The sequence below is a fragment of the Artemia franciscana genome, chromosome 20 (assembly GCF_032884065.1).
Source record: "Artemia franciscana chromosome 20, ASM3288406v1, whole genome shotgun sequence".
Classification (NCBI taxonomy): Eukaryota; Metazoa; Arthropoda; class Branchiopoda; order Anostraca; family Artemiidae; genus Artemia; species Artemia franciscana.
In genome coordinates this window covers 17,290,483-17,434,661 of record NC_088882.1, presented here as the reverse complement: position 1 = coordinate 17,434,661, position 144,179 = coordinate 17,290,483, and the positions used below count along the sequence as shown (strand labels likewise).

Below are 144,179 nucleotides of genomic sequence, written 5' to 3'. Positions count from 1 at the left end.
TATTAGTGAACAATTCTTCGACTTTACTTTTGTAGTACGATCGTGCCAATTTACGAATTTCTCTTTTAATTGGTTTTCTTAGTTTTTGTCTTCATCCCGTCTTCCATTTTTTGAAAGTTTCAATTTGGTTCTAATTAGTGTTTTTTATAGTTTGTTTAATAAAGGGTCTATCACTGGAGCATCTTTTAAATCTTTTTTCTGGGAAACAAATTTGATATTTATGAATTAGCTTTTTGTGTAAAGTAGCCATTTTCTCATAAATAATTCTTAAACTATAAATATCAGACCAATCTTCAGTATTCAGCAACATCCCAAAAGAAAGAAGACCCGAATTTTGAAGAGAACGACAAGTGCCATGAGTTATTGAGAAAGAATGCTTAAAATTTGAGGAGAGGGTGAAAAAATCGAAAGATGATAACTTCCACCTAATGGGAGCAAAGCTGAGGGAGGGCTGTAAAAATTATTCATATTAGTTAAAATAACGTCAAGAGAAGTGTTTCCTCTAGTCTTTGGTATTTTAACAACTTGGTTTACTTTAAGTGAGGAGCAACTAAAAAACGGCATTGGGTACTTAGAAATAGCAAAATCAGCACTTGTTTTCAATCGCTGGATGAATTTACGTTTTGAATCGATATTATGATTTGGGTGCAGTTTCCATTTCGACCCGTCACCATTTTTCGAGGTTTCCTCCCCTCTCTCAAATTACAAAAAAAAAATCACAAATCCGACTGAAGAAATTTTCTTTTCAAACTGATGATGTTTTTTGCAATGTTAAGGTCCTTTAATAGTGTTGCCTCCTTACCCCTGCTGTTGGGTATGGTGGTTAACACACACACACACACATATATATATATATATATATGTATATATGTATATATATATGTATATATATATATTTATGTATATATATATATATATATATATATATATACATATGATTATATATATATATATATATATATATATATATATATATATATATATATATATATATATATATATATATATATATATATATATATATATATAATGATTATATATATAATCATTATGTATGATTATCATTATATATGATTATATATATACAATCATTCACATAATTATTCCAAAGCTCGGTCATCCAGAAATAAAAATTAACAATTTTCTTGCAGTTCCAAGTTGTATACCATATTTGTTAGCAGTTTTAGCTTATGTCACTGATATGTTTTACAAGACAATTAGTGTATCCTTTTTAGTTTGTCTTGGCGGTACATCATTATCCATACATCATCGTAGTGACTTATAACTATTACTGCTTAAGATATACATATATGCTTTTGCATTTTTTTTTTATTTTTTTTTTACGGCTTAATAATTTTTCTTCTGTACCCCAGACGAACGGGTACATCTGAAACCTTTTGCACAAAAGGCTATTACTCAAACATAGAAGGAAAACACATTTTGTTTCGGGTATGACAATGCCATAGAGAATAATCCTTTATAATTTTTCAAGGGTAAATCTTTGAGCATCATTTGTGGCAGCTTATCATGGCTTCTAAACTATGAGAAGAATCGTGTTCCTAGTTAAAAGGAACAAGCAACATGTTTGACATATGAAATAGAAAGGCTAAGTGATGGTGATGATTGACTTTCAAATGCATCCGCTCAGCTGCTTGAAAAGCTATCTGCTATCAGATGTGAACTATCAATCTGGGAGGAATATAGAAGTCGAACAGGGAATTTGAAGAAAGAACAAGCTAAATTAATGGTGGGTTATACTGGTACTTTGTCAATATTTCTAAAACCAATAATCTTGCTCCAAAAACAACCGTACATGACCCCCCCCCTAAATAAAGCCCACCCCCTAACTCCTAAGAAAGGAGTTATTTTTCTTTCATTGCTTTTGGGGCTCCTATCTCTAAAACTTTTTTTTGCTGAGATCGCTTTAAATCTGAAAATTTCCCCCAAGAAAAGAAAGATGTGAAAATGAACTTCTTTGCATTTTGGTCTCTCCATAAAAAAATTCCCTGATCCTAGGGTTTGACTTCGTATCTATGGATAGGAAAGGAGTAATTTTTCTTTCTTTGCTTCTGGGGCTCCTATCTCTAAAACTTTTGTTTTTGCTGAGATCATTTTAAGTCTGAAAATTTCCCCCAAGAAAAGAAAGATGTGAAAATGAACTTCTTTGCATTTTGGACTCTGCATAAAAAAATTCCCTGATCCTAGGGTTTGACTTACGTATCTATGGATAGTAAAGGAATTTTTTTTCTTTGCTTCTGGGGTACCTATCTCTAAAGCTTTTGTTTTTGCTGAGATCACTTTAAATCTGAAAATTTCAGGAGAATTTTTCCATTTACTTGCATCTGATGTTCAACTTGCTAGAAAAGTTGCTGAAAAAATTTCTTGTATAAAATGCGATTCTTTTGATGTAGCTATTGATATCGAAATCCATTTTTTAGAGTTTTGGTTACTATTGAGCCGGGTCGCTCCTTACTACAGTTCGTTACCACGAACTGTTTGATAGGCATGTAAATATAATATATTTTAATCTATATGGATAAAGACTGTTTATACGAGAGAGACACTTATACGCCCCCCCCCCCCGTTTAGCATCAATAATAAGGATGTAGACACAACAAATCCGCAGGAATAAAAGGCATTAACTAACAATTCCTCAAAACTACTCTATATGTATCTAGAGGCCTAAAATATTTTGCTGTTAGGATGTATTCTTTGAGAAATCTGACCCCCCCCCTCCCACACACACACACCTACACAATGATAAACCACCCCTCCTTCACAATAGCTGATGTTCCTATCAAACTCACTGTATTGTGAAGTATATAAGTTTAGTTAAATAAAGCATTAAAATAAACATTTTCAAAAAAGCATTAGAATCAGCAGATGCCATCAGCCACGACGCAGCGTTATTCAGGGTTAGCGTTAGTGAAAGACGATAAAAATTAATTCATACACCCCGCACATACCCTTTTTTATTTATGTGAAAGCTCATGGAGTGTTGGACGGTTTGGGTATTCGAATGCGCTCTTCTATCCATGTGATACCCTCCTTCCAATACAATGATCTAGTGTCACCACTTCATTATAGATGATGCACAGTTACATATGACTGAAACCTAATCATAGGCAGCGCAATAGCACCAGGTAAGTAAAGAGCGGCATAGGCACAACACATTATTCATTTATTTTTTTTTCGACCTGGGCACTTCGTAGGCCTGTGATACCTCCTTGCCGATACAATAATCTAGTGTCACCACTTCATAATAGCTGATGCACAGTCGTATGTCACTGAACCTAACTATAGGCAGCGCAATAGCGCCGGCTAATTAAAGAGCAACATAGGCACATTGTGTTATTCATTTTTTTTTAGACCAGGACACTTTGTATGCTTGTGATACCCCCTACCAATACAATTATATAGTGTCACTCCTTCATCATAGCTGAAATACAGTTGTATGTCACTGAATATAATCATAGGCAGCGTAATAGCGCTGGCTAAGTAAAGAGTGATGTGGGCACAATGTATTACTTATTTATTTGTTTCTGTTTTGTTTTAGACCAGGGCACTTCGTATAAAAGGAGCTGTCGTAGAAACGTTGAAAGGGGCTCGTTCCATTGCACATTGAAAGGGGAGCTAAATCAAAAAACGCTACGCGTATATACATTGTCAAAAGAGCGGAATTTAAGAATAGGTCTGGGTATTAAGTTTGAACTTTCAGGGAATATTTAAGGGGGCAAATAATCTGACCAAAAGGCAGTATGTGCACGTTTCTACTAATAATACTATTAGTGGCTTCATTTACTACTACTACTACTACTTAAACTACTACTTTTATTGCAACTATTTGTGAGGTTAATAGCATTCAGATGATAACTTCAAGAAGTATATAAACATACAGGTTATCAAAAGGACATATCAGCATTGTCATAAGCAATGGCTAATTGTATTAAGTTGGAACTTGCCGGATTTGATGAGAAAGACGTTCTACTGACCATAAGGCAGTACGCTAATGTTACTGCTGCTACTAGTACTGCCGTTATTACTATTAATGCTACTACTAGCAATCCCAGTACTACTTAGCTTAAAAGTTGGCATGGCATTCTGGACTAGCTTAAGCCGGAATAAAAAAGAATTAACATTCCGTATGACTAGACGACCATTTGGATGTTTGGTCCCTCTTTCACGATGAGCCACCACAATTTTTTTAAAATTTGCCTGAAAAAAAATACCTTCTTTGCCTGATTTTTGAGAGAATAATCATAATAAGTGGGCCGTCACTTTGTTCGGCAGTTGGATTGAATATTTGACCCCTAATCAGTGTTTGACGGACCCTTTTTTTCGAGCCTCACTCCTTGCATATAACTATTTATCCCCACTTAATTTTATTTAATTTACTGGTTTAAAAGAATGTCAATAAAAATTAAAAGCCTGCCGTAAGTTTCCAAGAACCATATGTCATATTACTTTTCATGTTGAATTTTGACTTTGGTAATTTAGAGGTGTCTGGGGAACTCCGTTCCCAATATCCCACCGATTGCTTTCCATGATTCAGTTCTTAAAAGACACAGGTGGGGAACTAGGATCCGCTGCATTTGGATAATACGGAACCGACTTTACACTTCATTTCAAATTGAAAATGAAGAAACCCTTTTGAAGGTAGGACCACTTTTATTGACAGACTTATCTATTAGTAAAGTATATAAGGCTTCTTATCTCTAAAGAGGTCAGAATATCAAGTTTAACTCAATTTATTTATTGTAGTTCCATTACCCTAACAATTAAATTATACGTACTGTGAAGCTAGATATATGTAGGTGTTTCTATTTTTCCTCTTTTTTTATTTTAATATTTCTTAATCCCTTCATTTCTGGCCCAGGAGCCTTTGGAGGGGGGGGTATTTGCCATTGTTGTTGTTATACAATGATATATACAGATTAAATTTGTTGTTGAATAAATCTATCTAAATCTATCTATTTGAATGTCCTATTACTTTGTTACGGCTGTGTAAGAAGATTCTAGTTGCAGCTTTAAAAGGTATTTTTAATGGCTTGGATTTGAAGAAGCTCAGTTCCATCAAAAAAATAAATACAGCTCCAACACATATATTTTTTTTACTGAAGCCAATCCGTTCATGTCCGTTTTTACATTTTTAGGTTTTAGCGTCAGATTATTTCATTTGTTCTAAACTTATATACGGTACAGTACTTGTAACAGCTCTAATCAGTTACCATTCTGGGTACAACCTAAACATCTCGTTTTTCAACTGTAAAAAATTGTCTGCTCCTTCTGACATATTCAGGTGTTTTACTTTATTAAAACACTTTAAGATTATCAGATATACTTGTTTTTTGTTAGCACTAACTAAGAAAAGTTTCGAAAACGATGTTTTTCAAAGAAAAGTAAAGAGCCATATTGGAATTATAAAACAATCAGAGATAAAGTCATATAATAATTCAAAATTAAAATGGGCATAAAATACTAATAATGAATATATAAAACTTCAGATGAATAGAAATTAAAATGAATAATAACCGTTAAAAGTAACCGGCACGGATATAGATGAATAAATGTATACTAAGACGAACAGAAATTAAAATTTATAAGCACTCAAACTTAATCAAAACAGAAACTACGACAAATAACATTATGACCACCACTCCCTAGCATTTCAAACAGTTGGCGGTAATGAACTTTAGTAAAGGAGCGACCCGGCTCAATAGTAACCGAAACTCCAAAAAAAAAGGAATTTTGATACCAATATTTACATCAAAAGAATTACATTTTAATGCTAATTTCAAATATATAAGTTTCATCAAGTTTAGTCTTACCAATCAAAAGTTACAAGCCTGAGGAAATTCGCCCTATTTTATGAAATGCCCCCTAAATGTAAGACAATCTTAACGAAAATCACGCCATCAGATTCAGCGCATCAGAGAACTCTGTTGTAGAAGTTTCAAGCTCCTATCCACGAAAATGTGGAATTTCGCATTTTTTCCTAGAAGACATATCTCGGATGCGTATTTTTTTTTGTTTTTTGTTTTTTTCCCAGGGTGATCGTATCGATTCAGTGGTCCTAGAATGTCACGAGAGGGCTCATTCTAACGGAAATTAAAAGTTCTAGTGCCCTTTTTAAGTGACCAAAAAATTGGAGGGCACCTAGGCTCCCACGCTCACTTTTCCCCAAGGTCTCTGGATTGAAATTTTGAGATTGCCATGTCTGAGATAGCTATGTCTTTGGGGATGACTTACTCCCCCACAGTCCCCAAGGGAGGGGCTGCAAGTTACAAACTTTGATCGTTGTTTAAATATACTAATGGCTATTGGGAAATGTACATAATTCTTCGGGGGAGATTTGGTTGGGGGGGAGGGGGGTTACGTGGGAGGTTCTTTCCATGGAGGAATTTGCCATGGGGGAAGAGAATTTCAATGAAGGGGACGCAGGACTTTCAAGCATTATTTAAATAAAGCAATGAAAAAATAAATATGAAAAGTTTTTTCAAATGAAAGTAAGGAGCGGCATTAAAACTCAAAAGGAACAGAAATTATGACGCATATGCGGGGTTCACCTCCTAGTAATACCTCAGTCTTTGCGCTAAAGTATTTTTAGTAATTTCAACTATTTATTCTACGCCCTTTGTGATTCAGGGGTCATTCTTTAGGAATTGGGACAAAAATTCAAGTTTTTAGTGTGAAAAGCGACGTATTGACGAGGGGGTGAACCTCCTCATATACGTAATAAAAACATACGATAATAGAAGTTCGTTACGTAAGTTAATTCGTAAATTACGTATATTTTTTACAGATGAAAACGTTCGTAAAAAATTAAAAGTTCTATTTGCCTTTTTAAGTAACCAAAAAATTGGAGGGCAACTAGGTCCCTCGCTCCTTTTTCTCAAAATCTTCCGATTAAAACTATACGGAAGCCATTTAGCAAAAAAAAATTAATATGCAAATTTCGTTTTCATTATTTATGTGCGGAGAGCCAAAATCAAAACTTGCATTAATTAAGAAACATTCAGAAATTAAACAAAAAAGACAAGGTTTTTTTAACTGAAAAGTAAGGAGCAACATTAAAACTCAAAACGAATAGAAATTACTCCGTATATGAAAGAGGCTTTTCCTCCGTAATCCTCCGCTCTTTACGCTAAGATTTTGTACTGCTTTAAAAAGTAGAGTTAAGAGAAAGAGTCAAACTTTAGTGGAAAGAGCGGAGGGTTAAGGAGGAAAAGCCTCTTTCTTATACGGAGTAATTTCTGTTCGTTTTAAGTTTTAATGTCGCTCCTTACTTTCAGTTAAAAAACTTGTTTTTTTTTATTTGATCTGTTAAATGCCTGAGCGGTGTTTGTACTTTAACGGAAACACTTTGTATTTCGAGAAGCTTTGATTTATTTTAATAAGACTAAACAACAATAAAATTATATATCAAGGCTAATTAAGTTTCACATATACCGTAACCCCAGCGTAACTAAGATTGGGGCTACACTTCTCTCCATCTCAAAAACCTCTTAATGACCTGAGGGTCTTCTGCGTTTTTCTGAAAATGCTACTTATTTTGAACAGTTTGGTTCTTATTTGTTAAAACATCGAGGAGAAAAAAAAAAGTGAAAATCATGGGTGTAATAAATGTTTCGAAAAAATTGTAATGCAATTACGCAAATTGATTGTCAAAAATATAATCTTATCAACTCTCTCATCAAGTTTGGGTTATTCATGGTTAGAGTTCTGAAAAACTTTAAAGAATATATCTTGCTTTCAGTAAACTACAAATGAAGCTCTGGTCTCAGGGTAATTTGTGAAACACTACCCCTACTTTAGAGTTCTGAAAAACTTTAAAGAATATATCTTGCTTTCAGTAAACTACAAATGAAGCTCTGGTCTCAGGGTAATTTGTGAAACACTACCCCTACTCTTCTCTGTGCGAATTTGTGGCTGTTTTAAGTTTGAACTGATTACTCATTTTTATTTCTGCTTGTTTTAAAATTCGACTATTCATCGGTACCAGTATCTGTACTTTTAATACTTACTGTGATTATTCACTTTAACTTCTATTCGTTGTGGGTTGCATTCATTCATTTATAGTAATTTCTGTTTTATGTGACTTTATCTCTACTCATATTATTCTTTAATATGGCTCTTAAGTATATCAGAATTTACTTCTTTCACAAGAAAATTAACCTTTTTTTAATTCAAATATTGGTTAGTTGAAGGTCTGTAAGGGAAGATAATTTGGAAGAATAATTAGGAAGAAGATAACTAGGAAGATCTGTAAGGTTGTGTTTCCAGTTTTTTTCTTATAAAATAAAATTTTGGACTATAATATAAATTTTAAGGCAAAATTTGAATGATGAATCAATAAATTCGACCAGTATTAATTCTAGGCAATAATCCTTTTTGTAATATTAATTTTTTTTTTTTTACACCAGACGTGTTTTTCAAAGAAAAGTAAAGAGTGTCATTAAGCCAAGACTGAGAGAAAATAGAATCAAATAATCTTCCAAGTATAAAATTACCACAAAATACAATCAATAAATAAATGAAACTCAAAACAAACAGAAATCACAATAATAGCCGAGTCAAATTCAAAACGATTACAAATTAAGCCTTATCAAGACCAGAACACAATTTGCACTTTACAGAACATAACAAACAAGCAAATGACCGTGGATTGTCAATTAAATTGACATATACCGACATGTCTCCGTTAATGTTTTGACAATTCTTCATTTATGAAAGTAAGAAAGGTGAAAACATTTCAAACGCATTTTGTTTCCAGTAAGGCGCGAATTGTGTTCTGATCTTGAGCAAGCATAGGGTTTATCAGCCCTACTCATATTAATTTTGGCTCGCTTTGAGTTTGACTCGTCTATTTATTGTAATTTCTGTTCGTTTTAAGCTTCAATTATTTATCGATAGTGATTTCCGGTATTTTTACGCTTCGAAAATTATTTGACTCTATTTTTGCTCATTCTTGGCTTAATGGAACTCTTTGGTTTTCTTTGAAAAACTTGTCTTGTGGAAAAAGGACTTTAAATTAATTTCTGCTCATTTCTTATTGACAGAGTCTTTTTCATGAAAAAATATTGTATATCTTTTCTTGCTATTTGTATGTTGGAGGAATTTAAAATTTTTTTTTTTAATCCTGACGCCAATAGTGATTTTATTACTTAATTTTATAGCTTCTGAAGTTAACCTGAAAAATAAAACTTAATATCATTCCAAAAAGATGAATGAGGAAAATTGGAAAATGAATGAGCTTCAGAGAAGGGCTGCTTGCCCTCCAGTCCTTTGTTGCTCTTAAAAAGGGCACAAGACACTCGCACTGTAATTGGTTGCAAGGGGGAGACTTCCCTCTTCATATACCTAGTAAAACATTTAAATAAGTAAAAGCAAAGTGAAAATATTTTAAATGTGTTTTGTTTTTAGTAAAGTGCGTATTATATTCTGGTCTTGAGAAAACAAAATACGTTTAAATGTTTTAACTATTTTGTTTTAAAAAGATTATAACTATTAAAAATTTAAGGAATCTATATCAATATATATGTACTAAACTGACAATCCACAGCCATTTTTTTTTCAATAGAATGTTAATTATTCTCTGGTCTTGAGAGGATATGGGTGTTTTCAAAGACATTTCCAGACCTTCCAACTACACTGAACAATTAAAATTTTGATTAGACGTGTTTTGGAAATTGATGGGCATGAAGGGAGTAGGGCTTGTTTGCTTCCAATCACTTTTGAATAACGAAAAGGATACTACTCCTTTCAATTTGCTATCGAATGGGCCTTTTTTGAAGTTCGTACGATAACAAACGGCCACCTCAAAATTGAAAATAGATACATTTTAGGAAAATACGAAGTGTGGCGGGGGAGGGGGTATCCACCTTCTGGTCACTCTTAGTCTTAAAAAGAACGACAGGACTTCTGATTACCAATCCAACAAGCCCCTCCCAAGTTTCACTAAAACTTCAGGTTATCAGTCCAATGAGCCCCCTCGTAAATTTACACGATCACCCTTTCTATATAAACCTTTTTTGCCTCCGGGCATAAGTTTCAGCCCTTGCACTGAGGGCTCTAGGGGGGTTTTCAGCCTTAAATACTTAGTATCCAGACCTTTCAACTACGTTGAATAAAATGGCTATCCAAAAATTTTGATTGACTGTTTTTGGGGATATGGTAAGCGTATAAGGGAGGTTAGTTGTCCTCCAATCACTTTCGGCTATTAAAAAAGTCACTAGCTCTTTCAATTTCCAATTGAATGAGCCCTTTTTGAAGTTTTACGACAACTGCTTTGATACGAAGTGCCCTGATCTAAAGCAAAAAAACCGAAAAATAAATAAATAAATAATATTGTGTGCCCACATCGCTCTTTGCTTAGGCAGTGCTATTACGCTGCCTATGATATTTACTATAGAAGTTGATTTGATCGCAGGGGAACTTTCATTCATATACATTGAAGATCATCATGCTAATTCGGGTTAGATAGGGCTGCAGCACCACTATCTCTTATCGCGTAAGAACCCTTGCAAAAATGCTCGCATCTTACCCTGTCATTTTACATAAAAATGTTCTATGTTTAATTTATCGCAGCTATTTTTTGGTTAAAATACATATTAGGGTCATTTAAATTATGTTTATGTTTGTTTTAAAGTAGAAAATTAAGTAGAAAAGTAAAAATCAGGCCATGGAGGGAGGTTAGGTTAAAAAAGAGTTAAAAAAAAATATTGTTTTCAACCCTCTTAAGATTTCTCTTAAGATTTCCCTCTTCTAATAAGATTTTTTTCTCAGTGTTTATGTTCAGCAGGTTCAAGGCATTTCTTAGGCGTCACAAATCAATACAATTTTTTTTTTGTAACTTAGTAAAAAAAAATAAATTAATATGCAAGTTTTGTTTTAAATATTCATGTGCAGTGACCCAAAATCAAAACATGCATTAATTCAAAAACGTTTAGAAATTAAATAAGAAACAAGTTTTTTCAACATCCAATCAAAATTTTGAGATCTTGTTCAACCTTGTTGAAAGGTCCGAGAATTGTGCTCATGAGGATGACAACTCCCCCACAGCCATCTGAGCAAGTGTTGCAAGCTGTGTCCTGGAGGCATATAAGGTTTTTATGGAAGGATGGTTGTATAAATTTTAGTGCTTCGTTGGGCTGAAAATTAGAAGTTATATAACTCCCTTTTAAGAGTCAGAACTGATGGAGGGTAACTACCTCCCCCCAACTACCCCTCTTTCCACTAAATGTATCTTATTGAAATCGTGTTTATGTTTGTTTTGTTCCTGATATTTCCTTGCCCTTATTTATATTTCTTGGATTTTATTTAGGGAATCAGTGAGGGATAGAAAGGATTTTTGCGTTACGAATCGATACAATCAGATTTTCTTCAAAAATCTGCCCCTTGGTCCAGTCTATTACTTTTTGAATTTTACCTTGTTTTTTCCTACTCTCCGACTTTTTTCTTTTTTTTGACACTTTTTACTTTTAAAATTTACTTTTTAAATTTTTGAGATATTTTTGGAAAACTTTCGAATGCTCATTGAAATCCAAATTTTATCAGTAGGCTATATGCATTTCCAATGACAGTGCAATAATAAAACATTTCTTGAAACTGAAGACTAAAAAACGTCGTAAATCATAGATTCACTTCCTTTAAACACGTTTTGAAAATAGAATAAAAAGTAGAAAATTAAATAGAAAAGTAAAAATCAGGCCATGGGGGGAGGTTAGGTTAAAAAAGAGTTAAAAAAAAAAAATATTGTTTTCAATCCTCTTAAGATTTCTCTTAAGATTTCCCTCTTCTAATAAGATTTTTTTTCTCAGTGTTTATGTTCAGCAGGTTCAAGGCATTTCTTAGGTGTCACAAATCAATACAATTTTTTTTTTTGTATTTCTTATCTTATTGAGGTCCTCTTGTCCCGATTTGACTAGTAAGTATAAGCCAATCGGAGACAAGAAAATTTGTTGACCATTGTCATGTGTCACACCTCAAAATAAAAGAACAACTTTTTTTCGCTTGGTTTTACCTGACACGTACCTATACACTGTAAGTTACCCTGTAATTCTACGTACCCTGTAAGTCTCAAATACTTTGTAAGTCTCAAGCCCGGCAGAAATAAAACCACTTTTTGGTTTGTTTTCGAGGGGTCACAATTAAATATAGCCAAACCAGTTTCAAATTCTTGTCTTTCTAAATTATTTTTTGCTTTCGGTAAATAAAATTCTGTGTCAAGTCCTTACTTTATTACTTATTTTTGAGTAGTTGAGAGTTTGCCCCGAAAGTCACAAATAAGCTCAGGTTTGTATTTTTAACAAATTCAGGTTACCACAGCTTGAAATTGTATTTTTTTTGCCTAGACTGATTTTTTTTCATCAAAACAAAGCTAATATAAAGCAAATTCTGAAAAGAAGCAATATTCGGTGTTGGTGCAACCTATCCAAGCATTTCAAGTCACTCTTTCCTGATTTCCCTGAAATGTGGAGATCCGTTAATTTAAAAAGTGGCGCTTGACAAGCCCTCAATAATATTTTATTCAAACGTATTGTTTTCTCTGTAAAATCTTCTTGAACGAAAATCAGGTTTTTCATGGGTATGTTTTGAATATTTAAAGATAAAGTAAGGGAAATACCCCTGGGCAATTGTCAATTATTTAGTACACACTTTAGAAGTGAAGTTTGGTCAGTCCATATGAATTATACTAAAATAGAATTAAAATATAATAGTTCAGTAACAAAATTATGGGAACCACAGCAGGAATTATAGAAATCAGGCCACCCAGAATACATTAAATTAAATACCTAACCTAATCACAATATAAACTCTGGATATTAAATATTTAATTAAAACATACTACAACGTAAGTTTTCCAATGAGCCGGAGCTAATTACAGGGTCGCCACCACACCCGAACAGAAATTACTCCGTATATGAGAGAGGCTTTCCTCCGTAATCCTCCGCTCTTTACGCTAAGATTTTGTACTGCTTTAAAAAGTAGAGTTAAGAGAAAGAGTCAAACTTTAGTGGAAAGAGCGGAGGGTTAAGGAGGAAAAGCCCCTTTCTTATACGGAGTAATTTCTGTTCGTTTTAAGTTTTAATGTCGCTCCTTACTTTCAGTTAAAAAAACTTGTTTTTTTTTTTTATTTGATCTGTTAAAGGCCTGAGAGGTGTTTGTACTTTAACGGAAACACTTTGTATTTCGAGAAGCTTTGATTTATTTTTAATAAGACTAAATAACAATAAAATTATATATCAAGGCTAATTAAGTTTCACATATACCGTAACCCCAGCTTAACTAAGATTGGGGCTACACTTCTCTCCATCTCAAAAACCTCTTAATGACCTGAGGGTCTTTTGCGTTTTTCTGAAAATGCTACTTATTTTGAACAGTTTGGTTCTTATTTGTTAAAACATCGAGGAGAAAGAAAAAGTGAAAATCATGGGTGTAATAAATATTTCGAAAAAATTGTAATGAAATTACGCAAATTGATTGTCAAAAATATAATCTTATCAACTCTCTCATCAAGTTTGGGCTATTCATGGTTAGAGTTCTGAAAAACTTTAAAGAATATATCTTGCTTTCAGTAAACTACAAATGAAGCTCTGGTCTCAGGGCAATTTGTGAAACACTACCCCTACTCTTCTCTGCGCTAATTTATGGTTGTTTTAAGTTTGAACTGATTACTCATTTTTATTTCTGCTTGTTTTAAATTCGACTATTCATCGGTACACGTATCTGTACTTTTAATACTTACTGTGATTATTCACTTTAACTTCTATTCGTTGTGGGTTGCATTCATTCATTTATAGTAATTTCTGTTTTATGTGACTTTATCTCTACTCATATTATTCTTTAATATGGCTCTTAAGTATATCAGAATATACTTCTTTCACAAGAAAATTAACCTTTTTTAATTCAAATATTGGTTAGTTCTAGGAAGATCTGTAAGGTTGTGTTTCCAGTTTTTTTCTTAAAAAATAAAATTTTGTACTATAATATAAGTTTTAAGGCAAAATTTGAATGTTGAATCAATAAATTCGACCAGTGTTAATTTTAGGCAATAATCCTTTTTATAGTATTAATTAATTTTTTTTTACACAAGACGTGTTTTTCAAAGAAAAGTAAAGGGTGTCATTTAGCCAAGAATGAGAGAAAATAGAGTCAAATAATCTTCCAAGTGTAAAATTACCACAAAATACAATAAATAAATAAATGAAACTCAAAACGAACAGAAATTACAATAATAGCCGAGTCAAATTCAAATCGAGTAAAAATTAAGCCTTATCAAGACCAGAACACAATTTGCACTTTACAGAACATAACAAACAAGCAAATGACCGTGGATTGTCAATTAAATTGACATATACCGACATCTCTCCGTTAATGTTTTGACAATTCTTCATTTATGAAAGTAAGAAAGGTGAAAACATTTCCAATGTACTTTGTTTCCAGTAAAGCGCGAATTGTGTTCTGATCTTGAGCAAGCATAGGGTTTATCAGCCCTACTCATATTAATTTTGGCTCGCTTTGAGTTTGACTCGGCTATTTATTGTAATTTCTGTTCGTTTTAAGCTTCAATTATTTATCGATAGCGATTTCCGGTATTTTTACGCTTCGAAGATTATTTTACTCTATTTTTGCTCATTCTTGGCTTAATGGAACTCTTTGGTTTTCTTTGAAAAACTTGTCTTGTGGAAAAAGGACTTTAAATTAATTTCTGCTCATTTCTTATTGACAGAGTCTTTTTCATGAAAAAATATTGTATATCTTTTCTTGCTATTTGTATGTTGGAGGAATTTAAAATTTTTTTTTTTAATCCTGACGCCAATAGTGATTTTATTACTTAATTTTATAGCTTCTGAAGTTAACCTGAAAAATAAAACTTAATATCATTCCAAAAAGATTTTGTCTATGCTTTTTGAGAACCAGAAAATACTTGCACTATTTTTGTTTATTTAAATTGTAAGAGCAACAGTAGCAATAGTACTATCCACAAAAGTTTCCACTTAATACACCCAGTAGTTCTGAATATATTGTTGAGGTGTCTTATTGGCAACCATTTAACACAATGCCTTTCAATTTATTTAAAAGGAACATTTAATTTTAAAGCATAATGGGCCAATTGTACAATTGTGGAGGGTTGAAATGCCTAATATCTCTAAAGATATGGTCGCTGGACCGTTCGACTATACTGAACAAAATAGCCGTCTCAAAAAATTAACTGAATATGTTTGGAAAATGAATGAGCTTCAGAGAAAAGCTGCTTGCCCTCCAGTCCTTTGTTGCTCTTAAAAAGGGCACAAGACACTCGCACTGTAATTGGTTGCAAGGGGGAGACTTCCCTCTTCATATACCTAGTAAAACATTTAAATAAGTAAAAGCAAAGTAAAAATATTTTAAATGTGTTTTGTTTTTAGTAAAGTGCGTATTATATTCTGGTCTTGAGAAAACAAAATACGTTTAAATGTTTTAGCTATTTTGTTTTAAAAAGATTATAACTATTAAAAATTTAAGGAATCTATATCAATATATATGTACTAAACTGACAATCCACAGCCATTTTTTTTTTCAGTAGAATGTAAATTATTCTCTGGTCTTGAGAGGATATGGGTGTTTTCAAAGACATTTCCAGACCTTCCAACTACACTGAACAATTAAAATTTTGATTAGACGTGTTTTGGGAATTGATGGGCATGAAGGGAGTAGGGCTTGTTTGCTTCCAATCACTTTTGAATAACGAAAAGGATACTACTCCTTTCAATTTGCTATCGAATGGGCCTTTTTCGAAGTTCGTACGATAACAAACGGCCACCTCAAAATTGAAAATAGATACATTTTAGGAAAATACGAAGTGTGGCAGGGGAGGGGGTATCCACCTTCTGGTCACTCTTAGTCTTAAAAAGAACGACAGGACTTCTGATTACCAATCCAACAAGCCCCTCCCAAGTTTCACTAAAACTTCAGGTTATCAGTCCAATGAGCCCCCTCGTAAATTTACACGATCACCCTTTCTATATAAACCTTTTTTGCCTCCGGGCATAAGTTTCAGCCCTTGCACTGAGGGCTCTAGGGGGGCTTTCAGCCTTAAATACTTAGTATCCAGACCTTTCAACTACGTTGAATAAAATGGCTATCCAAAAATTTTGATTGACTGTTTTTGGGGATATGGTAAGCGTATAAGGGAGGTTAGTTGTCCTCCAATCACTTTCGGCTATTAAAAAAGTCACTAGCTCTTTCAATTTCCAATTGAATGAGCCCTTTTTGAAGTTTTACGACAACTGCTTTGAACGAAGTGCCCTGATCTAAAGCAAAAAAAACCGAAAAATAAATAAATAAATAATATTGTGTGCCCACATCGCTCTTTGCTTAGGCAGTGCTATTACGCTGCCTATGATATTTACTATAGAAGTTGATTTGATCGGAGGGGAACTTTCATTCATATACATTGAAGATCATCATGCTATTTCGGGTTACATAGGGCAGCAGCACCACTATCTCTTATCGCGTAAGAACCCTTGCAAAAATGCTCGCATCTTACCCTGTCATTTTACATAAAAATGTTCTATGTTTAATTTATCGCAGCTATTTTTTGGTTAAAAATACATATTAGGGTCATTTAAATTATGTTTATGTTTGTTTTAAAGTAGAAAATTAGGTAGAAAAGTAAAAATCAGGCCATGGAGGGAGGTTAGGTTAAAAAAGAGTTAAAAAAAAATATTGTTTTCAACCCTCTTAAGATTTCTCTTAAGATTTCCCTCTTCTAATAAGATTTTTTTCTCAGTGTTTATGTTCAGCAGGTTCAAGGCATTTCTTAGGCGTCACAAATCAATACAATTTTTTTTTGTAATTTAGTAAAAAAAAAAAATTAATATGCAAGTTTTGTTTTAAATATTCATGTGCAGTGAGCCAAAATCAAAACATGCATTAATTCAAAAACGTTTAGAAATTAAATAAAAAACAAGTTTTTTCAACATCCAATCAAAATTTTGAGATCTTGTTCAACCTTGTTGAAAGGTCCGAGAATTGTGCTCATGAGGATGACAACTCTCCCACAGCCATCTGAGCAAGTGTTGCAAGCTTTGCCCTGGAGGCATATAAGGTTTTTATGGAAGGATGGTTGTATAAATTTTAGTGCTTCGTTGGGCTGAAAATTAGAAGTTATATAACTCCCTTTTAAGAGTCAGAACTGATGGAGGGTAACTACCCCCCCCCCAACTACCCTTCTTTCCACTAAATGTATCTTATTGAAATCGTGTTTATGTTTGTTTTGTTCCTGATATTTCCTTGCCCTTATTTATATTTCTTGGATTTTATTTAGGGAATCAGTGAGGGATAGAAAGGATTTTTGCGTTACGAATCGATACAATCAGATTTTCTTCAAAAATCTGTCCCCTTGGTCCAGTCTATTACTTTTTGAATTTTACCTTGTTTTTCCCTACTCTCCGACTTTTTTCTTTTTTTTTGACACTTTTTACTTTTAAAATTTACTTTTTAAATTTCTGAGATATTTTTGGAAAACTTTCGAATGCTCATTGAAATCCAAATTTTATCAGTAGGCTATATGCATTTCCAATGACAGTGCAATAATAAAACATTTCTTGAAACTGAAGACTAAAAAACGTCGTAAATCATAGATTCACTTCCTTTAAACACGTTTTGAAAATAGAATAAAAAGTAATGATGATAGAAGGTAATAAGCTTACCTAAGCTATGGATGTCAGGTGACTGATTTTTCTTCTAACGATAATTTCGACAGGACCTGTGCCTGTCATCATCAGGTTAATTCAAATTTCTTGCCGGAAAGTAAAATCACTAAATAAATAAAACTAAAAACACTGAACAACACTAATTATGAGCCGAACCTGGAGTTATTGTTGTGCCATGGCCCGAATTTTGGTAGAGGCGTTGATGGCTGCTGTCCTGGTGGATCTTAAAGAGGTTGTGCCTTTAGGAAAGGGGTGGAGTCTTTTGTGAGTTTTCAATTTATGGGTGATTGGTTCCCAAATTTCGCTAATATGAAACTCACCATTGTCTTTATTAATGGCTGGTTTATTTTTAGCAATTTCCAAAGCTTCTCTGATTTTCTGCTTTAAGAAAGAGTTAAAAAAAAAATATTGTTTTCAATCCTCTTAAGATTTCTCTTAAGATTTCCCTCTTCTAATAAGATTTTTTTCTCAGTGTTTATGCTCAGCAGGTTCAAAGCATTTCTTAGGTGTCACAAATCAATACAATTTTTTTTTTGTATTTTTTATCTTATTGAGGTCCTCTTGTCCCGATTTGACTAGTAAGTATAAGCCAATCGGAGACAAGAAAATTTGTGGACCATTGTCATGTGTCACACCTCAAAATAAAAGAACAACTTTTTTTCGCTTGGTTTTACCTGACACGTACCTATACACTGTAAGTTACCCTGTAATTCTACGTACCCTGTAAGTCTCAAATACTTTGTAAGTCTCAAGCCCGGCAGAAATAAAACCACTTTTTGGTTTGTTTTCGAGGGGTCACAATTAAATATAGCCAAACCAGTTTCAAATTCTTGTCTTTCTAAATTATTTTTTGCTTTCGGTAAATAAAATTCTGTGTCAAGTCCTTACTTTATTACTTATTTTTGAGTAGTTGAGAGTTTGCCTCGAAAGTCACAAATAAGCTCAGGTTTGTATTTTTAACAAATTCAGGTTACCACAGCTTGAAATTGTATTTTTTTTGCCTAGACTGATTTTTTTTCATCAAAACAAAGCTAATATAAAGCAAATTCTGAAAAGAAGCAATATTCGGTGTTGGTGCAACCTATCCAAGCATTTCAAGCCACTCTTTCCTGATTTCCCTGAAATGTGGAGATCCGTTAATTTAAAAAGTGGCGCTTGACAAGCCCTCAATAATATTTTATTCAAACGTATTGTTTTCTCTGTAAAATCTTCTTGAACGAAAATCAAGTTTTTCACGGTTATGTTTTGAATATTTAAAGATAAAGTAAGGGAAATACCCCTGGGCAATTGTCAATTATTCAGTACACACTTTAGAAGTGAAGTTTGGTCAGTCCATATGAATTATACTAAAATAGAATTAAAATATAATAGTTCAGTAACAAAATTATGGGAACCACACTAGGAATTATAGAAATCAGGCCACCCAGAATATATTAAATTAAATACCTAACCTAATCACAATATAAACTCTGGATATTAAATTTTTAATTAAAACATACTACAACGTAAGTTTTCCAATGAGCCGGAGCTAATTACAGGGTCGCCACCACAGCCGAACAGAAATTACTCCGTATATGAGAGAGGCTTTCCTCCGTAATCCTCCGCTCTTTACGCTAAGATTTTGTACTGCTTTAAAAAGTAGAGTTAAGAGAAAGAGCCAAACTTTAGTGGAAAGAGCGGAGGGTTAAGGAGGAAAAGCCCCTTTCTTATACGGAGTAATTTCTGTCCGTTTTAAGTTTTAATGTCGCTCCTTACTTTCAGTTAAAAAAAACTTGTTTTTTTTTTATTTGATCTGTTAAAGGCCTGAGAGGTGTTTGTACTTTAACGGAAACACTTTGTATTTCGAGAAGCTTTGATTTATTTTTAATAAGACTAAACAACAATAAAATTATATATCAAGGCTAATTAAGTTTCACATATACCGTAACCCCAGCTTAACTAAGATTGGGGCTACACTTCTCTCCATCTCAAAAACCTCTTAATGACCTGAGGGTCTTTTGCGTTTTTCTGAAAATGCTACTTATTTTGAACAGTTTGGTTCTTATTTGTTAAAACATCGAGGAGAAAGAAAAAGTGAAAATCATGGGTGTAATAAATATTTCGAAAAAATTGTAATGAAATTACGCAAATTGATTGTCAAAAATATAATCTTATCAACTCTCTCATCAAGTTCGGGCTATTCATGGTTAGAGTTCTGAAAAACTTTAAAGAATATATCTTGCTTTCAGTAAACTACAAATGAAGCTCTGGTCCCAGGGCAATTTGTGAAACACTACCCCTACTCTTCTCTGCGCTAATTTATGGTTGTTTTAAGTTTGAACTGATTACTCATTCTTATTTCTGCTTGTTTTAAAATTCGACTATTCATCGGTACCAGTATCTGTACTTTTAATACTTACTGTGATTATTCACTTTAACTTCTATTCGTTGTGGGTTGCATTCATTCATTTATAGTAATTTCTGTTTTATGTGACTTTATCTCTACTCATATTATTCTTTAATATGGCTCTTAAGTATATCAGAATATACTTCTTTCACAAGAAAATTAACCTTTTTTAATTCAAATATTGGTTAGTTCTAGGAAGATCTGTAAGGTTGTGTTTCCAGTTTTTTTCTTAAAAAATAAAATTTTGGACTATAATATAAGTTTTAAGGCAAAATTTGAATGTTGAATCAATAAATTCGACCAGTGTTAATTTTAGGCAATAATCCTTTTTATAGTATTAATTAATTTTTTTTTTTACACAAGACGTGTTTTTCAAAGAAAAGTAAAGAGTGTCATTAAGCCAAGAATGAGAGAAAATAGAGTCAAATAATCTTCCAAGTGTAAAATTACCACAAAATACAATAAATAAATAAATGAAACTCAAAACGAACAGAAATTACAATAATAGCCGAGTCAAATTCAAATCGAGTAAAAATTAAGCCTTATCAAGACCAGAACACAATTTGCACTTTACAGAACATAACAAACAAGCAAATGACCGTAGATTGTCAATTAAATTGACATATACCGACATCTCTCCGTTAATGTTTTGACAATTCTTCATTTATGAAAGTAAGAAAGGTGAAAACATTTCCAATATATTTTGTTTCCAGTAAAGCGCGAATTGTGTTCTGATCTTGAGCAAGCATAGGGTTTATCAGCCCTACTCATATTAATTTTGGCTCGCTTTGAGTTTGACTCGGCTATTTATTGTAATTTCTGTTCGTTTTAAGCTTCAATTATTTATCGATAGTGATTTCCGGTATTTTTACGCTTCGAAGATTATTTTACTCTATTTTTGCTCATTCTTGGCTTAATGGAGCTCTTTGGTTTTCTTTGAAAAACTTGTCTTGTGGAAAAAGGACTTTAAATTAATTTCTGCTCATTTCTTATTGACAGAGTCTTTTTCATGAAAAAATATTGTATATCTTTTCTTGCTATTTGTATGTTGGAGGAATTTAAATTTTTTTTTTTAATCCTGACGCCAATAGTGATTTTATTACTTAATTTTATAGCTTCTGAAGTTAACCTGAAAAATAAAACTTAATATCATTCCAAAAAGATTTTGTCTATGCTTTTTGAGAACCAGAAAATACTTGCACTATTTTTGTTTATTTAAATTGTAAGAGCAACAGTAGCAATAGTACTATCCCCAAAAGTTTCCACTTAATACACCCAGTAGTTCTGAATATATTGTTGAGGTGTCTTATTGGCAACCATTTAACACAATGCCTTTCAATTTATTTAAAAGGAACATTTAATTTTAAAGCATAATGGGCCAATTGCACAATTGTGGAGGGTTGAAATGCCTAATATCTCTAAAGATATGGTCGCTGGACCGTTCGACTATACTGAACAAAATAGCCGTCTCAAAAAATTAACTGAATATGTTTGGAAAATGAATGAGCTTCAGAGAAGGGCTGCTTGCCCTCCAGTCCTTTGTTGCTCTTAAAAAGGGCACAAGACACTCGCACTGTAATTGGTTGCAAGGGGGAGACTTCCCTCTTCATATACCTAGTAAAACATTTAAATAAGTAAAAGCAAAGTGAAAATATTTTAAATGTGTTTTGTTTTTAGTAAAGTGCGTATTATATTCTGGTCTTGAGAAAACAAAATACGTTTAAATGTTTTAGCTATTTTGTTTTAAAAAAATTATAACTATTAAAAATTTAAGGAATCTATATCAATATATATGTACTAAACTGACAATCCACAGCCATTTTTTTTTCAGTAGAATGTAAATTATTCTCTGGTCTTGAGAGGATATGGGTGTTTTCAAAGACATTTCCAGACCTTCCAACTACACTGAACAATTAAAATTTTGATTAGACGTGTTTTGGGAATTGATGGGCATGAAGGGAGTAGGGCTTGTTTGCTTCCAATCACTTTTGAATAACGAAAAGGATACTACTCCTTTCAATTTGCTATCGAATGGGCCTTTTTCGAAGTTCGTACGATAACAAACGGCCACCTCAAAATTGAAAATAGATACATTTTAGGAAAATACGAAGTGTGGCAGGGGAGGGGGTATCCACCTTCTGGTCACTCTTAGTCTTAAAAAGAACGACAGGACTTCTGATTACCAATCCAACAAGCCCCTCCCAAGTTTCACTAAAACTTCAGGTTATCAGTCCAATGAGCCCCCTCGTAAATTTACACGATCACCCTTTCTATATAAACCTTTTTTGCCTCCGGGCATAAGTTTCAGCCCTTGCACTGAGGGCTCTAGGGGGGCTTTCAGCCTTAAATACTTAGTATCCAGACCTTTCAACTACGTTGAATAAAATGGCTATCCAAAAATTTTGATTGACTGTTTTTGGGGATATGGTAAGCGTATAAGGGAGGTTAGTTGTCCTCCAATCACTTTCGGCTATTAAAAAAGTCACTAGCTCTTTCAATTTCCAATTGAATGAGCCCTTTTTGAAGTTTTACGACAACTGCTTTGAACGAAGTGCCCTGATCTAAAGCAAAAAAACCGAAAAATAAATAAATAAATAATATTGTGTGCCCACATCGCTCTTTGCTTAGGCAGTACTATTACGCTGCCTATGATATTTACTATAGAAGTTGATTTGATCGGAGGGGAACTTTCATTCATATACATTGAAGATCATCATGCTATTTCGGGTTACATAGGGCAGCAGCACCACTATCTCTTATCGCGTAAGAACCCTTGCAAAAATGCTCGCATCTTACCCTGTCATTTTACATAAAAATGTTCTATGTTTAATTTATCGCAGCTATTTTTTGGTTAAAAATACATATTAGGGTCATTTAAATTATGTTTATGTTTGTTTTAAAGTAGAAAATTAGGTAGAAAAGTAAAAATCAGGCCATGGAGGGAGGTTAGGTAAAATCGTCGCCACCACAGCCGAATAAAACCCTCCAACATTTTATCAGTTGAATCACCCAAAATCACCAGGATTTTACCAAGAAATAACCAAAAAATGACCAAAAAATCTGTGGTCAATAATGATAGGCTATCAAACAGTTCGTGGTAACGAACTAAAGTAATGAGCGACCTGGCTCAGTAGTAACCAAAACTCTTAATACCAATAGTTACATCAAAATAATTGCATTTTTATGCTGATTTAAATATATAAGTTTTATCAAGTTTAGTCTCACCCATCAAAAGTTACGAGGCTGAAAAAATTTGCCTTATTTTAGAAAATAGGAGGAACACCCCCTAAAAGTAATAGAACCTCAATGAATCACACCATCAGATTCAGCGTATCATAGAATCCTACGGTAGAAGTTTCAAGCTCCTATTTACAAAAATGTGGAATTTTGTATTTTTTTCAGAAGACAGATCACGGATATGTGTTTATGGACCTTTCCATGGAGGGATTTATCGTGAGGGAATAGAATTTCCTTGAATGGTGCGCAGGTTTTTGTAGCATTATTTAAAAAATCAATGAGAAAATGAAAAAAAAAGTTTTTTCAACTGGAAGTAAGGAGCAGCATTAAAACTTAAAACGAACAGAAATTATTACGTGTATAAGGGGGATCGTCTCCTCCTCAATACCTTGCTATTTACGCTAAAGTATTTCTTAGTCATTTTAACTGTTTATTCTACGGCCTTTGTGATTCAGGGGTCAATCTTAAAGAATTGGGAAAACTCAAGCTTTAGTGTAAATAGCGAGGTAAGTGAAAGTGGGCGAACCCTGTTCATGTACGTAATAAAAATATACACATATTGAAGTTCGCTACGTAAGTTAATTAGTAAGTTCTAGCTGCCTTTTTAAGTGACCAAAAGCTGGAGGGCAACTAGTCCTCTTCCTCCATCCCCTTTTCATCAAAATCGTCCGATCAAAAGTATGAGAAAGCAATTTAGTAAAAAAAAAAATTAATATGCAAGTTTTGTTTTAAATATTCATGTGCAGTGAGCCAAAATCAAAACATGCATTAATTCAAAAACGTTTAGAAATTAAATAAAAAACAAGTTTTTTCAACATCCAATCAAAATTTTGAGATTTTGTTCAACCTTGTTGAAAGGTCCGAGAATTATGCTCATGAGGATGACAACTCCCCCACAGCCATCTGAGCAAGTGTTGCAAGCTGTGCCCTGGAGGCATATAAGGTTTTTATGGAAGGATGGTTGTATAAATTTTAGTGCTTCGTTGGGCTGAAAATTCGAAGTTATATAACTCCCTTTTAAGAGTCAGAACTGATGGAGGGTAACTACCCCCCCCCAACTACCCTTCTTTCCACCAAATGTATCTTATTGAAATCGTACGATAGCCATTTTGTTCAAAATAGTCGAAAAGAATATATAACAATGCGTCTAGGGTATGCACAACCCCAAGAGGCCAGGGGTAAGGGTTTTAGGTTATGCCATGGGGGTTTATAAGATTTTTAATGAACGGCAGTTTTTATAGACTTAAGCTGATGCTCATTTGATTTAAAATCGGAAGTTATAAAGCCCTTTTTAAGAGTCAAAAGTGATTTGAGAGTAAACAGCCCTCCCCCTCCAGGCCCGTCATTTCCCACAACATATCCAATAAAAATTTTGAGATACCAGTTTTGTTCAGCATAGTTGAAGGCTCTAAACATTATGTCTTTGAGGATGACAACCACCCCACAGCCCTTAGGGCAAGGGCTGTAAGTTATACCCTGGGCCATGTAAGGATTTTAAAGAAAGGGTGGTTGTATATACTTCAGAGGGGTCTCATTGGGAAGATAATCTGAAGTTTTAGTGACCTTTTTTAAGATTTGAACTGATCAGAGGGCAGCTAATCCTCCACACGTCGTCTTTTCCCGAAATGCAGTCAATAGAAATTTTGAGATAAATATTTTATTCAAAGTAGTCCAAATATCATATAACAAGGCTTTTGGGGTTGTTACAAACCACCAGAACCTGGGGAGAAGGGTTGGAAGTTAAAGTGGTGGATTCAGGGGGAGGGCAGGGGCCCCCTCCTGATGTAGTGATGGATTTGTAGTGTGGGCCGCTTGCTCTAGTTTGGGTTGAGACGAAAGTTGTTTTTTTTTTAATTGGTTTTCAATAGTTGAGTTCTCAATAAGTTTTAATTATGAACACTGTTTTTTTTTTGCAAACAAGTTTGAAACAAGGTTTTAGTTACTTTGTGTGGTCTCAGTTAGATTTTACTAATGACGCATTCGGCCAAAAAGTATTTAATTAAATTTAGGTTTATCAAGGGACTCAGTCCGTACTACCACAAAAGCATACTGGGAGGTGAAAATTTTCATTTCGCAATAAAAAGGAGGGGAAAATCAAAATCCCAACTTCTTTAGGCTGTCGAAAATCCTGAAATGACATTTCAGGATTGTGCTGTCATAAAGTGGCTGAAAAGCAAAATATTTACTTCTTTTTAGTGTCAAAAATTCGTTTTCGAGTCTTGCTATGGACTCGAGAAATTGATATCTGAGACGAAGAAATTGATATCATTACTTTTTTTGGATGTGTTTTGGTTTTTTGGGTTTTTTTTTGCGAAGTGGGATGGTTTTAAAAGCATTTTTGTTTTTTAGGGGATTTGTATAATAGAAAATAAATGTATGAGAAGTAAAAAAAAATTATTAATTTAAATTTTGGATTTTTGTGACCAAATGGCGACGAATTTACTACCTATTTTCATATAATTAAAGCTCTGCATTACATAACATATCACTTGCTATTTTTATCCTAAAACATTAAAATTAAGGCAAAACTGTTTAGAAATTCATTAAAGATTCCTATATGTATATATTTAAAACTAAGTAGAGGAGTCAAAATACTTCTTCAATGGTTGGAGTAATCATTTAAGAAGAATAGATTTTCGAAAAATTGTTTATAAAAGAAGGCAAATAAGGCAAATAATTAAGTGTTTGTTTTTCATATTGCTGGTATAAATAGGTCTCTGAATTTTCAGTTTGAATCATCGGAATGGCATCGTTTTTTTTTCTTCAAATATTTACTAATAAAATGTTGATAAAGAGTCGAAATTCACAACTTGAGTTAACCACGGGACGGAATGCAACTACAACATTACTTCAGAGTTTCTCACCTTCTCAATACCAACCAATCACAAAATATACTTGTGTTTTGCATAGGGATTGCATATATTTGTCCATAAAATCGTCTAAATTGCTATATATACCGCTAAGGATTTCTATACTTATTTTTATACATGCCATCAAATCATATTTCTACGATTAGCTGTTTATAAATGAAATTTTTAGAGGAAAATTCTCTTACTTCATGCTAAATCTGAGTCAAATTTCAAATTTTATTTTTGTGCTTCACAGACATATTGAGATTTAAACGTTTGAATTGGATATCTGAAAATCTCAAAATTGAAAAAAAATAAATAATTAGAAATCTCCACAGCTTGAAACCCTGAGAACTTAAATCAAACAGTTCGTGGTAACGAACTGTAGTAAGGAGCGACCCGGCTCAATAGTAACCGAAACTTTAAAAAATGGAATTTTGATACCAATAATTACATCAAAAGAATCACATTTTAATGCTGATTTTAAATATATAAGTTTCATCAAGATCAGTTATACGTATCAAAAGTTGAGAGCTTGAGAAAATTTGCCTCATTTTAGAAAATAGGGGGAAACACCTCATACAATCTTAACGAAAACCACACCATCAGATTCAGCGTATCAGAGAACCTTATTGTAGAAGTTTCAAGCTCCTATCTACAAAAATGTGGAATTTCGAATTTTTTGCCAGAAGACAGATCACGGATGCGTGTTTATTTGTTTTTTGGTTTGTTTTTTTTTCCCAGGGGTAATCGTATCGACCGAGTGATCCTAGAATGACGCGAAAGAGCTCATTCTAACGGAAATTGAAAGTTCTAGTGCCCTTTTTAAGTGACAAAAAATTGGAGGGGACCTAGGCCTCCTCCCACGCTCATTTTTCCCAAAAGTCACCGGATCAAAATTCTGAGATAGCTGTTTTATTCACCATAGTCGAAAAACCTAATAACTATGTCTTTAGGGACGACTGACTCTCTGCTGTCCCCGTGGAGGGGTTGTAAGTTACAAACTTTGACCTGTGTTTACATATAGTAATGATTACTGGGAAGTGTACAGACGTTTTCAAGGGGATTTTTTTGGTTTAGGGGGAAAGTTGAGGGGGGTTATTTGGGAGGATACTTCCATGGAGGAACTTCTCATGGGGGAAGAGAATTTCGATGAAAAGGGCGCAGGATTTTGTAGTATTATCTAAAAAAACAAGGAAAAAATAAATATGAAAAGTTTTTTCTACTGAAAATAAGGAGCAGTATTAAAACTTAAAACGAACAAAAGTTATTACGTATATGAGGAGTTTATCTCCTCGTTATACCTCACTCTTTACGCTAAAGTATTTTTAGAAATTTCAACCATTTATTCTATGGCCTTTGTGATTCAGAGGTCATTCTTAAGGAATTGGGACAAGATTTCAGCTTTAGTGTAAAGAGCGAGGCATCAAAGACAGTTGAACCCCCTCATAAACGCAATAAAAACATTCGAATATAGAAGTTTTTGACGTAAGTTAATTATTAAGTTACGTATATTTTTTACCAATGAAAACGCTTGTAAAAAATTAAAGGTTCTAGTTGCTTTTTTAAGTAATCCAAAAATTTGAGGGCAACTAGGCCTCCTCCCTCGAAGATTTTTTCAAAATCTTCCGATTAATTGCAATTAATTAATATGCAAATTTCATTTTAATTCTTTATGTGCGGAGAGCCAAGATCCAAACATACATTAATTCAAAAACCTTCAGAAATTAAATAAAATAAAACAAGTTTTTTTTTTAAATGAAAGTAAGGATCAACATTAAAACTTAAAACGAACAGAAATTACTCCGTATATGAAAGGTGTTTTTCCTCCTCAACGCCCCGCTCTTTACACTAAAGTTTCTTACCTTTTTAAAAATAGAGTTAAGAGAAAGAGTCAAACTTTAACGTAAAGAGCGAGGCGTTGATGAGGAAAAGCCGCTTTCATATACGGAGTAATTTCTGTTCGTTTTAAGTTTTAATGTAGATCCTTACTTTCATTTAAAAAAAAAAACTTGTTTTTTTATTTATTTATTACCAATCTATACCTATCAAATACAAGGATAACATACAGATGATTATTTGTTTTCTAAAGAGTATTCTGACTCATATACTTAGTTTGAAGCACATACCATCATGCATCTTTATCAGAGCTCATATTTCTCTTGCGATTTTGGTTTTTATTCGAATATTTTAGGATGAATAAAAGAGGAAATACTAGCGAAGAGCTACAAACTGACAGAACTTTAGACTGACAGGACTAGCCATTATAAGCGTTCTCCGAAATGTTGTGGTAGACATCGACCGTGTAACAAATAGATATGGCAGGAGTGGAAATAGAGAAATAGACTTTTTCTTATAGAATTGTGAATTCTGTAATTTAAGAAAAATATATCGAACTTTAAAAAGTGACAAGATACGCTAAGTTGTCATGAAAAGTGAAATTTTGATATTGAAACTATTTTTAAAAAGAAACAATGATTAGTTAATGCTCTGTTGCCTATACTTAAAACCCTCGTTTTAAATGTCTTCTTTGCATTTATATCTCTTCGTTCTGTTTTTCTTGTTATACCCCTAAAAGAACTACTATTCAATGTTTAATATATCTTTTACGAATATACTAGTTGTATCTTTATCCTCACTTCATACTCTTCATTACTTTCATAGTTACTAAGCGATGCCACAAAGTTAGGCGACATGCTAAATTGTATGACCTATACAAATTGTCACAAAGAGTGCATGACCCCAAAAGATGGATCAAGATCTATTTTTTACATGAATAGCTGAAATCACTCGCTATAGTGCTCAGAAGTGCAAAGACAAAAAATTGTGCAGAAGATATCAAATATCGTATTTTTTTTATGGTAAACAGTTTTATTATGGCGGGGTGGTTTTTATAACTTACTAATTTTTTTTATCAAGATTTTTACATCATTTATACTTCAACAGATTTATTAGAACTTTAACCCTCACAAAAAATTTTAGATCAAGTTTACCACCATTTCCACTACCTACCTACGACACATAATTGTTAAGGTTCCCTTTAAATTACGGGTATTTCTTTGTTCTCAAATTTATCGAAGCAACTTATTATGCACCCCCCCTCCCCTACAGAAAATCGTGGATCCGCCCCTAGTTATTTATGCTCCAGTGGCATAAAAGGTTTACAATGGAAGGGATTGTTATATAAACTTTAAAGGTTGCTCAGTTTCTTGAAAAGTGGAAGTTTTTGTTCCCACCTAAGAGTCAAAAGATGGAGTTCAAATAGCCCCCCCCCAAATACCCCTCTTTCACGAAACACATTTGATTGAAATTACAAGACACCCGTTCTAAAACAAAATAGTCCAAGAAACGTATAACAATACCTCTAGGGTTGACACAACCCCCCCAGAGGTTTTATGGAATGGGTTCCCGTATAAACTTCAGATGGGGCCCATTTGATGTAATACGAAGGACGTTAAGGTGAATCTTTTAAAGAACTTTGTGTTATCAAAAGCAATGACTAAGTATATTAATTTGGAACTTTAGGGAAATGAGGTGGCTCATTTGTTTGAAATATGAAAGTTCTAGTTTCGTTGAAGTGTCAAAAGATGGAGGTCAACTAGCCCCCTCCCCTAACTACCCCTCTTTCATGAAACACATCTGATTGAAATTACAAGATATCCCTCTTAAAATAAGACAGTCAAAGGAACATATAACAATTCCTCCAGGGTTGAGACAACTCCCAGAGCCCTTGGACAAGGAATGTGATCTATGACCTGGGGGTGTAAAATTTTACGGATTGGGTTCCCGTATAAACTTCAGATGGGGCACATTTGATTTAGTACGAAGGGCATAAAGGTGAGTCTTAAGGAATTTTGAACTAAATCAAAACATGTTTTGTTTATATGGGTTATCGAAAGCAATGACTAAGAATATTAAATAGGAACTTTCGGGAAATGATAAGGGAGATGATGAATTTACCAAAAAAGGTAATATTTGCACGCTACTACTACTACAAATACCACTACTTCTGCTGCTACCACAACTATTACTACCACTAATTTCACAAAAACTACTACTATTGTAGCGGGTACTACTAAGGCAGAGGATATTGAAATAAACAATTAAGGAAATGTTGAACTAAATCAAAGCACATTATGTGTATACAGATTGATAATACTCGCGTATCAGCAATTTTTAGAACATATTATCGAATCAAGAGGAAACTTCAGGGGTATCATGAGTGGGATATTCAGTTGACCAAAAGGCAAAATGAACCTGCTACTGCTGCTGCTATTGTTACTACTACTAATGATAATGCACTATTACTGCTACTAATGTTCCTAATACTACCACTATTACTATGAAATTAGTACAATTAAAGCTAAGCATATAATGTTGAATATTTGAAAGAATATTGAGGAGAAGTTTGAACTAAATAAAAAAACACGATGTGCATGCACATGGTCAAAAGGGCGTATCTCAAGAATGGATTTGGGTATTAAGTTGGAACTTTCAGAGAATCTATGAAACCCTACAAAGTTATGTTGCAGAAATTCCTAGACACAATATCATATGTGTCGTAGGTGATCTCAATGCAAAGGTAGGATCTTGTCACAATTACTGTCCTGAAGTCATGGGACAACATGGAATAGGTGATATGAACGAAAAGGGAGCGCTACTTGTCGACTTCGCCCTGAACAACGACCTTGTCATAGGAGGTACATTGTTTCAACACAAGACCATTCACAAATATACCTGGACTTCACCAGATCGCCGCACGGGAAATCAGATTGATCACCTCCTCTTTTCACGCAAGTGGCGGAAGAGTCTACTCGACGTGAGAGGCTACAGCGGCGCTCATATACAATCAGACCATAACCTCATGGTTGCCAAGATCCATCTAGAGTTAAAAGCGACACAGAAAAACAATAAACCGACAACACACAAACCCTTCAACGTTGAGAAACTGAGGATTTGAAGTCCTGCAATCGGAACTAGAACCAAGGGCTGATGTCGAACGCATGTGGGAGAAACTTAAAACCACGTACAGAGGAGTTGCAGAGGAGAAATTAGGCTATAAGAAGAAAAAGAAAGAAAGATGGATTTCCGAACGACGTGGTTTTACGTGTTTTGACGTGGTTTTTTTCTGCAAGACTCATATAGAGAAATAGACAAACAAGTAAAGAAGAGTGTCCGGACCGACAAGAGGCAATTTATTGAACAGAAAGCAGTTTTGGCGGAAGAAGCAGCAAAGAAGGGAGATTCAAAAACAGTCTATAGATTGACCAATGAGATGATTGCAGTCAAGCCTAACAGGACTAATCTAGTAAAGAATGAGAATGGAGTCCTTTTGACAGACCTTTTGATGATTGACGAGAGGTGGGCAACCCACTTCGAGAACCTACTAAATAGATCGAGAATAAATGATCGAGATATAATTCCTGACACTCCATTTAGGATTCTTGATGTAAATGAAGGGCCACCGTCTCCAGAAGAAATCATAGCCGCTGTCAGAAAGCTGAGGAACGGAAGAATTCCAGGAGTAGATGGCATTACATCTGAGATGCTGAAAACTTCAGTCCGCGACTGCATGACAGTTTGGGTTGAGCTGCTAACTCAGATATGGAGTGACCAGAAAGTGCCCAGTGACTGGACGAAAGGAACCATTATTAAGCTCTTCTAAAAAGGTGATGCGCTTGTTTGTGGCAACTGGAGAGGTATTAACATAATGTCGATACCTAGTAAACTCTAGCCAATTATTATACTACAACGCCTACAGCAGAAACTGGACCAACATCTTCGTGATGAACAACACGGCTTCCGATCTGGAAGATCATGTGTAGACCTAATTTTCACACTGAGAATGCTGGTTGACGACTCAAAGGAATGGAATAAAAAGCTATATCTTCTTCTCATTGAGCTAGAAAAGGCCTTTGACTCGGTTGACCGAGAAATCTTATGGAAAATCCTCAAATACTATGGAATACCGCCCAAGATAGTAGAAATGATTATCACCCTGTACAAAGAAGCAGAATGCTGTGTTCGGACAGAAAGCGGAGTTACAATATACTTCAAAATCATGACTGGTGTCAAGCAAGGATGTGTATTATCACCACTTTTACTTACAATAGTTATGGACTACGTACTCAGACAGTCTACGGGCTATGGAGTAACAAACAGCTCGCAGATCTTGACTTTGCAGATGATATAGTACTACTAGAAGACGCCAAAGATCGATTACTGCTGCTATTTGATGAAATCTCAGAAAAAGCCCGAGAGGTCGGATTGTCGATGAACGTCGACAAATCAAAAAGTATGTCCACATCTGGCTCCCCCCTAACTCTTCAATGCTCCGATAAATCTGTTGAACAGGTCCAAGAATTTAAATACTTAGGAAGCTGGATAGAAAATACTGGCGATGTAACTTTGGAATCAAGAGAAGGATTGGACAAGTATCAGGCACCTTCAACAGACTAACACCAGTTTGGAGAAGCAACAAATACTCACTTCGTTTAAAATTGCGCCTGTTCAACAGCAATGTATTGTCTATATTGATGTACGCCAGTGAATGTTGGAAACTCAACCAACAACTTGAGAAACGTATCCTTGGATTCGAAAACATTTGCCTTCGAAGGATCCTCAAAATCAGTTGACATCAGAAAATTACCAATAGGGAAATCCGGCTGAAAACAAACCAGCCCATAGTGACCGGAGTTTTGAAGAAACAAATATGGACATATTTGGGTCATGTTCTACGCATGCCCGAAGACAGACTGCCCCCAAGAGTGTGTCAGTGGCAGCCTGAAGGAAGACGAAGACGAGGCCGACCAAAACACACACTGCGAAGGCAGTATGATCGGGACCTGAAAAAGGCAAACATTTCCCTCACTCCGCAATGGGAAGATATCACTGCAGCCGCACAGCTTTGTTATGAATGGAGAGACTTTGTCGACGCCCTATGTGCCACCGATGGCTCAGGAGGATCTGAGGTCTAAGGTAAGGTTCAGAGAATGCTTAAAGGGGAAGATTAATTTACAAAAAGGTCACTACTAACATATGCATGTCAATGCTAACTCTACTATCACTGTAACTTTTCTTAATACTGCTACTGCTGCTAAACTGCTCCACCAACTACTTCAATTGCAACAACTTGTAAGCTTGGAGTATTAAGATGAAAAGGGCGTCAAAAGGGGGTCAGAAGCGCAATCAGTAATATTTTTGGAACGGCTTACTCTGCCAAGGTGAAATTTCCGAGCATCATTAAAGGGTTCTTCCACTGATCAAAAGGCCAGACGAACATACTACCACCGCTGTTAATGCTGCTGCTACAGTGAAAACTTAAATGTTTTCACTTTTACAACTTTAATAAATAAAAATTATTAAGATTTTAAACAATAAATATGACCATATTAATATTAAACTGACAATGCACATTCCTTTGTATTTTTTCCAGTAAAGTGCAAATTATGTTCTAGCATTGATAAGGTATAGCTTTAATCATGTTAGTATCTGGTCATATTGAGTTTGGCCTGATTATTTTTGTAATTTCTGTTTTCTTGGGTTTCATTTATTTATTGATGCTGATTTATGGTAGTCTTACGCTTGGTAGATTCTTTGATTCTAGTTTTGCTCATTTGCGGTTTAATGGAGTTCTTTACATTTCCTTGAAAAACTCATTTGTGGAAAAAGTTTTTTTTTTTTTTAAATTAATAAAAGACAAAGAGCACATACTTCTAACAGTCAGCAGAAATGGATTTGATCGTAACTTTTAAATGGTAGTCATTTTGAAAACCAATAGGCTCACCAAATGTACCGGTTAGGGTTATCCCTTTCTGCTACATTTATTGTCGCTAACTCCATTTTAATTAATGCGTCAGCTCACAACCTTGGGAATGGATTTCCAAGACCCACTTGGAATCTTTCAAGAATTTTAGGTCTAATGCTACTGTTTATTTTTAAATAAATAAATTAGACATGCGAAGGAGACATAAAAAAGGACCGCAAAAGATAATAGTTTCGCAATAGCCTTCCATGATTTTTGTCTTAAAATTAGAAGTGAGAAAGATAAACCGACACAAAAACGAACTATTTTAAGTACTTCGCTCTGTTTACTAGGCTACTATAAAATAGTTTCATAAAAGGCAAAAATTTATGTTCTTTAATTAACCGCCCTCTCTACTACAATTTGGCTCATTTATCTTGACGATTTGTAATTGCTAAGCGGCAGTACAAATTATACACAAAGAAGTCAAATCTGTTATTAATCAAATAATATCAAATCAAAATCTGAGATTCAAACAAAATCTAATAATAAATCAAATATGTCAAGTTTTTATCAAATTTGTCATTGTTTCAGCTACAAGATTAAAACTAGGGACTAAGCTAGTTTGGTATACTTCTCCACTTAATTTTTACATCAAATGTCTGTTCAAAGGGACCATAGGAAGTTTGACTAGCCGAAATACCGACACGGCAAGAAATTTTCTGTCACATCTCATTGTAAAGAATCAAAATGCATATGACTAGCTTTTTTGATTTTGTATCTTCCCTTTTTTTTCTTTGTTTTCTTCTTCTTAGTTCTTCTAAAGAAATTCAGACTAGGTAAACACATAGATCACAGTTTGCTTCTAATCAGATTTCAAAAAGGAACTTTCTGATAGTTCTATACAGTTGCTTGGTTGTTTCTTTTTTCGAGGGAAATTCTGGCAAAAATGGAGTGAGAGAGACATAATCACTTATCATCTGTCTTTTCTAGTACATTATTAGGTTGTTAGGATTCCTGAAAAGACAATAATAAAATGTATTAGACGGGAACTAAAAGCATTTCGCCAAAGCACGCGCAGAATTTTTGTGAGTTTTAAATAAAAAAGAACTTCTATGCTCTTCAAACATGCAACAACAATAGGTAAAAATATTAAAGTTCCACCCAAAAGAAAGTATTTTGTGCTTCTGGTTTTGACCTTTCCACTGCATAGCCTTTGTGACTAATGATGAGGATATTTTTGATTTTACTGGGTCTTCTAAAACCTTTAAAAATACACTAAAAGCACTTAAGGTTCTGGTTCTATTTTATTTCTGATGAGCTTGGTTCGAAACAACAACGCTGGTGTCAACTTACTGAACAATTCATCTTTATTATTAACACGTTAATGAATCTAAAAACAGAGCTTCTGACACAGCAGTAAACACTGACCCTTTACCTTTTCCACTATGAGAGGCTCAACGTATTCCGGTGCAACATGAGACGTGAACTTTGCACCAAAACAAAGATCTTGGTGGGATCGGAGATTCCTTGGGTTGCTCACATAAATGCCAAATAGATTGTGGTCATTCCTGCTCTTTACGACAAAAGAATTATCTTTTATCTCCCTTAAACATGTTTCTACCTTGGTAAGTAGCAAATGGACTCTAACAGAAGTACTCTCGAGCTTAAAATTAGGCTTATTCACTAGGGGGATGATTTATTCAAGAAACAAACATATTGATTTAGTTCTCTCACTTCTTTGACTTCTGAAACAGGTCGTTTAATGAAGGACGACCGTTTTGGTGAACATAGCTCTGTATTTGAACAAAGTTTAAATCTCATTCTTTAAGTATCTTCACAATTATTTGACTCTTGCAATTCGAAACACAGTGTAAGAAAAGAATTTTATACAGAGTTTCAGCCCAAAAGATCTTTTTTGGTCGTTTTCAGAGTCCCTTGATTTCCCAACTTTTATTCTGCGAAAAAATTTACCTGCTTACGGAAGAACGCTGTCTAAAAGAAGTATTTCCATAATTTTGGCTCTAGTATTTTTTTTTTTTTTTTTTTTTAAGGCAAAGAACCATAAGAGAGTGCCCACATGTACAATTTTCAGCTTACGAGTTTATTGTTTAATTTTTGAAGAATTTTGTTGTGAGCCTACAATGTAAGATATTTCTTTTCCAATTTGAGTCTAATGAAAAAGGAGTTCTACAATGAGCCAATTTTCTGATGGAAACCCCTGGAGAAATTAGACTAGTTTCCAAGTTTCAACTTGTTTTGAATTGTAGACTCTAAAAAAGTGAACTTGAATTGAAATTGTAATTTTGTTTCTCTTTTGATTTAATTAAAAATAAAATTAAAAGGCACTTTCCTTTTAAGACAGAATAGGTAGAAAGCTACTAACCCGTTTTCTAGACTTAGCTCTTGGCATCTTTCTTAAATAAAAAGTTTAAATAAACTGTAGATGCACGTTTGACAGTTTTTGTTACAGTATTTTCTAATAATTCCAATTTTAACGTAAACATGAGAAAAAGAGATATTTTTTTTCCAATTATTGTGAAGGAAGTAACAACGATTTAATCTTGTTTAGCTGTTGTAACTCCTTCTTATTTCAATGAATGGCTGTGACAATTTGCAATTAATGCTTTATTAATGAATGAATGTTATTTATTACCCATCTATAAACAAAAAAGGAAACGATTTAGCACAATAAACGAAAGGAAAACAAAGCAAACATGTCATAAAGGTATATACAAATTACTAATAATACGAAAGGTAAGATAGTGAGGCTTTCTACCGGTGAGACGAGGACTGGCTGCTCAGTTTCTGAAACTGTTCATTCCTGGCCTGAACTGGTTTCAGCACACCAAAACGGTTAAAGATGTAACTATTCTTGAACCAGCGAGGGCCTGAAGTAAAAACTTCACCTACTTAAAATACCACTTTGGCCACACTCACCTATCATATTTCAGTAAAAATGTTCCAAAATGGGGTCAAACGTAAAATTTGCCGGAGAGCCACACTATTAAACATTTGAGAAAGGGCTTTCCCTTCCAGATTAATTACGATGTAACCACGCTATCGTATCCTAATTTCACAATTCTAAGTTTATGTTCAGCAATCCAAAACCAAACCAAAAAGCTTTCGTTTATTCTTAATCGAAGACCTAATCAAGAGACCTAAAAATCTTAGTACAGTGGTGGGTGCCACCAAACTATCACTTAGATAAGCACTATCGGGCACAAAACTACACTTTAAATTAAAAAAGAAGACTTGGGACTACGCAGCATTCATACTTACTCCTATTCGTAGATATTAATGAGATAGGTTATCAAAACTCCTTTGAAGACTAGGTATTGACTGGCACAAATTTAACAGGTCGTTCGCATAACAAAGCACTGATGTGTCCATCCCTTTTGAAATGCAATTAAATAAAAAAAAACAAGTTTTTTCAACTGAAAGTAAGGAGCGACATTAAAACTTAAAACGAACAGAAATTACTTCGTATATGAAAAGGACTGCTTCCTCATCAACGCCCCGCTCTTTACGCAAAAGTTTGACTCTTTCTCTCAACTCTTCCTTTTAAAACAGTAAAAAACTTTAGCTTAAAGAGCGGGGCGTTGATGAGGAAGCAGCCCTTTTCATATACGAAGTAATTTCTGTTCGTTTTAAGTTTTAATGTCGCTCCTTACTTTCAGTTGAAAAAACTTGTTTTTTTTATTTAATTTCTGAACGTTTTTGAATCAATACATGTTTTGATTTTGGTTTTCCGCAGAGGAATAATTAAAATGAAATTTGCATATTTGTTTTTTTTTTGGCTAAATGGCTTTCTCATAATTTTAATCGAATGATTTTGAGAAAAAAAGAGTGGGGGAGGAATCCTAGTTGCCCTCCAATCTTTTGGTTAATTAAAAAGGCAACTAAAAAGTTTAATTTTTTGCGAATCTTTTTATTAGTTAAAGATATACGTAACTTATAAATTAGCTTACGTAAAGAACTTTTTATTCTCATGTTTTATTACAAATATGAGAGGGTTCGCCCCCTCGTCAGTACCTCTCTTTTTACACTAAATCTTAAATTTTGTCCTAATTCATTAAGAATGACCCCTGAATCACAAAACCCGTAGAATGAATAGTTGACGTTACTAAAAATACTTTAGCGTAAAGAGCGAGGTATTAGGAGGAGGTGAGCCCCTCATATGGGTAATAATTTCTGTTCGTTTTTAAGTTTTAATGCTGCTCCTTACTTCCAGCTGAAAAAACTTTTTCATATTTATTTTTTCAATGTTTTATTTTTAATAATGCTAGTAAATCCTGCGCTCCCTTCATGGAAATTTTCTTCTCCCATTACAAATTCCTCGATGGAAAGTTCCCCCAGCATATCCCCTTCTTCTCAACCCCTCCCCAACCAAAAAATCTTCCTGAAAACGCTTGTACGCTTCCAAATAACCATTACTATATGTAAGCACTGGTCAAAATTTGTAAATTGTAGCTCCTTCCATGGGGACTGTGGGGGAGTAAGTCGTCCCTAAAGACATAGTTATGAGGTTTTTCGATTACGCTGAATAAAATGGCTATCTCAGAATTTTGATCCGTTGACTTCGGGAAAACAATTAGCGTGGGAGGGGGCCTAGGTGCCCTCCAATTTTTTGGTCACTTAAAAAGGGCACTAGAGCTTTTCATTTGCGTTAAAATGAGCCCTCTTGCAACATTCTAGGGCAACTTGGTTGATAAAATTACCCCTGGAAAAAAAAAACAAAAACAAACGAATAAACACGCATCCGTGATCTGCCTTCTGGCATAAAATACAAAATTCCACATTTTTGTAGATAGGAGCTTGAAACTTCTACAGTAGGGTTCTCTGACACGCTGAATCTGATGGTGTAATTTTCGTTAAGATTCTGTGACTTTTAGGGGGTGTTTCCCCGTATTTTTTAAAATAACGCAAATCTTCTCAGGGTCGTAACTTTTGATGGGTAAGACTAAACTTGATGAAACTTATATACTTAAAATCAGCATTAAAATGCGATTCTTTTGATGTAGGTATTGGTATCAAAATTCCATTTTTTAGAGTTTCGGTTACTATTGAGCCTGGTCGTTCCTTACCACGAACTGTTTGACTTATAGGTGCAGCTTAATCTGTGCAGGAAGAAACACGCTTTTGCAGATAATCGGTTATGTAGTGGCTCCTCGCTTTATTCCGAAGGACACGGGGAACTCACTATCTGAAAGTAAATCTCCCAACTTCAAACGAACTTTCAGATGTCTATTCATATAATATAATGGGAAAATTACATCAACAATAACATAACGGCTTTGCAACTCCAACATGGTGTGCGAGGGGATAAGGGAATCAAAAGCATTCGTAACAACGTATACTCCGAGAACCAGAGTGCTCACAAATACTTCTATATCTCTGAGTACAATAAAGAGACTTCTAAGGGCATTTATGATTTTTCATTGTTCTTTGTTTAACGCCAGGTGCATGACCTGGCATAACGGCGCCATTATCGTAACGTTGTGATCTGCACTCTATTAATGAAATTTCATTAAAATTTAATTTCAATAAAAGTGCACTTTTGATCGAGGCTACATTTTAGTATATATTTCAATAAAACCCAAAAAGGATTCTTTAATCGAAACTTTTTTTTATGGCACTTGGTATCAACCAAGTGACATATAGCAATCTCAAATTCTGTCGGTCTGTCTGTCGGTCCCGGTTTTGCTACTTTAGGCACTTCCAGGTAAGTTAGGACGATGAAATTAGGCAGGCCTATCAGGGACAGGACCAGATTAAATTAGAAATAGTCGTTTTCCCGATTTGACCATCTAGGGGGGGGGGGAGTGGGGGGCCTGTTAATTCGGAAAAAATAGAAAAATTAAAGTATTTTTAACTTGCGAACGAATAATCAGATCTTAATGAAATTTGATGTTTGGAAGGATATCGTGTCTCAGAGCTGTTATTATAAATCCCGACCGGATCTGGTGACATTGGGGGGGGGGGTTGGGAGGAGGAAACACTAAATCTTGGAAAACACTTAGAGTGGAGGGATCGGGATGAAACTTGGTGGGAAAAATAAGCACAAGTCCTAGATACATGATTGACATAACCGGAACGGATCCACTCTCTTTGGGGTAGTTGGGGGGGGGGGGTTAATTCTGAAAAATTAGAGAAAATGAGGTATTTTTAAATTACGAACGGGTGATCGGATCTCAATGAAATTTGATATTTAGAAGCCAAATCATAGAAATAAAGTGACCAATGCATAAAAATCCAGACCAAACAATAGAAATCAAGATCAACCCCAGAATCCAAGAGATCAAAATGTAAAAATCTAGTTCAACCCCTTGGAAATCATAATCAATACATACAAACCAGATTCTTGTAAATCATAAGTAATGCATAGATATCCACACGAATTCATAAAAGTCTGGATTAAGCCTAGAAATTCAAACCAAATAAAAGACATCAAGACCAAGCCGTAAAAATAAAGAGATCAGCATGTAGAAATACACTACAATCCTTAGAATGACTAGTGCATAGAAATCCAGACCAAACCATAGAAAACCAAGACCAAACTCTAGAAATCATGGTCAGCTTCTAAAAATCAAGACCAACACAAAGAAAGTAAGGGCAACATCTAAATATCAAGACCAATGCATACAAGTCATGACCATACCCTAGAAATCCCAACGCATTCGTAAAAATAAAGGCCAAACTGAAGAAATCAAGGCCAATCTCTAAAAACCAAGATCAAACCGAGGAAATCAGGAGATCAAATGCCAACATCTAAATATCCAGACGAAACCCAATAAAAACCCAATCCGAAGAAATCAAGAGATCAAAAGGCCAACATCTAAAAATCAAGACCAATCCGAAGAAATCAAATTTGTTTACAAATTAAAAAGTTGTTTATTTTTTTTTATAAAGTAGAATTGAGAGGAAGAGTTAAACTGTAGCGTAAAGAGCGGGGCGTCGAGCAGGGAACAGCCCCTTTCATAAACGAGGTAATTTCTGTTTGTTAAGTTTTAATATTGCTCCTTACTTTCAGTGAAAAAAACTTGTTTTATTTTTATTTCATAAAAATCATAACCTAACCATAGCTATCAAGACCAAACTTTAGAGATCATATCCAGTGCATATAAATCCTGACCAAACCGTAGAAACCAAGAAAAAAACTAAAAAAAATATGGCCCACTTTTAAAATCCAAAGACTAATCCGAAGAAATCAACGGCAACATTTACAAATCCAGATCAATCAGAGGCGAAGCTATAGCGTTGCCTGTAGCAAAGGCCATACGGCTCAAATGTTCTATTATTATTATTTTTGATCGAAGGCAATTTATATGGAAGATGTCATCGCATAAACTTTGGAAGGGACTCATTCGATTGGAAATTGGAAGTTCTAGCCAACCACCCCCCCACCCCCCACGCCATTTTTCCTCAAACCCATCAGGTAAGAACTTTGGGATAAAATCAACTCAGTGAAATCAACTCGTGAACGGATGATCATTCAACAATTAATAGTATTATATATCAAACATTCAGTTTGATTTATTTGAACTTTCCAAGACACATATAGTTTACGATAAAGTGCCAGTGACGTAGTAGGTTTAGACTTTTGCAGTGAAAGAAGGAGACAAAACCCCAACTCTTCTTTGTAGAGATTTCCGTTCGTTTCAAGCTGGATTTGCATATTCATTTTAAGTTTCACTCACTTTAAGATTTATTTACTCGTTTATATTAGTGACTATTGTTTGTTTGTTTGCTATGATTGATTGTTTGATTTCTGTTTGTTTTGGGTTTCATTTATGCCTCAACAACACAACATTTTGTTCATTTTAAGGTTGATTTACATATTCAACTTATTCTTTACTCGTTTTAGGATTTATTTATTCATTTATATTTGTACCTGTTGTATTTTTCAATAATTGTTTATTTAATTTCTATTCGTTTTGGGTCACATTTATTCTTTAATAGTTATTTCTGGTTGTTTTGCGTTTGAGTTCTTATAGGTTTCTATTTCTTTTGATCTTAAGTTTCATATGGCCTTTTCTTTTCTTTAGAAAAATTCTTTTTCGGAAAGTTTTTTTTTTAATTAATACATAAAATTCATGACCAGACCCTAGAAATCCAGGAGAATTTTTTTCCTTGAAATGGCATATCTAACACATAAAGAATCTCATCCTTCAGTCAGCTTAATCTAAATCTCTTCTATGCAGAAAATGTAGATGTGAGTGTAAAACATTTTTAGCCCTTATAAGGGCTCTTGGGTAATGTTTGTCAAATAGTCAACGCTATGTTCCTTTAAGCCTTTGTCACTTTTCAGTGTTTTTCTTATAGAAGGAGCACGTTTAAGGCTTTGATTATCTGATGCATTTTCCTTTATCAGGTATCTTCTCAGGCACTCATTGAGCAAAATAGCGAACTTCGTTTTTGGGGCGATGAATTGAATGCAGGTATTTCTCAAAACTGAAGTCTTCCAAGTTGATTAATGGAATATGTTTAATCAAATTCTGTATTAAGAGCTTATTCGTTGGGACGTTTTCCTTAACATAAACAGCTCTCACACCAAAAAACTGTATATCTCTTGAATTTCCTCTTGCACTTTTTTTGATAGCTATTTTCATTGCATGGTCATATGATTTTGTACCAAAATTCACCTCTGTTTATAATATTTAATGTTGCACACCATCAATTTTTATTATGCTTAAACCTGTTGTATTTGAGATTTCATTTATAGCTATAAACTTCACGATGTTCATCTAAAAATCTAAAATCTCGTCTTATGTTCATCTAAATGTTCATTTAAAAGGAATGCTGCTTCAAAAGACAGCACATGAGGAATAATTCAATCCGATATACATCACACTGAATGTTATAATAACTGTTGAAAAAAATCAATGTTGAAACGCTGAACTCCTTTGCCGTACCGAAGCATATGAATCGTGAGATGTATCAAGCCACATTTGGTGGACCTAAAAACCTGTTATTTTTCGATTATAAAGGTAAAAAAAAAATTACGCAAAATTACGTATTTATAACATTTAAATATTGGGGGCATCTAACAAAACCCCGAATACTTGCAGCCAACATTCAGAAGCCCCTTGGATTTTTTAAAGTCAAAGACACAAGAGTGTGAATAACAACCCAACTGCTACCCTCTATTCCACCGTAGTTATAGATGACAGCATAACTGGATCGATGGGGTTACATTAAGTTAAATACTTTCACGTTAGGTTTATTTAGGCTAGGTTAATGTAGCCGGCCAAATTAACCAAACCTAAATGAACTTAATTTAAAAGTAGTTAACTTAACAGCTTGGTCTTTTACGGTTTGGAATGGGTTTCCATGCACTGGTTATGATTTCTACAGTTTGGTCTTGATTTCTATGTGGTTTTATTTCTAAGGAGCGTTGTGAATTTCTACATATTAATCTCTTGATTTCTTCGTATTAGTCTTGATCGTTATTATTTAGTCTGAATTTCTACGGCTGACCCTGATTTCAATGAATTCACGTGGATTTCTCTGCGAAAGATATATTTATGGATACTATTCTTAACATTTGAATTCAAAACTTTGTTGTTTAAAGCCTTTCCAGAATAAAAATACTTCAAACCAACTGGAGAGCCACCTTACATGCTTAAACTTTAATTGTGCCTGATGACAAATAGTCATCAAGCATATAATGAAAAGGAAACAGAGTGATTGCTTGTCTAAAACTGTTCATTTTTTATTCGCTAATAATTCCTCATAACAACATCTACCAGGTTTTAAAAAGACGGAGTTTTTGTCCCTCTAGATATTGTATTTAGTTAAATCTGTTTTAAGACAAGTTTAAAACTAAACTTGTTAGTTTAGATTTGGCACTCAGTTAGGTTTTGTTCCTGTCACTATTTGTCCTTCTTAGTTGAAAAAGAACAATATTTCCATATAAGAGGAAACTTATCTCCTGTTTTTTGCATTTTTCTGACGTATTTTTAAAATATTTCAATAAAAAAAGTAAATACAAAGAAAATTTCCAAAACTAATTTCGGTAGATGGATAGAGCTGAAAAAAGACACTAAAATTTTCTTCTTATAGTGAAAATTTAAATCATTTGACCGCAGAACAATAGCTAAAGCTTGTAAAAAACCTGGAACGAGAAGATAAATATTCCTTTGTGTTTTGACAACGAAAGTACAACAGATATGTAAACTGATGATGAACAACGCTTATATATATACACTATCATTGTGAACGACCAATAATAAAACTGAAAACGTAAATTAAAAAAATGATAAGAAATTGGAAGTAAATCCAAAAAAGTGTCATTAGAAATACTATTTTTCTTAAAATTATGCATATCTTTAACCGCATATATATTTCATCATCCTATGGATTTTCATTACTTCAGACATTTTAGCAATACCCTTTGCTTTAGCTGCTCCTATTGGCCGTGTCTCATTTGATGTTCTAGGTTCTTGATTTTCACCAATTGTAAATTTTATATGTTCTAGCACCTTTCTCAGTCCTATCATGTTTGATAGTTCAAGTGGATCAAAAGACAACCATTTATAATAACTCTAAATTTTCGCTTTTTAGGCCTTCCTAGTGACATTCTGCAACCGGCTGTATTCACTGGCTGTGTTCTACGTAGCGAGTTCATTTTATCTAACAAAAAACAAATTAATCAAAAATTTTCAAGGTATTTTTCATGTTGAATTAAAACATTAAAATTACTGCTCAGATTACTCGCTTTTTAGGCCTTCCTAGTGACATTCTGCAACCGGCTGTATTCACTGGCTGTGTTCTACGTAGCGAGTTCATTTTATCTAACAAAAAACAAATTAATCAAAAATTTTCAAGGTATTTTTCATGTTGAATTAAAACATTAAAATTACTGCTCAGACACCATAAATGTTTTTGAAGTTTAGCCTATAAAATAAGTTTAGCGATTCTGAACTGAGTTTAAAACTTTTCTTCAACTTTTGTTTTCATGTCTTAGAAAGACATTGTGTATATGTATACGTAGGAGTTCCAACAACGATAATAAGCTTCAAACTTTTGGCTTTGTTTTCTAAGGTTTTTGAGTTTTTGTAGTCAAAATAAATACAGTCATAAAAAGGGCTTAGTGATGTATGTAAAAATTCTCTCCAACAAAAAAAACAAACTAATTTTACATTTTTTAGGTATTTTTATGTTTAAATTAAACATTTAAATTATTGCTCAGACACCATAAATATTTTTGCAGTTTACATAATAATATTAGCGTTTCTAGGCTGAACTTCAAAATTTCTCTGACTTTTCCTCATGCCTTAAAAAGACATTATTGAATCAAGTCAAAGTTCTAACAACGACCTCTATTAAGCTTCAAACTTTTGTTTTTCTATTTTAAGGTTTTTATGGCACTTTGTATCTACCAAGTGACATATAGTGATCGCAAATTCTGTCGGTCGGTCGGTCTATCTGTCTGTCCCGGTTTTGCTAGTTTAGGCACTTCTAGGTGAGCTAGGATGATGAAATTTGGCAGGCGTATCGGGAACCAGACACTATTAAATTAGAAATTGTCGTTTCCCCTCTTTGACCATCTCGGGGTGGGGGAGTGGGTAGACGATTAAATCGGAAAAATTAGAAACACACGGGTGATCACAACGGGTGAACGGATCTTAATGAAATTTGATATTTAGAGAGATATTGTGTCTCAAAGCTCTTACTTTAAATCCCGACTGGATCCAGTCGGGTCTGACATTGGGGGAAGTTGGAAGGGGAACCTAAAATCTCGGAAAACGTTTAGAGTGGAGAGATCAGGATGAAACTTGGTGAAAAAAGCAGAAGTCTTAGATACGTGGTTGACATAACTGGAACAGATCTGCTCTCTTTGGGGGAGTTGGGGGGATTTTGAAAAATGAGAAAAATTTGGTATTTTTAACTTACGAAGGAGTGATCGGATCTTAATGAAATTTCATATTTAGAAGGAACTCGTAACTCAGATCTCTTAGTTTAAATCGCGATTGGATCATTTGTCATAGGGGGGGGGGAGTTGGGGGGGAAGCGGAAATCTCGGAAAACGCTTAAAGCGGAAAGATCAGGATGAAACTTGGCGGGAAGAATTAGCAAAAGTCCAAGATACGTCACTGACATAACCGGACCGGATCCGCTCTCTTTGGTGGAGTTGGGGGGGGGGAGCAATTCGAAAAAATTAATAAATGAGGTATTTGTAACTTACGAACGGCTGATCAGATCATAATGAAATTTGATATTTAGAAGGATCTTGTGCTTTAGAGGTCTCATTTCGGGCTAAAGGAAGGCTGAAGGTTGGGGCTGAAGGAAGAGGAAAAATTATAGAAAAAATGAGGTATTTTTAACTTACAAGTGGGTGATCAGATCTTGGTGAATTTTAATATTTAGAAGGAGCCTCTGATTTTCCTTTTAGATCAATCTGTGGATTCTTAGAATTTTGCTATAGCTCATACCATATGAGCTCTTGGCTCTTCCTGCCTCGTCACACGTGCCATATGAGCTCTTAGCTTTTGTTTTTATTATTTCATTTCCTTGTCTAAACATATGCAAATATTTTTGCAATTACCATTTGTTTTGCTCTTTAAGCAATTTAATGTAAATTTCTCTATGAATTAAAATCTTGAATTTATACAAATAAGTATATAATAAGACGTATATAATAAGTTTGTATTAAATAAGACAATTTTAGTGTCCTTTTTTCAGCTTCATCAACCTACTCAGCTAAGTTTTGGAATTTTTTGTCGTATTTCCTTCTTTTTATTGAATTTTTTGAAAATACGTTAGAAAAATACAAAAAAAAGAAGAAGAAAAGTTCCTTCTTTTAGAAAAATTTTGGTCTTTTTCAGGTAAGAAGGAAAAATAGGGATAGGAACAAAACCGAACTGAGTGGCAAATCTAGACTAACAAGGAGATGCAATCGCTAGAGGGACAAATGACTCCGCCTTTTAAAAACCTGGTTGGTCTTGTTATGAGGAATTTTTAACTAATAAATAATGAGCAGTTTTTGGAGAACAGTAATGAACAGTTTTGGAGTATTTGGAGAGGAACACTCTGTTTCCTTTATTAGATGCTTGATGACTGTTTATCTACTTACATATCGCACTAATTGTGTTGCGAGAGCAACACTTTGGTTTTGTCCCGTTTTTTTCCTATGTTTCCTTTATTAGATGCTTGATGACTGTTTATCTACTTACATATCGCACTAATTGTGTTGCGAGAGCAACACTTTGGTTTTGTCCCGTTTTTTTTCCTATGCCGCCGATCTCGGCTTATTCCTGGAAACTGGTAAGGGTCTAACCTGTGCGGTTTTTACGGAAAGTCCGGACCTCAGGCCGGATTGATGAATATGACATTACATTTTGGAAAGCTCCGCATAACTCATGCCTGAGGCCAAAAAGGATGGTTTTTGCTTGTCCAAGAGCCAGAGCCTATGGTGTGCGAAGTGACGTGAAGTTATATAGCCTATGTCAGAGAGGAGTATCTGAAGTTGTGCAGCCAAGCTTTCGCTTCATCGAACCATGTTTCTGCTTTCGAGTGAAAAGCTTCGTTCTAGCAGGCAAGCAGGCAGGCACCACTTTCAAATTAAAGATGGTCTAAAATCTATAAGTGTTAAATATATGCGGCAGTTACCCGGCCCCACAGCCAATATATCTTCTTTGAGTTATAAATAGAAAAATTTACAGAAGCAAAAAAGCGGCATTTTCCCACGGGTCCGAAAGTGCTACCGTGATTTCGGCTGGGTTTATCATTTGTTTTTTCGGACGTAGAGAAATGTTATCAGATGTACCTCTTAAACTTTAAAAGTTCTGTCACTGCTAAAGAAATTGGAGCTTATCCTTTGCTTTTTTCTAAGTGGTGACGTTAAAAAGTTGGCCTACGGCAAAAAAAAAATAATCATCTTTTGAACTAAGACAGATAAATTTTTTTCGATGGCAATCGGTAGCGCTTGATAATCTAATCAAAGTACATGTCATCCATTTTTTGGTACAAGAATTCCTTGATGAGATATACTAGTTTAAAAGTTCCAAGGGGTTGGCAACTTCAATAGTAGGGTACACACTGAAACCAAAAATAGGCCGATACCAATTGTGAGACAAGCAGAGGACTTGTAAGCAACAGTCAGCTGTTAGGCCATCATCATCTTCGGCAATAAGGGGTTTGCAACTATGGCTAGTTGGTGTACCTATTATTTGTTTCCGGTTTATTTGATGGTAAGACCAATTTGGTTCCAGTGGTAAGACATGCAGGGTATTTGTAAGTAATAATCGTCTGTCGGGCTACAGTCATCTTCAGTGAAGAGGGGTTTAGTTGGTTTAGCCTACTTATACTCACTGTAACCTACAATTAAGTTTTTACGCAACAGGTACAAACGATAACGTAAAATAATGAGGTAGTTTCGCAATAATTAGTGTCACCTACGGTATTTAATCCTGAAAAGTTACCGATAGCATTATAATACCAACTAGATTATATAAGATATTGTTCAAAGTTTTCATCCGTCACGATGTCTACGATTGAAAAGGATAAAGTTCAACTGGCTGCAAAGTCAATTTAGTCCCTTCTTTCGATATTCTTTTGTTATTGTTGTTTTTTCAACGCTGAGGAATAGCCTTTGATCATGTGATTACTGATCGCGTTCTTCTTGAACATAACATTTTAAAAGCTTCGATAGGCTGACAACTTCAGCGTTTATTCGGCGAAGCCGGAGAAAGGTTGCCGCAACACTTCACGTTGCTCAGGCAACGCATGTCTAGTTTTCTTTGTTTTCTGGTATCTAGGCTGGAAACCATCAAAGTTTTAGCATATAAGGTGGCTGTCCAGTTGGTTTGAAGTTTTTTCCTGGAAAGTCTTTAAAGACCGAAGTTTTCAGTTCAAATGTTAAGAATATTATCCATAGATAGAACTTTTGCAATTATCAATTGACTGTCTCTGGAATATTTTAAGGAAATCCTAAACCATCTTTTTTTTTTTTTTTTTTTTTTTTTTTTTTTTTTTTTTTTTTTAGCAGAAAGGAAGTGCTGTCACAACATTCATACTATAAAGGATAAATTTTCTTCGGTTTTAGTGTCATTTATTCTCTCATTTGAAACGTTCATTTTTTTTAACTTTCTAACTTGAAACGAAGCTACAATGTAAATTGAGTACACGTGTTAGGCGCTCTCTTAGGCTAATGTGGGCTTTTATTACAGCCTGGGAATACCTAAATTTAATTTATTTTCTAGATTGCAATTACGTTTGTCTTCCGTATTGCCCAAGTTCTATTAAGAACACCAAAGGGGAAATAATCAAGTAAATTACGAAGAAATAAAGCAATAGAAAGCAAATAGCTCTCGGAAAATCTGGTAAATATTTCTAATGTTGCTTTTTCATTCAGAAAAATTTAAATTTAATGAACCGGAATGAGTTTAGCTAAACAGTCTTTTGGGCTACTGTAATTCGATTTAACTATTCAACCCCCCCCCCCAAAGCCAAGATATTAAAATTCTACACTGATAATTATCTAAAAAACTTAAGTCAGCTCAGTTGCAGTAAAGCGCTAGTTTCTAGAATTATGAAAGTATTGTAAAATACCACAAGCCTGTTTATTTAGCTAGGTTAGTATATCCTAAGTAATCTGCGAAATATTAATATTTTTTCGTTTAAATTTAAAACTTTGCTCTTTGTTTTTTAAACTAGTAATTGTTTATTTTCATATTCTTGATAAATGCACGCAGTAAAACGTACAGAGAATTCTTTCTTTAATTTAGGCAGCAAAACTTAAGAAGTTAATATGATTCGTTGTTAAAATAGGAGATTAAATATAGGTTTAATTTCATTTCTTCCTTGGACTTTTCTAAAAGATGTGCAACTTCGTCATGTAACTAAAGTATCCGAGAGGTTGGTTATTTCTAGTATCTCCGAGAGTTTGTTCATTAAAATTTATTTATTTTAAGGAAAATGAAATAATAAAATGATATTTTTTCATTTGGCAGTATTTTGTTTCAAAAATGTTATTCATTTCTCAGCTACTAAGGTCACTGGGAGGGAGAATATGCAGGATGGGGGTCAAACCTCCAGCGATGGGCTTTTGACCATGGACAGTATAATGGTGCCCTCGTTATGATTTTTTACACTTCCATTCCTGAATTGGTCTATAGATTGCCGCTCTCGGTGCCATATGGCACTTTAAAAAAGAGCTTTTAATAAATATTTACTGAAGACGCAGACAGTGCCAGTAGCCTCTACATATGTCTAAACCTAGACATTTCTCTTAGATCTTCCAATAGCCTGCTAGCCCGGGCAAAAAAAAAGAATTGGAATTAGATACTTAGGTGTATTGTAATTATGTAAAAAAAAGGCAATTTCTTATTTTCGTAAGATGGAAAGGGGCTAAAAAAAAAAAAAATCTAAAGATGGTTTTATACAACAAAACCTGTTGGCCATCATAAAATTGTATTCCCTGGGATTTTGATCCTCTTTGGGCATTAATGCTTTGAGGTGCATTCTTTGATTGTATGTTGTCGACAGATGAACGACTATGGAAATCGCGCACCACAAGTATCTTTATCAGCTGACGTTTCATAAATAAACAAATAGCGACATCATAAGGTCTCCGACCAGACAGATAGGGGATATACTATTCAAGCTACTAGCCCCTAAAGACGCTATTACACACAACTAGGGTCTGCACAATACTATAGTACACCTATTTGTCACGCAATATTTGTTTACTGATTTAAATCTTTTCTTCAAGATGTTATTACGTACACCTGTTTGTTACATTATAGGGAATATTTGCTACATAATAGTGTTTTTTCATTGATTGTCTAAAAAACACCTTCGAGGGTCAGAGTAAAAAAACAACTCTGGGGCCACTAGTCAAGATGAAAACGTAGGCGTTAGGTAATAATTTTTCTTTGGTTGTTTTAAAAGCCTAAGCATGCAGCGAATAACCTTCCAGGCCCATCAGTTAAGATGGGAACGACTATGGAAATCGCGCACCACAAGTATCTTTATCAGCTGACGTTTCATAAATAAACAAATAGCGACATCATAAGGTCTCCGACCAGACAGATAGGGGATATACTATTCAAGCTACTAGCCCCTAAAGACGCTATTACACACAACTAGGGTCTGCACAATACTATAGTACACCTATTTGTCACGCAATATTTGTTTACTGATTTAAATCTTTTCTTCAAGATGTTAATACGTACACCTGTTTGTTACATTATAGGGAATATTTGCTACATAATAGTGTTTTTTCATTGATTGTCTAAAAAACACCTTCGAGGGTCAGAGTAAAAAAACAACTCTGGGGCCACTAGTCAAGATGAAAACGTAGGCGTTAGGTAATAATTTTTCTTTGGTTGTTTTAAAAGCCTAAGCATGCAGCGAATAACCTTCCAGGCCCATCAGTTAAGATGGGAACGTAGTTGTTATGTCAATTTTTTTCTTTGGTTCTTGATTACTTAAAAACTCAAGGGCGTAGGGAAGTAGCCTTCAGACCGGCCAGTGGGGCTATCAGACTGCCGGTCAATCGGACTATCTGTCTTGGCTGTTTCTACATTTAGCCTTGGCTTGATTCCCACAACTATTCGATTTTATTTCAAAATCAACGGACTCGGTCGACACCTGGTCTTATCAGTCAATCCCAATAGGACCATAGCGAGCACTTCCAACGAGGGCCCTCAGAAGCAACTTTAATGGAGCCCTAGCAGACAATTTTCACGGGGCCCTTGCGGTCAATTCCAAAGGGGGCCCTAGCATTGAATTCCACCGAGTCCCTAGCAACCATTTCTGATAGGGAGGGGATGCTAGTCAAATGGAGAACCCCCACTTGTAACTGAGAACGGTGCACATGCGGGAGTTACGTAATGACGGCGCATACGTGAGTTTTGCTTAATGCCTGTCCCAAAGGGGTCAATGACTAGTATTCCATTTCAACGGGGACACTATCAAGCAATTCCAACGGGGACTCTAGCAAAAGATTCTAACGGGGCCTTAGCAACTAATTCAAACGGGGACGCTAGCGAGAAATTCCAGCAGGGCCCAAGCAGACGATTCCATCGGGCGCTTAGCAGTTAATTCCAACGGGGAGCTAGCATCTAAATTCACCAATTAATAAATGTTACGTAATGCCATGGCACACAGTAGTGCTAACTGATGAAAGTGCATACGTGGGAAATTTAAGAGATATTTTTTCTTCATGATTTCATTTTCTTCAAAGCGTTTTCTTTTTTTCTTCAAGGTGTTTTTTTTCTTTGAGATTCCTTTTTTCTTTAAGATTATTTTGTTTTAAATTTTTTTTTGAGAAATTTTCTTCATAATGTTTTCCCTCAGGGAACCCTTATAATCAATCATCAAAGTCTAAGAGCAGAGATTTCCCCCGATGGAACGGTACCTTTGACACCCAGAAAAATGTGCAATTAATATTGTTATGATTCCGAAAATACTTCCTAGTTTAAATGATTCAATAAAGATGTAGATTGCATGTTTCCTATCTCTGGAATAATTTTCTTACAGGGAGAAAATCGATTATTTGACGTGTATTTACTTGCTATTATGTTATTAGTTTTCTAACGTGAGCTAGACAAGGACTTTTATTGTGCATATTTAGTAATAAACAAATTTAAAAAAGATTATTGAAACACTTTATTCTCAGGGCACTGAAATTAATATTGTACAGAAAGGAAAGAATTATTTTCCAATTTAAAGTAATTAAATCGGCTATTGTCAACATAAATGGTGAGAAATTTGCCATATGTATCTTCAAAACATCAAATATAGAATACTGCACGAAAACATTATTTTTAATAAATAAATCTTGTACTCGTTATCTGATTTAGTCTGAGAACCTTTGTAATCCGACCAACACAAATAAAAAACTATATAAAGTATTTAATAATTTCTTGAATAAACCATTTCCAAATTCTCTTCAGCCAATAGTTTCATGCATTATCCCTTGTCAAATTAAAAACCTCTAAAAATGTAGAAATTACCTTCTAAAAAAAGAGCACCCCCTTCTTGCATTTTAGATATTGCTCATAAGACTTAACATCCCTTCGAAGTTTTTGCAAAACATTTGATCTATTGCAAAGTGTCTTGTCTTTTGCTTTATATTTCCTTAATGTTTAAAAAGGATATAAAATTTGAGTTTTTTGAATGAGCTTTTCCCTAATTTTCACTGGTTTTGTAAAATTGGCCGCCCTCCCCCTGTGATATTCCTGTTCTAAATATGATCACACCTAAGGCGATGTCAACCTTTTCCCTGCAAAAATAAGCTTATAAATTGAAATTAACCATTGTTTTTATTGGAAAAGCGGAAACTTACCATTTCTTTGTTAGATTGGGATGTTCCTTAGCATTTTATGGGAAGTTCCTTGGACTTTCACCTCGTTTCTAATGATTTTGTAAAAAATTTCCCTTTATTGTTAAAGATGACGTAAAATTTGAACCATTTTGTTAAATGAACTTTTCCATTTTCGCAAAACATGTAAAACCCACAACAATCCTTAGAAATCAAGACCATTACACAGAAATCCAGGGAAACTCATACAAATCAAGAACAAACAATAGAAATCAAGCGGAACCTCTGAAAATCAAGACCAATACACAGATATCATAACCAATGTATAGAAATCCGCGTAGATTCATAAAAACCGAGAGAACGCTAGAAATTAAGACCAAATCAGACAGCAAAATAAATTCAAAGAAATCAAGAGATCAATATAAAGAAATCCAAAACAATCCATGCAAATCATAACCAGTGCATAAAAATTCACTGAAAACCATAAAAATCAAGACTAAACTAAATAAACTAAGGATAATACATAGAAATAAAGACTAAACTATAGAAATCAAGACCAACTGTAGGAATCTCGACCAATGCTTGGAAATACAGACCAAACCCTGTAAATCTATACCATACTTTAGAAATCTAGACCAGCACATAGAAATCGAGACCAAGCCGTAGAAGTCAAAAGATTAATATGTAAAAATCCAAAATGAAACAATGGAAATAAAGACCAATACTGAGAAATCCAGACGAACTTGCAAAAATCAAGAGATCAATATGTAGAAATCCATTACCCATAAATAAAGCCTAAACCATAGAAATCAAGACCAAATTGTAGAAATAAAGATCAAAACAAATAAACCAAGTCAAAACCAAAGAAATCAAGACCAAACTGACAAAATCAAGAGATAAATATAAAGAAATCTAAAGAAATTCTTAGAAATCCTAACCAGTGCATAGAAATCCACTCCAAACCTTAAAAATCAAGGATAAACTCTAGAAATCTAGAGTAATACATAGAAATCAAGACAAAACCATATAATCAATACCATACTTTTGAAATCTAGGCCAGCTCATAGAAATCGAGATTCCAATAGAATCCTTAAAGATGAAAACCATTACATAGAAATCAAGACCAAACCATAAAAATCAAGACTAATCTGTTGAAATCAAGACCAATAAACTCAAGACCAAACCATAATCAAGACCGAACTGTATAAATCATGGACAACCTCTAAAAATTATGAGCAACACAAAAAAAATTATACGAATTCATAAAAATCAAGAACAATCTATAGGAATCAAGGCCAACCTCTAAAAATCCAGACAAATTCATAAAAATCAAGACCAAACCTTAGAAATCTAGAGCCAACTCTGAAAATCAAGACCAATACATAGATATCATAACCAATGTATAAAAATCAACATACATTCATAAAAATCGGGAAAATGGTAGAAATTAAGGACAAACCATAGACATCAAAATCAATCCGAAGAAATCAAGAGGTCAGTATGTGGAAATCTAGAATAATCTACACAAATCATAACCAGTGAATAACAAGAGCTAAGAGCTCATATGGCACTTGTGACGAGGCGAGAAGAGCTAAGAGCCAAGAGATCATATGGTATGAGCTCTAACAAAATTCTATGAATCAATAGATTGATTTAAAAAGGAAAATAAGAGGCTTAATGCCGGTCAAGATTTAAAATAAGAGCTCTGAGTCACAAAGTCCGTCTAAATATCAAAATTCATTAAGATCCGATCACCCACTCGTTAGTTATAAATACCTAATTTTTTCTAATTTTCCTCTCCCTTTTGCCCCCCAGATGGTCGAATCTGGGAAAACGACTTTATCAAGTCAAATTGTGCAGCTCCCTGACACGCCTACCAATTTTCATTGCCCTAGCACGTCCAGAAGCACCGAACCCGCCAAATCACTGAACCCCTCCCCCCAACTCCCCCAAAGAGAGCGAATCCAGTACGATTCTTTCAATCACGTATCAAGGACATTTGTTTATTCTATCCACCAAGCTTCATCCCCATTCCTAAACTCCAAGTGTTTTTCCAAGATTTCCCCCTCCAAATCCCCACAATGTCAAAAGATCTGGTCGGGATTTGAAATAAGAGCTCTGAGACATGAATTCCTTCTAAAAATCAAATTTCATTACGATCCGATCATCTATTCGTAAGATATAAATACTCCAATTTTCATGTTTTCCAAGAATTCCGGTTCCCCCCTTCAACTCCCCCAAATGTCACAGGATCTGGTCGGAATTTGAAATTAGAGCTTTAAAGCACAAGATCCTTCTAAATATCAAATTTCATTAAGATCTGGTCACCTTTTCGTAAGTTACAAATACCTCAATTCTCAATATTACCCCCCCCCCCCAATTCCACCAAAGAGAGAAGATCCGGTCCAGTTATGTCAGTCACGTATCTTAGACAGGTTTCTATTCTTCCCATCCAGTTTCATCCTGATCTCACCGCTTTAAGTATTTTCTAAGATTTCCGGTCCCCCCAACTGCCCCCCCCCCAATTACGCTTGATCCGGTTGAGATTTAAAATAAGATATCGGAGTTACGAGGTCCTTCTAAATATGAAGTTTCATGAAGATCCGATCACTCCTTCATAAGTTAAAAATACGTCATTTTTCTTATTTTTCAGAATTACCCCCCCCCCGCAATCGAGCGGATCCGTTCCAATTATGTAAATCACGTATGCAAGACTTCTGCTTATTTTTCCAACCAAGTTTCATCCCAATCCCTCCAATCTAAGCGTTTCCCATCCTTTTAGGTTTCCCCACCCCAAACTTCCCCCAATGTCACCAGATCCGGTCAGGATTTAAAATAAGAGCTTGGAGACACGATATCCTTCTAAAAATCAAATTTCATGGAGATCCAATCAACCATTCGTAAGTTAAAAATACCTCATTTTTTCTAATTTTTCAGAATTAACCCCCCCCCAACTACCCCAAAGAGAGCGGATCCGTTCTGGTTATGTCAATCATGTATCTAGGACTCGTGTTTTTTTTTCACTAAGTTTCAACCCGATCCCTCCACTCTAAGTGTTTTCCAATTTTTATGTTTCTCCCTCCTAACTCCCCCCCCCAATGTCACCAGATCGGGTGGGGTTTAAAATAAGAGCTCTGAGCCACGATATCCTTCTAAATATCAAAGTTCATTGAGATCCGATCACCCGTTCGTAAGTTAAAAATACCTCATTTTTTCAGAAATACCCCCCCCCCCCAACTACCCAAAAGAGAGCGGATCCGTTCCGTTTATGTCAATCATCTATCTAGGACTTGTGTTTATTTTTCCCACCATGTTTCATCCCGATCCCTCCACTCTAAGTGTTTTCAAAGTTTTAGGTTTCCCCTTCCCAACTCCCCCCCCCCATCACCAGATCCGGTCGGGATTTAAAATAAGAGCTCTAAGAGACGATATCCTTCTAAACATCAAATTTCACTGAGATCTGATCACCCGTTTGTAAGTTGAAAATACCTCATTTTTCTAATTTTTAAGAATTACTCCCCCCCCCAAACTACCCCAAAGAGAGCAAATCAGTTCCGATTATGTCAATCATGTATCTGGGACTTGCGCTTATTTTTTCCATCAAGTTTCATCCCGAATCCCTCCACTCTAAGTATTTTCCAAGATTTTAGGTTTCCCCCTCCAACTCCCCCCAATATCATCAGACCCAGTCGGGATTTAAAATAAGAGCTCTGAGACACAATATCATTCCAACATCAAATTTCATTAAGATCCAATCACCCGCTCATAAGTTAAAAATACTTCATTTTTTCTATTTTTTCCGAATTAACCGGCCCCCACTCCCCCCCCCCCCCAGATGGTCAAATCGGGAAAACGACTATTTCTAATTTAATCTGGTCGGGTCCCTGATACGCTTGCCAAATTTCATCGTCCTAGCTTACCTGGAAGTGCCTAAAGTAGCAAAACCGGGACTTTAGGTTTTCCCCCTCCAACTCCCCCCAATGTCATCAGATCCGGTCGGGATTTAAAATAAGAGCTCTGAGACACAATGTCATTCCAAACATCAAATTTCATTAAGATCCAATCACCCGCTGATAAGTTAAAAATACTTCATTTTTTCTTTTTTTTGCGAATTAACCGGGCCCCCACTCCCCCCCAGATGGTCAAATCGGGAAAACGACTATTTCTAATTTAATCTGGTCCGGTCCCTGATACGCTTGCCAAATTTCATCGTCTTAGCTTACCTGGAAGTGCCTAAAGTAGCAAAACCGGGACCGACAGACAGACCGACAGAATTGGCGACTGCTATATGTCACTTGGTTAATACCAAGTGCCATAAAAATCCACTCCAAACCACAAACATCAAGACTAAACAAAATTAATCAAGGGCAATACATAGAAATCATGACCAATACATAGAAAAACAGACCAAACCCTTTAAATAAATACCATAGTGAAATCTTGACCAGTCCATAGAAATCGAGACCAAGCCGTAGAAGCTAAAAGATCAATGTGTAAAAATCCATAAGAACCCCGTAGAATTAAAGACAAACACTGAGAAATCCAGACGAACTCGCAAAATTCAATAGATCAGCATAATGAAATCTATTACATAGAATTCTATGTAAACTGTAGCTCGCAAAATTCAATAGACCAAACTGTAGAAATCAAAATCAATACATAGAAACCAAGTCAAAACCATAGAAATCAAGACCAACCTTTAAAGATCAAGGCCATCCTCAAAAAACCATGACCAATGCATATAAATCCAGACAAATTCATAAAAAGCATGGCCAATCTGCAGAAATCGAGGCTAACCTAGAAAAATCCAGACGAATTCGTGCGAATCTAGACCAAACTCTAGAAATCTAGAGCAAACCCATAAAAATCATAACTGAACCATACAATCCGAGAAGAACTCGCAAAAATAGAGCAATCAACATGTAAAAATTCAGAAAAATCCCCTGGAATCAAAACCTATACAAGCAAATCAAGAGAAAACCATAGAAATCATGACCTAACTGTAAAAATCCTGTCCAGTGCATAGAAATCCATTCCAATCCACAAAAATCAAGACGAAACTGTAAAAGCCCAGATGAATCTCTCAAAATTATAATCAATCCGAAGAAATCAAGAAATCATTATTTAGAAATCCGGACAAAACAGAGATATCCACTCTAAACCATAGAAATAATAACCAAAGCGTAGAAATCCAGACAAATTCATATAATAAGGGTCAGCCCCAGAAATCCAGGCCCAACCATAAACATCAAGACTAAACTGAAGAAATCAAGCGATAAATATTAAGAAATCTAGAACAATCCTTAGAAATCATGACCAGTGCATAAAGCAATATCCTCGACTTTTAGTACCCAACACAATTACTGTCAATGATGGTTACCCGCAATATAGAAGAAGATATACTGAAGATGGAGGTAAAACAGCAATAATAAAGAAGCGTAACGGTACCACCATCGAAGTAGATAACCAGTGGGTTGTTCCATATTCCCCTTTATTATCAAAAACATTTAATGCACACATAAACGTTGAACTGTAACACCGTAAAGGCAATTAAATACATATGTAAATACGTCAACAAAGGCAGTGACATGGCAGTTTTTGGCTTGCAGTCCGATGTAGACTTGAGAAGACATGTTGGTCCCCATCCTGCACTGGTATCCGGGATCACTGCTTTTCCTGAGGCCAAAATAATTTCAAAGATTTAAAGAACATGAAAATTGGAACTTGGAACGTTACGACGTTAAAAAATGACTATCGCATCGACATTTTCACTGACCAATTCAGACGGTTTGAACTGGATTTATTAGGAGTTTCAGAAACTCATATCCCAGGGGTAGGAAGCGCGAAATTATGTGACATAGAATTTGTTTACTCAGGCAGGAAGGATGGGGTACATAGACAGGGAGTAGGGCTCATGATGAATAAGGAAGCTGCTAAGTCTTGTTTAGGCTGGGAAAGTATTAATAATAGAATACTAATTGCTCATTTTATGACTAAAAAGTTTAGGGTATCAGTTATAGTAGTATATGCCCCCATTCAACCAAGTGCTGGAGATACTAGTGACTCAGATGAATTTTACTTACAGTTACAGGAGAAAATAGACAGGGTACAAGGTAGAAATATGGTGTTTTTTCTAGGAGATTTTAATGCCCAGGTTGGTAGAAATACGAATAGATGGTATCCTAGCCTAGGTAAATTTGGTGTAGGAAAAGAAAACAGTAATGGCCATAGTCTTTTGCAAGTTTGTAGGTATAACAACCTAGTTATAACCAATATGGTGTTTGGTCACAAAATGGCCCATAAGTTGACATGGTATTCACGTGATGGTAAGACAGCAAACCTTATTGATTATGTTATTATAAACAGAAGACTAGCAGGATCAATACAAGATACTAGGGTGTATAGGAGCGCCGTTATTGATGTTAAAATTAAGGATCACCATCTAGTAGTGTCTAAGGTTAATTTAAAGCTGAAATTTCGGAAGGGTAACTCCCTCCCGGAAAGTTATGATGTTGGTAGACTTCAGGATGAAAATTTGAGAAAAAAAATTCCAGGAACAGTTGAGTACTAAACTTGAGAGTTTAAAATTTGACAATGTAGAAAATGGATGGAATAATTTCAGAAAAACAATTTGTGAAGTTGCTCATGGTGTCCTTGGGAAGAGTGCTAAGACTGCAACTAGGAATATTAGTGAAAAAGCTTTAGGTTAGAGAGTAGAAAGGGTTGGTATAAGAATTATCTGAGTGATAGGTCGTATGAAAACAAAAGGAATGTAAAGAAAGTGGAGAAAGCATTAAAATATGAACTAAGGAGATGTGAAGTGGAGGCGATAAATAAAATTGCCGAGGATCTGGAAGATGCGGCTAGACGGCATAATAGTAAAATATTATACTGGCATGTTAATAAATTGAAAGGGAGTAGCAAATTCGGGCTAGTCCCAGTTAAAGATAGAAATGGGGCCACAATTAGTGATGAGGTAAAAGTCAAAGAAAGATGGGTGGAACATTTTGAGAATGTGCTAAACTGAGATACAGTTGCAGGAAAAGATATAGATGAAAATGAAAAAGTTTGTGATACCTTGGATGTGAAGGAAGATTTGTTTAGTGAGGAAGAATTAGCGACAGTACTAAAAGGATTAAAAAATAATAAGGCCCCAGGTGCTGATACTATGATTAATGAATGTCTTAAATATGGTGGCTCTGAGGTTAGGAATAAGCTACTGAAGATTATGAAAATGATTTTTGAAAAGGGGGAAGTACCCAATGATTTTAGGAAAACCTTAATTAAACCACTGTATAAGAAAGGTGACAAGAGTGAGTGTCGTTATTATCGAGGCATTAATCTGGTCTCTGTAGGTAGCAAATTACTGAGTAATATGATACTTTTTAGACTGAGACATGCTGTAGACAAAGTTTTAAGGGAAGAACAATGGAATATTAGAAAATGTAGAGGATTTGTCGACCATGTTTTCACTCTTAGGTTAATAATTGAGAAGTCCCTTCGTTGTCAAACACCTTTGGTCCTCAGTTTTATCAATTATGAGCAAGCTTTCGATTCTGTTGATAGAAGAGGGTTAACAAAGGTCTTATCGTTGTATGCTATACCAGAAAAATACATTAAAGTGATTTGCGCTATGTACGAGAATAATACTGCTGCGGTTAAGGTAGGAAATGAGGTTAGCAACTGGTTTTGTATTAAATCAGGAGTTAAGCAGGGTTGTGTTCTATCCCCCTTTATATGGATCATTTTGATGTACTTCGTCTTAAGGAGCACAGGAAAGGCAATTGGAGGCCATGGAATCAAATGGGGAAGAAGATCGCTCCTGGACTTAGATTATGCTGATGATTTAAGCATATTAGATGAAAGTGTGAGCAAAATGAATGAATTTTTAGAGGTTTTACGAGTTCAGGGTGCTAAAATAGGCTTGAAAATTAATGTTAAGAAGACTAAGTCACTAAGGCTAGGAATAAGTGAAGATGAACAGATGACATTAGGTAACGAAAAGATTGATCAGGTTGGGAGCTTCAGTTACCTTGGTAGTATTATTAGTAAAGATGGTGGGAGCACTGAAGATGTTAAAAGTAGAATAGCTAAGGCTCAGGGTGTTTTTTCACTGTTAAGAACAGTTTGGAAGAATAGAAAGATAAGTCTACAAACCAAGATTAGAATATTGGAAGTTACAGTGATGACAGTGGTCAAATATGGCTCTGAAGCATGGGCACTCCGAAAAGCAGATGAAAATATACTAGATGTTTTCCAGAGAAATTGCCTACGGATTGTTCTGGGTACCCGGCTGACTGACCGTATTTCAAACAGTAGGTTCTACGAAAAGTGTGGTTCAATCCCGCTTTCTGGGGCTATAATGATAGAAAGGTTGAGATGGCTAGGCCACGTTCTACGGAGGAAGGATGACAGATTACCGAAGATTGTACTTTTTGGCCAACCGTCTGGGGCTACACGGAAAGCAGGTCGTCCTTATCTGGGTTGGGAGGATGTCATAAATAAAGATGTAAAGGAAATGGGAACTTCCTGGGAGGGTGTAACGAGGGAGGCTTTAAATTTATTAGGCTGGAGGAGGAGCGTGCGTAGCTGTGTTAGCCTCAGGTGGCTCTGTGCTGCAGTGAGTTATTATTATTAGTAGTAGTAGTAGTATGTAGGTTATGAGTGATTTCAACTTTACGGGCCGTAATGTCATGTCTATGAACCGCCGATTGTCCTTGAAGTAAAAGCTGCTGTATCTCGTCCCAAGATTGATTACATGTAAATGTAATAAATAAATCTGGACGACCATAGAGACGAACATACGCAATAGCATCTTGAGCATATTCATGCATGTGACGGGGACTGCCAGCATATGACGAAGGTAAAATCGTTAATCTTCCAACGTTTGTGGTATTACCGTCATTTACAACTGCATCTCGCAAATGAATGCATTGTTCAGAGCGGAGCTTGGTCTGATTCAGATGGATAAATAGCAAACGTCCTGATTCAATTTTCGCATACATATCAACGATGTATTGGAGAAACAATGGACGGCATTTTAAAATATAATTGTCTTCATCCTGCCGAATCGTTAGTCTATAGGAATAATAATGCATTGCGCTGCATTTCTTATTCATTTTTTTGTTAGTGGCTGGATTTATCAATTTAATATTAAAGTTATAGCCGTCGTCTCCATCCCAAAAAATGATAGGATATTGTAGGGCATCGTAGCATCGATGAGTTTCAGCAATTCTTACCAACTGAGCGTTTCGCTTATGAAGAATAATACCTCGAGGTAAAAACTGTTCACCGACCATAACGATTGCCACTTCGTCGATAGTCGGAGCATTGTATCTACACACATGTTGGCCAGGAGGTGTTTTGTTGGCGGAAATAACAATTTTATGCGTATCAGTAGGCATCCAATCGATGGCTGTTTTGAACAGACGCACAAAATTATTATTTTCGTGGAAAAGATGTTGCAATTGGGAAACGATTGTCCTTTCAACGTCGGGAGAAATTTCGCAACGTGCATTCAATTCAGAATTTCTATCACTGATGAAGTACAGTTTTAAAAATCTATGATTCTCGCCTGAGAATGGTAGAAGGGACCCTGCTCTATGATAAATTTGCCCTTTTACTTTGAAAGTAGACATAAATTGATCTGGATTTTCGATTTGGGCACTAAAAGACGTCGTTTGGAAGAAAGGGCCAGGTTAGGAATGTCCAATTTACGTCAACGAAGGCATTTCGAGGAACCACCAGAGCAACGCGAAACCAGGCTTGCAGCTGACAGAGATAGTAAAAAAAGAAGGCATGTCGAGGGATCACCAGAGGAAAGCGAAACCAGGTTTACAGCTGACAGAGATAGTAAAAAAAGAAGGCGTGTCGAAGAATCACCAGAGCAACGCAAAAACAGGCTTGCGGCTGACAGAGTTAGTAAAAAAAGAAGGCTTGCCGATGTATTAAAAAAAAAAGACGTGTATAATCGCTTGGTATTCAAATACTGCCCTTCCGATGATTATAGCTTGAGTTGAGATGTTCAAATCGGGACTATGTCTGAAATTTGTCCCTATTGCAAGGCATTGAAATTTAATTGTGAAACAACGGGAATGTTGTGAGCCTCAGGAAAAGTTAAGCTTCCTCAACTGGGTGCACCCCCAGAGCCATTGAATACTTTGCTTACTGGAAATACGTCTGAATCGAATAGTTTTTATTAAACATCAGGAAATATAACTCATGTTTCCAAATGACGTCGTTTGGTGCCCAAATTGAAGATCAAGGTCATTTTATGACTACTTTCAAAGTAAAAGGGTAAATTTATCACAGAGGAGGCTCATTTTTACCATTCTCAGGTGAGAATCACAAATTTTTGCAACTGTACTTCATCAGTGATAGCAATACGGAATTGAATGCACGTTGCGGAATTTCTCCCAGCGTTGAAAAGACTATTGTTTTCTAGTTGCAACATCTTTCCAACAATAATAATAATTTATTGTGTCTGTTCAAAACAGCAATCGACTTGATGCCTACTGATACGCACAAAATTGTTATTTCCGCTGACAAAACGCCTAACGCTGAATATGTGCGTAGATACAATGCTCCAACTGTCAACTAAGTGGCAATCGTTATGGTTGGTGAACAGTTCTTACCTCGAGATATTATTCTATATAGACGAAACAATCAGTTGACAAGATTTGCTGAACTCATCGAGGAATAAATACAAACAATGTAGCAATGTCCACTGATTACAAATTGAGAGAAAAATAAGTAAGAAGATCAGTGGTGCACATCTTTTTGGGAGTATTAGTCCTCAGATCCTTAGCGATATCGTCAAGCATCAATAGCAGATCAGCAAGTCCAAAATGCGAAATAATCTTTCAATCTCTATACCATCTTGGTAAATATAATAAGAATTTAAAATATTTAGAATAATTTCCTCTTAACTGAAGAAGGTCTTATTTAGGCCTGGTTAAAATGAAGGAAAATGAGAGATTAACTCTTACACCCTCCCCCTCATACTCAATTTATCTGAACATTCTAGGATCATGAAGAATTAGAAAATTTTAGCATTAAAATGGGTTATTGTCAATATTTGACAGCAAAGAAACAATAAATAAACAAAGTATGGTTATTTGTCGGGAAATCTGCTAAATTTCAAATTTTGTACATAGAAGATTCAAACCTCTGCACTAGAGTCTTTAGAGTCTTTTGACATGTTGAATTTACTGGCACGTTTCTTTTTTTTAACAATACTTGATTTTCGAGAGGATTTTTCTCGATTGTTCGAAAATCAGGCCTATTTCTAAAGCTTGTGGATTTTAATGGATAATATCAAACTTGATGTGTTCCGTGTATTTGAAGTCAACAAATATTTTCAAGTCTTATAAATGCCTTTGCAACAACTCTGGGATGTCAGTATAAATTATAATAATAATAATAAAAATAACAACAATAATAATAAAGTAATACTAATAAAACAATAATGATAACAAAATAATACTAAGAGCAACCCATATTAAGTGAGGGATTTCAAATTTCTAATGAAAATTATTAAGATATTCACTGGTAAGATAAGCTTAATTTAATTTTCTTCCATCATAAGTTTATTTCATATATCCATGGCTATATTTATTTTAACCCAACTAGACAGTTTTTTAATTATATAAATCAACATAAGATTACAAAATTAGTTTTACACCCGAAAACCATGAGATAGAATGAAAAACTTAGGGAAGATTCTTAACCTATGAAGTTTTCGTTAGGCTGACATTAATTTGAATTCAGACTGCTTGTAATGTTCAATAAACCATCAATTGCTGCCTTATTGTACAAATCTACTCTTGATAACCAGGCAACACTTTCAAGTCTCTCTTATAGTAATTGCTCCCTAAAAAGTTTGAAGTGAATCTCTTACATGCTTCTAGCCGTAAGTATCTAGGGGAAAGATATAAGTAAATTGCTAGCTGGAACGAAATGACATATTTGCTCTAGCTGAAAAAAAAAAATCAAAGTGCCATGTTAATTAAGCTTCACTTTATGTCTCAACCAGCAGAACCTTCAAACGTAGGTACGATTAGAGGGTGTACGTTAAGTTTTGATAGTGCTGAATATTTAAAGTCGAACCATTGGAAGCATATTTATTCTTGTTTCCTAGATGTCCATAAATCCTGCCATGAGGTTCAATGTAATTGACTCTTGATAGCTCTGTTATCCTTTTATTGAAATTTCTGGGGGTAACTTAATTTTTTCAACCCTAAGAGAAAACTGAAGGTAATTTCGAACAACTTTCGAAATTAGAAATTTAAGAGCAGTTTTTAGTAGAGGGTCACGGGGTAATTTAATAATTTTCAGACCTTAATATTTTTCTCATATATGAATTTTAAAAGAAAAATAAAGGCAATTCTATGCAACTTCAGAAATTATAAATTTAACTGCAATTTTTAATGGAGGTTACCGGGACTACTTATTTTTTGACCTGAGTATTTTAATTATATATGAACATTAAAGAAAAATGAACACATCTTTGTACTTTTTCTTTTATGCGTGTATTTTTCTTATGTGCAAACCCTAAGAGAAAAATGAAGGTGATTCTGCACAACTTTAGAAATTTAGAAATGTTACTACGATTTTAATGAAAGTTATAGGGGCAACTTTTTTTTAAACCTGAGTATTTTGCTTATATAACCCTAAGCTAAAAATGAAGGCAATTTCATTCAAGTTTAGAAATAAGAAGTTTAACTAAAATTTTACTGTAGCGTCCTGGGGTAACTTAATCTTTTTAAAACTTAGTATTTTTTTTATATGAACCCTAAGAGAAAAATAAAGGCAATAACCCTAAGAGAAAAATGAATTTAACAATAATTTTTAGTGCAGGGTCCCAGGCTAACTTATTTTTTTTATATACAAGCCCTAAGAAAAAAGTGAAGGCAGTACTTCATTAATTTATCAATGAGAAATTTAGCTACAATACTGAATGGAGTGTCAGGGGGTAACTTAATATTTTTTTTTTAAACCTGATTATTTTTCTTATGTATTGACCCCGAGCTAAAAATGCAGGTAATTTTGTACAACTTTTAAAATTAAAAATTTAAGTACAATTTTTAATGGGGTGTCTGGGGGTAAAATAGCTTTTTTTTTTAATCTGAGTAATTATCTTATATGCGAACTCTAAAACAAAAATGAAGGAAATTTTGTTCAACCTTCAATCATTAGAAGCCCTATGAAAATGCAGAGTTTTTAGCAATTTTTCACAGGGCGAATCCACTTAAAAGTTTCAAATGCTTCTCGATTTTAGTTGTAGATTCACGGAAAGATTATCCTCAGAAAGTACTCCATGGATCGCATACACATTGCCGGTAATTATCCAGATTTAGCAATCCGTGTGGTGATTCCGTCCATTTTCGTGCTTGAAAAACTCTCTAGATATCCGTAACGATTTGGTCAGCTCAGGACGGATTCTGGGCAAGGTTTTTAAATGGAAAAAAAAAAGGATTATGGAACATCAAAATCTTTATTGTTTCAGACTGAATTTCATTTTCTTTTTCTTCTTCTGTGCCTCCTTTGCAGCATCAGGACTAAAACTGGAGTCAAATTAGCCAAAAACCTCTTTTAGAGCTTGTCCTCATCAACGCTGATGCATTTCTTTGAAAACTTTGCCTTGAAACGTTGTGTTTTTTGGCCATGGATCGAAAAGATAGGACAGATTTCGGCATGCATTTCCGCAATTTGTAAAGAAACCATGGCTCTTCATATAGAACTCAAACATGAAACAACCAGTAGGGGCTGCCATGTCTATATCTGAAGATGTTCCATGCACTATCTTAATGGTGTTGTCAAGGCCTTCTAAGGATATATTTTTCGATGGCATGGAAGCCAATAATTTTGGTTAAAATCAGTCTCCCTGCCAAACATTTCTTCCCTAAGAAATCAAGTTTCTATAGCCCCCTCCATTCTGGCGTAGAGTTGCACTGATTTACAATGTAAGGAATATACTCCAGAGACATACATTTTTTGGAGACTACAAAAAAAATAAAAGGAACACCTTTCCAAATGTTGTCACTTCAGAAAGTGTTATCTCAAAAAATAAAATATAAAATAAAGTAAATACAGCAAAATATAGAATACGATACAAAAAATACCAATGAGTAAAATATAGTCTAAATAAATGATTAAATTCAAAAAAGATATGACTCATTTATAAATAAAATCATTTTAACATGCGTTTCTGTTAAATTTGTCCAATTAGGAGTGTAATTGCAGCGGAAGTGTAAATACAAGTAACAATTAATCTAGTATTTTTAATTAGGTTAAAATATAATTGAATAAAACTAAACTTTATCGTGGGGAGAAGTCACAAAACCAGACCATCAATTACCGTAAAATAGAAATTCAAATCATAATCTAGATGTGGCATAAAAATTAAAACATATTACTGCATAAAGCGGGTAGAACCTTGAAACTAAGCTAGATAGCCATTGAGCTAGAGATACTGCGCCATTTTTATCTCAATAATAACAGCATCTCTGCCCTCTCTGGAGCAAGTATGCCTCTGCGTGTATGACTATTGGATAAGAGCAGTCACGCCATAATACCTCCGACGAGGCCTCTATCCCTTTTAATCTCGATACCGATAATTTTTATTAAAAGTCTTTCAAGACGAAGATGGTTGTTGCGTCTTAGGGAATGTTTTCTAAGAGAAGTAGGTGTCCATATTCCACAGGGAATGTTTACTTTAATAGGGTATTGTTTCCTTTTGAAGGAGATGTAATCTCACGTAACTTGCTGTACTTCAGGGGATTTCATTTACATTCCTGGCGTTTTTTTCTTTAGCATTTAATTTTATATCAACTTGTTTTTTCTTTCAAGCTGGTTTTCTAAGGGGAACCTTATATTCCAAAGATTTTTGTCCACATTAGGATTTGAAACGGATTCCCACTCAATGGAAGGGAGTGCTAAACAGTTGGACCATGAAACACTTTCTAATATTTTGATTCGGCTAATACATTCTACGTGACAACCTGGTCAACGCATGGATAAATCTCTGCCTCGTATACTAGAATCATTACATGTATTGTGTGTTCCCATGTGACTGCAATAACTGACACGAGGAGGGGGAAATTGATAATGAAAAAATCCCATTAGCGTCTTTCTGATGACTCCTGGCATCTAAGGCCATCGTGGCACAATTTATCAGACCCCCCCCCCCCCGATGACACCCTTCTGGGGCATATTATCACACTTAAGGGTTTTTCAAGCTTTTACCCTTCAAAGAAACTTATAAATTAAAAAATGATCATTTTTTTTATTTGAACAGCTGAAACCTGCCATTTCATTGATATATAGTGACGTTTGATAACAATTCTGAGCTCGTGACACTCAATAGCTGAAACACGTACCCTCTTCGAAGTATTATCACACATAAGACATTTTTCGGACATTTTACTGCAAAACTATTCGTTTACACCAGAATTGATCATTTAAACCTAATAAAAAAAATCCCCATTCTGATGACTCTTAGCAATTGAGGTCAGCGGGGTAAATTTTACCAACATCAATGTTATCTTTCTGGCACACATTATCATAACTAAGGATTTTTCGACCTTTTACCTCAAAAGTAAATTTATAAACTAAAAATTGATTATTGTTTTTATTTGAACTTGTTGCGTGCTGAATTTTGTTGTATGTTGAATTTTCTCTTATTGAAAACTTGCAAATTGAGTTTTTCTCCTTGTGTCACTGATTTCGTTCGTGGAACTTATTGTGTACTTATTTTTTTTCCAACTTGCTGCGTATTGATTTTTGTTTGTGAAGCTCGTTGCGTGCTGATTTTTGTTCCTAATACCTACTGCACGTTTATTTTTCTCTTTGTTAAACTTGTATATGGATTTTTCTCCTTGTGAAACTATTTTGTTCATGGAACTTGTTGCGTAGTGATTTTTTGTTTGTGGAACTTGCTGCGAGCTGAATTTTGTCTGTGAAACTTGTCGCATGTTCATTTTTCTCTTTATAAGACTTGTAAACTTTTTTTCTCTTCTTGAAACTGATTTTGCTCAGAGAACTTGTTGTATGTTGATTTTTGTTCGTGGAACAAGTTGCTTGCTGATTTTTTTCGTTGAACTTGTTGCGTGCTGATTTTATTCGGGAAAACTGTTGCATCTGTCTTTTTCTCTTCGTGAAAATTGTACATGGATTTTGTGTCTCGTGAAATTGATTTAGCTCATGGAACTTGCTACGTTTTGATTTTTTATCAATAAAACTCGTTGCATCTTGATTTTTCTCTTCCTGAAACTTGCACGTTGCTCGCTCCTCGTGAAACTGATTTTGTTCTTGGAGCTTATTGCCTGCTTGTTTTTGTTCATGGGAAGTTTTTGCGTACTGACCGTGAAACTTACTGCATCTTGATTTTTCTCTTTGTAGAACTTTTCTCCAGAAATTAAAAGATTAATTTTTCTCCTCATGAAACTGATTTTTTTTCATGGAACTTGTTGCGTGCTGATTTTTGTTTCTGTAGCTTATTGCATGCTGTTTTTTTTATTGGTGACACTTATTGCATGTTGATTTGTCTCTTTGTGAATTTAGTACATTGATTTTTCTCCTCGTGAAATTGATTTTCCTCATGAAACTTATTGTGTGCTGATTTTTATTCGTGCAACTTGTTTCGTGCTGGTTTTTGTTCGTGAAACTTGCTGCATATCTATTTTTCTCTTCGTGAAAATTGTATATTGATTTTTCTCCTCGTGAAATTGATTTTGTTTATGGAACTTTTTGTGTGCTGATTTTTGTTCGTGGAACTTGTTGCATGTTGATTTTTCTCTTTATTAAACTTGTGCGCTGATTTTTCTCCTCATGAAACTGATTTTGTTCATAGAACTTGTTGCGTGGTGATTTGTGTTCGTTGAGCTTGTTGCGTGCTATTTTTTGCTCGTAAGACTTGCTGCATATTGATTTTTGAATTATTAAAACTCGTACATTAATTTTCTCATCGTGAAAATAATTTTGTTCTTAAAATTTTTCCCAAGCTTATATTTGTTCGTTGAAAATGTGTGCTGGCTTTTGTTTGCGGAACTTATAGCATGTTGCATTTTCTTTTCTTGTAAACTTGTAAATTGATTTTTTCCTTGTGAAACTAATTTTTTCATGTAACTTGTTCAGTGCTGATTTCTTGCTCATAGAAAATGCTGCTTGATGATTTTCTGTTCGAGAAACTTTTTTTATGCTAATTTTTATGTTTTTGAAGCTTTACATTGATTTTTAAACTTATTGTGTGCTGGTTTTTGTTTACGGGACTTGCTGCATGTTGATTTTTCTCTTCGTGTCGATTTTTGAAGTTCTTTGAACAAAAATCAGTTCGGAATAAGTTCTATGAAAAAAATAAGTTTTACGAGGAAAAATCAATATACAAATTTCACAAAGAGTTAAATCAACGTGCAACAAGTTTCGCAAACATAAATAAGCACGAAACACGGCCCACGAACAAAAATCTGCACGTAAAAAGTTTCATGAACAAAATCAGTTTCGCGAGGAGAAAAATTAATGTATAAATCTCATAAAGAAAAAATTCTCATTCAAGAAGTTTCACGAACAAAAATCAGCACGTAGTAAGTTCCACGAACAATTATCTGCATGCAACAAGTTTCAGGGTGAAATTTAGTTTCACCAGGAGACAAAAGTTACGTAGTTTCACGAAGAGAAAAATCAACCTGTAATAAGATTCAGGCAAAACAAACCAGCGTGTAACAAGTTTTACGAGCAAAATAAGCACGCGATAAGTTCAATGAACAAAATCAGTACCAAGAGGAGAAAAATCTGTGTACAAATTCCACGAAGAGAATAATCAACATGTAACAAGTTTCACGAACAAAAATCAGCACACAACAAGTTCAATGAACAAAATCAGTTTTACAATGGGACAATTCAGTGTGCAAGTTTTAGTAAGAGACAAATCCAAATGCAAGTGGTATGTCGCACAAAAATCAGTACGCAAGAAGTTTCACGAACAAAAATCAGCAGGCTTCAGGATCAAAATCAGTTTCACGAGGAGATGAAATCAACGTAGAGTATCAAGAAGAGAAAAATGTATATACAACAAGATTCACGGACAAAAAATAAGTACGCAGCAAATCCACGAAAAAAAAATCAGCACGCAAAAAGTTCCATGAATAAAACATGTTTCACAGGAAGAAAAATCCATATACAAATTTCAAGAAGAGAAAAATCAACATGCAACATGTTTCAATGACAAAAATTAGAACAATGAAAGTGCAACAAACAAAAATTAGCATGTAATAAATTCTTTGTTCAAAATCACTCTCATGAGAAGAAAATCAGTATACTGGTTTCACAAAGAGAAAAATCAACATGTAATACGTTTCAGGAAGAAAAATCAGCATGCAAGAAGTTCCACGAACAAAAATCAGCACGCGACAAGTGTCATGGACAAAATCATTTTTACGAGGAGAAAACCAATGTAAATATTTTGCAAAGAGGTAAACCAATATGCAATAAGTTTCGCTAACAAAAGTAAGCACAAACCAAGTTCCACGAACAAAAATCTGTACGCAACAAGTTTCATGAACAAAATCAGTTTTACGAGAAGAAAAATCAATGTCCAAGTATGATGAAGAAAAACAAATCGTCGTGCCAGAAGTTTCATGAACAAATATCAGAACTCGACAAGTTTCATGAACAAAATCAACACACCATAATTTTCATGAACAAAATCAGTTTCAAGAAGAGGAAAATCGATTTAAAAGTTGCATGAAGAAACAAATCAACATCCAAAACGTATTGAAAGCAAAAATCATCACGCAACAAGTTTTACGAACAAAAATCAGGACACAAAAAAGTTCCTTGAACTAAATCAGTTTCAAGAGGAGAAAAATCAGTGTAAATATTTCACGAAGAGAAAAATCAACATGCAACAAGTTTCACGAACAAATATCAGGACGCAACAAATTTTACAAATAATGATCAGCAGGGAACAAGCTCCATGAACAAAATCAGTCACACAAGGGGAAAAATCAATGAACAAATTAATCAGCACGGAACAAGTTTCATGAGCAAAATAAGCACAAAGCAAATTCTATGAACAAAATCAGTTTACAGAAGAGGAAAACACACGAAGAAACAAATGAAAATCCAACAAGTTTTACAAACACAAATCAGGACGCAAAAAGCTCCACGAAATAAAAAAAATCAAAACGCAACAAGTTTTATGAACAAAACCAGTTTCACGAGGAGAAAAACCAATGTAAAAGTTTCACAAAGAAAAAAACTAACATCTAACAAGTTTCACGAACAGAAAATGAGCACGCAGCACTTTTTATAAATATAATCAGTTTCACGATGTGAAAAAATCATTGTACAAGTTTTAGAAAGAGAAAAATCAACACGCAACAAGTTTCACGAACAAAAATCAGCACGCAGCAAGCAAGTTTAACAAACAAAATCAGCAGGCACTAATTTCCTGATCAAAATCAGTTTAATTAGGCGAAAAAATCAGTGTACAAGTTTCACGAACAAAATATTAGTACGCAGCAAAATCCACGAAAAAAGATCAGCACACAACAAGTTCCAAGAACAAATAATGTTTCAATAGGAAAAAAAACCAATGTAAAGATTTCACGAAGAGAAAACTGAACATGCAACCAGTTTCACGGACAAAAATTACAATACAACAAGTTTTACGAACAAAATCAGCAAGCAACAAGTTCCAGGAATAAAATTAATTTTACAACGAGAAACACCAATTTACGAGTTTTACGAAGAGAAAAATCAAGATGCAACAAGTTTCACGAATAAAAATCTGGACGCAATAATTTCAACGAACAAAAATCAGCACTCAACAGGTTCCATGAACAGAATGAATACCAAGAAGAGAAAAATCAGATTACAAATTTCACGAAGAGTTAAATCAGAATGCAACAAGTTTCACAAACAAAAATAAGTACAAAACAGGCTCCACGAACCAAAGTCTGTAAGCAACAAATTTCATTAGCAAAATCAGTTTCACGAGAAAAAAAATCCAAAGCAGAAGTCTCATGAATAAAAAAATCAACATACAAGAAGTTTCACGAACAAAAATCAGCAAGCAACAAGTTGAATGAACAAAATCAACACACAAAAAGTTTCATGAACAAAATCAGTTTCACGATGAGAAAAGCCAATATACAAGCTTCACGAAGAGAGAAATCGACCCGAAATATTATCTGATATCACACTTTAAAGCACTGCTTAACATGCAGGTGCACTTCAAATGCAAGCAATTTTTAGTAATCAATTTTCCCATCTTTGTTCAGTTCTTACAATTATATGGTAACACACATCACATTGAATGGTTTCTCTATGCAAGACAGGGATTTCTCAATGCATTTAATGGGTTGTCATGTAGAATGTATTAGCCGAATAAAAATATTCGAAGGGGTCTCATGGTTCAACTGATTAGTGCTCCATTCCATTGAGGCGGAATCCCTTTCGAATCCTAATGTAGACGAAAAATCTTTGGAATATACAGTTTCCTTAAGAAAAATGCCTTGAAAGAAAAAAATCTTGAAGAAAATAAAATCCTGAAGAAAAATGCCTTCTAATAAAAAGAAATTTTATAACTTCCCAAGTGTACATCGTCATTACGTAACGCCCATATATGGGCTGCCATTATGTAAAATCTCACGTGTTTATCGCCATCACGCAATATCCAAGTGTGCACTGTCATTACATAACACCCCACGTGTCTGCTGCCATTTCGCAGCACCCACTTGAGCGCCGACATTACGTAGCACCCATGTGTTTTTCCTCCTCATTTACAAGTCGGGATTTCCCCAATGTCCCTTGAGGTCTAGCATGCCACTTGACGTTGCGTCATTCCCAGTAAATTACTAAGTCATGTAAGATTAAGTCACCCTCAAAAGTAAACAATATCCTATTATATAACAACCAACCCCTAATACACAACAAGCAAAAGCAAACATTCCCTATGGCTTAACAGACACCTGCGTCTCTTGAAAAAACATTCCCTGTAACGCAACAAACATTTCGTCGTGAAAAACTTAAAGAAGTATCGGGATCACGTATAGAAGGGATAGGGCGCTCATAGAAGGTAATATCGTGTCACTACCGATAATGATATAATATAAAGGTGAACAGATTCCCGCCAAAGGCCATTAAGACTATCTAGAGTATATTTTGCGGCCTGCTGACAAAGATCTGCCGTACGGTGCATTATTCTGCCAATTTTATTTTTTCGATTAAACTCCATTTCCTTATGTATTTCTGATGGCCTTTATAGATATTTCCCTTGTGAGTCCATTTCCAACAAAACAGAATTAAATAATAAGATGTTAGTTGGGCTTAGTTTTAAGTTGAAAGCTGTCTAGCAGTTAAAATTTTGAATTGAATAGGGATAGACCTTGAATAAGCAAGAAGAGAATTGATTGGGCTCCAGTTCTCGGGACACACATAGGGGGTGTACAAAATGGGCTACTAGCCCCCAAGACACTATTAAGGGCACCTGAACAATACTATACGCACATGTAACGGTATAGTACAACTACCGTTACCGTTACCGTGTGATACCGTTATAATGCACCTAATATACTGTGATAGTACACCTAATATTTACCGTTTATATATAAAACAGTATAGTATACCTTTAGGGAATGATTTCTAAACAAAGTAATTGTTAATTGCGTAATAGGATTTGTTTACTTAGGATGTTAAATCATAGTGTTTGGGTGTTTACTTTTGGTTTGTACGTAATGGGGAATGTTTATCTGGACATTTATCTGGACAAAGACAGTTTATCTGGATTCCTATGTAATAGGCTTTGTTAATTTTTAGTTGTTATGTATAGGGAGTATTTTCTAACAGATGCAGGGGCTTGTTACGTAATGGCATGTTAGAGTCCGCTAGTTCAGCGGGGAATCCCCGATTGTAACTGGGGAGCACGCTGTGTTAATGACGGTGTATACGTGGGATGTGGCACAATATCGCGTGACTTGACAGATTTATTGGGGGACGTAAGCTTACTTGACTTGATAGAATTATTGGGATTGACGAAACGGCAGCATGCACGGGGGTTGTTATGTAATGACGGTGCACACACACTTGTTACATAATTCTCCAAGATATTTTCTTTCTTCGAGATTTCAGTTTATTTCATGATGTTTTTCTACGGGAAATTTTATAATATAAAATTTTTTTTATGCATTAGGATTCAAATATAAGACCAGAGATTTTCTCAATGAGCCTTAATCATCTGGTCTGGCAGTCTAATCATAGTATTTTAGTTCGGGCGATAAATTCTACATGATAACCTACTACAAACAAGGAGAATCCCATGACGCGCATACTAGAATGACTTAATTAATTTTATTTTCCCATAGGATTGCAGTAATTGATATGCAAAGGAGAAAATCGATCTATAGAAATTGCTTACGTTCGATATGCACCTGCATGTTAAGTAATACTTTAAAGAATGTTATTAGATCATATTAGGGCTTGTTTGTAACTGATTTTTAGTAATAGCGTCTATTTATATATTTGAGCTCGAATTTGCTACTAGAGGTGAAATAAAAGCGAGAGTATCATTATGGTTAGAATATGGTACACCTTCATACATGATCATAAGTCTTTCTTTTTCACTTCACTACACAAAATTTAGAACTTATATTCGAGGCAATCTTGAACGAGTATACATGTGTACATAGATTACAAGATGCTTCAATTGTTGTAGTGAAATATATTGAAGTTATATCGTGGAACAAGTAATCTAAAGAATTAAGGTTTTTGTACGCATAAATGTTATTAATAAAAACCTATTTACAAGCACTACTAAACACAGGAAAAAGCAATTAAACCACACTAAACAAAAAAAAACACAATGTGAAAAAGCTTATAAAGGATAAAATATAAGCAAAAAGAACAATGAATTAAAACAAGTTGGGAACCCTAGCAAGCAAATGTAGAGAGATGATATTAGAGATAAATTAAGCTATATTAAGAGATATATCTGAGAGCTCATAATTAAAATGCATTGTTTCTGTTGCTCTAGTAGACGTACCTGCAAGAAAAAGAGACACATTTTTGCATTTGGTTATTTCTGATAGGTTTTAATGACAATGCCACGTTTCGTTGAGCCAAAACTATGCATATTCAAGCAGTCGTGACAATTTTTTGTTGGCCCACCACCTCTGAGCTAATTCCAGAGGGAAGACGGTTGTCATTAGAGATAAATTCAAACCTTATTAAGAGTTATTTCTGAGAAGTCTTAATGAAAATGCCTCATTCCTTTGACTGGGTGTTACATTTTAGTCTTCCTATCAGCTAAAAAATTCTTTAATATCTCCCGCCTTTACTTTATGCTGTAAAACATGTTAGTCTAAGCAATTCACTCCACTGTGACAATTTTCGGCTGGCCGTTGACATCCTGGTGACGCATATTGTCATTCCTAAGACACTTCTCAGTTATTTTTTTGTTAAGAATTATGAAGTAAATCGATTAGTTTATTTTTTAAAAGCCACCCCAATCACTATGCACCATATCAATTTACGCCACCGGGCCAGACTGTGACTTGGTATTCTGACACCCTCTGGCATCTTTCATCATAGCTAAGACATTTGCACAGATTTTCTTGTTGAAATCATGTGTTAAATAAATTTGTTCATGTTTTTCACAAGCCATTCCTCCGTGATACACCAAGTCAATTCAACCACCGTTCCACTTTACTAATTGCGCTCCTTCATCCTATAGTACCCCCGCATCCTTCCTAAGGCATTCTCTAGACTTTTTCCTGATAGAATTATCGTTTAAAACCAGTGCCTCATATTTTCGCAACTCAACCCTCCATGTTACACCATGTCGATTCACGCTACCATGTAACACTATAACTGGGCCATATGGCACCCTCTAGCACTCCTTCATCCTTCCTAAGACATTGTACCAATATTTTCTTGTTAAAAATTATGCATTAAAATCAATTGTTCATATTGTTACAAGCTACCCCCAACGCGATAAACTATGTCGAGTCAGATCTCTGTGCCTCACTATTACTTGCCCCCTGGCACTCTCTTGTACCCCTTCATCATTCATAAGACATTTTCTAGGTATTTTCTTGTTAAAAATCATACGTTAAATCATTGATTCCTGCTTTCACAACCCATCCCCTGACGTGACACACCATATCAAGTCACGCCAATGTACAACACTATTACTGGCCTTCTGGCACCCAGAGATGATTTTTGCTCACGTAACTTAATGTTTCTTAATATTTTTCTCCGTTAAACTTGTTGTATGTTGCTTTATTCTTTCTTGAAACTTATTTTACCGTAGTATTTTTCTTCGTGAAGCTTGTTGCATGTATTTGTTTTCTTCGTGGAACATTATGCATGCTGATTTTTCTTCGTGAAACATGCTGCATGTTTTTCGAGAAACTTAATTCATCTTTATCTATGTCTAAGAGAAGCTTGTTGTATTTTTACTTTTTCTTCATGAAACTTGCTGCATAACAATATTTCTCTTCGTAAAACTTTTACATTGATTCTTCTCCTCGTGAAACTAGTTTTGTTCGGGAACTTGTTGTGGATTGATTTTTGTTCGTGAAACTTAACTTACCTTGATATGTTTCCTCATTAAACTTTTAGTTTGTTGATTTATTGTTTCGTGAAACTCAATTTATCAGCATATTTTTCTTCGTGAAACTTCTTGCATGTTGGATTTTTCTTCTTGATTAAATATAAAAAACAAGTTTTTTTTAACTGAAAGTAAGGAGCGATATCAAAACTTAAAACGAACAGAAATTACCCCCTATATGAAAGGGGCTGCTCCTTCTTCAACGCCTTGCTCTTTGCACTAAGGTTTGACTCTTTCTCTCAAATCTACTTTTTAAAACATTAAAAACTTTAGCGTAAAGTGCAGGGCGTTGAAGAAGGAGCAGCTCCTTTCATATACGGGGTAATTTCTGTTCGTTTTAAGTTTTGATGTCGCTCCTTACTTTCAGTTAAAAAAAACATGTTTTTTTATATTTAATTTCTGAACGTTTTTTAGTTAATCCATGTTTTGATTTTGGTTCTCCGCAGATGAATCATTAAAGCGAAATTTGCATATTTATTTATTTGGCTAAAAGGCTTTCCCATAGTTTTGATCGAATGATTTTGCGAAAAAAGGAGGGGAAGGAGGCACAGTTGCTCTCCAATTTTTTGGGTACTCAAAAAGGCAACTAGAACTTTTAGTTTTTACGAACATTTTCATTAGTAAAAGATATAAGTAACTTACGAATTAGCTTACGTAACAAACTTCTATGTATGTTTTTATTACGTATATGAGGAGGTTCGCCCACTCGTCAATACCTCGTCAGTAACTCTTTGCATTAAAGCTTAAATTTTGTCCCCTGAATCACAAAGGCCGTAAAATAAATAGTTGAAATTACTAAAAACCCTTTAGCGTAAAGAGTGAGGTATTAGGAGAAGGTGAACCCCTTATATGCGTAATATTTTCTGTTCGTTTTAAGTTTTAATCCTACTCCATACTTCCAGTTAAAAAAAAACTTTTTCATATTTATTTTCTCATTGTTTTTTTTTTAAATAATGCTAGAAAATGCTGCTCCCCTTTATGGAAATCTTCTTCCCCGATGACAAATTCTTCCATGGAAAATTTCCCCCACATAGCCCCCTCTTCTAAACCCCCCCCCCTCCCAACCAAAAAATACCCCTAAAAATGTCTACATTTCTCAATAACCATTAATATATGCAAACACTGGTCAAAATTTGCAACTTGCAGCCCCTCTCACGGGGAATGTGGGGGAGTAAGTCGTCCCCAAAGACATAGTTATAAGGTTTTTCGACTATGTTGAATAAAATGGCTATCTCAGAATTTTGATCCGACTACTTTGGGAAAAAATGAGTGTGGGAGGGGGTCTAGGTGCCCCCCGATTTTTTTGGTCACTGAAAAAGGGCACTAGAACTTTTCATTTCCGTTCGAATGAGCCCTACCACAAAATTCTAGGACCACTGGGTCGATACGATCATCCCTGGGAAAAGGAAAAAAAAACAAAAAAAAAAAAAACAAATAAACACGCATCCGTGATTTGTCTTCTGGCAAAAAATACAAAATTCCACATTTTTGTAGATAGGATTTTGGAACTTTTACAATAGGGTTCTCTGATACGCTGAATCTGATGGTGTTATTTTCATTAGGATTCTATGACTTTTAGCGGGTGTTTCACCCTATTTTCTGAAATAGGGCAGATTTTCTCAGGGTTGTAACGTTTGATGGGTGAGACTAAATTTGATGAAACTTATATATTTAAAATCAGCATTAAAATGCGATTCTTTTGATGTGACTATTGGTATCGAAATTCCGTTTTTTAGAGTTTTGGTTACTATTGAGCCGGGTCGCTCCTTACTATAGTTCGTTACCACGAACTGTTTGAAACATGATGCATGCGGAAGTTTGTTCGTGAAACCTATTGCATGTAGATTATTTCTTCAAGAAACTTAATGCATCTTGATTTATGTCTTCAGGAAAATTTTATATTTTTATTTCTTCATGTAAAGCTTGCTGCATGTTAATGTTTCTTCGTGAAATATGATGCTTGCTGATTTTTATTGGTGAGACTTGTTGCACTTGGATTAGTTCTTCAAGAAACTTAAGGTATCTTGATTAATGTCCTAGAAAAAAAAATGTTATATTTTTTTCTTCCTCATAAAATCTTTTTCTTGTTGATTATTCTCTTTGTGAAACCTGAACATAGATTTTTTCTTCACGAAACCGGGTTTTTTTCGTGGACCTTTTGCGTGCTGAGGTTTGTTTGTGAAACTTCATTTAATTTGGTATTTTGATTATTCGTGAAACGTGTTGTCTGTTGATTTATTCTTTCTCGGAACTTAATTGATCATGGTATTTTCATCGTAAAACTTGTTGTATGCTGGTTTCCTCTTTGTGAAACAGGAATAATGGTTTTTTTTTGTTCGTGAAACTTGTTGTATAGAGATTATTTTTTCATGCAATTTAATATATCTTTACTTTTGTCTTGGAGAAACTTGTTATATTTTATTGCTTCTTCGTGAAACATATTACATGTTGATTTTTCTCTTCGTGAAACTAATACATTGATCTTTCTCCTCGTGAGACTAATTTTGTTCGTGGAACTTCTTGCGTTCTGATGTTTGTTCGTAAAACTTAATTTATCTTTTTTTCTGAGTGAATTTTGTCATATGTTTTCTTATTGTTTCTTGAGACTTAACTTATCATGGCATTTTTCATCATGAAACTTGTTGCATGCAAATTATTTCTTCAAGATACTTAATTTGTCATCATTTATGTCTTCTAGAAACTGATTATACTTATTACCTCTTCATGAAACTTGTTACATAGTGATTTTTTCTTTTCATCAAACTTGTATTCCATTTTCATTTATGCTTCTAGGTTAGATTAACGTAACCGACCTACCCTACACACGGTAGCTTAGGTTAGATGGTGCGCCATGTAACCTAACCTAAACCTGCCGTGGGTATGTTAGGTCGGTTAGGTTAGTTTAGATAAAAATAACTTAGTATTATCTAAGAAAAAGGTGTACAAGTTTCACAAAGAGAAAAAATCAATATGCAATAAGTTTCTTGAAGAAGAAATAAAAATATAACTGGTTTCTCGAAAAATCATGATTGATTAAATTTCTTAAATATAAATGCACCAAGTTTCACGATAAAACATATCATGATAAATTAAGTTTCACGGAAGAATAAATCAGTATACTACAAGATTCTTGAACAAAAATATCAAAATAGATTAAATTTCATAAACGATAACCAGGACGCAACAAGTTCGACAACTAAAATCAATTTCACGAGGAGAAAAATCACTGTGCAAAATTCACGAAGAGAAAAATCAATATGGAATAAGTTTCACCAGAAGAATTAAAATATAATAAGTTTGTCAAAGAGAAAACCAAGTTATATCAAGATTCTTGAAGAAATAAACCACATGCAAGAAGTTTCATGAAAAAAATCAGCATACATTACGTTTCTTGAAGAAAAACCTAACATACAACAAGTTTCACAATAAAAACATCATAATAAATTAAGTTCTATCAGCATGTATTATTTTTCACGAAGAATAAACGAGCAGGCAGCAAGTTTCGCAAAGAAAATATCATAATAAATTAAGTTTAGTGACAGAATAAAGTAACATATTACACGTTTCACTAAAAACTATATCTAGATAAATAGAGTTTCACAAACAAAAATCAGTACGCAAAAAGTTCCGAGAACAAAACTAGTTTCACGAGGAGGAAAATTATTGTACAAGTTTCACGAAGAGATAAATCAACATGTTGCAAATTTCATGAAGATGAAATAAAAATATAACAAGTTTCTTGAAGCAATAAATCAAGATATATTAACTATCTTGAAGAAGCAGTCAACTTGTAAAAATTTTCACGAACAAAATGAACGTGCATCATGCTTCTTTAGGAAATTCAACATGTTACTAGTTTCACGAAGAAAAATTTCATGATGAAATTCCGGATGAAAATCCGTGTGCAAGTTCCACGAAGAACAGAATCAACATGTAAAAAGTTTCTCAAAGAAGAAATAAAAATATAATAAGTTTTCTCGATGGCCTAAATCAAGATACAGTAGTTTTCTTGAAGAAATAATCCACATGTAATCGCTTTTCAAGAGAAAAAAACAACATGGACCAGGATTCACGCATAAAAATATTATGGTAAGTTGAATTTCACTAAAAAATAAAACAACACACAACAAGTTTCACGAAGAAAGATATCAAGATAAATTAAGTTTCACGAACAAAGAACAGCACAAAACAGGTTCCAGGAACAAAACCGGTTTCATGAGGAGAAAAATCAATTTACAAGTCTTACGAATAAATAACCAACATGCAACAAGTTTCACGAAGAAAAAATATTGATAAATTAATTTTCCGGAACAAAAAATCAGTATGCAACAAGTTTCACGAAAAGAAAAATGAACATACATCAAGTTTCATCAAGAAAAAAATCAAAATATAACAAGTTTCTCGAAGCATAAAACTGATACATTATGTTTCTTAGAACAATAATCCACATGCAGCTTGTTTCACGAAGGAAAATCAACATGCATCATGTTTCACAAAGAAAAAACCAACATGCAAAAAGTTTCATGAAGACAAATATCATAGCAAAATAAGCTTCACGAAAGTTTTACAACATACAACAAGTTTCGCGAAGAAAAATATTTAAGTTAATTTAAATTTCACGAACAAAAATCAGCATGCATCATGCTCCATGAACAAAAGCAGTTTAATGGGGAGAAAAAATCAGTTTATAAGTTTCACCTAGAGAAAAATCAACAAAGAACAAGTGCCGTAACTTAGAGATAAAAATATAACAACTTTCTCGACAGCCTAAATCAAGATACACTAGTTTAATTGAAGAAATAATCCACATGAAATACGTTTTACGATCAAAAATGAGCATGCCTTGTATTTCTTGAAAAAAAATCCATTATGCATTAAGTTTCACGAAGATAAAATATCATGATAAATTAGGTTTCACAAACGAATAAATCAACACAGAATAAGTTTCACGAAGAGAAATATCAAGATAAATTAAGGTTCATGTATAAAAATAAGCACGCAACATGTTTGTGAAGAAAAACGGTGCCACAAGGAAAAAACAATGCACAAATTTCACGAAGGGAAAAATCAACATGCAACAAGTTTCATGAAGAAGAAATGAAAATATAACAAGTGTATCGAAGACATAAATCAAGATACAATAAGTTTTTTGAAGAAATAATCCACATGGAAGAAATTTCATGAACAAAAATCAAGTCGCACAAGATTTCGTCACTTCCCACGTGCGCATCGTCATTACGTAATACTAGTGACGGTAACTCAGTTACGACCGAGGACTTCCCGTTTGACAAGTGGACTCTAATATCCTATTACGTAACAAGCATCTATATCTCTTATAAAACATTCCCTTTTGCACAACAACCAAATGCAACCGAAAGCGCGAAATAAGTTCTTGGGGGACTAGCACCGTCATTATTAATAAGTTTGTCTAAAAAAAGTTTACTTAAGCATTAACAACTAAAAACCATTTTGTTAATGTCGAAGGGAATTCATATTTTGTACTTCACTAATTTATATTGTATTAAAAATTGTAGTGGTCCCGTTAGCAATGAGGCTAACTATTTGTCCAACCGCTACGGCAGCACATAGAAGAAAGATTTTACACAGCCTTCCTTGCACCTATAGGAAAATTTCTCATGTTAAGTTTTGGGCTCAATAATTATGGATGCATTTAACTAAAAATATGGCTTAGACACAGAACTTTTTTTTTAAATATTTTACTTTCTTACATCCAGAAACCTATATATTATACAAATGATCCAGATAACTTCACACTTAATTCCCAAATATTTATCTGCGCAACGCTCATTGAGGCATCAACGCCCTATAATGATTAATCTATTTCCAAGAAAAAAGAAAGAAGAGAGAGGTAGAGTAAAAAAAAGCCACACCTATCAAGTGCTTTATTCTGTCCCAAAGTTTGTCTTTGCTGTCATTGCCCAATTTTTTCTAGCTTTTCTTTTGTTAGGAACCAATTAACAAAGACATGACTTATTACTTTAAATTACCAGTGTACCAATGCTTCGATCTATTAGCTCAATCAGTTGTATATTCCGGTTACTTCTGCATCCTTCTATTAAAGCAAGGCGTTAGTAATCTCTGTTCAAACAAAAAGTATTTCACAGCTAATTATTTTTTAAATAAATATGTGGCTTTATTTTAAATAAGTTGTACGTATTAATTATTCGTATTTTGTAATAAAGCTGAATATTAGGGAAAGATAACGATGCAACGAGCAAGTTTTGTGAACTATTGAGTAAAATTACCCTTGGCGGAAATCGTTACCACAGACACAAATTATGGAATTTTTATCCTATAAATTTTTTACCATTGGTAAAATTTTCTGTCAGCTTTTCAACACAGGTTAAGAAATATTTTCTAAGGGACACATTCTAATTATTGCTTCAATCTCTTTTTGGGACAAAACAGTTATCATAGAAAGTTTTTCGGGTTGACTATTCTCCTTGTTATTCAGATTCAGCAGCATATATTTTTTCCATGGCTAAATACGCTTAATCAGAACTAATATTGTCTACATTGCTACCTATTATTTAGTTAATACCTTTTATTAGCCCGAGCCTCTTTGTATTTAGTTCTTATGAGCACAAACAACCGGCAGTATTTAAGTTTGTTTTATCAATAGATTTCGCCTCTATTCTCTTTCTTAGAGAGGAGGGGAATAAAAAGCACATAAATAATAATATCTCTCCTCTTTGTTTTTGAGAATACATCCAAATATTTAAAGTAGCTACAACGAATATTTATGTTTCAATAATTATTTCTCCTCATTGAAAAAGCCATTTAAGATTTTTTTTAATTTCTTTTTTCTTGTTAAACTTTCTATGTTTCTTGCAATTGGATGTGTAATATAGCCAAACTCTGAAATTTTTAGCTTAAGGAATTGCTAGTAAAAAACACCGTTCAAGCTAGAAGAATAAAGTCAAGGAAAAATTTTTTCCAGTGAAGAAGTTCAATATTAACCTGTCCTAGATTCTTATTAGTTTCAAAAGAGAAAGCTCACAACAGCATAGGAAATGGTCTTTTGTTCTGCTTTGCCACATAGAGAAATAGTCCCTTTTCAAAAAGATGCACATTAAGGAAAAGATGAATAAAGAGCGAGATCGATCAATATATAGAAATCATCCGAGAGAAAAAACATGAATGAAAAGTAGCATTAGGTTGGTAAACGCTCTTGCGATGTTAATTAATACGTAGGTAAATATTTACTCCCTATAATGCCAGGACTGTTTACGATTGAATAATACGTATGAATTTCAGTTGCACATGTAGAATTACAAAATTTAGACAAGATTTTAGTTTTTTTTTACTTTTCTAAAGGGCGGACACTTGTTCGTAGCAGTTAACTATTGAATTTTCTTTAAGAATGATTTCTGCTGAGCCATATGAAATTTAAGATATCCTATCAAGCTACATCTGCTAATGACAGTGTGACCTCTTTCTTTTCTCTTTTATATATTAAATTAGCTGTTGGTGTGGCACCTCACGCCACACCAACACCTAGTTGGTGGGGGCGCTTTGCCCCTCCAAGCCCCCCCGCGCGCGTAAGTCGTTACGTGCCATATTAGTTACGTGCCATTGTAGTTGTGTCCCTGTGTCCCACCTGTGAATATATATATATATATATATATATATATATATATATATATATATATATATATATATATATATATATATATATATATATATATATATATATATATATATATATATATATATATATATATATATATATATATATCTATATATCTATATATATAAAAATAAGTTGTCTGTGTGTGTGTGTCTGTGGAGTGACGTCATGTTTGTGTGTCGACTGACGTCATGTTTTCGACTGACGAAATTACAGACCGGGACATCGGGACACAAATGACGACCGGGACACCGGCACATCTATATATATAAAAATAAGTTGTCTGTGTGTGTGTGTGTCTGTCAAGTGACGTCATGTCTGTGTGTCGACTGATGTCATGTTTTCGACTGACGAAATTACAGACCGGGACATCGGGACACAAATGACGACCGGGACACCGGCACATAGGGAATTTAAATGATGACCGGGACACTCAAAGAGAAAGCGACCGGGACACAAGGAATGATCGATTAGCAATCACCATCAACAAAGCACCGGGACACAAATGACGACCGGGACACAGGGAGTATAAATGACGACCAGGACATAAGTAAAAAAACTAAAAAAACTAAAAAAAGGTAAAAACTACAAAAAAACTAAAAAGAAAACAAACTAAAAACTAATAAAAAAACTAAAAAAGCTAAAAAACTAAAAAACTAAAAAAAAAAAATAAAAAAAGGAAAAAAAATGAAAAATAAAGGAGAAAAACAAAACTAAAAAAATAAAAATAAAAAAAAAACTAAAAAGAAAAAAAGGGGAAAAATACAAAAATTTATTTCATCATATACCATTTCAAAAACGAATGTATATACAGACCGGGACACCGGGATACAAATGACGACCGGGACACAGGGAATGTAAATGACGACCGGGACACAGGGACACAACTTCAACGGGGACGCCGGGAGGCACAGGGGGATATATAAATGACGACGGGGACACAGGGAATGTTCATTCCCTGCGCAGGGACACAGGGGACACAGGGAATATATATATATATATTATATATATATATATATATTCACAGGTGGGACACAGGGACACAACTACAATGGCGCGTAACTAATATAGCGCGTAACGACTTGCGCGTGCGGGGGGGGGGCTTGGGGGGGCGGGAAGCGCCCCACCAACTAGGTGTTCGGGTGGCGCGAAGCGCCACTCCAACAGCTAGTATATATATATATATATATATATATATATATATATATATATATATATATATATATATATATATATATATATATATATACATATATATATATATATATATATATATATATATATATATATATATATATATATATATATATATATATATATATATATATATATATATATATATATATATATATATATATATATATATATATATATATATATATATATGTTTTTAACTACCTAAAATATACAATATTCTTTGCTGTTCCATTGTATGGCATATAAATAGATTGTCAGGTTTACCGACTCTTGAACATGCAATATATAATTGTCCATGGGGAAACAATCCGTATTCAGATCTACACCGCATTTTTTTAATGATTGCCCTTGGGCTTTGTTGATGGTAATTGCTAATCGAATATTCCCTGTGTCCCCGTCGTCATTTATATATCCCCCATGTGCCCCTCCGATGTCCCCGTTATAGTTATGTCCCTGTGTCCCGGTCGTCATTTATATTTCCTGTGTCCCGGTTGTCATTTGTGTCCCGGTGTCTCGGTTTGTAATTTCTTTTTGAGTGTCACGATCGCATTTACCGCTTTTCATTTGTGTCCCGGTGTCACGGTCCGTAATTTCTCTTTGAGAGTCCCGGTCGTCATTTATATTCTTTGTGTCCCGGTGTCCCGGTCTGTAACATACGACAATAGATCAATTGTGTTGTAACTTTGTTCACGATCCCATTCTACACATGTAGAAATAGAAGCAGTACGATTAGGTGAAGACATTCCCAAATGCTTGAGAAGTTTGTTTGCAATAGATAAGCACAAATCTTCAATCATAACTAAAGTGCAGTTACAAATTTCTGTTGTAAAGTCCAAGGTCATATCTGACCTTTCTAGCCATATTCGGTGGAGTATATTCTCGGCCATTTGCGATTTGTATTTCTCCCATAACTCTGTAGGAGATGAAGGAGAGCAACTTTTGCCGGAAGATACGGCCGTAATGTCATGTCTATGAACCTGCGACTGTCCAGGATGTAAAAGCTGCTGTATCTAATCCCAAGATGGATTATATAAATGTAATAAATTACGAATCATTAATCTATAGGCATAATATTTCATTGGGCTGCATTTCTTATCCATTTCTTTGTTAGTGGCTGGATTTATCAATTTAATATTAAAGTGATAGCCGTGGGCTCCATCCCGAAAAATGATAGGATATTGTAGGGGATCGTAGCATCGATGAGTTTAATAAAAACTTCTCTTTGAAACGCCTTCTTATATACTTATAATGATGTCATATACAAAGCCTTTGACGTCATATAAAAATCACCGACCATAACCATTGCCACTTCGTTGATAGTTGCGATTCAGTAGGCATCAATTCGATTGCTGTTTTGAACAGAAGTATCATAGGTATCACTTTCAAGTTTTTTGGTTTGTTTTACCTTGACTTGTCTTTCGTCACTATGAAATACATATCGTCGAACCTTTGTTTTTTTTAACTAAAATCTTGTAGGCGTTGATGACTATCCAAGTCAAAATCCCAAACCCAATCATCATAGCTATCATTTTCAGTCTTTATACGTTTTGACTCTCGCTGTCCAGGTTGTTGATTCCTCGGCACGCTTTCTTTTGGTGATTTCTCATTGAGAAGCAAGCCTGTTTTCACGCTGTTGTTGTGATTCCTCGGCACGCTTTCTTTTCATACTTTCTCTATTAGCAGCAAGCCTGTTTTCACGCTGTTGTTGTGATTCCTTGGCACGCTTTCTTTTCTTACTTTCTCTATTAGCCGCAAGCCTTTTGGCATTAGCTCTTTGAGCAGCGTCCTCGGCTGTTTCTTCTGCCATTGTAGGTTCTTCTGTCATTTTAAGATCACATACAGTCGACAAACATGACGTCAGTCGATAAAAAAACGTGACGTCAGTTGACAGTCCACAAACATGAAGTCAGTACACAAACAACTTATTTTTATGTATATACTAGCTGTTGAGGTGGCGTGAAGTGCCACAACAACGCCTAGTTGGTGGGGGCGCTTCGTGCCCCCACCAATAATAAATAGATTGTCAGGTTTACCGACTCTTGAACATGCAACATATAATTGTCCATGGGAAAAATCTGTATTCAGATCTATACCTCATTATTCTAATGATTGCCCTTGAGCTTTGTTGATGGTGATTGCTAATCGAACATTCCCTGTGTCCCCGTCGTCATTTACATATCCCCCAGTGCCCCCCGGCGTCCCCGTTGTTGTTGTTTCCCTGTGTCCCGGTTGTCATTTGTGTCCCGGTGTCCCAGTCTGTAATTTCTCTATGAGTGTCGCGGTCGTCATTTATATTCCCTGTGTCCCGGTGCCCCGGTCTTCATTTTTGTCCCGGTCGTCATTTGTGTTCCGGTGTCCCGGTCTGTAATTTCTCTTTGAGTGTCCTGGTCGTCATTTATATTCCCTGTGTGCCGATCTTCATTTGTGTCCCGGTGCTTTGTTGATGGTGATTGCTAATCGAACATTCCTTGTGTCCTGGTCGATTTCTCGAAAAACAATCCGTCCATGGGAAAAACAATCCGTATTCAGATCTATACCTCATTATTCTAATGATGTGTCCCTGTGTCCCGGTTGTCATTTATATTCCCTGTCTCCCGGTCGTCATTTGTGTCCCGGTGTCCCAGTTTGTAATTTCTCTTTGAGTGTCCCGGTCGTCATTTATATTCCCTGTGTCCCGGTGTCCTGGTCGTCATTTGTGTCCCGGTGTCCCGGTCTGTAATTTCCATTCGAACAATCCCTGCGTCCCGGTCGTCATTTATATATCCCGCCTGTGTCCCCGTTGTATTTGTGTCCCTGTGTCCCGGTCGTCATTTATATTCCCTGTGTCCCGGTCGTGATTTGTGTCCGGGTGTCCCAGTCTGTAATTTCTCTTTGAGTGTCCCGGTCGTTATTTATATTCCCTCTGTCCCGGTCGTCATTTGTGTCCCGGTCTGTAATTTCTCTTTGAGTGTTTTTTCTTTTTAGTATTTTTTAGTTTTTTACATTTTTTCTTTTTTCAGTTTTCTTCTTTATTTTTCAGCTTTACTATGAAATACATATCGCCGAACCTTTGTTTTTTTAACTAAAATCTGGTAGGCATTGATGACCTTATCCGAGTCAAAATCCCAAACCCAATCATCATCGCTATCATTTTCAGTTTTGATATGTTTTGACTCTCGCTGTTCAGGTGGATCTTCATCTAACTGCGCGGTTTTGCGTTCTTTAGCCTCAAGCCTGTTTCCTTGCTGTTCTTTTGATTCCTCGGCACGCTTTCTTTTCTGACTTTCTCTATCAGCAGCAAGTTTTTTGGCATAGACTCTTTGAGCATCTTCATCGGCTTTTGCCATTGTAAGTTCATCAGTCATTTTAAACTTAAACATTAATAGATTTCTACGTGAACATATATGTCTTAAATATCTTTAATGACGTCACCGTCATAGCAAAAATGACGACAACTAACTTCATGACGTCAGCCGACACAGAAACATGTCGTCACCTGATCCACAGACAGACTCACAGACAGACAACTTATTTTTATATATATAGATAGATAGATAGATATAGAACAATCCCTGTGTCCCGGTTGTCATTTATATATCCTGCCTGTGCCCCCGGCGTCCCCGTTGTAGCTGTCTCCCTGTGTCCCTGTGTCCCGGTCGTCATTTATATTCCCTGTGTTCCGGTCGTGATTTGTGTCCGGGTGTCCCAGTCTGTAATTTCTCTTTGAGGTTCCTGGTCCTCATTTATATTCCCTGTGTCCCGGTCCTCATTTGTGTCCCGGTATGTAATTTCATCAGTTGACAAACATGACGTCAGTCGACAAACAACTTCATGACGTATACAGCTCAATCCTTATATTGACGTCAGTCGACAAACATGACGCCAGTCGACACACAAACATGACGTCACTTGACACACACACACACACAGACAACTTATTTTTATATATATAGATATATATATATATATATATATATATATATATATATATATATATATATATATATATATATATATATATAGATGAAAAAAAAACAAATCTTTTTAACTGCAAGCAAGGAGCGACATGAAAACTTGAAACGAACAGAAATTATTCCGTATATGAGGGGGTTGTCCCCTCCTAAACGACTCGTCCTTTACGATAAAGTTAGAATCTTTCTCACAACTCTACCTTTTGAAGCAATAAAAAACTTTAGCGCAAAGAGTGAGGCGTTGAGGAGGGGACAACCTTTATAATTTCTGTTCGTTTTGAGTTTTAATGTCGCTCCTTACTTGCAGTAAAAAAACCTGTTGTTTATTTAATTTCTGAACGTTTTTTGAATTAATGCACGGTTTGATTTTGAATAATTAAATTGAAATTTGCTTATTAATTTTTTTGGGGCCAAATGGCTTTCTCATAGTTTTGATCGGACGATTTTGATTGTGAGGGATGAGGCCTAGTGCCCTCTAGTTTTTAGTTACTGAAAAAGGCGACTAGAATTATATTTTTACGAACGTTTTTATCAGTAATAAATATTCACAACTTACGAATGAACCTTGAACTTATCAAAAAAACGTATAGAACTTCTGTATTTGTATATTTTTATTACGTACTAGCTGGGACCCGGCGGCTTCGCCGGGTCATGGCACTCGGCAAGCTTCTGTATATGGATTCTCTTTGTCTCTTGTGTTCTGGGCTCCGGCAACGCAATGTCATTTTTGGATCGAATTAATGACGTAAATTGGTTGAGTTTTCTGTTTTTCTTTAATCCATTGTCGAAATATATAGAAATATGTGTGCAATCACCAGTTTTTTACATTTTAAGCAATTTATAATATCTTTTTGATGTTTTGACAATTTTTTTTTCAGCAGCAAGCATTCTAAACTTCAACAATTTCTACTAAACTTCACACATTTGGTGTTCTGTTTTAACGTTTTCAAATTGCTTTAATCCATTGTCAAAATATATTGAAATATTTGTGCAATCACCAGTTTTTTACAGTTTAAGGAATTTAATACAATTTAAAAAGATCCTCAATTTTTTGAGCTCATATATATATATATATATATATATATATATATATATATATATATATATATATATATATATATATATATATATATATATATATATATATATATATATATATATATATATATATAGATATATATAGATATGAGGGGTTTTGCCCGCTCGTCAATGTCTCGCTCTTTGCACAAAAGTCTGAATTTTGACCCAATTCTTTAAGAATGACCCCTGAATCACAAAGGGCGTAGAATATATAGTTGAAATTACTAGAAATACTTTAGCGTAAAGAGCGATGTATTGTGGAGGAGAAGAACCCCCTTATATACGTAATAATTTCTGCTCGTTTTAGGTTTTAATGCTGCTCCTTACTTCCAGCTGAAAAACTTTTTTTTTATTTATTTTCTCATTGTTTTTTTTAAATAATGTTAGAAAATCCTTCGCCCCTTCATGGACATTATCTTCCCTCATGATAAATTCCTCCATGGAAAGATCCTCCCACGTAATCCCCTCCCCAAGACCCACCCACCCCCTCCTCAACGCAAAAAATCCCCCTTAAAAATCCTCTGCGTGGGGGGGGGCCTAGGTGCCCTCCAATTTTTTGGGTCACTGAAAAAGGGTACTAGAACTTTTAATTTCCGTTAGAATGAGCCCTTTGACAACATTCTATGACCAATGGGTCGATACTATCATCCCTGAGGGGAAAGAAAACAAAAAAAAGCAACAAATAAACACGCACCCATGATCCATCTTCTGGGGAAAAATACAAAATTCCGCATTTTTTTAGCTAGGATCTTGAAACTTCTACAGTAGGGTTCTCTGATACGTGTAATCTGATGATGTGATTTTCGTTAACATTCTCTGACATGTAGGGGGTGTTTCCCTCTATTTTCTAATATAAGGTAAATTTTCTCAGGCTTGTAACGTTTGATGGGTAAAACTAAACTTGTTTAAACTTATATATTTAGAATCAGCGTAAAATACGATACTTTTGAATCGCATTTTGAGAGTTTCGGTAACTATTGAGCCGGGTCGCTCCTTACTACACTTCGTTACCACGAACTGTTTTATAAATAGCATTGATATCAAAGGCAACATAAAGTCGAACAAAAATCACATACAGTGTAAAGTAAAGATACAAGATAGTTTTCAGTATTACCTCAGATTGTGTTGCGTTATATAGTGACATATTCCATATATTTAAATAGTAACCGTATTTAAAATTGGAAGTGTTCGAAAAAATTAAAGTGAAAGTTAGAATTTTCAACTTATCAGTGTGGCAATGTTTGACAAAGAATATCCAGAAAATCTGAATAAATCTTGGCATCATTGTGGCGAAAACCTTAAATTAATTAAAAATTGCCAAGGATACCAATTGAAAAGGAAAATTGGCTCCTAGAGATCTTTGTTTAAAAAAAAATGAATTCTATAAAAGTTATGCCAAAGATTTCTTGTGTAAATCGGGATGTGGGGGTATACATTTCCAGAGGGGGTTTACAATGGATATCGTTTTTGTGTCTATAATTCCCTTCAAAAGCAAAGCTCGGTCTCCAAGTGCTGCATGATAAAACTGATAAAATAAGAAATGAGATTCGATTGGGACCACTTATACGTGTAAACGAAGTTTCTAAATTGAGTGAAAAATATACATAGTTTTTCAAGTTCACTTTATTCTATTCTCAGCAGACATTTTGTATAGCATGGTGATGCAGGGATAAATGTCCTACAGGTACAACTGGCATTGTGTGAAATGCCACAAATTTCAGTCATTTTTCTAAGCACATTTATATAAATTCTGTTTTTGGAGCTGATTTAAAAGACATATTTAGAAAAGCAAAAATAGCAAGAAGTCAGCATAGTATTGTACATAGAGACTTCCATATGTTGCTTAGTATGTGAATCCAAAACGTAAGGAATAAGGCGTTATCAGCGCTCATTAGGCATTTAAATGACAAACAAGAGAGTCTGAGTTTCAATTAAATACTGGAAATAAAAACTAAAGGAATTAAACGCTTCCCCTACCAAATTTTATGACCAAATTACAACTGATTTGACCTATCTAGCTATAGTATGAATATAGTTATAAAAAGCACAATCTTGTTTTTGATCTTGTTTTTGTTTTTCAAATATATTATTTTTTATTTTGGAAATTGTATTCACTGTATATCTACCTTCTTATTCTTCAATGATTCCATTTCTATCAAATTTACAAATGCAGAGGGTGTATCCATTTCCACTTTTGGAAGTTTTAAAACAAGATAACGTTTTTAGGAAGTAAAAGCACCTTAAATATCTGGGAAAAAACTGACCTGAGCAAACGTCACGCAACAGGAAGCGCAGAACGTTTTTCCATCTTGCAATTAACGAGGCTCATATTTCTGCTTAATAATACGGGTTCAAAGGCAGTATATCTGGAAAAACATTGATGTGAAACATATTATCAAGTGTAATGGATCCCTATTTTTCTTGTTTTCCTTATGTTGAAAAAGAGCGTGGACTAATTGAAAAAAATTATCTGCTCAAAGTAAAAAGCAAATTTATCAATTCCTAATAAATTACAGTTTTTTCCCGCATTATTGGGGGCAACTGCCCTCTTGCCACCCGTTCAACGACACCCCTGCACAGTTGTAAATTGCCGCAGTAGCAGTTCAAAGTAATCGGAGTTGCAGTCATAAGTTGCTCATAATGCCATCAGCAATTCTAGATATATTGCAGATACACGTTTTTAACTTTCATATTTAGTTTTACATCTCTCTGAACGTGCCTTTAAAAGTTTCAACTTAATACCTTTATCTGTTCCTAAAATATTGAAAATATATCCTTATGACAAACTTAATTCGACATAATGTCTTTCGAGTTAGTTCAACACCCCCCATAACATGCTCTAAAAATTTCAACGAACACCCATAGGTGTTCCTGGGAACTGAAATATCCACCCCTTTGACAATCCGGGAACACATAATGACTTTTGATTTAGAATTACACCCTCTTCAGCTTTCCCTAAAAAATGAAACTTAACACAATGTTCGATTAATGTGACATTGTTATCTATCTCATATGGGCAACCTGGATTCACTGAAACGCTTTTGATTTAGTTTAACACTAATGGTAGCAATATTAGTTGGCTGGATTAACATTTACAGCTCCAAAAGTTGCAACTTAATAACCTTAGTTGTTCTTGAGATATTGCTGATACGCCTTTTTAACAACCGATATGCACTTAGTACCTTTTGATTTAGTCTCATAGCAATATAAGCTTTCCCTCAAAGTTTTTACTTTGTACGATATTCGAGTCCTAAGATGTCCTGTTTGCGCCATTTTGACAACCTGTATAAACTTAAACTCTTTTTATTAAGTTCAATAGTAGCAGTACTGATTTTAGCAATATTAGTAGTCCTGAGAGTTTTAGCATAACACCCTAAGGTGTAACTGGAATAATGATAATAAATTCCTTTGATAACCTACATACATATTTTGTGTTCTGATTTAGCTCCACATTCCCTTCAAAATGCTCTGAAAGTTTAACTTTGCGCTTTAAGCTTTTCTTGAGATATCGCTGATATGCCCTTTTGATAATTTGAATGCACAAGCCATGTTTTGAATTAGTTCAGCACCGCATTCAACCATTCCCTGAAAGTTTTACCTTAATACCCTTAGTATTAGCAATACTAGTGGTCGTGATAGCAGTAGTAGTAGTAGTAGTAGGAGCAATGGGGGTAGAACTAGTTTTAACAGTAGTAGGGTTAATAGTAGCAGCAACATTGTTCACAATACGCCTTTCTGGTTAGTTCAACATCCCCTCAACATGCCTAATAGTTTTAACTTCACACTCTAACGCGTCTTTGAAATATTACTGATAACTCTTTTTAATAGCCTGTATATACAAGGTTTGTTTGATGGAGAAGGTTTATTACTGGCGGGACGCCGATAGACTGCTGCTAGTGCATATCAGACAGACCTTCCACCTCCTACATCTGAATTTTGACCCCTTGTGTGTGTGCTTTAGTATGCTTCAAGACCCTTCGGAGGTTTCGTGCCACCCTTCCCACCAGGTATATCCCTTTTACCCCTATCTGCTACCTGAGGAATCTTTTCTTTAGCTTGTTTCTCTGCTTATCTCTGCATCCTAAAGAAAAACAGAGAGAAAATGGTGGGCTATCTAATTATTTTGCTTACCATGCTAGTCTTACGCAAGACTGGATAAAATTAAAGAAGTGCTTAGCACTTCATTTAGCAGAGCTCCCTATCACAGAAACGTGTGGACAATATTCGGATAATTAGACAGGATATACTCCGTTACTCGTAATGCAGGGATTTTATGGTTTAGCATTATTCATAGACAATTTGTATCCGGAAGAATCATCAGGAATTTTCAAGGGATTAATTAAAAATATCTTTTTTAAAAAAAAAAAAAAAACATTCTAAGAAAAGTAAAGTGTTATATTAGACCAAAGATAAGAAAAAACTACAGTAATTTTTCAAGTGTAAAACTACCATAACCACCAAAAGTAAATAAATGACACCTAAAACGAAAATAAATCTTAGGCAGCGCAATAGCGCAAGCTAACTAAAGAGCGATGCGGGCAAAATTTATTATTTATAATTGATTTATTTGTTTTCTTAGACCAGGACTCTTCGCGTAGAAGAAGTTAGGGGGAACCGGAAATCTTGGAAAACGCTTAGAGTGGAGAGATCGTAATGAAACGTGGTGAGAAGAAACTCTTGGCTCTTGGCTCTTCCGACCTCGTCACAAGTGCCATATGAACTCTTGGCCCTTGTTTAAATCTATGACGCACGGAACATTACTAAGCATAAAATGCCAAGTGTGATGAGTCTATATACAAAAGGCGTTTTAAGTTGTCATAATGCCTAGAGGACTAATGAAAAAGCTAAACCATACGATGTGGGAATACCTATCCAAGAAGCTAAGGTAAAGTTTATTTTAAAGATGTCTGAAAGAGGAGCATAACGAATTAAAAATGAAAGTAAAGAACAGAGAATTATGCGGTTAAAAGATATGGCAGAGCAAGAACAAAGAAAGTTGCAGTTATAAAATATGCGGCAGCAAGAATCAGAACGAGTCAAGTGACAAGTCATTAGGACCCTTCCACGTTATATGTATTCCCGGTGGAACCCTTCATTTTCTCGAGGAAAGAGTAGCAACCAAAAGTGATTCATTTGGAGGTTGCTACTTACAACAAGAATCAAACAGTTCTTGATAACAAACTGGAGATAAGGATCGACCCGGCTCATTAGTAACAAAATTTCTAAAAACGGAATTTGATACCAATAGATGCATCAAAAGAATCTTCCCAGGCTCTTGAGTTTTGATGGGTAAGATTACACTTGATACAACTTATGTATTTCAAATCAACAATCGAAATCTAATTCTTTTGGTATATCTATTGGTATTAAAATTCTGTCTTTTAGAGTTTCGGTTACTATTGAGCTGGGTCGCTCCTTACTTACAGTTCGTTACTACGAAGTGTTTGATTTTCGTTGTAAGTAGCAACTTCCAAATGAATCACTTTTGGCTGCTACTCTTTCCTACGGAAAATGAAGGGCTCCACTGGGAACACATATAACGTTAAATGGTCCTAATGATTTGCTACTTTCTTGACACGTTGTGATTCTCGCTGCCCAGAAGTTCACTACATCTTTCTTTGTTCTTGATGTGTCATATCTTCTAACCACTTATTTCGTTCTTCTTCATTTTCATTTAATTCGTTCGGCTCCTCGTTGTCGCATGTCTTGCAACCGCATATTTCTTTACTCTTCACTTTTATTTTGACTCGTTTTAATTCTTGCTGCCTTTTATCTTCTAACTAGATATTCCTTTGTTCTTCCCTTTTGTTATGACTCGATGTAGTTGTCGTTGACACAAGTATTTTAATTGTATATTTCTTTGTTCTTCATTTTCATTATTATCACTTCAGACATTTTTTAATACCCTTTACCTTAGCTGCTCCGATTGGCCGCCACATTGTATCGTTTAGCTTATTCATTTGTCCCCTAGGCATTATGAAAAGCTTAAACCGCCTTGTGTGTATAGACTCATTACACTTTGCATTTTATGCTTAGTTATGTTGCGTGTGTAATAGATATAAAAACGATACATTACACTTGGTATTTTATACTTATCTATGTTTCCTGTGTAATTTTATATGCAGATTTTTCGAATTGTTGACGAAGTCTCGGGAATGACTTAAGACATTGAGTTGGAACTTCAAAGGAGTACTGGAGAGGGAGAAGAGGTAAATCCAAAGACACTATGCATATCCAGGTCAATAAAAAACCTGTCTGTAATATCAAGGGGACGAGTTGGAAGATGGAGTTGGGTATAAGGAAGGGTAAAGTGGGGCTTGGAATATTCAGATTTAGTGCTGGAGGAAGGGGCTATATAATTTTTGTATCCAATTCAAACAAAACAACGTTTTTGCAATCTAAGCTAAAATTTGACCGCTCCTGTGATGCTGCAAATTATGCAAGTTTTGCATTGTTTACACGTCTTTTTTTATAATGGAAAAGGAGAGAGAGGTTTGATCTTGGTTGTCTAAATAGTCCGAAATCTTCATAGATCATTACCAGGGCCAATGAAATCGTACATTTCGTTGGGAGTAGGGGGCCACAAATGGGTCAAATCTTTTTTGTTAATTATTAGTCATATTTCGACCGAGCTCTTAGGGAGCGTTTGTTAGGCTAATGTCCTCAAAGATTTTCCAAGAGACACCCCCTTGTTCAATAATTGCACATATTTTTCTGCGCCTTGTACTTTTGATAGGTATCCTTAATCTTACTAAATATTAAACATTTGAAATGTGCATAAAAGTATAGATTTTTGGTGAGTATACTGTTCAGAGTTTCAATTACATCTCTTTAAACATATTTATTGGACATAAGCACAAACAGTTGTATTATTATTTCATGTTTATTGTTGTTTATATTCAAATATTTATTGGCAAAAAAAAATTAACAAGATGTTGATATTCTAAGAGAAGAAAAGTCTATAGGCTTCTTTAGTAGCCTGAATATTTCAACTGATCTATGAAATGAAACCTCTTAAAAGAGAGAAAAAAAAACTGTTGAGGAAAATATGAAGTTTACATTTTCTTCTGTAAAGTCACTAAAATCGCATTTCTACTTGTTCAAAAAATATTTTTAAACAGAATAGGGGAAACCCATAGGTTTTAATATTTAAAGTTGTCAAAGAAGTCTCATTTACTGAAAGCAAGGAAATTACTTAACCAAAATTCAATATGGACTTCAATCGCGCTTCTTCCTTTTACCAATTTATCATGTTGCTTAGAGAGCATACATGAATTGCATAGATTGATAAGCTTTTAGTTTTGAAAGCACGGATCTTTGCATCTGAAAATTGCCCTTCGATTAAATCCTTGGAAAGGGATCATTTAATGACACTAGAAAGTGCTCGAATATAACTCTGCCCGTAAAATCCTAATTTTACGCTAAATGGGAAAAGATGAAGAGCTTCCCTCTGAAGGGTAATTAGGAACAAATAAAGCTTGTCTTTTGCACAATAATTTAGGTAAAAAAAAAATCTAATTGATAGTGGTACTGTCATTCAAAAATCACACAATATGAGAGCTACCGAAAAAAAAATCTAGTTCCTTACGGGTTTTTTAGTAAAGCTTCAATTTCTTGTGTCTCAAACTTATCTCCATGCAACATTTTATTCCACGTCTTAGGTATAGATGAGCCTATCCCAACAGAAATACTTATGAAAGGGCCCTAATGGAACCTTTAAGGTCTGAGAGGCCTCTCCGGCTTCGCTGGCTCTTTCCTTAGCCATTACTCCGCTTACTTGGTTCTTCAGCTCTTGCAGTTGGCAGTCCCTTCACGGCGAGAGGCACAATAATTTATCTATAAATTACTAGAGCGACAGAATGAAAGACAGACATTTGGTTTTCCATATTCCGTGCTCATGGGCGTAACTAGCGGGAGACACGCTACAAAACCTTTTGCCCACCTTAGAATAATCCCAATATTGAAAATTAACTCCAATTTCAACTCCAGTATTAACTCCAATTTAACGAAAATTGGAGATAAGTTTTGTTTCCTGGGGTAGTATATTTTGCGCTGTGGATGAAGGGCTGCCAAGGGATTGTCAGGATGACCAGGTGTGTGCTGCTGCTGATAAATGTTTGAGCAATTCTTGGGTATATAAGCTTTCTAATAATTTTTTAAGCATTGTGTGCAGCTCTGAATACCCATGGCGAAGCGTGCGATTTTTTCTTTGGGTAGAAATGAAATATACTCCATATTTTTTTCGTACAACCTAAACTGTTTTATTGACAGAAGTATATGAGTATAAATCACGACAAATAGCAATTCTTCAAAAATTTTTCTGCTTGATGGAACGAAGATCATCTAAAGTCAAAAAAACTTTTTTTTTATGTCCTTGTTTGAAAAAAAACGAATTTTTACGCATTAACCTAACCTAACAATGATAAATTTTGTTAACGTTGGGTTAACTATTTTTCAGTGATGCACGGCGTTTACCCCCAGAAAACACCCCCCCGGAAAATACCCCCTGAAAAAATACCCTCCCCCGTAAATTTACCCTGAGGAAAATGACTCCAAGGAAAATACCCCCGGAAAATACCCTCCTCTCCCTGGAAAAAAAAAACGTGTAAAGTATCTTTACGCCGAAAATACCACCTGGGGAAAATACTCCTGGTAGAAAATAAGGCTTTCCAAATTCGAGACTTTTATTTGAGTCTTTTTCCAAAGGGGGAAGAAATTTTGGTACTTGTGCATCATACGCCACTCACTCAAGTTTACGCTGCGTAAAACTCGCGAACTAACCGTTTTCTTCGTTAGTTTCTTTCAGCTTAGCACCAGACAAGACAAAGACAAGTGAAAGAATAGATGCGAAACATTAATTCGGGCTGTATATTTTCACATAAGACGGGGGGGGGGGGTAAAGTATTTGGATAATTTGAATTCAGAAAACAACTCTTACTTCATAATATGTAGATTAATTGCACATTTAACACGAAGAACCGCTATGCTTTATCCCCCCTCTCCCAAATGTACAATATATATATAGCACAAACTTGTTTCTAAAGTGACAAAGAAATTAACGAAGAAACTGGTTTGTTCTCGAGTTTTACACATCGTAAATTTAGTGACTGGCGTATAATACACAAGTACCGGAATTTTTCATGGAGAGAGAGCCAGATTTCCCGGTATTATTTAAGAACGATCAGGAAATAAATTAAAAACAAAAGTTTTTCCAACTGAAAGTAAGAAACAACATAAAAACTTTAAACGAACTGAAGTTATTAAGTATATGAAAGGAGTTGCCCCTTCCACAAGACTTTGCTCTTTGCGCTAAAGTTTTGACTTCTCGTCCTAGTTTTTTAAGAACGGTCCCTGAAACACAATAGACATTTAATTAAAACAATAAGCTTTGTTTTAAAATTCTATAAAAGAAAACTTTAGCTTAAAGAGCAAGGTCTTGAGGAGAAGGCAACCCCTTTCATACACGCAATAATTTCTGTTTGTTTTAAGGTTTGATGTCGCTCCTTACTTTCCGTTGAAAATCTTGTTTTTTTTTTATTTAATTATTTACAGATAGTATTTGTTAATGGAAATATACGGAACAACTTTTCTAAAGAAAAAGTAAAGAGCCTCATTAAACTAAAGATGAGCAGAAATAAATCAAGACCTCGCTTTTTACGCTAAAGTTTTTTTTTTTTAGAATTTTAGCTTATTGATTATAGAACAAAGCTTATTGTTCTAATTAAACGGCCATTGTGTTTCAGTAATCATTCTTAAGGAATTAGGACACAAAGTCAAAACTTTAGCGTAAAGAGCCAGATCTTTTGGAAGGGACAACTCCTCTCATGTACGTAATAATTTTTCTCCATGAAAAATTCCTCCCTCTCTCCATGAAACATTTCGGCACTCGTGTATTATACGCCACTCACTCAAGTTTACCATGTGTTTAACTCGAGAACAGGCCGGTTTTTTCGTTAGTTTCTTCGGTACTTTAGAAATAAGTTTTGGCTATATATTTGCACATTAGGGGGGAGGGGGTAAGCATAGCGGTTTTGCATGTAAAATGTGTTACGTACGATTATTCTGCACATTATTAAGTAAAAATTGTTTTCTGACTTCAAACTGTCCAAATACTTTACCCCCTCCCCCTTATATGCAAATAAATAGCCCAAACTATATATATTTCCCATCTATTTTGTCACTCATGTTTTTCTTGTTTTGCACTAACCTGAAAGAAACTGACAAAGAAACAGGTTTGTTCTCGAGTTTTACATAGCGTAAACTTGAGTGAGTGGCGTATAACACTTAAGTATCAAAATTTGTTCTCCCTACGAAAAAAACCCAAAAAGACATAAAATTCTCAAATCTATAAAGCCCTATTTGCCCGTGTTTGTGTGGGGTATTTTCCAGGGGTGGGCGGTAACTACTGGGGGTCAATTTTCCTGGTAGGGTTTTCCGCGGGAGGGGGGGGGGTAATTTTCCGGGGATATTTTTCGTGGGGGTGAGGGTATTTTCTGCGGGATGTATTTTCCAGGGTTTTATTTTCTGGAGGGGAGAGGTATTTTCCGCAGGTGTATTTTCTTCTGGGGTGAGGGCTTTTCCGGTGGGTGTATTTTTCGGGGGTATTTTCTACAGGGTGGGGGGCGTTTCCGGGGAATTTTCTATGGGAAGGGGAATTTTCCGGGGGATAAATGCTGGGTAGTGAACGGCTAGAACCCTTTCAATACCTGCCCTTTCGCTTAAGTAAATAAAATAAAATACAAGTTTTTGTTTTCAATGAAAGTAAGTAGCGACATTAAAATGAACAGAAATTACTCCGTATATGAAAGGGGATTTTCCTCCTCAACGCCTCGCTCTTCACGCTAAAGTTTGACTCTTTCTCTTAACTCTACTTTTTAAAACAGTAAAAAAACTTTAGCGTAAAGTTTTAAAACTTTAGCGTAAATAATATGTTATATATGTTATATTTTGTTCCATATATGTTATATTTCTGTAGTTGGTCGGTTTGAGTCCGCTACAAGTCCAATAGCAAGCAGTTCAGGTGACGTACTGCGGTAGATCAATGGCTGGGCCTTTTTCACATAGCTAAATCTGCCGAATTTACTGGCCATTGCATGACTCTGTTGGAGTCTTTCATTTCACTCGTTTGAGTAGAAGTATGGTGGAAAATAATTTTCAAACTCCTCATTATAAATGTAGGACAACAGAGATGCACGGGACGGGGAGTAATATTTTAATTTTTGTCAATAATATTTGGATGAAAAGGATGGGCCAGAAAAAAACCTATCATTTATTTTGTGCCTCTGGGTGAATGATGTCCACTAAGTCGAATCGTAAGTTTCGCTTATTGACCTGAGATTGATTCAAATCTAACTATGATTAAGAGGTTTTCTTATCATACCGCTGTAGTTACCATCTCTAGCCCTTATGATCTTCAGTTGCCTCTCTGTTTTGGAAGTCGTAACCAATGGCAGTTGTTACACTAACAATCATATACAATTGATGTTTAGTTTTAAATGGGCCAGGTTTTGATACAAGGGCCATTTTCACAGTTAAACATGTAGCATTTCAAAGCTATCGGCTCGTTTTTCAAAATACCTGTAACCTCAATGTTCTCCTGATACTGAAAAAGTGGCAAATCGTGGACAATGCATCACATTTTATACATAACTTTTTTCTGCACTGCATGCCGAAGCTGGGACAACGAAAAAAAAAAACCAACTTCAAATTAACAAGAGCTAAGAGCTCATATGACACTTGTGACGAGGCAAGAAGAGCTAAGAGCCAAGAGATCATATGGTATGAGCTCTAGCAAAATTCTATGAATCAATAGATTGATTTAAAAGGAAAATAAGAGGCTTAATGCCGGTCAGGATTTAAAATAAGAGCTCTGAGTCACGATGTCCTTCTAAATATCAAAATTCATTAAGATCCGATCACCTACTCGTATGTTATAAATACATATTTTTTTCTAATTTTTCCTCTCCCTTTAGCCCCCCAGATGGTCGAATCTGGGAAAACGACTTTATCAAGTCAATTTGTGCAGCTCCCTGACACGCCTACCAATTTTCATCGTCCTAGCACGTCCAGAAGCACCAAACTCGCCAAATCACTGAACCCTCCCCCTAACTCCCCCAAAGAGAGCGAATCCAGTACGGTTCCGTCAATCACGTATTAGGGACATTTGCTTATTCTATCCACCAAGCTTCATCCCGATTCCTTCACTCCAAGTGTTTTCCAGATTTTCCCCTCCAACTCTCCCCAATGTCAAAAGATCTAGTCGGGATTTGAAATAAGAGCTCTGAGACATGAATTCCTTCTAAATATCAAATTTCATTAAGATCCGATCACCTATTCGTAAAATAAAAATACCCCAATTTTCACGTTTTCCAAGAATTCTGGTTTCCCCCTCCAACCTTCCCCCCAATGACACAGGATCTGGTCAGAATTTAAAATTAGAGCTTTAAAGCGCAAGACCCTTCTAAATATCAAATTTCATTAAGATCTGGTCACCCTTTCGTAAGTTACAAATACCTCAATTTTCAAAATTACCCCCCCCCCAACTCCACCAAAGAGAGCAGATTCGGTCCGATTATGTCAGTCACGTGTCTTAGACAAGTTTTTATTCTTCCCATCCAGTTTCATCCTGATCTCACCGCTTAAGTATTTTAAAAGATTTCCGGTTCCCCTCAACTGCCCCCCCCCCAAATTACGCTGGATCCGGTTGAGATTTAAAATAAGAGATCTCAGTCACGAGGTCCTTCTAAATATGAAGTTTCAGGAAGATCTGATCAGTCCTTCGTAAGTTAAAAATACGTAATTTTTTCTAATTTTTTAGAATTAACTCCCTCTCCAATAAAGCGGATCCGTTCCAATTATGTAAATCACGTATCTAAGACTTCTGCTTATTTTTCCCACCAAGTTTCATCCCGATCCCTCCAATCTAAGCGTTTTCCGTGATTTTAGGTTCTCCCACCCCAAACTCCCCTCAATGTCACCAGATCGGTTCGGGACTTAAAGTAAGAGCTTTGAGACGCGATATCCTTCTAAATATCAAATTTCATTGAGGTCCGATCATCCGTTCGTGAGTTAAAAATACTTCAGTTTTCTAATTTTTCAGAATTACCCCCCCCCAACTATCCCAAAGAGAGCGGATCCGTTCCGGTTATGTCAATAATGTATCTAGGACTTGTGCTTATTTTTCCCACCAATTTTCATCCCGATCCATCCACTTAATCTGGTCGGGTCCCTGATACGCCTGCCAAATTTCATCGTCCTAGCTTACCTGGAAGTGCCTAAAGTAGCAAAACTGGGACCTACAGACTGACAGACCGACAGAATTTGCGATTGCTATGTGTCACTTGGTTAATACCAAGTGCCATAAAAACTGTGAAATAAGTATGAAAATTTGAGAAAACCTATCAGGAATGATTTCTGCCCTAACGTGTATAAATGCTTGAAGTAACATTGGTGTTCCTAGTAACCTCTGCCCGTTGCCAACTTCTATGCAATAAAGCGAATAAAAACCTAGTTGAGAACAACTGTGCATCAGAATGGTTTAGCAAACATGTTCTTCTTACATATTGAAAAGAAAAGAAAAATCGAAAACTCTATTAATCCTTAGGAAATCTTAAACCGGTTCAGAAAAAGAAAAAAAAAATCAAAAATGGAGATACACTTGAAAAATTTTAATGATACGAAAATGATGATTTTTCCCCCTCAGTTTTTTTGTGCATTTTGCGAAAGTAATTGGTGTGACCTAAATATAACTAATAATGCTATTTTTAGTTGTCAAATTGTTAATAGTGTCCTAGAGAGCGATGTATAGGGAATTTATCACTTCATTAGTCAATAAGTGTCATAAATTATATTAAACAATTTTCGGAAAAAAATCATTTTTTTCAAGAATAATTATTTTATTATAAATTAAGCTGCTGTCTGTTTTAACTCTGCTGGAGAGTTTAGAGAGACATTATACTTTGTGTGAAGATAAGGAGAAACATAATTATAACGAAGTGTCACTTATGAATCTTCTCTTTAAATTGCTTGATAACTTCCGAAGTTTGTCAATTTCACTAAAAATCGAAAAACCTTAAATTGGATGCTAAAAATTGAGACTACGCAGTGAAACTTGGTTAGCTGATCAGCTGCCCCAGTCTGACCCCCTCCCCGGCATAAATCCCTAGCTGTGTCAATGTCTGTGTCCTTTTTAAAGTTTCTCAGAAAATCTAGGCCCAGCTATGTGCTGATTGCTCATATTTTGTGCCACGAATAAGCAAAACGTTGAAGCAAAACGAATAAGCAAAACGAGCTAAAATATTGTAATAGCCAGTCGATTTTCCATGGACAAAGTCTTTTACCTAGAGACACCTTGACATCGCACTTAGAAGTAAAGAGATTTATTAAACGGATCTATTAAAGGGAAAAAAAATCTATTAAAATAAAGTTTTTCAAAGAAAAGTAAAGAAATATACTAAACTGAAGACCGAGTAAAAATAAAGTCATATAACAATTTAATCTTAAACCTAATAGATATTACTGTCAATAAATAAATGAGACTCAAAACAAACAAGAATTGCAATGAATAACTAAATCAAACCTAGAAAGAACAGCAATTACCACAAAAAGCAGTGGGGCTAACTTCAACTAGGGATCTTAAAGGCCAGAGTATCTTTTATGTTGTCCAATAATGACTTTTAGTTTTAGCATTGTGTTTTCATTTTTACAACATCAGTAACACCGCAACAAAAAATGATATCTCATGGCTAAACAATATTTAAAAACAAGACTATTACTACCTGCCCCCTCCCTTTCTTTAAAAACTTCTAAACAGCTTGGGTATAATTTGCATTTCAATGAAAACAATTTTACTCGGAGCAGTTTGTTTTATTTTCTGTGTCAAAACATCAGCAATAACAGCAACAGAAAAAGGAAAAAATCACCCTATTGAACAAGATCACTAAAGCGAACTATCTGAAGTCAACTATCATATGCCGTTGTGACCTTGAGCATAGACGTAAATAATTTCTTTGACCACACTGCTTTTCCATTAACGAAAACTTCCGTGGACAAAGACTTTTACCTAGAGACACCTTGACATGGCACTTAGAAGTAAAGAGACCTATTAAAGGGATAACGAGCTGTAAGTTCGTGGTAATTATCGTGGTAAATAAACGTCTATTATCGTGATAACGAACTGTAGGTAAGGCGCTATGCCGGTCAATAATAACCGAAACTCTAACAGAATCTTAATAAAAACAGATACATCTATAGAGTCGAATTTTGATGCTCATTCAAATTATGTAAAGTTCATCAGTTTGAATGGTACCCATCAAAAGCTACGAGCCCGAGAAAATTTGCCCAATTTTTTAAAAAGGAAGAAACACCCTCAAAAACACTATGAAATTTTAATGGAAAACACTCCATCATAGTCAGCATACTTGAGAACCCTAAGTAGAGGGTTCAAGCTCCTATGTATAAAAATATTGAATTTTGCATTTTTGCCAGAAGAAAGATCGCAAATGCGTGTTTATTTGTGTGTTGTTTTTTTTTCCCACGGTTGAATATATCAAACCATTGATCGTAGATGATCAGTAGAGGGCTCTTTGATCGGAAATCAAAGGTTCTAGTGCCCTTTTTAAGTGATCAAAATTATTTGAGGGCATTTAGCCCCCCTCTCAAGGTTATTTTCTCCAAAGTCACGCAATCGAAATTTTAAGATAGATTGTTGTCCATCATAGTCAAAAATATAATAACTATGTCTTTGAGGATGACTTAATCCCCCCCCCAGTAGCCGGGGAAGGGCTGATAGTTTTGAACGTTGCCCATTGTTAGCTAGACAGTACTAGACAGTACTAGAAGGATTAAAAAATAATAAGGCCCCAGGTGCTGATAGTATGATTAATGAGTTCCTTAAATATGGGGTCTCTGAGGTTAGGAATAAGCTACTGAAGATTATGAACATGATTTTTGAAAAAGGGGAAGTACCCAATGATTTTAGGAAAACCTTAATTAAACCACTGTATAAGAAAGGTGACAAGAGTGAGTGTCGTAATTATCGAGGCATTAGTCTGGTCTCTGTAGGTAGCAAATTACTGAGTAATATGATACTTTTTAGACTGAGACATGCTGTAGACAAAGTTTTAAGGGAAGAACAATGCGGTTTTAGAAAAGGTAGAGGATGTGTCGACCATGTTTTCACTCTTAGGTTAATAATTGAGAAGTCCCTTCGTTGTCAAACACCTTTGGTCCTTAGTTTTATCGATTATGAGCAAGCTTTCGATTCTGTTGATAGAACAGCGTTAACAAAGGTCTTATCGTTATATGGTATACCAGAAAAATACATTAAAGTGATCTGCGCTATGTACGAGAATAATACTGCTGCGGTTAAGGTAGGAAATGAGGTTAGCAACTGGTTTTGTATTAAATCAGCAGTTAAGCTGGGTTGTGTTTTATCCCCCTTTATATGGATCATTTTGATGGACTTCGTCTTAAGGAGCACAGGAAATGCAATTGGAGACCATGGAATCAAATGGGGAGGAAGAACGCTCCTGGACTTAGATTATGCTGATTATTTAAGCATATTAGATGAAAGTGTGAGCAAAATGAATGAATTTTTAGAGGTTTTACGAGTTCAGGGTGCTAAAATAGGCTTGAAAATTAATGTTAAGAAGACTAAGTCACTAAGGCTAGGAATAAGTGAAGATGAACAGGTGACATTAGGTAACGAAAAGATTGATCAGGTTGGGAGCTTCAGTTACCTTGGTAGTATTATTAGTAAAGATGGTGGGAGCAGTGAAGATGTTAAAAGTAGAATAGCTAAAGCTCAGGGTGTTTTTCACAGTTAAAAAAAGTTTGAAAGAATAGAAAAATAAGCCTACAAACCAAGATTAGAATATTGGAAGCTACAGTGATGACAGTGGTCAAATATGGCTCTGAAGCATGGGCACTCCGAAAAGCAGATGAAAATTTACTAGATGTTTTCCAGAGAAATTGCCTACGGATTGTTCTGGGTACCCGGCTGACTGACCGTATTTCAAACAGTAGGTTGTACGAAAAGTGTGGTTCAATCCCGCTTTCTGGGGCTATAATGAAAGAAAGGTTGAGATGGCTAGGCCACGTTCTACGGATGAAGGATGACAGATTACCGAAGATTGTACTTTTTGGCCAACCGTCTGGGGCTACACGGAAAGCAGGTCGTCCTTGTCTGGGTTGGGAGGATGTCATAAATAAAGATTTAAAGGAAATGGGAACTTCCTGGGAGGGTTTAAAGAGGGAGGCTTTAAATAGATTAGGTTGGAGGAGGAGCGTGCGTAGCTCTGTTGGCCTCAGGCGGCTTGGTGCTGCAGTGAGCTATTAGTAGTAGTAGTAGTATTATTGGTTATTGGGAAGTATATAGACGTTTCCAGGGGGATTTTCTGGTAGAGGCTTCGGGGGGGGGAGGGGAATACATGGGAGGATCTTTCCATGATTGAACTTTTCATGGGGAAGGAAATTTTCAATGGAAGGGAGCAGGATTTTCCAGCATTATCTAATAAAACGATCAGAAATTAAATAAAAAACATAGTTTTTTTTTTAACTGAAAGCAAGGAGCAACCTAAAAACTTTAACTGAACAGAAATTAGTAAGTATATTTATTCTAATTAAGCGGGTTTTGCGCTACAGGAGTCATTCTTAAAGAATTGGGATAAAATTCAAACTTTAGCGTAAAGAGCGAGGTATTGACGAGGGAGCGACCACCCTCCTATGCGTAATAATTTCAGTTCGTCTTAAATTTTAGTGTTCCTCCTTGTTTTCAATTGAAAAACTTTTACTTGTTTGTTTACATAAACTACTTGTTTATATAAAGTTGTTATTGAAAAAATCTACTTGTTTATATATATAAAAACATATTATTAGGTTATTTGTTAAAAAGCGTTAAGTTTTATTGTTGAAAAATAGAAATGAAAATGGGTTGCCAAGAATCAATGCGACCAATTTGTTTCCTGATGAAGGTTCCCTTGGTTTTGCGTTTTTAATTGACGTGTCTTAGTAATCTGGTGCTTTTTAGCAGATCAGCGAAAAAAAAAAAGAAAGAAGAATCACAAGTTTTCACCCTAAGAATCAGAATAAACGTATATTTCTTCCAAAATCGCCCTTGATAAGCTTCCCTTGGTTTCACCAAGTCAAAACTAAAATCTACTTGACCTCCTCCTCTTCAAATACTTCATCAAAATTTCAACTGGATATCTTAAGCCATTAATTTCCGTTCCTGAGACATTGCAGGTATGACATTTGATAACATGGATGCAGCTAGTGTCTTTCAGTTTAACTTTCCTCAGAACCAATAGTCACGAAAAGTCACTCTACTTGCGTCCCAAACCCAACCTCAACATTCCCTGAAAGTTTCAGCTTAAATGCCAATATACACCATTTTGACAAGCTGGCAGACCATTGCAAATTTCGCTCTATTTTATTACTTAACCATGCATACATGATAAGTAGAATTGTATCTTGTAGTGTAAAACATTATTTACGCAAGGATTGGAGAAATAAACAGCGTCATAGTCATAGCCCCTTTTAATTTTACTCGAAAAGCGTGTCGTGTTCAGAGTATGCTATTGGAAAACTTTGGAAATCTTAGTCTAGCGAATGAATCATAAGAGTTCATTTGAAATACAACTAATAATGAATAAAAAGGGTTTTGGTCTGTTTCCTGTACCCCTAAAAACTTCCGTCTCACTAATCCCGACAAAAAGTTTAGTTTTATTAGCCAAGAAAATGATATTCGAAAGTTTGCAGATAATTGGACAACTAGGAATAATTATTAACCCCTTTCCCACTATAGTAACTATGTGTAAACAATGAAAAAAATTTCATAATTAATGGCCCTTGCCACACGGTCGTTGGTCCTTAGGCCCTATTCCAATTTCCAATTTCAAAGACCCATTTCCGTTCCCGGGTTCTGGTTCTTTTTATTTACAAACTAAATACAACTGCAAAAACGGTATGCCCGGCTGAGAGTCTAGCTCATTTTAATTTTTTACGCCGCGAACAAGTTGTCACTGCGCGGTACAGGCTTTCTTGCGGATATTGCACAACGTTAGATTTCAGCTCTTGATTCCTTGGAGAAATAATTTTGCATCAATGGAATAGTTTAATAAATGAGCTAAAATCGTTCATATTTAATCAATATCTATGCCTAGAGTCAGGGGCGTCGCTTAGGAGAGGGTCAAGGGGGGCAATTACCCTCCCCAATAGTTTGGGGGGGGTATTATACAGCCCATGCCTCTTGACTATGTCCTAGACAAAACATACCCCTTGGCGAAAACATGTTTTCTCCGTTCTAATTTTAAATGGAAGAAAAAGATCTTTGCCAGCAGGCTTAATGTTAGCTAAGAATTCCACTGTATTTATATGGACTGATTGGTCCAATTGAAATCTCCATTGAGCAACTAGTAATTGACACATAATTAAATATTGAAATCAAATTGTAGGTCTGGAAAAATTATTGATAAAACTTAATGAGCTAGTTTAAGCTGTTTGAAAAAGATGTAAATTCTCATCCTGTCGCCAGGTTACCATTATTAGGAAACATATTGACGCGTTAGTGTGAGGGGAGTGAAGTAAGGAAGTTAGGCCCCTCTAATTGCGAGGCTGACTTCTCCAAATCTCATTTTCCGAAAACTATTCTCTGCCTTAATTTATCAAATCTTTCAAAATGAAAAATAATACTGTTATTTCTTTCTCAAAAAATGTGAGGGAAACAATGGCCATAAATTGCTTTTTGAATACATTGACGTTATAAAAATTTGTAGCTGGGGTGAATTTGGAGCTGTGAGTACAATTGCGTTCAGTTTTTTTAATTATACTGGGGGAATCACGTGGGCCTGAACCTCTTCCCTTAGGGCATGGGAACAAGGGCCTTTGGTACCTGCACCGAAATACATCCAAATTTATATAATTCTCTTTAGAATTCTCATGATTTAGATAAATATAACTGGGAAGTAAAGATAAATTCATCCTTCGAAAGTAAATATTATACATACTTTTTAGGAATCAAAGCTCCTTAGCTCCTTTTTGGACTAAGCTCCTTAGGACTCGCCTTAAAATTATCAAGCCAGTTTCAGGCATCATGAAACGATAAAATCAAAACTAATTTCAAATTTGTTTACTGCATATAAATCCTCCTGACCAAGAAATTTAAGAAACTTGTCTTTTTCAAGCCGATTGCAGGGACAAAAATTATTACTCTCTTTTCATCTTTCTCAAATCTCTCTGTCTTTTGGGCTGGAATGATTAAAAGTATTCTAAATCACTTCAATCCCTCTTTCAAGCGCTATAATGAGAGAAAGGTTAAAATGGCTAGGAAACCTTGTGCTGATGAAGGATGACAGGTTTCAAAAGATCCTTCTTGTGGGTCAACCATATAGGGTCATACGAAAAGAAGGTAGTCCACTAGTGGGTGAAAGGAGGTAGGTCGTTAACCTGAGGTCGCTTCTTGCTTCAATGAATTTTTAGTAGTAAAAGTCTTAGTAGTAGCATTATCAGTATTCAAATCAATTAACTGGCCTAAATATTAATATTACAAGTCATAGAAGATAAAAAAAAATGTTGGAGCCCATTATAGGAGAAAAAAGTTTTTTCCAGTTTTTTTTTTCTGTTCGCAAGGCTACCCTTACTTGAGAGCTTACAGATATAGTTTTAAGAAACTTAAGAAAAAGCTTTCGGCCCTTTTTCAGATGAACCAATTTTTAGGAGAATTTTTTTTTGCATTCTTTTCCCTTTAATTTTTAAATCCCCTTGTCTTCCCCCAACACTCTATCAAATTTAAACTGGATTCAACCACTCGTTTTGAGATACTCAGATGCGCTATTTTAATAACCTGGGTTATTATATCGTATTTTGATTTACATCACTACTTTAACTTAAATAGATTAAAAGTTTCATTGGGGTTAATATACCAAAAATTCAGGCAGATCGAAGAGACACTTTTTCTTGGTCCCTACATCTCACTACAAAACAAAACATGAAGAGCCCTCGGCTCCTCCCCCAAGCTTCTAAAAGTTTCAGATTGATTCATAGTTTTCGTTCTTGAGATATTTTGGATATGCCAGTTTGATACCCCGGATAAATTGTTTCTTTCGATTAGCCCGTGGCTGTCTCCTCAAGTCAACCATCAAGGTTCGATTTGACTTTTAGAATTTCAACTATATCCCTCTACTCTTACTGAGATAATACGTATACGCTGTTTTGATAACCTGGATAGGCATTGTTTCGTTCAGTTTACGTTGCTAATTCACCAGGAATAGATCCAAGTCCAACAGGGGCTCATATGCCCAAATGTTTTACAAAGATTAGAGATCAAATATCTAGGCCCCTCCAACCTCATTAATTCAATATTTGAGGATTTTACGTCCACTTTCCCCCTCCCCAACAATCCCTGAAAGTTCAAACTTGATTCTCAAAGCCGTTACTAGGATATCATAGATACCACGTTTTAATCACCGCGTACCGCTGAGTGTCTTCTAATTTATAGTGAATCCCATAGGTGCTTAATGACAAATCACGTAAGCCTATCAGAGAAGAAACACTTACCCGCTGCTCTTTCTCCTGCCGCCAGAACATAATTTGAGGTTCACTTCCCCCCTGCACTCCTTCAAAATTTCAAATTGATAACTAGTCATTACCGAAATGTTCCAGATTGGCCATCCTGGCAAAATGATGCCACATGGTGTCTTTTGACTTACCTTGCTACTAAGAACCGAATATAATCTAATGTCCATAGTGGATGAAAGTTTAAAACGTTTGATAGACCGGTGACATAACATTTGTAGCCAACATCCTCATCCTTCACCTACAAAATTTGAAATACCCAGCCCCTTTCCTTTTTTCTCCTACATTACCTGAAAGTTTCTGCTGAATCACCATAGTCGTTCCCAAGGTTTTTAAGTTATGGTGTTTCCGTATCCGGGGTTCACTTAGGGTCTTTTGATTTAAGTCCAGACTATTTCCCAAGTCATAGTTGAATGTCTATTAGCCCCTCCCACGTCAAAAATCCATGAAATAACGACGAAGGCCACACTGCCTTTCCATCACAAACACCAAAAACAAGAAGAACAATAGGGAATTTCTCAAGACAGTGGGAAACCAATTAGAATAAATATTTCGGCCCTATGTCCAAGGGCCGTCCTCAGCAACAGTAATACAAAGATAAATAATAAAAAACAACTTACAAGAGGATAAAATCAATAAAACTAAAATGAACAGTTTTTCAAAACAGTCCCAGCATCCTTACCTCAGCGAAGTTCAACCAGGACTGATAAATAAATTGTTATGAAACGAGGCAATTCATTGAAATGAAAGAAAATGATTTAAAAACACGTTTTTAATGCCAGCTAGCTTTTTTCGCTGCTGATCTCATAGGTCTATTTGTGACAGGTTCTGTGTTAATATCTATCGGTTTTTTATAATATTTCGTAAGGTCATTTTTAATTAAATTAAATTTTAAATTTAATTAAAAATGACCTTACGAAATATTAAAAAAAAAAAAGATATTAATACAGAACCTGTCACAAATAGACCTATGAGATCAGCAGCGAAAAAAGCTAGGCCTATTCAAAAAAAGCTGAGGTCTATTCAGCCAAAAAACTTACGGGGTATAAGTTTCAGACAAATCAGGAAAATATTTCACCCCTTGTTTTAGTCTTTTTTTAGAGAGAAGAAGTACTCGGATTTTTTTTTTAAACAATAGGCTTCACTGGCCGAAGAGAAGCTTTGAAATGGCCAGAGTAAATTTTCTTTGCCTGCTTTCCGAGCCCCCCTAGCACAACCCAGTAACAAAATGTTGGACCCATTAGACCCAGAGAACGATTCTTGAAAATATCATGCAAATCTCACACCCTACATCAAATAAGCCCCCTTTTCCCATTAGAAAGCTTAAGCATGAACAACTGTTAATTTGAATTTCTTACAGCCCTTGTCCCTAGGCTAAGGGGAAGATACTATCCCTGAAGGCACATTTATTGGACCTTTTGAATATCTTGAATAAAATGATAATATTAAAATTTTGAACGAACGTTTGTTTTTCTCAGGGAGTGGGGGGAGAGGTATCAAGAAAATGGATAGCAAAGAGGGTGGGGAGGGAACTTGTTAAAATTCACTAAATATCTGGTCTTAAATATGGCAACAATACTTTGGATTTTCTATCGAATTAGCCCCCTCCAAGGGTTTTACGATCACCTGTTCCAGAAGAAGTGGCTGAAGAATTTTTTAAAACCCATCGTGGGCACATTGCTCTTTACTTACGCAGTGTTATAGATCTGCCCTTGAAAACAGGCAATCAAAGTCCATAGAGAGACACGCATAAATTATTTGAGAGACTTAAAATACCGTTTCTCTATTTTAGATGAGTTGTAATTGCTTAATATACTACAAATCAGCGCTACGCGCAAAATATGCGAGAATGCAAAATTATCATAAATTCTTGCAAGGAGAATTCAGTTTAACTGAATCTGCAAAATTGTAATCTAACCTTTAGTACAGATAATATGAAAAAAACTTCGTTTTCTTAAAGAGTTAAAGAGGCTGCGTCCCAAAGTCGAACCTTAAAACGTACAGGAATTAGAAGAGGCAGTTGGGGGGCTGCCGCCTCCCAAACCCCCAGCTTTTAAAGACTCTTTTGTACAGGTTTTTTGTTTTTTTGCTAACCCCCCGCTCTTGGCTTCGGAAAGGCCCTCTTTTAATTAACAAAAAATTGAAATGAATGAATAATGGAATAACTTCGAAAAATGTTAAACACAAGAGGACAGGAGAACCATTGCGCCGAAACTAGTAATTAGTAACAATGAAGTCCCCCCACAAAAAAAAACTGTACAAAAGAGTCTTTAAAAGCTGGGGGTTTGGGGGGCGGCAGCCCCCCAACTGCCTCTTCTAATTCCTGTACGTTTTAAGGTTCGACTTTGGGACGCAGCCTCTTTAACTCTTTAAGAAAACGAAGTTTTTTTCATATTATTTCTGTACGTTTTTCTACAATCCATGGTGGATGTAATTTAATAATTCCTGTACTCCTCGTACAGGAATTAGGAGAGGAACTTGGGTGGCTGCCGCCCCTCCCCCCGCTTTTAAATCATTGTATAAAATAGAAAAAAAATAGATAGAATGACCGAAATGTTTCTTTTGCTCATAAGAAGCTAATATTCTGTTATCTCTCAAATGATAAGCTGTCCAGGTGTAATCAAAATTTTTTTGATGTTGTGAAAAAAACCGCCCGTAAGGGACTTGAACCCTTGACCCGAGGATTAAAAGTCCCACGCTCTACCGACTGAGCTAATCACTTGCATGTGTGTAAATATAACTTCTCAATAACTTTTAAAAATTTCAAATTAACATGGGCTCTTATGGAGAGAAATGCGTTAATTAAGTAGCTAATACGTGGTTTCTGGAAAACAGGGAAGGAGTTATCGGATCGAGCTGAAATTTCGCGGATAAGCTCCTGGGCCGTAGGGGACCTTAACTTGTGAATTTCAGCCCGATCGGACAACGTTAAAAGGGGGGGGTTGGAGGGTCGAAACTTTCGGGGGGTTAAGATTTTCCTACGAAACTTTCCAGGAAAATTACTCGGAGAATTCCGCATCGAATGAGTCTTCGTACACCCAGATCCGATGTCGGATGTGACCTGTAGGCGTCTAGGAAAAAAAAGAAAATGAATTTTAAGTGGCTATTTGTGGTTTCTGGAAAACAGGGAAGGAGTTATTGGATCGAGCTGAAATTTCGCGGATAAGCTCCTGGGCTCTAGGTGACCTTAACTTGTGAATTTCAGCCCGATCGGACAACGTTAAAGGGGGGCTGGGGTTGACGGGTCGAAACTTTCGGCCAGATTTTCCCCATGAAGGAAAAGTTGGAGGGGGATGAAATTTTGCAGGTTTCTTAGTTGGAGCTCGGGCTACGAAATGCATCCCTCCCCATCCCTCTGCGACCACTGGAACCGAAGATCGCTTAACATTGTCGTGTGTCGCCTCTTTATAGAGGCACGAGTGTGCCTCCTTGATACTTGGCTAATAGTATTTTCGTTACGAAAAGTGGTGTATTCCTTCTGGAAAGAATTCCTTATAGGAATTGAAATGTGTGACAACTATCCAGAAAACTAACTTGTATCTTATCATAGGCAGCACAATAGTGCTACCTAAATAAAGAGCGAAGTGGGCACAATGTAATGTCTATGAGAGTCCAACTAGCCCCTCCCTCAAGCCCTTTATTTCCTCAAACACGTCCTATCAAAATTTTGAGATAATCATTTTATTCATCATAGTTGAAAGGTCCAGTAATTATGTCTTTGGAAATTTCAAACCCCGACAGCCCTCAGAATAAGGGTTATAAGCTATACTACTTTTTGATGATTAAAATATAAGGTTTATAGAAGGGGTGATCGCATAAATGTCTTCGGGGGCTCATTCGATTAAAAATGAAGAATTTCTAGTGTCCTTTTAGAAATAAAAGTGATCGGAGGGCAACTAGCCTACCCCTACGTCCTTTTTTCCTAAAATGAATTCGATACAAACTTTTAGATAGTAATTTTATTCAAAATACTCCAAAAATCATATGAAAAGGCCTTTGGGGTTAACAGAACCCCCCAGATCCGGGGGCAAGAGTTGCAAGTTATGACCCAAGGGCATATAAGGTTTTTATGGAAGGGGTAGTAGTATAAACTTTAGAGGAGGCTTGTTTGATTGAAATTTGAAGCTCTAGTTCCATTTTAAAAGTCAAAAGTGATAGAAGGGCAACTAGTCACCCCCGACGTACTCTTTTCTCTGGACGCATGTGATCAAAATTGTGAGACAACCATTTTGTTTAAATAGTTCAAAGATCATATAACAATGCCCCTAGGGTTGGCAAAACCCACAGATCACAAAGGGTAAGGGCCTGACGTTTCGCCTCGGGACGTATAAGGTTTTTACGGAATGGGTTGTCGTATAAACTTGGGACGAGACTCCTTTGACTGGAAATTGAAAGTCCTAGTTCCCCGGTCTTGAAAGGTCCAGTAATTGCGTGTTTCGGGATATCTGCCTCCTTCCCCACAGCCATCAGGGCAAGGGCTGTAAGTTAGGCAATTGGTCCATTAATTACATATAGTATGTGTCATGGAGAAAGGCGGGCATATTTGACTTTTGTTTTACAAAAAGAAGAAAAGCATTCAGGTGAGCCTTTCAGAAAATGCTAAGGGGAATGTTGAACTAAATCGAGAAACGTTAAGTAAATCTAGGATATCAAGAGGGCAAAGCTCAGGAATGGAACTTTCAGGAAATCATAAAGGTGATGATCAATTGACCAAAAAGGCAAAATTTGCAAGCTACTACTGCTAGTACTACAACTAATACTAGGCATACCTCAAGAATGACTGAGTACATTGATTTGGAACTTTCAGTAATTTGGAAAGTATTCAGGTGAGCCTTTCAGAGAATGCTGAGGGGAATGTTGAACTAAATCGAGAAACGTTAAGTAAGTCCAGGCTGTCAAGAGGGCAAAGCTCAGGAATGGAACTTTCAGGAAATCATAAAGGTGATGATCAATTGACCAAAAAGGCAAAATTTGCAAGCTACTACTGCTAGTACAACAGCTAATACTAGGCATACCTCAAGAATGACTGAGTACATTGATTTGGAACTTTCAGGAATTTGGAAAGTATTCAGGCGAGCCTTTCAGAGAATACTGAGGGGAATGTTGAACTAAATCGAGAAACGTTAAGTAAATCCAGGTTGTCGAGAGGGCACAGCTCAGGAATGGAACTTACTGGAAATCATAAAGGTGATGATCAATTGACCAAAAAGGCAAAATTTGCAAGCTACTACTGCTAGTACTACAACTAATACTAGGCATACCTCAAGAATGACTGAGTACATTGATTTGGAACTTTCAGGAATTTGGAAAGTATTCAGGCGAGCCTTTCAGAGAATGCTGAGGGGAATGTTGAACTAAATCGAGAAACGTTAAGTAAATCTAGGATATCAAGAGGGCAAAGCTCAGGAATGGAACTTTCAGGAAATCATAAAGGTGATGATCAATTGACCAAAAAGACAAAATTTGCAAGCTACTACTGCTAGTACTACAACTAATACTAGGCATACCTCAAGAATGACTGACTGCATTGATTTGGAACTTTCAGGAATTTGGAAAGTATTCAGGCGAGCCTTTCAGAGAATGCTGAGGGGAATGTTGAACTAAATCGAGAAACGTTAAGTAAATCCAGGTTGTCGAGAGGGCACAGCTCAGGAATGGAACTTTCAGGAAATCATAAAGGTGATGATCAATTGACCAAAAAATCAAAATTTGCGAGCTACTACTGCTAGTACTTCAACTAATACTAGGCATAGCTCAAGAATGACTGAGTACATTAATGTGGAACTTTCAGGAAATCATAAAGAAGATGATCAATTGACCGAAAAGGCAACATTTGCGCACTACTACTGCTATTGCTCCAACTGCTACTACTACTACTTCCACCACTACTACTACTACTACTACTACTTCCACCACTACCACTACTACTACTATACTACTACTGCTACAATTGCTACTGCTACTAGTAATACTACTACTACCACTACTACTCCTACTACTACTACCACTAATACTACTACTACTACTCTAACTACTATTCCTATACCCTACAACTTGTAAGGCTAAGAGAATTATGTAAAAATTCTCATGAGAAATACGAATATACAGGCTATCAAAAGAACATATCGGTAATGTCGTAGCAACGGCTAATTGCATTAATTTGAAACTTCCAGAGCTTGAGCAAAGGGATGCTGAACTAACCAAAAGGCAACGTGTTAATGGTACTGCTGCTACTAGCACTAGTGCTATAACTATTAGTACTACTAATAGTGCTATTCAGTTCAATTTTCAATGAATTTTTTTTATTTACAAACAACTACTGTGACTATTTACAATACTACTACTGTGACTACTATTACAACTATGGCTAACGGTATAAAGGTTGAATTTTCCGAAAATATTTAGGGTTGAAGGTAACCTGGATCACAACACGCCGTTTGTATGCAGGTTGTCAAAAGGGCGTATCAGAAACATCTTAGGAACAGTTTAGTGTGTGAAGTTGAAACTTACAGGGCTTGTTTTGGGGGATGTTGAACTAACCAAAGGACAATTTTTGTATTACAATTTTTGTATACTGATTCTACTCATACTACTACTACTGCTAATAATATTATTACTACTCTGCTACTACTACTGCTGCTAAAGCTAAGTCTACTACTATTAATTCTACTGCTATTAAATTATTACTACTGCTACTACTATTACTACTATTACTGCTACTAAAGCTAAGAATATTAAGGCAAAAAATTGTGTGAATATTGACACTGTATTGAATTAAATTAAAAAAAAAAAATCCTCCGCCCAAACAGGTTCAGCAATGTTTCAGGAATTGTTTGTTGTATTGAGTTGAAACAACTAATGTATGTTGAAGGAGAATTTGAAGAAAACCAAAGGTGCTATGTGAAAACTAATAATAATACTAATATTGCTACTATTGCCACTGCTACTACGCAAGCCAAGGATATTAAGGTTAAGCTTTTATGGAATATTTAGTCCGTGTTGAACCAAATAAAATCGATCTATTAGCATGTAGATTGTCAAAAGGATGACATAACAATGCCTAAAGAACGGCCTACACTAATAAGCTAGAACTCCCAGGGTAAGTTGCGTAAAGTGTAAATAATGACGCTAAGAGTATTAAAGTGAAGCTTTTAGGAAACCTTTTAGAGACTTTCAATTAAACAAAAAAGCTATATGCATCCAGGTTTTCAAAAGGGCATATAAGCAATATCATAAACAGCGTCACTCTATCATAGATAGCAACACCATTGAAACTTTTAAAGGAGTTATATCAGTTAGAAATGAAAAGTTCTAGATACCTTTTCAAGACTCAAAAGTGGTTGGAGGGCAAGCAGCCCTCCTCCCAAGCCCATTAATTTTCCGAACACATCCAATACATTTTTTAGATTGTCAGTTTGTTCAACATAGTTGAATAGTCCAGTAACTATGTCTCAAGGGATACTGGGCATGTCAACCTCTCATAGTTATTTATTTTGCCCATTATGCTTAAAGCTAAATGTTGCTTTAAAACTAAATTAAAAGGCACTGTGTGCATGATGGTTGCCAATAAGACATCTCAGCAGTATTCTAAGAACGACTAAGGGTATCAAGTTGAAAGTTTCCGGGATACTACTCTTACTACTTCTATTTTTATAATTTAACTAGATCAAAAGAGTGTGGGTGTATCCAGGGTGTCTAAGAGCTTTGACAGAATGTTTTGGGAATGGTATTAATATATATTTTTTAGGTCAACTTGAGGAGGAACAAAACTAAATTAAACATTACTATTCGTGTCCAGATTTTCAAAAGAGTGTATGTTGTTAACAATTATTGAAAAATTTTCTCCGACGTACAAATAGCAAGCCGAACTACGGATTCTTATAGAAAAAATCAAAAAGATGTAAAACATTATTTTCTTTTTCAACGAAAAACACAATTTCCGGAAAAAATCGAACAGAAATTATTTTAAAAACTCTTTCCATAAAATCATATTCGCAAAAAAAGTAAAGAGGTTAATTAAAACAAAATGTTTGGAAATAAAGTCAAATAATTTTTCACGAATCAAACTACTTCAAACCACCATCAAGAAATAAATGAAACACAAAACGAGCAGAAATTATAATAAATAACCGAGTCAAACTCAAAACGAGCAGAAATCAGCATGAGTAGGACTGACCGTCCCCAAGTCTTCTAAAGACCAGAACATATTTTGGACTTTACTGAAAACAAAACACATTTTAAATGTTTTCACTCTTAATTCTATTAATTATTTTAAAGATTTCAAGGAAAAAATATTAGTAGATGTATATTAAACCGTCAATCCACATTTATTTTTTTTCTTCCGCATTCATTTGTTTAATCGAGATCTTTACTTTTCTTTGAAAAACTTATTGAAAACTTATTTTGTTGAAAACATTTTTTAAATTATTAACTAAAAAAATAAATAAAACAAAGCAAGGTTTTCTACCTTATCTTATATATATGTTTTAAAGATTAAGTCAAACAGTATATCGTTGTACAGTTCTCGTCTAAAGTTCAAGGCGATTACCTCTTCGCTAAAAAAAAGTAGACACAAACGAAGATGGAAAACAAAAGGGCATAAGTATAGCTTGTTCCAGGCGGGGGACTGTAAATCTCTATTGACAAGTTTTTGATAATGGTAATTCTAAGGCTGTTTGGCGTCATCCTGAAGGATTTCAGGCACTTTTATGAAGTTCCTATTTTTTCTTGAAATTTGTTTTATGAAAATTAACATTTTCAACCTAATATATATGAGAAATTTAGTCAGTAGACAGTTTCTTCAAATACACATTTTATTTTATCTTTGATGCTATGGGCTATGGTTTACTCTTTAATAGGCTGCAACTGTTGCTGCAGTCAATATAAGAGACCTATAGGCGTATTTAGAGAAATTAAATAAAAAAAAAAACAAGTTTTTTTTAACTGAAAGTAAGGAGCGACATTAAAACTTAAAACGACCAGAAATTACTTCGTATATGAAAGAGGCTTTTCCTTCTCAACGCCTCGCTCTTTACGCTAAAGTTTGACTCTTTCTCTCAATTCTTCTTTTTAAAACAGTAAAAAACTTTAGCGTAAAGAGCGGGGCGTTGAGAAGGAAAAGCCTCTTTCGTATACGAAGTAATTTCTGGTCGTTTTAAGTTTTAATGTCGCTCCTTACTTTCAGTTAAAAAAACTTGTTTTTTTTTATTTAATTTCTGAACGTTTTTGAATCAATGCATGTTTTGATTTTGGCTCTCCGCAGAGGAATAATTAAAACGAAATTTGCATTTTTTTTTTTTTTTTTGGCTAAATGGCTTTCTCATAATTTTGATCGAATGATTTTGAGAAAAAAAGAGCGGGGGAGGAAGCCTAGTTGCCCTCCTATTTTTTGGTTAATTAAAAAGGCAACTAGAACTTTTAATTTTTTACGAATATTTTTATTAGTAAAAGATTTACGTAACTTATAAATTAGCTTACGTAAAGAACTTTTGTATTCTCATTTTCTTTACATATATTAGGGGGTTCGCCCCCTTGTCAGATCCTCGCTCTTTACACTAAAGCTTAAATTGTGTCCCAATTCATTAAGAATGACCCCAGAATCACAAAAGCCGTAGAATAAATAGTTGAAATTACTAAAAATACTTTTACGTAAAGAGCGATGTATTAGGAGGAGGTGAGCCCCTCAAATGGGTAATGATTTCTGTTTACTTTAAGTTTTAATGCTGCTCCTTACTTCCAGCTGAAAGAATTTTTTCATATTTATTTTTTCATTGTTTTTTTAAATAATGCTAGTAAATCCTGCGCTCCCTTCATGGAGATTTTCTTCCCCCATGACAAATTATCAATGGAAAGTTCCCCCAGCATATCCCCCTCTTCTCAAACCCTCCCCCCAACCAAAAAAATCCTCCTGAAAACGCCTGTACACTTCCCAATAACCATTACTATATGTAAGCACTGATCAAAGTTTGTAACTTGTTGCCCCTCCCACGGGGACTGTGGGGGAGTAAGTCGTCCCCAAAGACATAATTATAAGGTTTTTCGACTACGCTGAATAAAATGGCTATCTCAGAATTTTGATCCGTTGACTTTGGTAAAATAATTAGCGTGGGAGGGGGCCTAGGTGCCCTCCAATATTTTGGTCACTTAAAAAGGGCACTAGAACTTTTCAGTTCCATTAGAATGAGCCCTCTTGCAACATTCTAGGACAACTGGTTCAATACGATCACCCCTGGGAAAAAAAAAACAAAAAAAAAACAAATAAACACGCATCCGTGATCTGCCTTCTGGCAAAAAATACAAAATTCCACATTTTTGTAGATAGGATTTTGAAACTTCTACAGTAGGGTTTTCTGATACGCTGAATCTGATGGTGTAATTTTCGTTAAGATTTTATGACTTCTAGGGGGTGTTTCCCCCTATTTTCTAAAATAACGCAAATTTTTTCAGGCTCGTAACTTTTGATGGGCAAGACTAAACTTGATGAAACTTATATATTTAAAATCAGCATTAAAATGCGATTCTTTTGATGTAGGTATTGGTATCAAAATTCCATTTTTTAGGGTTTTGGTTACTATTGAGCCGGGTCGCTCCTTACTACAGTTCGTTACCACGAACTGTTTGACAATACAAAGGTGCTGGATTATTATTAATTGGATATATTAAAATGCGCTAAATACACCAATATATCAAACCCTTATCAACATTAAAAGCTCCAATATATAAAATAGAATATTAAAAATTTTTGATGACGTTTATTGCCACTCTCATCACCGGCCCGAGAACTATTTGAACCACTCTCATTCATTAGCTTGTTGGAAAACGGGCTTATCCCGTTGGTCGTTGCCCGTTATCCCGTTGCCCCTGAAAGTCGTTGGTCCCTGCAAAATTCCACCAGGTTCAAAAAGTGATAAATAGATAGAGTAAAAATTAAATACCATTTGTTCAAGTTTCATTATCAACTTGCAGATCAAAATATCCGAAATTAATGACCGGCTGATAAAATTTGGGCGGCGAATCTTAACCCCTTTTTTTCAGTTGTGTTCTTTCCAGTTTTTCTTTTTCTGCGCTAGGGCTAGGAAAAATAGAAAACTCGAAAACACCATAACATCCAAAGTTATCTGTAATTAGCAGATAAACCACAATATTCTTTTTACGTAAAAAAACTGTTTTAATTAAAAATAATTTTGTAAATAGAAAACTAGAAAATACTATAAAATTCAAAGCCAGCTGTAGTTTGTAGACAAGCCACATCACTACCTTGAAAATAAAATGTTGAATATGCTATTCTGAAATTTACTAATATGCATATGTAGCGCAGAAAAATTATTCCTTGAGCAAATTGGGCCTTCTGAAAAATTCTTGGATTAAGTCTGTCGTGTTTAATACTACTAATAATAAAAACTCTTTTTCTGTCCTTATAGAAGTAAAAACTTAACGAGCTATTGATGATCTGACGACTTGTTGCCCATCAAATAAGACTTTCCTACCGACCAGATAACGTTTGTTGGTCTGAAAAACAAAAACAAATGTAAAAAAATAAAAAGGAACAACTCGTATAGTTGAATAGCCAATTGTCATTTAATAGGGATAACTCGTTTCTAGATAACACATTTATATAGCTTTAAACTAATTTTATTTCATTCTTAACAGATGGTTCTCAGTATAAGGCTTACACGTGGATGCAAAAGCAAAAACTCGATTTCTCAATTTCATCTGTTATAGGTAAGACAAGTGTAACTATAACTTAAAATAGTTTTTTACTTATAGGCTAGAAGACATTACTATATCAAAAGATGTTCGTCCTTGTAAACACTCTATAGGCTGTAAAAGTGGAGTATGGAAGCGAGGGTGGTAAAAATATTGTCTAAGCACTGACTTGAAAATGAAAACTGAAGATAGATGGAAAATTTGAAGCGTGGAAAAATACTAAAGAGAAAAAATTGAATGATTAAATCCCAGTATCACAACCTCACATGCCCCTCCCCCTCCAAAAACATGCACTGGTACATGCTCATTATAAATTTGCTAGATCATAACAAAGTCACGATTCCTGATAATTGTCCACAAAACGATCCAAACCAGAAAGATTCTTTTTTGATTTGTTTGTTTCGTAGTCTATGTTATCAATTTTTGTGCATAGTATTTATTTATATTTCTCGCTGTTCTCCCTTTTAAACTTCATCGTTTTCCTGTTTTTATTTGATGGGTAATAATGTATTTAATTCATTTATAACATGTCTATTAGGGACGCAATAAATTTCTATTTATTAGGGGCGCAAGTTTCTGGGTGCGGTTTTTAAAATTGCTGCTAAATAACCAAGTAGATGTGGCCAAGGTGGAACTACTGAGATCTCTTCTATTTTGGGTTCTGAATTTTGCCAATATTTAACTTTTAGCGACCAGATAAAGGTAGGAGCAATCTACTGCCAATTTTTTCTGCGCTGTCATTACCTTAGTCTTCAGCAACAATAGAGAGCTTTATCAAATCTCAAGCAAAACTGTGAAAAACAAAATCCACCTGAAGGATATAAAAACTTATTAGTTTAATAAAACATTTAAATATGAATTTTGAATACTTAGTTTAATGTAAATTAGTAACTAAATTTAATTTAAACATTATTCTCATAACTACAGAAGATGGTTGAAACCTTCTTCATTCCTAGTGCATAAGCCCACCTGGGAAAAGAACGCAGAAGTTAATTTTAAATGCAAAAATGTGTAAAACAATTATTTGCACCTCTTTTAAATCGAGCACACTAGATCCACTGATCTACTCCTTTTCCAGTATCTGGAATTATTTTTGCGATATGTGTGTTTTCCAAGATATGTTGTATCTCCTATTTTTACACTTGATGCGAAAAGGAGTGTTGTTTTGCCTTCATTACATAAAACTCTTCCATTTCAAAACGACAATTGTTAAACATTGTTCACCTAAACAGCTCCATAGTAATGTATAAATTTGCCCACTACCCTGTGTAATTTATAGTGTGTAGTGTGTAGCTTTGGGTCTTAATTGCACTAAAAAAAGAGTATCGACTCCCCTCACGCTTACAACCAAGCAAAATAAATTACTACCAAGATAAATTATCCAAATTTTTTATCTCACAAGTAAAGTTTACTTGGCTTTGTTTATCTTAGGTGAAATAAGTCATAGCCTATAAAAATTGCTTATACCCATAATTTTTTTTTATGCATTCCATAGACAACGCTGTTTAATCTAAGGAAAACATTTGTAGCTTCCATCGTTCTACTTCACTTTGCGCTCATGAATGGAGCCATTTTTATCAATTTTTTTTGTCTGCTGTGAATCTTAGTCCAATAAAATTTTCGGGCAATATTTTAACCCCTTCCTTATTATATGTTGTTTTGCATGAGCTGGATCAATTTTGAAGACATAAAACTTATACATGGTGGCGAAGGTCGTCCGAATTTGTCGCGGTTATTTTGAAAACTTAACTCTGCAGTATAAGATCACAGAAAATTTATTGATAGCTGGAATAGATTTACGTGAGAAACAATAAGATAAATTGCCTAAGAACTCCATCTTTTCGTCTGTCTACTTTATCCTTACTCTATGAGTGAAATGTAATGGTATCATTTTGTCTGCTCTGAATCCTAGCTATTATAAGGTTTAAACAACGCTTAAATCCCATCCTCATTTACCTTTACTTTCTATTCATTGATAATTTGTGACAATTTTATGGGGCAAATTAGTCAAGCAAATAGAGAACGATTGTCCCCAGATGGCATTTACGCTAGAGTGATTTCTTTTCCTCTTATTCTTACACAATAATAGGTTGGACTCAAAATAAATCTTTATTTAATTTGAGAAGTTCATAAGCAAAATTGCTAAATCCACGTTTCATTGGGGATTTTTAATCTCAAACACTTGGTTGAAAGCATTAATTTGTTTGTAATGAAATTACCTGAACGTTGGTTAATTAATTGGAATACACCTTCCACAAAATATAGCCACCCCCCCCCCAAAAAAAAGTCAATTTTCTTCAGCAGATTGCTGTTATTTATAATTGAAAACCAGAAATTGTTCTAATTCAGCAGTCTATCTAGATCACTCGTTTCACTAAAAAAAATGTATAATCACAATGATACTGCTATTGGTAAGTAAATTAAAAGATCAATGTTGTAAATTAGTTTGCTGTGCTATGATCCACTCAAGGCAAGAGATAGTGAAACTTAGCACAGAAACTCGGTCATATTTCAATTCTAGACTCGGTCGACCACCTGAGACTTTGGCCCCCAAGCTTTTATTCACTTCGACAAAATTTATTTTAATTCAAAAAATCAACGGGCTCGGTGATCAAAAAGTATTTGAGTTATACCCACTCAAAGTCATAGTTATTCCCGTCGTTTACCCGAGCTGTAAACTCAACCAGTAAAAAAAAATTATTGTTTGCCCTGTCTGCCTGTGAGTCCAGGGGATTTTTCGGTCATGTTTCAATTCTAATACTCGGTCATCTGCCTGAGATTTTGGCTCTCAAGCTTTTATTTACTTTCACAAATTGGTTTTAGTTCAAAAAACCAAAAATCAGCTTTGCCTGTAATTGAGACCATCTGTCTTTGCTTTACTCCAATTAGCTATGGCTCTCAAATTTTTCTTGAAAACTTTGACTAATTGGAGTAAAGTCAAGACAGGTAGTATCAGTTTGAGGCAAAGCTCGCTTTACCATTTTTCAGAATTGCATAAAAATGATGTCATTTCACTTGTTGATGAATAGTATATCGTCTATCCTAGGGTAGAAATGAGGCAGATAGGCAGGAAGTGAAGGCATAACTGATTTTGTATCATAAATTTTTACAATTGTACTTCATCAGTGATAGAAATTCTGAATTGAATGCACGTTGCGAAATTTCTCCCGACGTTGAAAGGACAATCGTTTCCCAATTGCGACATTTTTTCCACGAAAATAATAATTTTGTGCGTCTGTTCAAAACAGCCATCGATTTCATGCCTACTGATACACATAAAATTGTTATTTCCGCTGACAAAACGCCTCCTGGCCAACATGTGCGTAGATACAATGCTCCAACTATCGACGAAGTGGCAATCGTTATGGTCGGTGATCAGTTTTTACCTCGAGATATTATTCTTCATAAGCGAAACGCTCAGTTGGTAAGATTTGCTGAAACTCATCGATGCTACGATGCCCTACAATATCCTATCATTTTTTGGGATGGAGCCGACGGCTACCACTTTAATGTTAAATTGATTAATCGAGCCACTAACAAAGAAATGAATAAGAAATGCCGTGCAATACATTATTATTCCTATAGACCAATGATTCGGCAGGATGAAGACAATTATATTTTAAAATGCCGTCAATTGTTTCACCAATACATCGTTGATATGTATGCAAAAATTGAATCAGAACATTTGCTATTTATCCGTCTGAATCAGACCAAGCTCCGCTCTGAACAACACATTCATTTGCGAGATGCAGTAGTAAATGATGGTAATACCACAAACGTTGGAAGATTAACGATTTTACATTCGTCATATGCTGGCAGTCCCCGTCATATGCAAGAATATGCTCAAGATGCTATTGCGTATGTTCGTCTCTATGGTCGTCCAGATTTATTTACTACATTTACGTGTAATCAATCTTGGGACGAGATACAGCAGCTTTTACTTCAAGGACAATCAGCGGTTCATAGACATGACATTACGGCCCGTGTCTTCCGGCAAAAGTTTAAATCACTGATAAACTACATAGTAAAACTTGAAGTATTTGGGTCTGTGCGATGCTGGATGTACTCAGTGGAATGGCAAAAACGAAGATTGCCACACGCACATATACTAATCTGGCTACATTATAAAATTACTTCTAATGAAATTGATGATGTGGTTTCCGCTGAAATACCTGATGAAAATGTCGATAAGGGGTTATATGATATTGTTGTAAAAAATATGATACATGGACCTTGCGGTGCACTGAACGAAAATTCAGCATGCATGGCCAAAGGAAGGTGCACAAAGCAGTATCCTCGACTTCTAGTACCCAAAACAATTACTGGCCATGATGGTTACCCACAATATAGAAGAAGATCTAATGAAGATGGCGGTAAAACAGTAATAATAAAGAAGCGTAACGGTACCACCATCGAAGTAGATAACCAGTGGGTTGTTCCGTATTCCCCATTATTATCAAAAATATTTAATGCACACATAAACGTTGAATACTGTAACTCCGTAAAGGCAATCAAATACGTATGTAAATACGTCAACAAAGGCAGTAACATGGCAGTTTTTGGCTTGCAGTCTGAAATCAAAGATATCGACAAAATCGTACAATATCAGGCTGGAAGATACATAAGCAGTAATGAAGCTGTTTGGCGAATTCTTTCATTTCCGATACATGAACGTAGTCCAGCTGTTGTTCATTTAGAGGTACATTTACAGAATGGTCAATGTGTTTATTTTTCGGATTCCAACGTGCAACAAAGAGCCCTGAATCCCCCGGATACAAAGTTAATTGCTTTCTTTTTGCTATGCCAAAATGATTCTTTTTCAAAAAAACTGCTGTATACTGAAGTGCCTTCGTATTACACTTGGAATACTAACTTAAAGTATTTGAACGTCGAAAACAGGGTAAATTAGTCGGCGGCCAACCTACCATCTTCAAAGATACCACGATAGGAAGACTCTACACCGTTCACCCCAATCAACATGAATGCTTCTTTCTACGCCTGCTTTTGGTGAATGTACCCGGTCTGACGTCCTTTGAGTATATGAGAATTGTAAACGGTACTATACATGACACTTACCGTAGTGCATGCCAAGCTCTGAATTTATTGGAGAATGACCAACACTGGGATAACTGCACCAATGATGCGTGCGAAACGTCAACTCCAAGTCAAATTCGTGTATTGTTTGGAATCATGCTAACAACTTGCTCTTCTTCAGCTCCTACAGAGTTATGGGAAAAATATAAATCGAAAATGTCCGAAGATATACTCCATCGAAAACGGTTAGAGACGTCAGATATGACTTTTGATTTTGCATCAGAAATTTATGACTACACTTTATTTATTATAGAAGATTTGTGCGTATGTATGGCAAACAAACCTCTTCAGGATTTGGGAATGCCTTCACCTAATTGTACCGCTGCTGTTTCGACATGTGTAGAATTGGATCGTGAAAAAAGTTACAGTACGAGTGATCTATTGTCGTATGTACAAAATAACATTTCCAAGTTAACGTCGGAACAAAAAGACATTTATGATACGATAATGTATTGCGTCGATAACAACGTTGGAGAAATTTTCTTTTTGGATGCGCCAGGAGGTACTGGTAAAGCGTTTGTGATAAAACTGATTCTGGCATCAATTCGATCAAAAAATGATACATCGTTGGCAATTGCGTCGTCCGGAATAGCTGCAACATTGCTGCCTGGTGGAAGAACTGCTCATTCCGCTTTGAAATTGCCTCTGAATTTGCACAGAAACTCCCACGTGCAATATTTCCAAATCATCTGGGATGGGTAAAGTATTGCAGCAATGCAAACTTATTATTTTGGACGAGTGCACAATGGCACACAAAAAATCGCTCGAGGCTCTGGATCAATGTTTGAAAGATTTGCGAGGGAATTCGAAACCCTTTGGCAGCACATTAATATTGCTTGCGGGAGATTTCAGGCAAACATTACCTATAATACCTAGATCAACCCCTGCAGACGAAATTAATGCTTGCCTGAAAAATTCTAATTTATGGGCACACGTAAAGACATTAGAATTAACTACAAATATGCGTGTCCGATTGCAAAACGATGACTATGGTCAAACATTTTTGGATCAATTGCTGGCAATTGGAAACGGAAAGCTCCCAGTAGACTCAATTTCAGGACGTATACAACTACCTGCTGAATTCTGTAATTTTGTGACGTCCAAAAATGAATTGATTGAAAAAGTATTTCCGAATATTCTAAACAATTATAAAAATAATAAATGGCTAAGTTAAAGAGCGATTCTTGCACCCAAACATATAGATGTCCACGAAATCAACAATATTGTTTTTACCAAGATTCGAGACCAGGCAGTCCTTTACAAGTCAGTCGACACAGTTTTGGAACCAAATGAGGCGGTTAATTATCCATCTAAATTTTTAAATTCCGTGGATCTTTCAGGGTTTCCACCACACGCGCTACAACTAAAAATAGGCGTACCAATAATATTGTTACGTAACATAAACCCACCAAAGCTTTGCAATGGCACGCAACTTGCCGTAAAAAAAAAATGGAAAACGTAATAGAGGCCACAATCTTGACAGGGCCTTTTGAGGGTGAGGCTGTTCTTATTCCTCGCATTTCCATGATTCCAACGGATCTGCCTTTTCAATTTAAAAGATTGCAATTCCCAATTCGATTAGCATTTGCAATCACCATCAACTAAGCTCAAGGTCAATCATTAGAAAAATGTGGTATAGGTCTTAATACTGATTGTTTTTCCCATGGACAATTGTACGTTGTATGTTCGAGGGTCGGTAAACCTGACAATGTACTTATATGCAGCGACAATTGGACAGCGAAGAATGTTGTATATTCGCAAGTTTTACGCAGTTAATTTGCATTGTATCTATCTATCTATCTATATAAAAACGAGTTGTGTGTATGCATGTTTGTTTGTTTGTAAAAAGAGCGTTTGCATATGACGTCATTATAAGTACATAAGGCTTTGTATATGCACAGACAATGGGAAAGACAAGAATGTTGTATATTCGCAAGTTTTACTTAGTTCAAAACACAAATATAAATCTATCTATATTCATAGGTGGTACACAGGGACACAACTACAATGGCGCGTAACTAATATTGCGCGTAACGACTTACGCTCGCGGGGGGGGGATTGGGGGGTGAAGTGCCCCCACCAACTAGGTGTTGGGGTGGCGCTTCGCGCCACCCCAACAGCTAGTATATATATATATATATATATATATATATATATATATATATATATATATATATATATATATATATATATATATATATATATATATATGTATATATATATATATATATATATATATATATATATCTATATATATAAAAATAAGTTGTCTGTGGATCTGTGGATCAGGTGACGTCATGTTTCGGCTGACGTCATGAAATTAGTTGCCATCATTTTTGCTTTGAAGGTGACGTCATTCAAGTTATATAAGACATATGTTCGCGTAGAATTCTATTAATGTTTAAGTTTACAATGACTGATGAAGATGCTCAAAGAGTCTATGCCAAAGAACTTGCTGCTGATAGAGAAAGTCAGAAAAGAAAGCGTGCCGAGGAACTACCAGAGCAACGCGAAAGCAGACTTGCTGCTAAAAGAGAAAGTGAAAAAAGAAGGCGTGCCGTGGAATAAAAAGACCAGCAGGGAAACAGGCTTGAGGCTGATAGAGAAAGAAAGAACAGAAAGCATGCCGAGGAACTACCAGAGCAACGCAGAAGCAGACTTGCTGCTAAAAGAGAAAGTGAAAAAAGAAGGCGTGCCGAGGAATCAAAAGACCAGCAGGGAAACAGGCTTGAGGCTGATAGAGAAAGAAAGAACAGAAAGCATGCCGAGGAACTACCAGAGCAACGCAGAAGCAGACTTGCTGCTAAAAGAGAAAGTGAAAAAAGAAGGCGTGCCGAGGAATCAAAAGACCAGCAGGGAAACAGGCTTGCTGCTGATAGAGAAAGAAAGAACAGAAAGCATGCCGAGGAAACACAAGAACAGCAAGAAATCAGGCTTGCTGCTGATAGAGAAAGTAAGAAAAGAAAGCGTGCCGAGGAATTACAAGAACAGCAAGAAATCAGGCTTGCTGCTGATAGAGAAAGTAAGAAAAGAAAGCGTGCCGAGGAATCAGAGCAATCTGAAAGTTATCGCCTGGCATTCAGGTACAACCCAGTCGATGATTATAGCTTGAGTAGATGTGTTCAAATCGGGACAATGTCTAAAATTTGTCCCTATTGCAAGGCCTTGAAATTCAATGGTGAAACAATGGGAATGTGTTGCGCCTCAGGAAAAGTTAAACTTCCTCTATTGGCTGCACCTCCAGAGCCATTGAAGACTTTCCTTACTGGAACTACGTCAGAATCTAAGCGTTTTTTGTCAAAAATCAGACAATACAACTCATGTTTCCAAATGACGTCGTTTGGAGCCCAAATCGAAAATCCAGATCAATTTATGTCTACTTTCAAAGTAAAAGGGCAAATTTATCATAAAGCAGGGTCCCTTCTACCATTCTCAGGCGAGAATCATAAATTTTTACAATTGTACTTCATCAGTGATAGAAATTCTGAATTGAATGCACGTTGCGAAATTTCTCCCAACGTTGAAAGGACAATCGTTTCCCAATTGCAACATCTTTTCCACGAAAATAATAATTTAGTGCGTCTGTTCAAAACAGCCATCGATTTGATGCCTACTGATACTCATAAAATTGTTATTTCCGCTGACAAAACGCCTCCTGGCCAACATGTGCGTAGATACAATGCTCCGACTATCGACGAAGTGGCAATCGTTATGGTCGGTGATCAGTTTTTACCTCGAGATATTATTCTACATAAGCGAAACGCTCAGTTGTTAAGAATTGCTTATCTATTGCTCTATCTATCTATCTATCTATATAAAAACGAGTTGTGTGTATGCATGTTTGTTTGTTTGTAAAAAGAGCGTTTGCATATGACGTCATTATTAGTACATACGGCTTTGTATATGGACAGACAATGGGAAAGCCAAGAATGTTGTATATTCGCAATTTTTACGTAGTTTGAAACACATATATAAATCTATCTATATTCACAGGTGGGACACAGGGACACAACTACAATGGCACGTAACTAATATGGCGCGTAACTAATATGGCGCGTAACGACTTACGCGCGCGGGGGGGCTTGGGGGGGCGCGAAGCGCCCCACCAACTAGGTGTTGGGGTGGCGCGAAGCGCCACCCCAACAGCTAGTATATATATATATATATATATATCCAATAAATATGGATATATTTGGATATATGTATCTTAACTGATTACCATGCAAGCTTAAAGGTTCTTGAGAATATTAAAGGCAGGTAAAAGAGTGAGTTGGAATGCTATGAAACATCCTCATTGGGATTCAACGGAAGTAAAATTACACTGAAGCCCTATTGAATCACACGTAATGATCGACAGATGAAGCAGCTAAGGCTGGAGCCTAAAATTTGAGATGGCCCTGGAAACAAGGACCTATATAATAGAAAAATGTCCGACCGGGATTGGATACCGGTTAAAGGTGATTCATGAAGTGAATATTATTTATTATGGTAATATTCGACAGCTGAATGACAGCTTGGATGGTAATATTTGACAGCTGACAAAACATATGGTAGATGGTAGACATGATAGATGGTTAAGCGGAAAGTCGGATGTTTTTTTGCACCAGTCTTCAAAAAGAGGCCCGATTATCCCCATATATTCAAAAATATGCCAAAAACATGGCATTTTTTACTTATGTAAGAGTTCCACAACCTCAGAGGTACTTGAGTATAAATAAGAACAGATTTAACCATGTCGCAGAGGTAAGAAACACCGTACCTACAATAAATAAGTTATATAAGATTAATTAAAAAAATTTCTTACGGAAGTAAAGACCAAAGTTCAAACCTAAAACCAATAAAAATTATTACTTCGCAGATTACGCATTATAAATCTACGAAACCAGCTAACCTAACCTATATATCTATGAAACCAGCTTAAAAAAAAAAAAACCTAAAACAAGAGGATAATTTACAAGTCTCTCATTAGACTTCACCGACAATGATATTGATAAATTTTAGGATACAATCATAATTCTCTAAAAAAAACTCTAGCAAACTCAGTTTTCAGTAAAGCACTAGTTTTTGGGAATCCTAAAGATATTGAGAATGTCATGAGTCAATTTATCCAAACTAGTTTTGTTGGTGTATCTTTTGTATTCTGTGAAGCAATTATTTTTGTTAGTTTTAACATTAAACTTCTTTCTTTACTTCGGTAAGAAAAATCTTGTTTTATTGATTAGTTTTTGCAATTTTTTTACTATACGAATTGAACCTTATAAAAATATTTGTTATTTAATTTAGGTGATGAAACTAAAGAACTTGACATGTTTTTTTGTTCAATTACTACATTCAGTATTGTTTATACTTTTTATACTTCCTACCTTTCTTAAACTGTCCATAATACATGGAGCACCATTGTCGCATAAATAAAGGATTCGAAGGCTATTGTCTCACTAGTATGTTTCCGAATTTTCACAAAAGAAGTTCAATTATTTTCATGAAAAATGAAAATAAATAGGAGACTGTTTTCCTTAGGCACCTTTTAAAACACCCTTTTTTAGTTTTTACTTACTAAGGTGGCTAGAAGGGGGGTATGCAAGAGAGGGATTGTAAGTCTTCTGTCAAAGATTTTAGACCATGGATCTTAATGACCCCTTTATCATGCTCCCCAGCCTTTCCACTCTACAAACTCTCCACAGGGGATCGCATAGCACTTTACGATTTATTTGCAAAGACTAATTGACTAATAAGATGCAAATAGAGAGAGTTGGTAGCTTAGAATGAGCCACTAAATAATTGTGTGCAACCTTACCGTGATTGGGTAGCCTTGGCAAACGAAAAAATGATTTGAAGTAAATAATAAGATTTACGCTGATCATGCAAAAACGTAATTCTCTTATTTTTTCAAGATAGGGGCTTAAAACCTTCATTTGAGGGTCTTAGACCATGGCAAATTTACCGACTATCGTAGAACTTTCATTCCCAGGAATTTTAAACCTCAACAGGCTAAACTTGACGTTAAGGGTTGACTGAAAACTTCCCCGTTTCGGGTTTTGGACAATTGTAAATCATCGACTATCTTAGCATTTGTAATTCGGAGTATTTTCACCTTGTTTGGGGGGAAATCGAGATTCTTTGGGGTAAAGCAGCTAAAAACACTACCTTGGTGCGGCACTATTTCTTTGATCAAACAGTTCGTGGTAACGAACTGTAGTAAGCAGCGACCCGACTCAATAGTAAGCGAAACTCTAGAAAATGGAATTTTGATACCAATAGTTACATCAAAAGAATCTCATTTTAATGCTAATTTTAAATATATAAGTTTCATCAAGATCAGTTATACCCATCAAAGGTTACGAGCCTGAGAAAAAATTTGCCTCATTTTAGAAAATAGGGAGAAATACCCCCTAAAAGTCATACAATCTTAACGAAAATCACACCATCAGATTCTGGGTATCAGAGAACCTTATTGCAGAAGTTTCAAGCTCCTATATACAAAAATGTGGAATTTCGCATTTTTTGCCAGACAGAAGACAGATCACGGATGTGTGTTTATTTGTTTTTTTTTTTTTTTTTCCAGGGGTGATCGTATCGACTGATTGGTCCTAGAATGTCACGAGAGGGCTCATTCTAACGGAAATTAAAAGTTTTAGTACCCTTTTTAAACCAAAAAATTGGAGGGCACCTAGCCCCCCTCCCTCACTCATTTTTTCCCGAAAGTCACCGGATCAAAATTCTGAGATAGCCATTTTATTCACCATAGTCGAAAAACCTAATAACTATGTCTTTAGGGACAACTTATTCCCCCACAGTCCCCTTGGGAGGGGCTGCAAGTGTTTACATATAGTAATGGTTATTGGGAAGTTTACAGAAGTTTTCAGGGGGATTTTTGTGGTTTGGGGGAGGGGGTTACGTGGAATGATCTCTCCATGGAGGAATTTGTCATAAGGGAAGAGAATTTCAATGAAATTCTCTTCTTTGAAAACGATGAAAACATAAATATGAAAAGTTTTTTCAACTGAAAGTAAGGAGTAGCATTAAAACTTAAAACGAACAGAAATTATTACGCATATGAGGGGTTCACCTCCTCGTAATGCCTTGCTCTTTACGCTAAAGTATTTTTTGTAATTTCAACTATTTATTCTAAGGCTTTTGTGATTCAGGGGTCATTCTTAAGGAATTGGGGCAAAATTCCCAGGGGCTACAAGTTACAAACTTTGACCTGTGTTTACATATAGTAATGGTTACCGGGAAGTGGGGGGAAGATAATTTCAATAAAGGGGCGCAGGATTTTCTAGCATTATTTGAAAAAAAAAACAATGCAAAAATAAATATGAAAAGCTTTTCTACTAAAATTAAGAAGCAGCATTAAAACTTAAAACGAACAAAAATTATTACGCATATGAGGGGTTTACCTCCTCGTTATACCTCACTCTTTACGCTGAAGTATTTTTAGTAATTTCAACTATTTATTTTACGGCCTTTGTAAGAGCGAGGGTTCGACGAGGGTTTAACTCCCTCATATAGGGGAGAGTCGGGTAAGACGGACCCCATTTTGGTTTTTCGTCTGCGGAAGAGCTTGGAAACAAGCAACGACTGACGAAAGGTGTCTAACTTGTCCCCAAAACATTGAGTTACGTAAAGAAACCTTCTTCACACATAAATCGGCCGTATTTCCGGGCCCAGATAAGAAAAACTGAAGTTTGTCAAAAGGTCCATCTTGCCCACCCCATAGGATAAGACGGACCAGCCCTTTGGGCAAGACGGACCCAATTGCTCAAAAAGATTGATTGTCTCTAAACAATTTTATTTCGAATACTTAAAATACTAGTAGTAAGTAAAAATGTAAAAAGTTAGCAAATAGCTATATTTAAACACTGTACGAGGCCAAATCTACGTGAAAAACGAACTGAGCCGACTGTCTCGTCGTTCCGCCCGGAGGGGTCGGTTTTGGCAGCTTCATGATAACCTCTTCTTTTCGCACGAAGCTCATCTCTTCAGTTGCCGTGAATTTGCTCGATGGAGATAATCGCTTCCAAAACTGAACTTGGAAACCATCGGATTCACAATCACACACAACTCCAACATAATTCCTGAAGCTCTTCTTGGTCGGCACTTTCACAACCAAGAAATTCCCACTTTGTGGGTTCGGTTCCATCAAGAAACTCCTCCTCCTCTGACCCATCCAAATACAAGCTGTCATCACTTTCATCATCCAGCGCGATATGTTCATCGAAGCTGTCTTCCCCATTCCCAGGCTGTTTGGAGAGGTTTCTCTTTTCAGGCCGTTTTCTTTGAGCTTTCTTTTCTGATTTTTTTCTTTTCAACTCAAATTCTTCTTCCAGTCTGTTTTTTTCAGGTGTGTTCGTCAGAATTTTGGACTTTGTTCTTTTCCTAGACGTTTTTCCGTCTCTTGCATAGAAACTCGCCTTAGGGTGAGGACGAACCGACTCTGGAGTCACTGGCATAGTCGCAGAAATCAATGAGCTACTGGTAGTTGGCAGCACGTCGTTATTCAAGCTCTCGTCGCCAGGGCTGGTTGATGGAACTGCAGACTGGCCTGTCATGGGAGACGTCTCTGGTGCTGGTCGGTCTGTCACAAAGGCGCTGAGAAAGTCGTGATCTTGGAAAACGTTCCTATTGAAAGGGTATATTCCTGTTTTTTGGAACCCGCTTAGTACGTTTTCCATGACGAAAGCTCTTGGAAAAGCGATTCCAACGAATATTCCGATTTTATAAATGGTAATCCTCCTGTTTGGGTTTGAAACCATCCACGAGTTAGCTGCTTCATTGTAGTATCGCTTGAATGGCCCATAAACAGCAACATCAAGAGGCTGCAGCTTGTGACTGCAATGTGGCGGAAGCGTTAAGACGTCAATGCCGTTTTCTCTGCAAAGATTAACCACGCTCAATGAGACGTGCGAATCATGGTTATCCATAGTCAGCAGAAGTCGATTTGTGGGCGAGCAACTGGTTTGGGAGATCAGATGGCGCATCATATCCGGGAAGATTTCGGATGTCATCCATCCAGACGGCTGGCATTTTCCTGTGCTTCCAGGGGGCGTGCCATTGAGAAAACTTTGAAGCCAGTTCACTCGTGGAAAGACAAAGAAAGGGGCTATCGACTGGCCAGCTTCGTTGATACACCCTACGACTGTTACCAGCGTCCCTCGCTCAGCCGAAGTAATGCGTCCAACTTGCTTTGATCCCTTTTCTGCAACCACCTTTGGTGTCTTCTGAACGGTGGTTACTCCAGTCTCGTCAAGATTATATATTCTATTCGGCGGATACTTGTGCTTTATAAGCAGCTCTTCTAAATTATTGAAGAATTCGCTGACATTCGTCCTGTTGAAGCTGGTGGCTCTGGCAAGGCTTGTCGTTTCAGAGGACCTTAGGGAAAGCCCAACACGACTCATAAAGCTATTCATCCAGTCTTTTCCTGCACACTTATTTTCAGTCCAGTTCTTCGGCATATTCTTCCCTTTGGTCTGGGCATATTCATATGCAAGCTGACCTGCTTCCTTTTTCGTAAGTCCATGATGCATTTGCTGTGCTTTGATCATATAGTCCTTCAGAAGTATCTCTTCGTTTGCTGAGAACACACTTTTAAAGTTGAAGGTAGTTGCCAACTCCACTGATTGGGGATCTTCTGCTGCGTCGAGTTTTGCAACTGCTCTTCGCACTGTGCTTCGTGGCAAACCAACCTCTTTCGAAACTTTGCGAAGCGGCGAACCAGATTTAACTCGCATAGCAGCTGCTCTCAGTAAGTCCTGGTCGTGGAGACTGCGGGTGGTTTCCCTAGTATACTTTCCCATTCTGCAAAGGAGGGACAGCTTAATATATTTCTAATTGGCATGCGGGAACTATAAATGCAACACAATATTCACAAAATACGTAAAAAATAATAACTTCGAAAAAGATTCCAGATGATAGGGGGCAAGACGGACCGGTCCGTCTTACCCGCTGTCTCTGTGGTCCATCTTACCCTAAACCTGCTTTTTTGGAATAGTTAAAAATTATAACATAAGATAGCGCTGCAATGAAAAAAATTAATGTCTCACACACTCTCCTAGACCTCCATATTTGTAAAAAAATATTACCACAGTATAAAACAGAACATTAGAAACACCAGAAAAGAAAAAAATTTACCTCAAAAGCCGGTTTCGAGAATGTGAAAACGAATAAAAATATTTTTCTCGAAAACAAGATTGGCTTCAACTCTCAGACTTCGCTCCGAAACTTGCCACTAGATGGCCGTTGTTTCTAGCTCTACAAGTGATAAAAAGATGACGCTCAAGTCGAGCAATGACCAAAGGTCCGTCTTGGCCCCCGGTCCGTCTTACCCGACTCTCCCCTACGCAATAAAAACATACGAATATAGAAGTTCGTTACGTAAGTTAATTCGTAAGTTACGTATATTTTTTTACTAATGAAAACGTTTGTAAAAAAGTAAAAGTTGTAGTTGCTTTTTTAAGTAATCAAAAACTTTTAGGGCAACTAGGCCTCCTCCCTCGCTCCTTTTTTCTCAAAATCTTCCGATTAATTGCAATTAATTCATATGCAAATTCCGTTTTAATTATTTATATGCGGAGAGCCAAGATCAAAACATGCATTAATTCAAAAACGTCCAGAAATTAAATAAAAAAACAAGTTTTTTTAAATGAAAGTAAGGAGCAGCATTAAAACTTAAAACGAACAGAAATTACTCCTTATATGAAAGGGGCTTTTCCTCATCAACGCCCCGCTCTTTACGCTAAAGTTTCTTACTGTTTTAAAAAAAGAGTTAAGAGAAACAGTCCAAATTTAGCGTAAAGAGCGAGGCGTTGAGGAGGAAAAGCCCCTTTTCATATACGGAGTAATTTCTGTTCGTTTTAAGTTTTAATGTTGTTTCTTGATTTCATTAAAAAAAAAACTAGTTTTTTTTATTTAATTAAATAAAAAAAAAACATTTTTTTTAGCTGAAAGTAAGGAGCGACATTAAAACTTAAAACGAACAGAAATTACTCCGTATATGAAATGAGTTGTCCCCTCTGCAATCCCTCGCTCTTTACGCTAAAGCTTTAAATTGTTTTAAAAAGTAGAATTGTGGCAGAGTCAAACTTTAGTGTAAAGAGCGAGGGATTGCGGAGGGGACAACTCATTTCATATACAGAGTAATTTCTGTTCGTTTTAAGTTTTAATGTCGCTCCTTACTTTCAGCTAAAAAAATTGGTTTTTTTTTATTTAATTTCTGAACGTTTTTGAATTAATGCATGTTTGGTTTTGGCTCTCCGCACATAAATTATTAAAATGAAATTTGTATATTAATTCTTTTTTTGGCTAAATGGCTTTCTCTTAGTTTTGATCAGACGATTTTAAGAAATAATGGGTGGAGAAGGAGGCCTAGTTGCCCTCCAATTTTTCGGTTACTTAAAAAGGCAACTAGAACTTTTAATTTTTAACGAACGTTTTTATTAGTAAAAAATATACGTAACTTAAGAATTACCTTACGTAACAAACTTTCATAACCTTATATTTTTATTATGTATACGAGGGGGTTTGTACCCTCGTTAATACCTCGCTTTTTACACTAAATCGTAAGTTTTGTCCCAATTCTTTAGGAATGACTCCTGAATCAGAAAGGCCGTAGAATAAATAGTTGAAATTACTAAAAATACTTTAGCATAAAGAGCAAGGTATTTATCTCCTCCTAAATACCTCGCTCTTTATGTTAAAGTATTTTTAGAACCCCTCATATGCGTAATAATCTCTGTTCGTTTTAAGTTTCAATACTACTTCTTCCTTTCATTTGAAAAAACGTTTTCATGTTTATTTTTCATTGTTTTCTTATAGTAATGCTAGAGAATCCTGCGCCCTTGTCATTGAATTTTTCTTCCCCCATGACAGATTCCTCCAAAGAAAGATCCTCCAACATAGCCCCCTCTACTCAGCCCCACCCCCAAACAAAATAAAATCCCCCTGAAAACGTCTGTACGCTTCCCAATAACCATTACTATATGTAAACAATGGTCAAAGTTTTTAACTTGCAGCCCCTCCCCCAGGGATTGTGGGGCAGTGAGTCATCCCCAAAGACATAGTTATTATGGTTTTCGACTATGCTGAACAAAATGGCTATCTCAAAATTATGATTCGTTGACTTTGGGAAAAAAATGAGCGTGGGAGGGGGCCTAGATGCCCTCCAATTTTTTGGTCACTTAAAAAGGGCACTAGAACTTTTCATTTCCGTTAGAATGAGCCCTCTTGTGACATTATAGGACCACTTGGTCGATACGATGACCCCTGGGAAAAAAAAAAAAAAACAAACAAACAAACAAATAAACACGCACCCGTGATTTGTCTTCTGGCAAAAAATACAAAATTCCACATTTTTGTAGATAGGAGCTTGAAACTTCTACAGTATGGTTCTCTGATACGCTGAATCTGATGGTGTCATTTTTGTTAAGATCCTACGTCTTTTAGGGGGTGTTTCCCCCTATTCTCCTAAATAAGGCAAATTTTCTCAGGCTGGTAACTTTTGATCGGCAACACTAAACTTGATGAAACTTATATATTTAAAATCAGCATTAAAATGCGATTCTTTTGATGTAGCTATTGATATCAAAATTCAATTTTTTAGAGTTTTGGTTACTATTGAGTCGGGTCGCTCCTTACTACAGTTCGTTACCACGAACTGTTTGATACTTAAAAAGGTCATCAGCGGCTAGCGATTTATCGAGAGCCTTAATAATAACTGCAGCGTTCATTTCATTATGAGCTGAGGGGAACGAACACGAAGTACGGTGAAAATTCAAGTCATATTTCAGCCGTTCTCCAAGATATAGTGCTCGAAACCTCCTGTTTAGGGTTTTAGACTATAAAAAATTGAAATTCTTCAATAAAATAGCGGTATGCGTGACGTAAAAAAGCGAATACGAACAAGTCAATAGCTTATTCGCTATTAAGGTCACAAAATAGAACTTAAAGTTCACTTTTAGTTAAAATTTGATAATGGATGAATCTCTTTAAGATAGTTAAGATCCTAGTACATGTTCAATTTTTCAAATTTCCAATTTTCTGGCACCATGCTCATTTTGAATTAACGATTTTAGATTCGCAAAAATAAAAAGTTTTGTTCGCCAGATACGTGATATATTTAAGGAAAACGTCCGCAAGAATTGGATAATGAATATCAGAAGATAAATTTTGATAGTTTAGTAACTTAGCAGTTACTAAGATCGCAAAATAAAGCTTCTAGTGCGTTTCTTCGTTGGTATTATTAAGATTTTATTAAAGTTGAAAAGATTTTAGTGCATATTTAAATTTGCTCATCTTCCCTGACAATCGCTATTTTCAATTTCTTAATTTTACTTTTAGATTTTGAAAATGAAGAGTTTTGTTCGTCAGCTAAGTGAGGCTTTTACAGGAAAAAGTCAGCCAGAGCTTAATAAAGGCAACAGTCTTGAGCCTGATATTTACTCTATGCATAAGTCGAAGTCTACTGAAATACCATCTTTACGAGCCTCAAGGTCAGCTGAGATTCTTCAGAAGAAAAGAGGAAGAGATCCGCGAAGAGAAGCTCTTTTTTGTCCAGCATTTTCTAAGCCAATAGACAGGTAAATAAGGTCGATAAAGCAAAAGATACTTAATTAATCTAATATAATCTTTAATGGTTTAACATCAAGATGGGCCTTATTGAAACAATTTTTTTTAAATAGGAAAGAATAATAAATGTAAAAGTGTATATATAAGCATTCTCAAAACTACTTTTTTTTTCAAAAAAGAAAAATCAGCTGAGATTCTTAGGAAGCAGCACCAAACTGCCTGAGTACAAGTCACCTGACCACGCTCCTTCTTAACTAAAATATGTTCCAAGCTTCGGTCTTAATCCCTTCCCATAAAATTCCAATTTCTTTTAAATCCTTTGTTTTAATATTCTATAGTCAGCGTGCTTTATGGTTACTGTGGTGACTAAATAGAGTGCATTAATAACAAAATCTATTTGAGCCTGAAATCTAGCCTTGAAAAGTCAACCTTCAGGCACGTATCACATCAAATATTTGATATACATCCTTTAATTTGCCAAAATATGACATTTACTAGGCATTCAAGTAAATTATTTTCGTAGAGGTTAATTTTACTAGACTAGGAAGTGTGTTTGCATTACAAAAA

The 144,179-nt window shown here is 35.3% G+C and overlaps 1 protein-coding gene and 1 long non-coding RNA gene across 2 annotated transcripts; both read right to left on the bottom strand.

The window, feature by feature from the left end:
• Positions 1-34,406: 34,406 nt before the first annotated feature.
• On the bottom strand, positions 34,407-100,720 carry LOC136039821 (uncharacterized). The gene is made up of 3 exons (XR_010620562.1): positions 100,615-100,720; positions 93,941-94,042; positions 34,407-34,932 (listed from the first exon to the last, which is right to left on the bottom strand). It is a non-coding gene; the product is annotated as an uncharacterized LOC136039821 (long non-coding RNA).
• A 37,380-nt stretch (positions 100,721-138,100) lies between these two features.
• Positions 138,101-139,846, bottom strand: LOC136040010 (uncharacterized). Its single transcript, XM_065724077.1, has one exon. It carries the CDS (start codon positions 139,844-139,846, stop codon positions 138,101-138,103), a length of 1,746 nt encoding a protein of 581 aa, XP_065580149.1.
• Positions 139,847-144,179: the final 4,333 nt, after the last annotated feature.

What these genes read in the sequence shown, in the direction of transcription:
- LOC136040010 (XM_065724077.1), bottom strand. Translation starts at nt 139,846, where the DNA reads ATGGGAAAGTATACTAGGGAAACCACCCGCAGTCTCCACGACCAGGAC.